The 144,179-nt window shown below is 46.3% G+C and overlaps 2 protein-coding genes across 3 annotated transcripts; both read right to left on the bottom strand.

The window, feature by feature from the left end:
* Positions 1 to 58,103: 58,103 nt before the first annotated feature.
* On the bottom strand, positions 58,104 to 60,797 carry RPL37A (ribosomal protein L37a). Its single transcript, XM_046018031.1, has 4 exons — positions 60,746 to 60,797; positions 60,229 to 60,357; positions 59,520 to 59,602; positions 58,104 to 58,227 (listed from the first exon to the last, which is right to left on the bottom strand). The coding sequence occupies exons 1-4, from the start codon at positions 60,746 to 60,748 to the stop codon at positions 58,164 to 58,166; spliced, it is 279 nt and encodes a 92-aa protein (XP_045873987.1). The 5' UTR covers positions 60,749 to 60,797; the 3' UTR covers positions 58,104 to 58,163.
* Positions 60,798 to 69,133: 8,336 nt separating this feature from the next.
* Positions 69,134 to 128,229, bottom strand: SMARCAL1 (SWI/SNF related, matrix associated, actin dependent regulator of chromatin, subfamily a like 1). 2 transcript variants are annotated; one of them, XM_046019801.1, is made up of 18 exons: positions 128,064 to 128,229; positions 126,877 to 127,056; positions 125,475 to 126,358; positions 124,663 to 124,713; positions 120,760 to 120,993; positions 118,151 to 118,201; positions 113,184 to 113,370; positions 109,436 to 109,586; positions 107,006 to 107,164; positions 102,868 to 102,933; positions 94,870 to 95,010; positions 91,708 to 91,926; positions 85,549 to 85,619; positions 82,139 to 82,241; positions 75,209 to 75,391; positions 74,034 to 74,134; positions 72,990 to 73,086; positions 69,134 to 70,330 (listed from the first exon to the last, which is right to left on the bottom strand). In XM_046019801.1, exons 3-18 carry the CDS (start codon positions 126,298 to 126,300, stop codon positions 70,091 to 70,093), a joined length of 2,880 nt encoding a protein of 959 aa, XP_045875757.1. In that variant the 5' UTR covers positions 126,301 to 126,358; positions 126,877 to 127,056; positions 128,064 to 128,229; the 3' UTR covers positions 69,134 to 70,090. The 2 variants fall into 2 exon arrangements, with proteins under 2 accessions (XP_045875757.1, XP_045875756.1); XM_046019800.1 differs by lacking the exon at positions 126,877 to 127,056.
* Positions 128,230 to 144,179: the final 15,950 nt, after the last annotated feature.

Genomic DNA, 144,179 nt, shown 5'->3' with positions numbered 1-144,179 from the left:
GAAAAGGTCAAGCCTGTGCGTCAGAGGAGAAGCCCAAATCACAGGCTGCATCACAGACACTCGTACTTGCTCGGGTTACATACGTGACAGTTTGGGGAAAGTTTGGTTCCCCCCATCAGGGACTCTAAATAAAGTCTTTCAGGGAGTGGCCTATGGGTCACCTGCAGCAGAATCAACCCAAGGCCGTTCCTAAAAATGAAGATGAGGAGGTCCTACCCCAATCCTACTGAACCAGGATTCCTCAGTTGGGCCCAGGAAATGACTTTTTTTTTTTTTTTTAAGTATTTTTGTGTTAGGAATATGGGTGAGTGGAGAAGACATGGTTGTTCTATGGGAGTTTTTTTTTTTTAAGATTTTATTTATTTATTTGACAGACAGAGAACACAAGTAGGCAGAGAGAGAGAGGAGGAAGCAGGCTCCCTGCTGAGCAGAGAGCCCGATGCAGGGCTCAAACCCAGGACCCTGGGATCATGACCTGAGCCAAAGGCAGAGGCTTTAACCCACTGAGCCACCCAGGCGCCCCAGGAAATGATTTATTAAAAGAAGCTCTCCATCAGGTTCTAATGCAGATGTACACTGGATTCTGAGAACCACCCCTCAGCATTTGCTTTAAGTCCAACCTGGGCACAAGTTCCTCCTCAAGGTATGCCAGGGCAGGCACCTCCAAATCCCCTTTACTTCCTTTTCTGATCTGGTACCACACACCTAATGCCCGGCTGAGGAAGCACGCCTGCAGGAGGGGGCCCTCTGCTGGGGTCCCATCGCACGCAAGGGGTCCCTCCCGGCATACCAGGTACTACCCTGGGGTGTATGTAATTGTCTTGGCTGCTTGTTTATTTCCTCCTATTGTCTATATTGTCTGCAGAGACCGAAAATACTCTGCTTTGTAGCCCCAGGGCACAACCTGATACCTGACACAAAGTAGTCTCTCAATGTTTGTTGAATGAATGGATAAGGATTTGATTGCTTAAGAGCCGCTGCCAATCAGGGATGCTGTGAGGGCCCGAGCCGGTCTGAATTCCTCCAAGGAGCCTTAAGACCTCCGACCCTGCCAACCCAGCAGTCACTTTTCCCACACTCGTCTGGAGGCAGAGAGCATTTCCTTCTCTGCCAAAAGGACGTCTGAGGCATGGAAAAACAACTCGTTCCTTCTCACCCCTGCATCCATTCTACCGTGACACAGGGATTGCTCTCCAGCTGCCTTACTGGGAGGGAGAGAAAGCAGACCAGGGCAGATCATTTAGAAGCACTGATGTGGGAGTCATTTGGAAGGGCTCTCATTTGGCAGGGACCGAACGGGCCCAGCAACCTCCAGGCGAGAAGTTCCTAACTGCTGGGCCAGCAGGGAAGCCGGGCTGAGATGCCAATATGCTCCCAGCTGCCTTCCTCCTCCAAACCTGACCTTGGAACTTGCAGACTTGCCCCCTTGGCCCTGCCATTCCAGTTAAGCCTGGCAAGAAGAGACCCTGTGTGAAGGGAGCTAACCCTAATGCTCCGTCAACATTCCTGGCAGACAGAATATTCCAGCAGACTATTCCCGCACTCCCTTCCTCACACCGGGTTCGCCTGGCAGCTCAGTGCCAAGGTTAGCCCACTGGCTTGGGGTCGCTCTTCCGGAAAGAGTAGTAGTCACTGAAGTCTCTAGTTTGTTTCTGGGTAAAACATTTTCTTCTAGGTCTTTCTATGTGCCAGGCACTGTGTGGGGTCCTCTGCAGGTTACTGAGAAGAACAGACCCTGTCCTCCACCCGGACAGTTTGGACAGGAGATGGACATTCACACAGTCCTAAGGCAGCCACACCAGGTCCTTTGATTGTCGGGGGCGGGAAGGCCTCGCCTTCTTCTCCTGCCTGAACTCTTCTGCTCATGCTGTTGCTCTGCAGGTGCCACATCCTGGGATGGGGAGGGTGCTGTCGCTTTAATGTCCTCAGGACCACATGGCCTGCCCCATCTGTTGCCAAGAAATCCCATGCCTCCCCAAGAAGCTCCCCCACACGGGAGTCTAGAAGCAGCTTCAGCAACACCCCCCCCACCCACCCACACACACACACACCATCATTCCTGCTTTGTCTCTGCCCTTTCCCCAGGGTCTCACCTCGGACTCACCCCTCACTCTAGGTCTAAGTTCTCACTGATCTGGAAGCCTCCATGACAGCCTGCTGTGGTGGGCAGGAATGGTGGACGGTCAGCAGTTACCAATCGCCTTACCTACCCCCCCCACCACCTACCCTCCACGAAGTCTCCAGGGGATCAAGTTAACCGGCGAGGCCCAGGACACAAGGACGCCACAGAGCAAGAGGCCTGCTTGGCTGTTCCCCGAGGTCGGTCTGTGGATGTGGACATCTGTTTGTTTGTTTGTATGTCTATATTTAAGACAAGGGAATGGGCCAGCTCAGGTGTAAACAGACACTCTGGGCATGGAGCTGAGGCACAATGGAGTGACATTAATTCTCTCCCCAGCGCCTTGGTTCCTTGCCCCGCATCTCTCGGCTCTGTTAATTCGGGTGGCACCAACCACACTTGCTCTCCACTGGGGCAGCGGGACAGTCACAGCAGTCTAGGCTCCCACCCCGCCTGGTTCCAACCTAAGCGCCCGACTGGCCTCGTGGGCTCTAATTGGCCTGCACTGGGGCGGATGACTATACCCCAACCTATTCCCCACGCCAGGAAGACGTGATTCACCCACTGGCTAGACCTGAGCTTCCCGCTACTCCCTCTTGGGGGTGGAGTCAGCTCCCCGGGACCACGTGGGCTGGAAGGAAAATGGGCTATTACACCGGAACTAGAGAAAAGGAATGACAGCAACACAAAATAGCACGTGTCCGTGACAACTCAGATTTTGAGCACTATAGACACTTCTAAGTGCATTCTTTTATTTAGCACCAACCTCGCGAGTTGTAGACCCTATTATCTACATCTAACTGTAAGAACACCCAACTATGACCTCAAATGGTAGAGAAGGGGTGAGATCGCAGGCCCTCCTCCCCCGATTTCAGAACCATTCTCATTCCCTTTTGCCAGAAATCCCTCCACCTGACAAACCACTCAAGCTTGACAATTCAGTCTTCTTTCCCTTCTCCTTCTCCTTCATTCCCCACAAATAAGGGTCACCAGATCCTGCTGTTTGTATCCATCCCTCACTCCCCCAAGACTCCACTCCATCTGTCTTTGCTCCTGTGGCCCCTGACCTAGGTGGCCTTGTGATCTCTCTCCCAAACAAAGACGGTAGCTTCCTGAGGGACCCTGGAGTCCTTCCCACAGGATCACGCAGCAATGGGCTTATGCTGGACATAACTCACGGGCCTTATTTCAGCCGGATTTTTAAAAAATTTGAGCCAACCATTTGAAATCAGAATATCCATTAGGCACATTATTTTTTCCAGCGTATTTTGAAAAATCAGAAGCTCTGGCTATATTAAACTGACATCCCCCAACACCAATAACGGTTAAAACTTCCTACATTCCAAGTCCCAGCTCTGAGGGTGATAGTGATGTCACAAGACCCAGGAAGCCCATTCGCTCTGTCTGCAGCAACATTTTTGCCAGCACAGGCCCAGGGGTCGGGAGAGCCAGACTTGGATCCCCTGGCTTCACCCTGGATGTCTCCGCACTCCCATGCAAGTATAGGCAGGTAGCAGGTCATGGGACGGCCAGGTGCATTTCAGCCGTGAAACTTCTTTGAAGGTGACTTTCTGAGATGGGGGTGTTACACGCAACTGACGAATTGTGGAATGCTACATCTGAAACTAATGATGTGCTGTGTGCCAGCTAATGGAATTTAAATAAATAAACAAATAAAAGAAAAAAAAAAACTTCTTACCTGCTTCTTGCCTTGAAAAGGGCATCTGTGCTTTGGGTCACTAGTGGGTCCACAGCCCCGCTGTTGTTCTTTTCTTTTTTTTTTTTAAAGATTTTATTTATTTATTTGACAGAGAGAGAGAGATCATAAGTAGGCAGAGAGGCAGGCAGAGAGAGAGAAGGAAGCAGGCTCCCTGCGGAGCAGAGAGCCCGATGCGGGGCTCGATCCCAGGACCCTGAGATCATGACCTGAGCCGAAGGCAGTGGCTTAATCCACTGAGCCACCCAGGCGCCCCTGTTGTTCTTTTCTACAGAGAAATTAAAATATTGGAAAAAGTGCCCATCCACTGCTTTAAAAGTTAGAAGGAACAAGATGGGTGACAGTGAACAGGATTTCAACTCTTATCCCTCCCTTGTAGGCTTCCAGGGATATTCTGGACACAAACAATCAAGTACACACACACACACACACACACACACACGCACACACACACATACTTTTTCCCTTATCTTTACAAAAACAACAGACCAAACTCCCGGCTAGTCACCTTGCTGTTTTCTCTTAATAATGTGTCTTGGAGATTATTTCAAGTCTATACAAAAAGAGCTTCCTCATTTTGGGCGGTTTTGACCTCGGATAGAATTCCATTCTATGGATATACCATTGTGTATTTAATCGATAATGTATGTCTTGAGGGACTTTGGGATATTTCTGGTCATTTGCCATTCTAAACATTCCTGGAAGGAATAAGCACAGACAGGTGCCATTTCGCATGTAAATAAGAATAACTTCTAGAAGTAGAATTGCAGGGTCGAAGAGCATATGTTGAAATGAAGCTTTTCACTGCAGGAGATGTACATGGTAGCTCAAAGATTGAAGATGGCTCTGGCTACGTGTGCTCCCCCATGGGTACCAACCCACGCTGATGTTTCAAATCTGTCTCTTCCAACAGACAGTAAGTTCCAGCAAGGCAAGAAGCCGTCCATCTTATTAATCCTGGCATCCATGGCACCCAACGCCATGCCTAAACCATAGCGTCCACGACAGCTGTGAAAGGGAGGGAGAGAGAAAGGAAGAGTTGACTAGAGGCTGGGCCTTGGGTACAACAGTGACTCCATGGGAGCGGTGCTCCCCCAAAGGCCCTGATTCTATGACCTAATGGAATAAGAAAGATCAGGCCCTCTAACAAGTCTCCAAAGGACACCAGAGGGAAAAATGAGCGTAACTCGAATCCCAAGGTCAGGCCGCAGGAGAGAGAACGTGCTTCCTTCTGAGATAAGGAGCTGTACTAGGTGCCAATCTTCCACTTGGCCTGAATGAGAACAATATCATGGAAGCCAATCTCTCTCCATTCCAGGAAGGGAAAAGTTGAGCCGGAGTTAGAAAGATGGTCTGTCAGGGGAAAAGATAATCAACTCTCTGGCCTTACTTCAGTTTTAACTCGATCCACATTTGCTCTCCAGCTTGACAGAATGATGCTGATGGATGCCTTTCCTTTTCATCCAAGTATTTCCCAGTTGGCTTCAGGAGTCCCTGAATGGTATGTTTGGGCACAAATATACCCATGGGACCATGAAGAGGTCTTACCCCTAAGCAAATTCAATAAAACAAAGTGAACAAGTCCTTGGCACTAGCTAGAATGTTCTCCAAACCCAATATCGAGGCCTGATGCACATTCCAAGAGTAGAATCCACCCATAGGCCCTCAGTGCTTTTTGAGTGTATGAGTGTCTGAAGACAGAGTGTGAGAAGTGTAGGAAGCCTACAGCAAGAATTTGAGAGCTTCTTCCCTTCCCAAGCTGATAAAACCAACCAAGTTTGAGAGGAGGAAGGAGAAGGACAAAGGGCAAAGGGGCTAGGAGAGACTTGCTCCTGACTGGAGACAGGGGGCTGACCCTGGAAGGGCAGCAGGGGAGTGGAGAGGCAGGAAGTTTTCTGCACTCGGGTTCAGTCAGACAGGGGGCAGGGCTGGGAAAGGAGGGAAGTGGAGGAGAGGAAGGAGAGAGGAGAGGAGAGCTGGGGAGGCAGGAAGACCTACAAGGTGACCAGGCCACTTCTCCCCCAGGCTCAGAGGAGAGCTTGCCTGAATCTTTCTCGATCTTCTTCATGGAAAAGGCAGGTCTTCCCAGAGGAAGACCACAGAGGTCCATGACAGGCTGCCTCCTGGGAGGTTATGGAAACAGGGGCTGTGGGCAGGCCAACTGGAGAGGCGTTTCGGCGACGGTTTGCCCTGGTATGTGAAAAATTTTTCCTGCTTAGATAGTTGGCAAACATTGTAGCGGCAAAATGGAATTTATTAACAGAAAATATTTGTCAAGGATTGTTCCTTCACCCTCCCTCTGTTCTTTTCTTCCTTTCTTTCTTTTTTTATCTTCTTCTTCCCGGGGTGGAGGACATCATCAACAAGGTTCCTTCATCTTTTTTGCGGTTTGGATCTTCGGGCCTGGCTTGAAAGAAGAGGGAGCCGGCGTTAGGGGAAATGCTCAGCCCTCCGCCCACAGGATGGCTTCCTTCTCTCCATGTAGGTGTCAGCCTTCTGCCCCAGGAAGAGACTGGACTGGTACGGAATTGTCTTTCCAGAAAAATCCCTTCCATTCACATTGGTGTGGGCTTGAGGCCCCACAGACCTGGGCTTTAATCCGCGACCCACCATTTATGAACAGCGTGGCTTCCATATTTTGGGGCCTCCATTTCCTTAGGAGTGAAAGGATAGGGTGTGATCCTTACCTGAAATGAGAAAGTGTCTGGTAGAGAGTCGGGATGCGTGCTCTGCTGCCTCTGATAGCGGACAGAGGGCCTGTGCTAACCTGCCTACACAGTCACTCAACTAAGAATCAGAATGTGGCAGCTGTGGGTATCAGTTAGTAGGAAACCTACTAGAGGCAGCAAAAACAGATGATGTTTATCAAGGGTTCACTAAGGACCAAGTGTTCTAAACGCTTTTTCAGCATGATCGAATGCACACTACTGTCCTACCATTATTCCAAGTTCATAGTTGGAGAGCGGCAGAATCTGCCTTGGAACCCAGACCATCTGGCTCCCCAGTCCACTTTGTTACCCATAACCAATGCTCCATCCTTGTGGCAATGAAAAGGAATGATGGAATAAAATCATTCTAGAAACTGAGTGGCCCTGAGAGATGAGCTTTTCTAGATTTTTTTTTGTAGAGGAGGAAGCTTAGGCCCAGGGAAGGGAAATTCTCTCCCAGTCTCACCTGGACTCTCAGGCAGTCTTGTCCCTGCGAGAAGAGGACTAGTCCGAGCTGCTGGGGAGAGAGACTGCACTGCTGGTTGGCCACCTGCCCTGAGAACTGGGGTCTTCACTCAAATCCTCAATGTAGCCCACAACCCAAAGATTTTATGGGGTGTGGGCCATGAGGGAGGCATCAGGGAGTGCATTCACCATAAGGGGACTGAAGAGGGAGGACCCCTCCTGTGTGGACCTGGGAATGGGCTTCCGGCTGTGGGAAGCTCGTCTCTGATGAGCTAGAAGGAGGCAGCTGCAGGAACCCGGAGCGAGAAACCAGCGTGAGGCTCTGTGTGGAGAGCTAGAGGAAGGGGGGCCCGTGGTCTTTCTCCAGAGGGGTCAGGAAAGACTCGGTGTTATAATAATCCTAAGAAACCAGGGGCAGGTCTCCACTTCTTCGCCATCTACCCAGAGCCCAACTACACCCATACACACAGATACACCCAACCAGTTCTTAAAATACTGAAAACATCGGTACCACTTGGTAAATAGCCACTGCCCTGAGCCCCGGGAGTGCCCCAGGCCGCCCCGGTCTCTCCCCGGAGTCCAGCAATTAAACAGTTAACACTTGCCCTGGAAGAGGCCTCTAGTAGCTTGTTCCTGCCTTCAGAGTTGGCTGTTACAAATGGTCTAGGACCGAATCCATTCTTACTTGCTGGTTTTGGTTTTGTTTTATTTGTTTTTTCTTTTTCTAAGATTTATTTATTTATTTTAGAGAGAGAGCACACAAGACGGAGGGGCCGAGGAAGAGAGCGCAGCTCAAGCGGACGCCACACTGAGCACGGGCCCCGCAGGGCTCCCTCTTAGGACCCCGAGTTCATGACCTGAGCCAAAATAAAGAGTCCGAGGATTAACCGACTGAGCTGCCCAGGCGCCCCTCACTCTCACTGTTTTAACGTTTGGAAGTCACCTCCAGCTGAAGCTCCCCATGTGGAATAAAGCGTCTAAACAGAGCCACATGGGGTCCATCTGGGTGGCTCCCCGGAGGACAGATCCTGTAGAGGAACTCCAAAGGGGTAAGAGATGCAATTTAGTGGCTCAGAGAGTGAGGGTTTGGACCAAAGCTCTGATTAAGGGTCCTCCCGCGGCGTCCTGGGGTTTAAACACAGGGTTCAGGCGGCTCCCACATCTCTCTGCCCTCCGCTGCTCCCCTGGGCCCCTCTCCTGTGACAGACTTGGAGGGCCAGCCCGGTAGCCGGTAGCCAGCAGCCACGTTATTAATACTCCTTGACCTTCCGTCCTCCCTCCTAGCTGTGTCCTCCCTCCCCTCGTTGCACATGCCATGGGCTTACGCTCCTAGACAACGCAAGCTGGGAGAGTGAAGGCCAGAGCAGCCACAGAGCGCTCCCCAGCAACCCACCAAATCCTCTGCCCTGCACGGTCCTCCAGAGGCCACTCTAACAGGGCCCAAGGCAGGAGGCTTTCAGCAACGGACAATTTGCAGGGAAGGAGGCTTGATACCTTCCCGGGGTGTCCTGTGGCTTATGACAGAGCGAAGGGTTCCTGGTCTTCACCTGAACTTCACCCTCAAGTTCAAAGAGAGGAAGAGCAAAGTAGGACAGGGAGAGAGGGAGGCAGAGGGGCCGGGGGGGATGAAGCCCATGGCCCTTCTCCTGCGTTGCTGTGGAAATGTAGACATCAGCTCATCCCGCCAGCTCTGGAGCTGGACAGCCCTGGTTCGCATCCCAGTTCTTCCTTCTCACCAGCTGTGTGACTGCGGACAGCTAATCTAACCTCTCAGAGTCCAGCCTCCTCGTCTGTAAGATAGAAATCACGGTCACACGGAGGCCCTAGACGCATCAGACGAGGTAGCTGAGGCAAGGCATGTCCCCCTGCGATGAGTGTCAGAACCCTTCTCTTCCTTCGTCACAGCAAGTCACACAAGGGAACAAAAACTACTTCCCCAGCAGTCCGGGTCTGCGTAAAGTCACTTCAGGGGTTCCTCCTGGCTGCGGTAGACTTCCTCACACGACTTCTCCTGGTCTTTTCTCCCCTTGGGTTCCCCATCTCTGGTCACCCCCTCCCTGGGACCACAGAAGTAAGAGATGCCCAGTCAGGAGACGGTTCCTGAAGCCAAGCAGACATCTCAGAAGGGGTGGGGTCTGCCATTTTGAACTTCATTCATATCAGGAGCCCCCAAAGTTCAGTGTTTCACCTGAAGCTTCCACTTCTAGGAAGAGTAAAGGTACAAGGACTTGCAATACACACACACGTTTGACGCACATATTATTTGACATTCCAGGTGTGATATTATATACATAATATATAATAATTGAGTACAACATATATAGTATATGTTATAGTGACATAGATTGTAATACAATAATATACAATGTATATTATGTATTTTATATATGATATATAATATTATAATCACATGAATACTGTAGTAATAATGTGTAATGTATTGCCATCAGAATGTCAAATAAACAATGCCGGACAAGTTAAACAAATAATTAAATAAATAAATAGCTATTCATTCTAGTATACTATCAGGCCATTTAAAAATTAGGTTTGGGAAACTATTTAGAGAGAGTCTTAAAATATTGAATACAGTGAAAAATCAAGACACAGAACTGTATTTATGGCATGATCTCAAATATCCAACAGATGTTTGAGTACAGAGGAAAGGCTGGAAGGAAATTCACCAGAATGGGAATTCTGTTCAATTCTGAGTGTTGGAATTGGAAATGAGTTTTGTTTCCTTCATTACAAAAGTAATCCATGTCCATTGCAGAAAAATTTGAAATATGCAAAATGGTATAACCAGAAAAGGTTGCCTTCATTTTTAAAATATTTTAGTAGAAAAATGTTTGGGGGGCGCCTGGGTGGTTCGGTGGGTTAAAGTCTCTGCCTTCGGCTCAGGTCATGATCCCAGGATCCTGGGATCGAGCCCTGCATCTGACTCTGCTCAGCGGGGAGCCTGCTTCCCCCTCTCTCTCTGCCTGCCTCTCTGCCTACTTGTGATGTCTGTCAAATAAATAAATAAAATCTTAAAAAAAAAAAAGAAAGAAAGAAAAGAAAAATGTTTGGTTTCCAGTGGTCTCAGCAAGAACATGGAAACAATCAGCTCCTCTGCTAGCTGTTACCCACCTCCAGTGTTTGAACACTAGCCTCTGCGTACATCTCCCACACTCGTGTACACAGATGTTCATGCACTCATGCACCTGGGCACACCCTGAGATCTTACCAAGGCATGCAGTGACGTCCCCTGGGGGCCGAGCAGGAGCCCGAGACTGGGAAGAAAGAATCTGCTGGAGGGAGGGGAACGGACTTCTAGGAATTCAATTCCTGCTAATCATCATCTTCATTCGGAGAAAAGAGCTGGGAGTCTTTGCCGGAGAAATTGGAGTCTATGGGATGGCAGGGGGGTTGCTGTTTTGAGAAAAATAGAAGTAGGGGCATCTGGGGGGCTCAGTAAGTTCAGTGTCTGCCTTCGACTCAGGTCATGATCCCAGGGTCCTGGGATCGAGCCCCGAGTCAGACTCCCTGCTCCATGGGGAGTCTGCTTCTCCTGTCCCTCTGCCAGCCGTTCCCCCTGCCTGTGCTCTCTCTCTCTCTCTCTCTCTCTCTGTGTCAAATAAATAAATAAAATCTTATTTAAAAAAAGAAAGAAAAAAATATAAGTGACTTACAGGCATGGGAGGACGCGAGGGTTCTTGGTCCCCAGCTGGACCTGCTAGGCCGGTCCTCTCTAGTCCAGTAACAGACAGCTGGTGACTTAGTGGCTCCCAAGAGCACCACGTGTCTGTTGTGACGACACACCTGCCGGTCGGCCAGGGCATGCTGGGGACAGCGTGCCTCGGGCCACATGCTGTCAGCCGGGCCTCTGGACCGGGAGCCCCAGGATGGTTCCCTCACACGGCTGGCATGTTGGCACCGGGCGCTTGGCCAGGGCCGAGGCCTGGGAGCATCGGTCCCTCTCCACATGGGCTCCTTCCCCCCACAGGCGACTTTGGCTTCTTCTCGCCATGGGCTGGGTTCCAAGAGCAAGCATCCCAAGAGACAGGAAGTGGAAGCTGCCAGCGTCTGAAGGCCGGGACCCAGATATTGGCCCAGCACCTCGTGTACTCTGTTCATTTGTCAGACAGTCACAAGGCCAGATCTAAGGGAGGGGGAGACATCCCCCCTGTCAAGGGGAAGTTGGATCGAAAAATTTGGAGGCCATGTTTTGAAACTACCACAGGGGCACAGACAAGATCTTTCCTTGGCGGGGGCGGGGGCGGGGGGGGGGGTCCCTTCAGGCCAAGCTGTTTCCAGCATCATGGCACTCATGCAGGATGGATGGGATGAGGAGTTTGTGGAATGAGCCACATTTCAACACATCCATAGAGAAGCTGCCTGATCTGGCAGGGAATAGGAAGCCTGGTATCTTTCTTTTGCCCACCTCCCCGGGGACCCACAGAACGGATCCCTCCAGCCTGTAGGCTCTTCTCTTCCTGCCCTCTCTGTCCCTAACAGTGCTGACCCACCTCCGGTCCCTGATGGTCCTCAGGGCCTGTGTGAACCAAGGGAGTGTGCTGTGACTCCTCAGAATATGCTAGAAGCCAGATGGCAGGAGAATCAGGCCACTTCTCTCCAAGCAGATAATGAAGGGGATGAGGAAGCTAGCTGTGCTTGGTGCTGCCCTGTGGGACTGCCCTTTTTGTGGGACAGTGACTCCCTGTGCCACTGAGAAATGACCTCACGGTTGGAGTACAGCCCTTCCTTCTCAGAACAAGACATGGATGCTCAGAGCAGGAAAGAAGCTGGCCTGGAAAGAGAGGGCCTAGCCCTCAGTTCTCCTGCGCCCAATCCCAGGGGCCCCTCCACCAGCCCAGGGCACATCTGTTCCCTGCTACCTCTGGAGCTCGCACTGTGATAAGGAGCTCATCTTTGATGAGAACATGTTTCTAGCCCAGAACCCCCTGCCAGGGCATCTACCCATTTCCTCTAAAGAAGCCAGCAGCTGAGCGATCTGCAGAGCCCGGGGTCCCTGGCCCCCATCCCACACAATTAGTAGCCGACTCGGCCCCACCCAAAGTGAAGCTGCCCCGAAGTCCCCTGTGCCACTGTCTGTAAAGGCAGGGACGGAGGTACTTTCTACAATACCACCTGATACCCGGTTACAATAACGTTTTGCATAAATTCCCGCTGGGTGGAAAGGGTGCTGTGGGAAGCTGTGGCTTCCAGGAGGCTACCAGCACCCCTTCTCTCTCACCCACAGCAGCCCCCACGCCCCTCTCCGGGGTTGTGGGGAGGGGGGAAAAAGCCCTGCCCCAGAACCCCAGGTCAGGTTTTGCATTCTCACTTCAGGATCAAGCCACCGGGGTCTGGGGAGAAGGGGCCCCTGAGTGCAGGGTTCTGGGCCCGTGAGATGGGAGGGTTAGAGTTCTCTCACGGCCATTCAGCACACCCCGCCAGGTCACCCACATGGCTGTGCAAGTCGGAACCTGCCTTGGGGCCCCAGAGGAAGGAGCAAGGGAAGGCTGACATTCTGCATGGGGCTGACTTGCCTGGACCTGCCCTGTGGGCCACGGGGATCCCATGCCCCTCGCCTTTCCCCACCCGCACTCAGAGCCCGCCCTCCGGACAGTTCTGGTGGAGGATCACCTAACAAATACTTATTGGCTATCAGGTATGCACCTGGAACTATTACAGACCCTGGGAAGGGAGTGAAAAAACAGGCAAACCAAATGCCTGCCCCTGTGAAGCTAGTGATCTCAGGGAGCAGACAACATCTGGTCGGGGGCGGTGAGCTCTTGAGGACAGGAGAGTAGGGAAGGGCTGGAGATGGCTGGACAGGCTGCTTGCAACCACGGAATCTGGGAAGACCTTGCAGAGGTGATGTACTGGGAGGGAGAGACCTGAGTGGAGTAAAGGAGCCACAAGGAGAGCTGGTGGCAGCAAGACCCAAGACAAGGAGGCGTGGAGCATCACCACCCTCACCCTTGGTGGGGAGGGCATGGCTGGAGACTGGACTGGCACTGGGATAGGGAGGGGGAGTAGGAAATGAACCTGGAGAGACCTCGAAGGGCTCCTGCTCTCCCTGTGCCAGCAGAAAGCTTAGGAAGACTGACTGTGAGTCCGGCACCTACTCTGTCCTCAGAACCACTGTCTAGGGGCGACTGGGTGGCTCAGTGGGTTAAGCCTCTGCCTTCAGCCCAGGTCATGATCTCAAGGTCCTGGGATCAAATCCCGCATTGGGCTCTCTGCTTGGCAGGGAACCTGCTTCCTCCTCTCTCTCTCTCTCTGCTTGCCTCTCTGCCTACTTGTGATCTCTCTCTGTCAAATAAATAAACAAAATCTTTTAAAGAAGAAGAAGAAGAACCACCCTCTGTGCACACACAGAAGGCACCAGATCACAGATTGTTAATGGTGAAACTGGGATTTGAACCCAGGGCCATATGATTCCACACCCCATTCTGTCTCCTCTAAGGCTCCAGAAGGGCTGTGGTGTGAGTAACCATGACGTACCCAGAGGCTGGAACAGAGAGAAATAGGACTCCTCGACAGGCCTGAACCTCCCCTCTTCCATATTTCTGGGCCTTCGAATCCCCTCTTTTGGAGCCAAAGGAGGACTGAGGAGGCAGATGAAGAGCGTCACAGGGGCAGCGTCAGAGAAACAGAGAGCATGCCGCCATGTTTAGAAGCGCAGAGAACTCTGCGTCTGTTCTGTGGCAATGCTGCAGAAACGTTTGTTTTCTGTACTGAAGATCCTAGAGAATCAAGGTCAGGGAACCACAGAGTACCTGAGATGGGATTAGTCAACCATATCCTTCCTTGTGTCCCCAGGGAAGCCCAGAGGATGGTCAGGCAGAGCCCAGGCCTTGACCTATTCAGTCAGAAATTCCAGCATCATGGGCAGAGAGCACAGGCTGAAGCCGAGTTGCCTTAACTCAGCCCAAATCCAAAAGCACCAGGCCTTATCTTCATCCCATTGGGATGTGAAAAAGGATTTGAGGAGGGTTGTCACTTAATACAAAAATTGTTTTCCCGGGGCACCTGGGTGGCTCATGGGTTAAAGCCTCTGCCTTTGGCTCAGGTCATGATCCCAAGGTCCTGGGATGGAGCCCTGCATCGGGCTCTCTGCTCAGCAGGGAGCCTGCTTCCTCCTCTCTCTGCCTGCCTCTCTGCCTACTTGTAATCTCCATCTGTCAAATAAATAAAAATCTTTAAAAAAAAATTGTTTTCCCTTCCAATTCTAAAGAGTCAAGAGTCTGTTCACTTCATAGGGAAAACCTTTCACCAAGCTTCCATCCAACCTTCCTCATCCTTCCTGTTCTTCCTTTGCTTGTTTTCTTCATCATCCTCTGGTGTTTGAGTGCTCGCACCATCTCTTCCTCTCTCTCTCCCTGTCCCCCTCATCTTTCTCTCTCTCCCTCCTTCTCTCCCTCTTTCTCCTTCTTTCTTTCTCCCCCTCTCCCCCTCTCTCTCACTCTCTCCCTCTCTCCAACTACCCCCCCCATCCCTCTCCCTCTCTCATTTCTTCACAATCTAATTCATTCAATGCAATACTTTTCTTTGGGGCTTGGGGGGAATTTCTGACATCGGGCAACGTGGCCAAGGTGTATGTCTTTGTCTGAGCTCTAGCTCAAGAATGTTTCACGACCCTGTTCCTCCACTGATACCCTAATCCCATGCAAGTGTGGGAGCACCTTCTGCTGGGACACTAGCCTTGAGAGAGACAAGTAGCAGCTATCAGAGCTTCCTGCCTGGGTGTTCAGTTAGAGGCCACGTCACACATCCCCAGGCCCATTTCTGGCCAAGCAAAAATTTTAGAAGAACCATGTTCCGGAAAAATTAAGAGGACACTTTTAAAGACATCGATCATAAAACACGCTCTTAGCGTCTTTAGAAAAAATAAGCACTGGAATAGATTGATCCGGGGCTCAAGTTTTCAGGTGGGGAAGAAAAGAAACACAGGTAAAATGTCCAGCGCTAGCAATGATTTTAAACATGCCTCAGCTTCCTGTGTCCCACTGTTTTTCTGATTCAGTGCATTTATGGGAGCCCTCTGCCCCACCTTAGGATAAACACAGGGAGTCGTGAAAAATGCTTTGTTATCAAGCAACCCTGGTTTCAAACCCTGACTCAGCCACTCATCAGCTCTAGATGTCAAAATACTGTAGAGCTTTGGGTTTATCTACAAAACACAGACAAAAAATATCCAGCTCTTAGGGTTGAAAGGATTCAATGAGATAATGTCTTAAAGCCTTTGCTAAATGCTAATTTCCCTCACTCCCACATCCTTGCTTTGGGTGCAGCAGAGAGATCATTCAAACAGGTATCCCCACATCCTTACAATCAAGATTACAATCCTGTTGAGAAGAGCACACTTAGTAATGTATAATAAACGGCCAAATTGGTGGGAGACTGGTGATAATCAACACGTAAAATGTCAGGTCATAAAGGGGCTGGCCCCATTAGGACCACCTGCCAGAGAAGATGGGCCTCCAAGGATTGGGGGTTGGGAGCAGAGCTAAGGCTGGTGATCAGGCCCAGCTGTGGAGGGAGGAAGAGGGCAGGAAGACAGGACGAGACTGACCAGGGAGGAGAAGTCATGGAAGGGAGCCACACAAAATCCTCCTGCTGGGAAGGTGCAGGGCGTGGGGTGGAGACATTGAGAAGCCAGGCAAGGCAGGTGGTCATGAGTTCATCAGAAATGAGCTTAATTGCAGAGTCTGCTATCATGAGATCAGAGTTTTATGGAATGGAATGCTGAAGGCCTCCTCCCTCCCCAGACGTGAGGCCCCGCAGGAGGAGAGAGCGAGCAGAGGATCACGAACAAGGGAGGGAAGAGTGAGGTTCTCTAGGGGCTCGGAAGTGGGGAACACAAGGGGAGAGGAATCGCGGGTGAGCCCTGGTTTGAGTCAGGATAGCAAAGGAAGTTCGCTGCCGATACCAGAGATGGAGAGGTCCTTAGACAAGGGAATTGACTGAAGAAGAAAGCCACAACCGCTGGAGGGTGGGGCCTGCATCTATTTCGCTCTACCCCTCCTTGCACTTTATTCCACTATTTTGTTCCCTAAAACCTCAACAGATTTCCTAACTGGGTCTACCTGGACAAAGGACATTATGCAAGTGTCCAGAGGAAGCCAGAGCGTGTTTCACACATGTGTTTCCCGAGTCTTAGTTGAGTCCCTGAAATAGTCTGCTAGTGGGCCCATAAAGGGCTCAGACTCCCTCCCTTTTGCAGCAGAAACACAAGAGTTTCTGGAGACTCCACATCAGGGCAAGTCTCATGTCTTATGCAGAGTCAAATGCTATAGAGAATCTTAGAATCTAAAGGTAACGTGGAGATGTTCTTTTCCATGCTCTTGATAATATCCTTCATCAGTTACGTGTACTCCTGATCTCTCCACCCAGCGGGGACTCTGTCGTTTCTCTTTCCGTAAGATACCCTTTGATGAGTGGTCAGAGTCCCTGGGAGGCATCCTCTTGCCCGGGCCTTCTCCCCCCGGGGAAACCCACCCTTATCTGCTGCTCGACTTGCGTTGCTCTGTGGGATTCTGGGCAACAGAACAGTGAGCAGGCCTGGATGCAGCTAGCATTGAGAATCAAGGAAGAGAGTTCCAGATGGAAGCAGCAGAGTGTGAAGATGCTTGACTGCAGGCCAGCCCCAGGGCGGGGGGAGAGGGGCGGGGGCTTGGAATGCCCTAAAAGGTTCCAGACCAGTGGAGAAAGGCTGCTAGGAACGGCTGAGAGCATCGGCACGCAGACCCAAAGGAACGTTTGGTATTCAGCCCCTGTATTAATAAGATCTGAGGAATTACAGGCTCCCCAGGATGGAAATCACCCTCACCCTAAAATTCTCATGTCCACACTCCAGCCTCCTGCCAAGATCACCAAAGCAGTGTCCCACGATCAGAGATGGAAATCTGCCACAACTCTTCCAGATCATTCATTCAAGACCCTCTCATATTTCCATGACTTTCTAGGCGATGTCAAGAAGAACACAAAAAATGAAACTTCAGGCTTTTCTGAAATAGGAGGAAACAGATAAATGCAGGGGAAGTAATGCACATTGATGAAATGAGTAAAAATTAGAGAGTAGAAAGTGCTTCTCAGGAATCTGACAAGGTGTGACGTATAGACCCCACCCTCCAAAGGGAGTCTTGATGTTCTTTCATTGAAAAGACAACCACACTAGCCTCCTCCCCATCTGTAATATGGGGAAAACCATTCTCCACCTTGCATCATTGCTATCACAGAGGGTGAAACCCAGTTTAGATGCTAAAGACCTTGACATGTCAAAAGGACCCTTCACCCCTAGGTCATCTTCCAGAAGCTCTAGGTGAGTAAATGGGGCCAGCGCCATCTATAATGCTCTCAGACTGTCCTTATCCTTCCAGCAGCCAACACCCTTCCTGCTTTCAGATGATAGCTTATTTCCTTCACCAAAGGAACCATGACTTGACCACTCCCAGAATGGGGTGGTCCCAAGCCCTCCAAGACCACTTCCCACCAGCCTCCATCAGAGCTCCCAGGTAGCAGGTGCAGACTCCCCAGGAGGCAGGACCAGCCCCATGCTCAAATGGAGGTGAAGAGAGAACATGGAGGGCTGTCTTAGAGCCAGAAAAGCCTGGAACATCATCTTAACTCATGTGTTTGTTTGAACTGCAGCCTAGGGAACTCTGGAGTCCCGAAAAGGTATTTTGATGGAGAACAGGGGTAGATCATGATCAGTTTTGGGTCCCCTACCATTGCCTCAACCACAGCAGTTCTGATATTACCCGTCTTATCTCCTAGGGTTCCATATATGCTTTTGTTTACAAAAGGGATCCTGGGCTTCTCAAAATGTTTCTAAAACATCTGCCTGGCAATAATATATTTGTAGATAAAGAAACCAAAGTTTAGAGAGGAAAAATGAATTGTACTCAAGGCTTCTTTAGAATCAAATGCCAAACCCAGCGGAGGAATTCTGTTGAGAAAAGGGCCTATGCTGTTTACCCCAAACTAATGTGATGTGCACCTAAATCCTATGTATCCTTATATTTTTGCTGAGCTCTTCTTCCTTCCAATTCCTAAGCCCTGCTAGGACAGGTAGAGGTGCTATTTAGAAATGTCCTCTGTGTATCCTCACTCTGGGGCACCATAAAGCCTACCTTCGGCTCTGTTTTGTTCATCCTCCATAATTAATACTCTTGTCACTGGTTGATCTGGACTGTGAACACCCTGAGGGCAGGAACCAGGTCTAATTCCATACATCTGTTTGGTCTCCACATTAGGCACAGTGCCAGTAACTCAGGAGAAGTTCAACAGATGGTTCCTGAATGAACAAATGAAGGAACGAATGAATGCTTACCCTGCACAGACATAACTATCCTGGCTTCTCTTCTCTAAGTAAATTAACCTCCTCCATGGGTTTGGTTTTTTTTTTCCCCCCTCATTCTGGGTTATAGAGGGCTAATGCTGTAAATTCTCTCTAAGAGAAAACTGGGCAGATGTACTTGGGAACATTTAAAAAACTAGGCTGGCATTGGAGAGGAAACAGCCAATATATTTAGCTACCCATGACATGCCAAGGCCTTATTGAGACAGAAATAAGCACCGTAGGAGGAACCTCAATTAAATATTTTTCTAAGCCGTCAGTTCTGGGCTTTGCTTGAACATGGCTGTGGGGCTGGGGTGAAGCAGAGGACAGAAAGCCAAGAGGACTCTGGGTGGGGTTTCTGAATCATCTTGGAGCTCAGTTGCCCCCAACAGAAAGCTGGTGACTCCAGGGGAGGTGACTGGCCCACCTTCCCTAGTCCAAGAATCAGGACACACTATTCTCAGGTACTTTCCAGCATCCCTTATGTTGGAGGGACATATCCTCTCCTCTACACCACTTCGAAGATGTCCCATAGATTTGAAATATTCTTCCTGTGAGCTCCACTCAACCATCTCCAATGGTCAACACTCCCGGGGATCCTGCCGCATCGAGGAAGTATTCCAGGAGTGACCTGAGGGGAAACGATGACACTGTGGGGCATCGAACTCTGCCACACATCCCTCTTACCTTTGTTCAAATACACAGCGCTCCAATCCACAGGCATGAGGATGACACTGCCAAGTGACTGGGGCGTGGGACCGGGCTCTTGGGCCGGGCAGGGTGGGTGGAGGAGGGCACCTGGTGGGGGCACAGGCCAGATCCGTCTGTCGTGTACACACGTGTGAGTAATAACAAACATCTTCCTTTCTTCAACTTTGAGATCATACTGTTTTGAAAACAGCTTTTCTCACTTAAAAATGTATCATCAACCTTTTTCCCATGTCACTGAGTGTTCTTTTACAACATGATTTTTAACATCTATATAGCACCGTGCTCTCGTTTGGAAGTCAGATTTTATTTAGCCAACCTCAGCTGTTAAGCAGTTAGAGTGTTTCCTGTTATGATAATACTAAGCGGAACACGCTCAGGGGTGCAGTGCGGTGCTCATTTCTCATCTTCTCGAGAAGTAGGATGGCCTGGTGGTTAAGATCAAGGGCCTGCAGCTGTTCTCCCCAGATCTCGATTCCTTAGCTCAAATGACATAACCTCTCTTGGCCTCCTTTCCTTTGTTTGTAAAATGACGATTCGCCCATGAAAAGCATGAATACTACTTACCTTACAAGGTTGTCCTGATCATTAAATTAGTTATTAAAAAAGGCCTGAAAACAATCCCCTCCTTGACACCGTGTCATGGGTTGAGAAAGTACTCAAGCTTTAATTGTTATGCCTTTGGGGTTATATTCCTTAAAGAAGAATTTCTGGATCAGCAATTTTATACATTTTTAAGGTCCTGGAAACATCTTGCCTAATGGGCCTTCTGAAGGATTCTACCAATTTATATCCCCACCAGTGGCTTGTAAAGATGTTGGATCTTCCACGGTCTTCCAAATCTCTTCTTTTGATTTACCTAAGATGTTTGCTCTCACCAACTCGGACTTCTCTGTAGCTGTAGGATTGAGCACTACTGACCACTCTTTCCCGAAGCCCTCTAGTGCCCAGTTCTGTCTCCAGGCTTGCTGGGTCTTCCTTCAAGGCCTCTGATCTGCTTCCATGTTTGTTATTATGTGCACTCCCCTGGGACCAGGTAGTGCTGGGGGTTTCCTCAGGTCCGGGCCCCAAATCCACTCTCCACATGCTCTTTCTTGGAGGTCTCGTTCCCTCCACCCATGCCCTTAGTGTGCTAATTGACACGTCTTGTTCTCACTCATCATGAATGTCCCAATCCCACATCCCCATGTGGGTGTCCATCATTTCAAAATCTTCAAGCCCAACACCAAATCCGCCCCATCCTGCTGCCTGTCGTCCTTCTCTGCCAGGCACTAAGTTCTTGGTTTCCTTCTTCCTGCCTCCAAAGCTTGAAGCTTCAAAGATACCTTGGATTCCTCCTCCTCAAACATCTAACCAGCCATCAGATCAAACCATTGTTTAATGCTCCTAGAGTGTCTCTCCCTTGCCATTTCCAACTCTTTCTCTCTCATTCAAACTTTTGTTATAAGGCAGGTTCTCTTCTCAACCAATTCTCTCCTCTCCACACTCCTTCCTTTGCTCAGCCTTGGAACGGATCTCTCTAAATGCCTAGCTGCACTCCTGCTCAAACATCCCCTGCAGTCCTCACAGCCTGAATAAAGCCCACGCTCCTCCACTTGAAGTTCGAGGACTTCAAAGACCTGACCCTACTGTATACTTCCAGCTGTGTCCTCTACACATTTTCTTTTGCAATTCTCTTTGCCTGGAATGTCCATTTGCTTTAAATCCTATCCATCCTTGAATCATTCTCGGCTTTTCTGTTCGAGCCTACAATGATAACTCATCTTAGTCAGGACAGCTGAGCTACAGGTAATGGTTTGAGAAACACTCAAACTAGTTTCAGCCACAAGGATATTTGCCGGCTCCCGTCAAAGGAAACCTAGAGGAAGAGTAGCCAATGGGGTCAACGGTAGCAAACACTCTTGCTAACCAACATCTATTTGTCTCTCCCTCTTTCCCAACAGAACTTAAATTTTGTTCAAATCCCACCTCTGCTTCACACAGCCATGTGCTCCAGGGAGGCTTCCCACATTCTTAACTTGAGTAAGTAGTGGTTAAGGACACAAGCGCTGCTCCCTGGGTTCAAAACTTAGCTCTGCTACTTCCTAGCTCTGTGGTCCCTGGGGAAATTATCTGAAATCTTTATTTCCATTTCTTCCTATATAAAATGAGAATATTAATAGTATCTCTTCTAGGGCATTTTGATACAGCACTTAGGAGTGTGCCTGGTACACAATAAAAGTTATATTGTGGAGAGCTTGCTATTTTTTACCCCAACTCATAAGACAGTCAAGCCATTCCCAGGGCACTTGTCAAAAAGTCATGAGGGCAGTCTTCTAGGGACCTTCTGGGAGATTATGCTAACCCTTCAGAAGGAGACAAAAAGTTTCCAGACTCTGATTTTCTCCAGTGTGCCATGTCCAAAGTCTGATATCTGGGATGTGCAGCCCGAGGCCAGTGGGCCTCAGTGTTGACTGAATGATGTCATCAAGGACCCAGGCTCTCTCCTCCCTTTGTTCATTCCTTTTCCATGTGCTGGCTGCTTCTAAGCAGCAAGTCGGTCCCAGCCATCACGTTACAAGGCATAACAGCAACCAGAGGAATAGAGAGGCTGCCCCTTCCCGTGGTCTGTAGGAGCAAGAGAAGTTTTCCCATAGGCTCTTGGCAGACCCCCATTCATGCCTTATGAGCTAGAGTCGTGTCACGTGCCCATCCTTGAAGCCACTAACTGCAAAGGAAAGAGGATTTTCTGTAGCCTGATCAGGGCAAGCGTAGAGCTGGGAGTGGAGTCATCGTCCCCTGAGACAACAGCGCAGCTTCCATCGGTATCTCTACTGGCTCCTTTGTCCACCAGACGTGGTCCCAAAATAAAGGATTTCCATGTAGGGTTCAAAAGACCTGGGTTCTGGTCTGTGCATTGCTGTTAGCTAACTGGTGATTCTGAGCAAGTCACTGAACTTCTCTGGGTCAGTGTGCTCATCTTTAAAGTGGAAATAGTTACCCTCCCTTGTTGTAAGAATCCAATGAGAATCTGTGAGAGAGAGCATTCGTGAGCTTGAAGTTGTTCTATCAATGGGAAGTGAGTGAATTCCAGAGCGCTGTTGTCCTCTTTGACTAATCCATGCTCTGAGGCGTGGACTCAGCAGCCAACTTGGGAAGTGAGTCAGGAATCGGTCTCCATCCACACAGCTGCTCTGTTGGGCTCCCTTGTCTCATTCCCCCTCTTGCTCCTGGATCAGCAGGCCCACTGGGGGCCCTCTGTCCATCTCTACCTCCATAGTGGCAGGGCTCTTTGAGGAGTCTTTGTTTTAGTTCTCTTTCTTTTTGAAAGACATGTTTATCTGAGTATCGACACATGGTGATACACTAGTTTTGGGGTACAACAATGTGATTCAGCAAGCCTGTATGTTATGCTGCGCTCACGACACGGTGTGGCTCTCGTGTGTCACCACACAGCACTCTTAATTTTTAATTTTTTTAATTTTTTTTAAAGATTTTATTTACTTATTTGAGAGACAAAGATCACTCAGATCTTTGCCTCTCAAAGATCTCTCAGATCTTTGCCTCTCAAAGATCCCTAGGCAGAGAGGCAGGCAGAGAGAGAGAGAGAGGAGGAAGCAGGCTCCCTGTTGAGCAGAGAGCCCGATGTGGGGCTCAATCCCAGGACGCTGGGATCATGACCTGAGCTGAAAGCAGAGGCTTTAACCCATTGAGCCACCCAGGCGCCCCACACAGCACTCTTAGACCATTAACTGTGCTCCCCATGCTCAACCTTGTATTCCCATGACTTGCTCATTCTGTAACTGGAAGCCTGGGTCTTCCACTCCCACTCTCACCCATTTTGCCCATCCCCCACTCCCTTCCCCCTCTAACAACCATCCATTTTCCCTCTGTATTATAGGTCTGATGTAGCTTTTTCTCTGTTGATTTGTTTATTCATTTGTTTTTGTTTTTAAACTCCACATGTAAGTGAACTCATATGAAATCTGTCTTTTCTGACTTATATCACTTAGCATAATACCTTCTAGGTCCATCCATGTTGTTGCAAATGGCAAGGTCTCATCCTCTTTATGGCTGCATAATATTCCATTTGGACTGGGGAGTCTTTAGGATAGACTCCTTCAGATGCCCACGTCTATCCACCTCAAATCTCACTGTCAAGAGGGCTGTGACGTTGCATTTTCATCTAGAAGCTCTAGGCTAGCTTTCCTTTGACCCAGTCTCTTGGGATCTGTCAGAGTTGGGTGGGAAAGGTTTTAGAGAGTAGCTGTGAAAAGCACACCCTCCAGAATCAGGCAGTCTCTGGGTTAAAACCTGGACTTCAATGCTCAGTAGCTGGTTAATCTAGACAAATCCCTTAGCCTCTACACCTAGTTTCCCCATCTTTAAAATGGAGCTATGAATGTCTGTCAGGCTGCTCTGATCAAACATGGGACCCAATTAGCACAATGCCTGGCAGGTAACAACAGTTCACCAGGAAGAATCGAGGCTTTCTAATCTATATGTAACAATTATTAGGGAAAACTTGAAGAACCTAATTCCAACTCCTCACCAGCCCTTGAGCAGGTGGGAGTCTTGGAAAGAGAAGAAGGAGATCTGGGTCCCAGTCCTAGCGCTTCTACCCTAAACTGTGTACTCTCGGTCATCCCAATCCTCTCTGAGCTTCCGTTTCCTGATCCATAGGGCAATGGGGCTGTGCTCTGAGGTCCCTTCTCATGCAGATGTCCGTGAGCTTCTTTTGGGGGGCTCCCAGGTTCTTCCATGAGAAGACTTTCCATCTCCTCCTATCTATCTGATTTTTAAAATGGGCTCCTAGGGCAGTTTGGGCGTCCACGTGTTTGCTCCAGGGGGGTCATCCCTGTTTCGGGGCACGGACACTCCATCTCCAGATGGGTGCTGCTACCACCCCTTCCTTCACTGCCATCTAGGGCTCTTCCTGGGTTTCCTGGAATGCTGTCCCTCCCTTGCCCCTCCCCCCCACCCCCCAGATCTCTGTGTCCTCTTACTTTTTATCTCCTGCCAAAATTCCTGGCTCCTTCAGTCAGGTAGAAAAGCGGTTTAGTTCGACCCTATCTGGCACTTTCTTAGAACCTCCTCTGTCTCTGGCACATTCCTTGTGTTTGGGCAGGACCCAGAGAGCTGGAGAATTCCTCTCCCTCCTTAGCGTGGGTCCTCGTGTTGGCATGCCAACAGCCCCAAATATTTAAAGCAATCATGAAAATGAGCTCAGAGTCCCATGCCAGCTCCTTGAAAGGAATTAGGCTAAAAACGGGACAAAGGAAGAGGTGAGGCCAAACGGAAAATGCCATGAAAGGCCCTGCCCAGCACTGCCAGGGCTCAGAACCCTCCTCACAGGCTCCATTCATCCGCATCCAGGCACCGTGCTGGGCACTGGGGCTGCAGAGTCCAGTGAATTGTCATGCCTGCCCTCGTGGAGCCGCCGGTCCAGCCAGGAAGGCTGCCCAAACAGCCCATCCCAGTACAGGATGGCAAGTATGGCCAAGAAGCCACCAGAGGTCCAGTGGAGCCACCTAGCATGGGGCCTCAGCTCTGCTGCGGAAGGTCAGCGATGCATCTCCAAAGCCTTGGCCCGGGCCTGACTGAAGACGGGCAGCCACCAGGGTACGGGGCAGAGGACATGCTTCCAGGCAGAGGGGAACCAGCAGAAACTAAAGCACAGGAGCCAGAAGCAGGGTGGAGAGAGGAACAAAGTGCTCACGCGTGACTGCTCTGTAAACTGGGGAGACCCTGCCTCCCTAACCAGCATGTCCATGCACGCGTGATACCTCAGACAGAGAATGAAATGAGACCCAGCCCTACAATTCAAGATTAAAAAAAAAAAAAACATTGAGAGAGATGGACGCTTGGAGGCATGTAAACAGAAAGTCTTAAGCAGAAAGCCTTTCTGAGCGGGGGCTGGGAGTGCAAGCCAAGCCTCGCGTGTGTAGGGGAGGGTGGTGGGCCCGAGTCCTCACACGGGAGCACCTTTCCTGGGATTGCTCTCGCTGGATTGCTGGAGGGGAGCTGGGATTTCCCAGGTCACTTGAATGATGGAAGAGAGTCAGCTTGTCAGGTTGGGAGAGCTGGCAGGCCCCCAGGCACCTGGAACAGCTCATGGGAAGGTGCCAAGGTCAAAAACAGACACCGGAGTGAGTTGTGGTGAAGGGAGCCCCAGGGCCTCCAGGTTACCAGGAGGAGATGGGAGAGCTGGGGCAGGCCTGGTGCCTCCTCCTGCTGAGACACTTCAAGGCCCTCACAGTAGGAGTACAGAGTGCCTTGGACCTGAACTTGGGTAGCTGGGCAGCCACCGGGCAGCCTCTTTTGGAAAGAAATGAGCAAAATAGGGGCCCCTGCATGGCTCGGTTGGCCAATCAACTGACTCTTGGTTTCGGCTCAGGTTGGATCTCAAGGTCATGAGATTGAGCCCAGGTAGGGCTCCGTGCTCAGGAGGGAGTCTGCTTCTCTCCCTCTCCCTCTGCCCCTCCTCCTGCTTAAGTGTTCTCTCTTTCTCTCTCAAACAAATAAATAAATCTTTTAAAAAAGAAAAAGAAATGAGCAAAATGAGAGTGACCCCTGCACCCGCCCCCCCGCAAAAATGATTGTCAGGTGCTATAAGAAAGGAAATCTGTTCCAATCAAGACATCCACTAACAACAGTGGTGGTATTAGCGTCACCATCCCACCCGCGTTTCTAAGCACCTACTGTCTTCCAGCCTCGGGTAAGCCTCCTAGGCACCTAATCTTCACAAGAACTTCAAGATACCAGTATCCTTACTGATCTTTACAGAGGAGGAAATGTTTTTTCAGGAGCCCAAACGAAGGTCCAAGAGGCCCTAAAACCAGGCAGTGGGGATTTAAAAATGGAAAGTGTTAGGGGCTGAATAATGTCCCCCCAGATTCATAAGCTGAAGTTCTAACCCCGGGTAGCTCGGAATGTGGCCGTATTTGGAGACAGAGTCTGTAAAGAGGGGATTAAGTTACAATGAGGTCATTCGGGTGGACTTAATCCAACACACCTGGGTCCTAATAAGAGAAAAATTGGTTGCGGACAGGTGCAGAAGGAGGACCATAGGAAGACTCAGGGAGAAGCCCAGCAAGAATCCTCAAAAGAAGTCAACACTTTGAACTTGGGGTTCCAGCTTCTAGAACTGAAAGGCAGGGATTTCTGTTGCTTGAGTCCCCAGAGCTATGGCACTGTTATGATGGCCCGGAGGGACCGACTCAGGGAGCAATGGCCCAGAAGTGCCTCCAAGAAGCTAGGAGAAGCAAGTCGGGGACAGGCATGTGGTGTGCTCACACAGAGGACCTCACCACTGTTGCCTCATCCTCGGCTGTGGGGAACCTGAGGACCCTTCAGCCTCCCCGGCTCTGGGGATGACATGGCCCAGATGGTTTGGAGCTGTGCAGAGCAGGGCAGTTGATGGCTTCTCCCTTCCCAAGATGAGGGAGGGCTTGGCGTCAATAACACCCAAAATAGGGGTTTAAAGAGATTAAAATAAAACATGAAACCTAAAACACAGCAAAGCCATCATAATCTTTCCACTCTAGAGGCCTTTATACGGCAAACCTCTGTGAGATGTGGGGTCAAGGAGGCAGATCAGTACTTCGACTGGGTTGAGAAGGAAAACTGGTGCCCAAAACATGAAATGTGCTGGAGCCTGAAGGATGGACCTCATGACAGACATCTTTAGGATGGGTCAGTAACTAGGTCAGTCGTCAATATATCCGGGCTCCTGGATTCCTCAAAGCAAGTTCATCATTAAAGGAAAAGGCAAGGGGGCAACTGGCAGGCTCAGTCAGTGGAGCATGTGACCCTTGATCTCGGGGTTGTGGGTTCGAGCCTCATGTTGGGGGTAGAAATCCCTTTTAAAAAAATCTTTAGGGATGCCTGGGTGGCTCAGTTGGTTAAGCGGCTGCCTTCGGCTCAGGTCATGGTCCCAGCATCCTGGGATCAAGTCCCACATCGGGCTCCTTGCTGGGCAGGGAGCCTGCTTCTCCCTCAGCCTCAGCCTGCCACTCTGTCTGCCTGTGCTTGCTCTCACTCTCTCTCTGACAAATGAATAAATAAAATCTTAAAAAAAAAAAAATCTTTAGGGTGCCTGGGTGGCTCAGTGGGTTAAGCCTCTCTCTTCAGTTCAGGTCATGATCTCAGGGTCCTGGGATCGAGTCCCACATTGGGCTCTCTGCTCAGCAGGGAGTCTGCTTCCCCCTCTTTCTCTGCCTGCCTCTCTGCCTACTGGTGATCTCTCTCTCTGTGTCAAATAAATAAATAAAATCTTAAAAAAAGACTTTAAAGGAAAAGGCAAAAATGGAGTCTGAAGTTGTAGGCAATCAAAACTGGTCTAGTCAGAGATTGGAGGGGAAAGAGGGTTTTGAGAGTTCCGGTCAGCCCCTGATGGGGGTCCTGTGGAGACCCAAGTCACCCCTAGAATCTGCAGTCCACATGGAAATCACCAGAAGTACAGAGGAGTGTGGGCTCCAGGTTGCCAACAGTGGGGTCTGGAAATGGGGGCACGCAGAGGAGGCATCCTAAAACTTTAAGAAAGTTGGACTTCTGTGTGGAGAGCAGACTTTGAAATAGGTTCGGGCTACAAGAACAAAGAGAAGGCTAGCCAAAGGCCAAAGACAGGGGTCTGAGACTCTCTGAAGGAGGTGCTGTGTAAGCTGGGTCCCGAAGGAGGAAGGAGATGGACCCCAAAGGAGCGAGGAAGCTGCTTTTCCCCATGAAAAGTATAAGAGAGAAACTCCAGAAAGTTCAGTGGACAGCAGGCAGGAAGTCTTCAATGAAAAGTTTAAAGCTGGGAGGGGAGCCCCGGCAGCCCGGGAGTGCGGTATGTGTTCGTATGCACACCTGTGGGGCTCATGGGACTTGCATGAGGGGGTTACCTCACCAGATATCTGTGAGGAGTAGGGCTAATGAAGCCAGAGCTAACAACAGCGGGATTGGGGGAGAGCTGGGGCTAGGGGTGTCCCCTGCAAGCACCTGCCATGGGAAGGGGAAGCAGGGACAAAGGGTCAGGAGAGAGGCCTGCTGGATTTTCGATCAGACCTATAGTGTCAAGTTTCAGTTCCAGCGACATCCACATGTCTCCTGTTCCTATTTTATCATTTCCACACTTAGTTCCAGTAAGCGGAGCACACCATCTGCCTAGCATCGGGCCAGAGAGAGAAGACCTGAGAGGAAGCTGCCCTGTGGCGCAGCAGGATCGGTCTGATGTGCCTGGAATATGAGCTGAGACGTGTGTCTTCACTCACCTAAGTATTAACATCCTGACCGGTCCCAGGCTGGAGGTTTCCTGTTTGCTCTGGCCGAGAGGCAGCTCCAGTGTGAACTGGTCTCCTGGAGCCTCTCCCCGTCTCCCCCACCCCCGGCCCCCGCCGGCTCCTAAATCACAATTACCCCCCAGTCACTGCAAATGATTCTCAGGTGTTGACAGGTTGTACAGTTCAAGACAAGACAGCAGCAGGAGTCCAGGTCTGAGCAAAGAACCACACCGTGTAGGGGGAGGCACCCCGAGATGGGTGTTCAGGGAGAGGGGCAGGAGGTGACCTGCCCGCCCTTCCCTGCCGTCTCTTTCTCAGCCCCGCTGACGTGTCCTCTGCTGCCCCGGGGGGCAGAAGCCCATCTTGGGCAAGTCACGTCCTCTTTAGACCTTGGTTCCTTTCTAGGGAAAGTAGGCTCAGTAATGCCTCCCTTGTAGGGCTGTAGGGAAGGTGAACATGTCACAGAGGAAAAGCTCCTAACACCCTGCCTGGCACACAATATCCACTGGAGAGATGGTTTAAATAATAATACGAAGAGTAGTGTCACCTGGCCGGCTCCGTCGGTGGAGCATGCACACTCCGTCTCAGGGTTGTGAGTTCAAGCCCCATATTGGGCGTAGCGCTCAGTTAAAATAACAATGATGATGATCGTGAATACATAAAGGTTGCCAGGATGATTTTCAGCACCTCATATGGATGACTAATTTAATCCTTCACCACCCCGTAAGGCAAATTCCACGATTATCTTCACAGAGGAGGACACTAAGGCACAGGGAGGTTTTGTAACGCATCCCCGGTCCGGGAGCTGGCAGATCTGGGATTCCAACTCTGGCTCCAGAGGCTAGTTGTGAATAAATGACCTAATTAAAAAGCTGATGTACTGGTGGACAGAGGGATGAAGGACAGGGATATGGATACCTCCAGAAGTCCCGAAGGAGTGACATGAATTCAGTAGGGGTGGGTTAACTAAGCGGCACAAGGACAACACAAAGGTGGGAGTTCTCCCTGTTGCCCGGGGAGCAGCTGCTGTCAGTCATCTCACGTTGCCCCCCAAAACCCCACCTACACCACCCCAGCCCCAAAAGCTACCTCCCTTACTGGTGCAGGGATACTGTGCTGTAATGTAGAAGGTTAGGACTGGAAAGGACCTAGAGATCACCTAACCCCTAATGTCATGTTTGAGGAAATTGAGACAAGAGCAGGGATGTGACCGCCCCCAGGGTCTCGTGGCATCCGCTGAGACACCTGTGTCCAGGCCAGCGCTGGAGTCCCTATGGCCTGTGGCCTCTTCTTCACCTCAGGAAAGTTATGTCTGGACGGGGGCAGGGGAACGATGGGTGAAAAAGCAAGTGTGAAGAACTGAATACATTGCACGGCAGATGTTTTACCATGAGAAGGTCTTCCTTTGTTGCAAGGAAGTTCCTATTTCCCTGAACCCAGGACAGTCCGTGGGCCTTGCCCCTCCCCCAGCACTGCTTGAAGGCACAGAGAGATCCATGAGGGGACAGGACCCTTGTACAGAATGCTCTCCCCAGGTTCAACAGGCCACTTGCTGTTCCCCAAACATGCCTAGAGCATTCCACAGTCCCAGCAATGGACATTTGCTCTGTTGTTCTCTCTGCCTGAATCCTTCCCCATCCCTGCCCTTGCTCCCCAATCGACACCTGGAGAAACCTTCCCAGCTTCTCTCTGTGAAGCAACCCGACCATCACAGCCAGAATGGCTATCTGGGCTCCCATGGATAAGCCCCGGCTCCCACGCCAGTCAGCCTGGCTATACATCTCCACATGAGTACCTTAATGGTCTCCCTGTCACCATTTTCCCACTTATCAAATGAGGTTCATCATCACCCTCTCCTTTCGGGGTTATATAAATGAGATTAACATATGGACATTAAGAACTTAGCATAGCGCCTGGCCCTCCACAAATGGTAGCCCTGATCGATTCCCTGGGAGGGCTTCTTCTGCATGTTGTTTCGATTTATGGTTATTTGGGTTTGCATCTTACCGCCCCTCCAAAGGAGGTACCGATCTTGTTGGCAGGAACTGGGCCACGTTCATCTTTCCACATCCCTGCACCCTAAGCCCCACACGAAGTAGGCGCCTCATGAGCGTGTGTTCAGTTGAAGCAAACAGGACACAAACAGGATTTTGATGCAAGCAGGAGAAGAGGGTACAGCCTTTGTAAAAGGCCTGTGGTGAGTGCCTTTCCCAGCAGATCTCAGAGGCTCGGAGTAGAAACAGAGCCCAGGGAATCACTGTCGGCCCCATTACAAGTTCTCCCACCGCTGACCACAGCAGCATGAGCCACCTCCATCTCTCAAGGACTTCCCATTGCGCATGTCGGGTTCTTTCTCTCGCAGTCTCATTCGATGCCTACGAAAACCCTATGAGATAGACACTGTTATCCCTATTTACAAATGGGGGGGCACTGAGGCTCAGAGAGCCTGTCACCCGGAAGAGGGCAGATGTCAAGTGTGCCACTGAGCTGGGCTTCAGACCTCAGGCTGTCTGACTCCCAATCCACAGACTCTGCAAACTCCCGTTTGCCCACGTGCCTGTTTCTGTACGGGCCATCAAGCTAAGAAGGGTTTTTACACTCTTAAATAGTTGGGGGAAAACCATCAAAGGGAAACTAAGAGTTTGTGACGTGCAAAAATTAGACAAAACTCAAATTTCAGCATCTATAAATAAAGCTTTCCTGGAAGGCAGCTAGGTCTGTTCATGTGTGTCTTGTCCGGCTGCATTTGCACTGTAACAGAGGAGTTGCAATATTTGCAGGAGGGACTGTGTGGCCCTCAAAGCCTAACTTATTTACTACCCAGCTCTTTACAGAAGTTTGCCGAGCCCTGCTCAATGCCATGCTGCCTCTTACAGATAAACTTCCTGCAAAGGAAATGCCCCTTTCGTAAGAGTTGTGCTCCAGAAAGGCACCCATCCCTGCAACAGTCCAGCTTGGTCTCGGATTCCAACTTCCCCTGTGCACACTGAGCCAGCCATGGGGTCTCACAGCCATCGCCTGGCTTGGGGTGCGATTTGCAAGGCAGCGCTGAGGACAGCTTCCAGACTCCACCAGGCAGGGACAGGTCAGAGCAAGCTTGAAGGAGAGGGAAAGGGATTTAGACCCAGAAGTCAGCTCGACGTCATTAATGCCTTCACACACACCCCCTCCCCTTGATTCATGGTTTCCTGCCACATCTTGTTTGGCGATGAACATGCCCGGGCCCCAGGCAGGGACAGACAGGCTGGAACGCATGAAAGGGCAAGGGCCCCATTCGCCACAATGCTTCAGCAGGCTTCCCGCCTGGCCAGCCAGCAGACGCCCTTCGGTAGAGCCCTCCCTGAGGGGGTCTCAGGCAATTCCCTCCTGCCCTGGACCTCAGTCTCCTCACCTGTAAAATGAGAGGGTATCTGGGCTGCTCTCTTTCCCACCTGTCCCACACACCTGCAGGAAGCAGGCCCTCCCCTTCAGAATGCATAAACGCTCCAGAAAATTCTGCAACACCATTTGCCCTTCCGTTTTCCCCTGAGGGATGAGTTCCAAAGAGCAGATTTTGCTCTCTATGACATTCCTTCATTCAGCAAAAATTTTTGAGCATCGTGTGTCCAGTTCTGCAGGGCATAGAGGAAGTAAAAGTAACAGAAGCTTTCCATTTGTTTCAAGATACAAAATGTATTAGATGGGAAGGTACAGAACAGTCCAGAGAATTCAGATACCTTGGGCAAATGCTGAGTGCCGTTATGTCTTTGGCATGTTCCAGGTGCTTTGGAAACCATGCTTTTACTTACACACTCCTATGGACCAAGCATCCTTAGATGCATTTTCCAGGTAAGGAAACCGAGAGTCTGAGAGGAGGCTTGAGATTAAGCGGCTGTTAAGAGGCGAGGTCAGGCTTTCAGCGCAGGTCTTACTGGTTCCAAAACCTGAGTAGCTTCAAAGAACAGGGCTGCCCCCCTCCACCAGAGGGGAGTTGGCGGTCTCAATGGATGCAGGATGGGGATGTTAGGACTTAATTCTTAGAGAAGAAAAATCTTTTTGTGGGGGAAAGGGAGACAGAACCAGAGACAGGTTCCATGCCCAGCACAGAGCCTGACACAGGACTCAATCTCACGAAAGTGAGATCATGACCTGAGCCAAAATCAAGAGTCAGAAGCTTTACCAACTGAGCCACCCAGCCACCCCATGAAGAAAAATCTTGACTGAGCCCATACGCAACAACAGGAAGGTCACTGGACCAGTGATCAAAAATTCTTCTAGACGCAGCTCTGCCTTTTAACGAGCTTTATAGCCCTGGGTGAGGTTTTTTCCTCCCTGAGTCTCAGTTTCCCTGTCTGTAAAACCATGGAGAAGCTGGAGGAAGTGATCTCAAAGCCCCGCTTACCTTCACCGCTTTGGCACCAGTGCTGCGCTAGGCGTGCAATTCACGGCTCAGCTCAGCCTCTGAATCACAAAACTCAACCCTGACGCCTGTATCAGAACCTCGGAAAGGCAGAGAAACCCAAATAAACACAGACAGTGGAGCTATATGGGTACAAACCACAAAACTAAGTTAAACCTGCCTGGGTTCCGTGGAATTTGCTTTCCAAGAGTAACTTGGGCTTCTGTTGAATTTGAGTTTTCCAAGCCTCCTGCACCAGGAAACAAGACAGGCATGTCGGAAAGGAAGCTGGGGTGGCCAAGGGAGGACTAAGGCATGAAGGATGGGAAGGATTTAGGCAAAGCGTGGGTCACAATTCAAATGAAGAAAGCGGTCCTCCTGGCTGGCTCAGTTAGTGGAGCGTGTGATTCTCCATCTTGGGCTGGTGAACTTGAGCCACATGTTGGGTGTAGAGATTACTTAAAAATAAATTCTTTAAAAATAAACAAATAAATGAAGAAAGAAAGGGAGGAAAGGAGTAAGGAAAAGAGGGAGGAGAAGGGAAGGAAGAGGGAAGAGGGGTCCCCAAGATCTTTTGAGGAAACAATGAGGTCACCAGTTGTCTTTGATGGGTATTATCAGGGGTTAAGAGGAAGAGAATGAAAATATAGGTGTCCTGAATGCTTTCAGTGAATTAAAAGTGCTTCTTGACACTCTAGTGGCCACAAGCACACCTAACACCCAGATCTTGATTTCTAATATCATTCTCCATCACAAGGAACCAGGGCTCCTTGGATAACTGGCTAATTCTAGGACTGCAGCAATACACACACACACACACACACACACACACACACTATGAACCTGGAACATCTTATAAGGCCAAAAAGTAAGGAAGTATTAAAAATATATTTCTAAAATATTTTTTTAAACCTGCATTAATAGGGGTATGTCAAAGGGACACAGGAACCAACTAAAAGAGCTCCCAATGGACAAAGCTGGAAAAATCTGATCCATGCAGTAAAGCAGTAATGATTTCTACTCCAAAATGTAAAATCGCCATGAATCCACACAGATATAAATACATATGATATAAATATATGAATAAATACATAAATGGGGAAGAAGAGAAAAATCTCTCTTAAAGAAGAATTCCAAGTGATTTATAGAGACAATCCTCTCTCAAGAAGAGGGGAACATAACCCCGCCCCAATCTCTAAGTATGGGCTATGCATAGTGACTTCGTCCAAAGAGCGCAGCAACGCAAATGGGGGAAAAGAGTAACTTGACAGTGGAGAAGCTGACGAAGATGGCTGCCTCATCCCCATGTCCTCGCACGTCTCTTCCTCTTCTTCTAAGGGCACTTGCTCTGCGGGATCAGGGTACCATCTCCATTAACCTCTGTCACCTCCTCACAGGCCCTGTGAGACATTCAAATGTCTCCAACATTTGAATTCTGAGCCCATACAAGCATCCAGCCCGTAACACTTCTGTACAAACCCAACAACATGTGTTCAATCTTGTGGGCTGAAAGTAAAGTGATACTGGAAGAGAAAATAGCAAGATACTCACAGATTTTTAGTTAGAGATATATTCATGAGGACACTATTGTGATAGCAAACGACTGGAATAAAACCAAAGATTCATCAATAGGATGTTTGGTTTAAATAAATTCTGGAAAATGCCTACAGTGAAAATTCTTTGCAGCTGTTACCAAGCAGGAATGAGGACGCTCTCTGTGTATTGCTGGGGAAATATCGCCACGGAATATGGCTAAGTAAAACAAGTAGGTGTGTATCTATTTAACTTGCAAAACGTTTGTTTAAAAAACATAGGGGGGAGTAAGTATATTTACATGTTGTCATATGCGCACAAAATATCTTGGGAAGGTTATACAAGAAAACAACTGGTTGTGGACAACGAGAAGTGAGTGGAAATGGGGTGATGGGAGCAGGGCAGCGGGAGGAATTCTATCTTCTGTTTCTGTTGCTTTACTTGTGAAACATGTGAATGTTGTACTTATTCAAAAAATAAACTGGAGAAAAAACCAGAATGGGACGATTTGTGGGAAATTATTGACTTGAATGATAGCAAGGTGCTATGTGACTATGATAAAAGTCATAAAGGTCCTGGGCAAATAATTAGTTGTAGGAAAACATCGCCAACCTCATCCAACTACCTCCCCGCAGTGGAGCCCTAGTCGGGTTCCTATTGTTGATTGATTATTCATCACTCTTTAAATCTTATGGACTGAAAAATAAACTAATAAGAGAGGAAAAAACAGCAGAACTATTCACAGATTTTTTACATCGAGAAGACACTGAGGGAGCTTCTCACTGGGGGACCTCACCAAGCAAAAAGAAAGAGTCAGGGACGAAAAGTGACGGGTCCAGGCTTGTTGGCAGAGTGGCCTGAGAGCTCCTAGGCCCTGGGCATCTGGGCTTTGGGGGGGCTCTCCATCACATCCGGCAGGTCCAAATGCACCCACACTGCAGAAACTTAGTTCACATAATCTCTAAAGCATATTTCTAATTTTGCTTTTGAGGTGGTTTGACTACTCGGAACTTACTAAATTTATGGTTGCTTGTGATCCCAGGGTATTTGATAGTTGTGTTCCCTGGGATTCCTGTAAAGTCCAAAAACCTCAACTAAAAAAATGTTTTCACAGGAAATTTGTAAATGTTATATTTAATAGCTAATGAAGGTGACATAAGGAGAAGTTTTAATTGAACATGTATTAATTTTGATCTTGCAGTTTCATTTTGCTATCTTTTCTTTCCCAAGAATTACCCCTAAATTTCCTAACCCCTGCAAAGCTCATAAGCAACAGGCATGGCGAGTTAGTGCACAGGAGGTAGAAACCCACACTCTCCTCCTCCCAAACGAATGCACCCCATGACCACGGGTCTCCCCTACTCCAACACCCCCCCCACCCTCCCAAGCAGTGCTGCTGTCAGACAGAGAGGTGGTCTCCTGCCCACTTCCACCCAACACAGATGCTGCTCATTGGTGGAGGTGATAGGAGCCCAGAGAGTCCAGTCCCCCCCACCCAGCCCCACCCCAGCATCCCCGAAATAATCTGCCTCTTTTAGTGCCTCCCATCAAGCCTCTCATGGACTCTGTACATCACCAAGACCCCACAAATCCCCCTTCCAAGGTTTCCCAGAAAGAATCACTGTTAAGTGAAACCAATGGGCAAGGGTGGTGCTCCCGAGGGGCTGACCCAGGCACAAGTATAAGGAAATTGAGACTGCGAGCTAGGGACGAGGGCGGCTGCCAGCCAGGCCTTTGTTTTTCCAGTAACAGCACCACCAGCTCTCCTGCCGCCTCCTTTTCATTTCCACTTGAGGTTGGGCGTTGGAGAAGGGGGAGGCTTTGGAGGGGGCTTCAGTGCCGCAGTATACCTGCAGAGGAAGGTGCAGGCGCGGCTGGAAGCAGCCAGATGGCCAAGATGAAAAGCCTCCCAGACACAGTGTCACAACTTCTTTTTCCCTTCAGGGACCCACGGGAAGACTGCAAGACAAGACAAAGGGTCGGATTCTGTGTGCTACACAGGGTGTGGCAGTGCAGGGACTGCTGTGTGACCGCTTTTCCTCCGAGAGCACATAGGAGACAGGCGCCCAAGCAGATAGACACTGACCCGGTCCTTGGTACGGACAAGTGCCGATGCATTATTCCTTGACTGCATGCAGTGTCCACTTAGTTAATTCCTGCACTTGCTCGTTGCTTAGCCCACATCTCTCAGAAAGCACAGTTCTTGGCTCACCCTCTGGTCAAATATAACAGAAATATTACCAGCTAACATTTGTGTTTTCTCTCTTGTGCTGGGTACTTTGCTAAGCATTCCATTCTTGTCTCATTTAAATTTCTGAGCAACTTGCTAAGATAGGGATCATTATTCTATCCATTTCACACATGGGGAAACTGAGGCCAGAGAAGTTAAATATTTCCCCACCATCACACAGCTGGGAGAGCCAGAACCATTAAAAACCCAGGTAGTGGGGCTGAAGCCCATCCTCTGAACCAGTCCCATCTACTGCCTTTTAACAGACTTCTAATTGTTTTCACAGGTTAGCTGGTGACTGGTGTTCCTGCCCTTTATAGGATAAGAGAAGAATCCTCCAGTGGACTCAGAGCGGTCATTCATAAACGCTTGTCCTCAGGGATGCCCCATCTCCATTCTCACTCAACCCCACTCATCCGTGCAGCTGGCATTAACTTATTATTTTGTACATCCTCTCCATCGAGTCTCATGGCCACCCCGTAAGGACAGCAGGGCAGGCCTTCCCATCCTCACTCAACACAAAGGGGAGTTGAGCATAACAAGGGATAAGAGACTTGCCAAAGGTCACTTCGAGCATTGGTGGCTTTGGAATTCTAGCCCAGTTTTCTAAAGCCAAAGCCATCAGCTCTTGCTGCTATGTTGAGGTCGTAACGAGGTGGGGAAGGAGACCCTCCAGGGACCTGGGTTCTATGGCTGGTCCTTCTCTTACCAGAGGTCAGGAAAACAGTTCTCTGGGATTCTCCATAATGACCAAGGGCAGTCATTCCTTCCCAGCTGAGACTCTCATTAATCATCTGCTCCTTCCAGTCTCGCAGTTCCCACTGTTGGCCTGAGGCTCAAAGCACAAACATGCCCCTGGGGAGAGTCACATCTCAGTCCCCTAATTCTTCCATCTGGAGAAAGTTCACAGTCTCTTTGGGACAGAGAGTGGACCACTGACAGGGGTCAGGGAGACAGCTGAGGGGAGAGGAGGGGACTACAGGCCATATAAAACTTCTTTATAGTTTTGCCAATCTTGGTCCAGCATGCTATAGACAGGGTGCTGAATTCAGGCAGTGGGAGAAGGGGGCCTCCATCTTTTGACATTTTCTTTGATCTTCTTTTCTGCTTTCTGTCCCTCACACTAACCTGGGCCACCTCGTTCTTGATCTAGCAGTGTGAGAGGATGCCAGGACTCAATAGGGGGAATCACATGGTCAGGATGGGCTACGTGGGGCTTTCTTGATGGAGCGAGTTCTCTGTTAGCGGCAGTCTGGCGGCAAATGAGGCAAACTCTTCACCCAGATCCTTAGAGTCAAAGGAATAATCCCCAAGGCTAAAATCGCAAAGAAGTCCATCAATTTTTGACACAGCTAAGCTTACCAGCTACCTAATGTGACCTCGGGCAAGTTATCTATCCTCTTCAAATTCAGTATCTTCAACTATGAGAGACCTACATCCACAGTATTGGGTGGAGATCCAATGAGACGATCTAAGTTCTTTGTGAACAGCCAACAGAGAGATGTCATCGTTCTTCAGTCACTTATCGCCTACACCCCTGATCGGCTGTTATGCACAAAATGAATATCAGATTCTGCCATTAAATTGTTTCATTGGAAGAGAGAAAAAGGCAATGCAAACTTAAAAAAACAAAATCAAGCATTAGCATAGGAGAGCTGCCTTGGAGAGCCAGTGGGTGCACTGAAGCCAGGAGCTATCTTGAAAAAGAAATGCCAAAATCCCTAACCTTTGCACCCCACTTCAAAGGGCACTGGCCCCTGAACAAAGGGTAACACAAATATTTTTTACTCCAATGTATTACTTAGTTCAATACTCTCGTCCCATTTTCCCTGGGCCCTCTCCACATTTATCAATATTATGGGGTGTGATAAAAATATCATAGGAATTTGTTTAAAATGCCAGTTTCTGGTTTCTATGCCTAGAGACTCTGGCATGGGCCCCACAACTCTGCACCTGTGGGTGACCCTGACCCATTCCTTCAGAACCCCACCTTCGGGTTCGTTGGGTCTCCCAGAGCACAGCCTGTGTCACTTAACTGCCCGCTGTATGCCCACCAATGGCCAACATGCAGAAGATAGTTGCTAATAAATGAGAAATACCAGTAAGGCTGAACAATTACTTCCTGAAGGACAGAATACGTTGTCCCCAATATCATTGCACAACTTCAACCTGTTGCAATACCTCTGCCCTTGCTTAAGAATAAAATTCCTGTAATATCAACCTTTCCATATTGAGTTTTTCTGACACCCCCAGGCTAGGGTAAGTGACCTCTCTTTATGGTTCGACAACTCACAGACCATACTAGTCCTTATTGTTGTATTCTATTTGTTGGCTTTACAGCTAGTCTTTACTGATTTGGAGGAAGTTTGTCCCTTTCCTTGAGGACAAGGGCTGTGTCCCCCCCTCATTTATGTTTCCATCATCTGGATCAGTGATCAGCACTAAATCAGTGGTGGTTAATGAATGAACCACAAAGGGTATGCAGTGGGATGGGGTGGGTGACAAACAATTTGTGACAGGAGAGGATGTGAACCCTCTGATGTCCTATTACAAGCTCCCTCTCATTCTAGGATGAGCTACATCACCATGTGTGGTTAGTTTTCCAAGGAATGGAGACTTTTTAAAAAGACATTTATTTATTTATAGATCTTATTTATTTATTTATTTTAGATGGGGGGAAGGGGCAGAGGGAGAGAGAATCTCAAGTAGACTCCCTCCTGAGCACAGAGTCTCACAGGGGGCTCAATCTCAAGACCCTGAGATCATGACCTGAGCCGAAACCAAAAGTCGAATGCTTAACTGACTGAGCCACCCACGCACCCCAAGGAATGGAGATTTTTATCTTGGCCATGGTTTGGGGGTTTTGAGAAATTATTCCAAGAATTAGGCATCAACAGATGTTCCTTTTAATGCTATGTAAAGGGTCTTTTCATTTTTCATAACAATTTTGACATCTTAGGGCAGGTGTTTCAATGGGCTTATGTCAGATGATCACTTACACTAAGATTATATTTGTTTATGTAGCAGATCATCATAAATTGTATTACTCCACCCCATATCTAGTTACCTCCTGCAAGAGAATCATGCTTCCCCACATTGCTGAACTGCCATATGGCTTGCATTGGCCAGGAAAAAACTATGGGCAGAAATTATCAGAGTCACTTCCAGATGGATGCCATAAGAGTAGGCTTGTGCTCCAAATGCCCAGGTCCAGAACAAGGATGATGATAGGAGCACAGCCCCCAGCCAACCCACAGTGGACAAAATGTCTGAGCAGAAAGTGAACATTTCTGCTGTAAGGCCGGAATTTGGGATTTGTTACTGCATATAACCTGGCCTTGCTTGGCTCAAGTCCAGATGCCCACATGTCCCCCTTCTTTAAATCAATGAAAATGTACACAGACCACTAAGTTGGTTTTGTGATTTTTAAGATGAGAAAATCTATTTCTTAAAATATGATTCTGTGTACCACAGTTTCTGTAAAGTGAGGGGGGGGAATGATATAATAATAACAATATAAAAGGTTAATTAAATGCTTATCATGTGTCAGGCTGAGCACTTTAGGAAAAGTATCTCATTTTATCCTTACAACAAACCTAAGACGTAGGTATTGGAATGATAACTGTCCTCATTTATGGGCAAGGAAACAGAGCTCTGGAGAGGTTAGGAAGCTGCCCAGGGGAGTAGGGATACTAAGAATAATTAGTGATGTCATGCAGATGGTCTAGCACGACAGCCCAGTCTCTTGACCTCTGTGGGGTCATTTCTAAGATTCTGTCCATCTGGACCTGCTAAGAGTCTGTGACATCGCCTTATGGGAACAACTGCCCCCCACCCAGGTGTTTGATTTTGAAACCAAGACCCATTTTCACTACTGCCCAAATCTTGTAGGGTTTAGAAAATCATCTGTGCTGTGCTCTGAACATCTTTGAGGCACTGGGAAAATGGAGTGAGTGCCCCTGTCCACAGGGGAGGATGAACCTCCCCCTAGAAGCAAAAGGTCCATTTCAGACACCCTCCTGTCTGAAGCTGCTGCCTTGCTGTGGGAGAAGAGTTCCACCAAAGCATAAAGTAGAGAGATGAAAATCAGAGAAGTGGTGGCTGGGGAGGCCAGTGTGGGGTGGGCTGGCCTCATCATGTGACTCTGCACTTGGGTTTGCAGCCTCTCAACCTAGGGAATTTTGTTCGTTCTAATCCTCACAACAGGCACTTCTCAGCCCCCTAGCCAGGGGTGCAAGGGATAAGAATTTTCCAAAGAATAGAAACCCTACTATTTTTGGGGTGCCTGGGTGGCTCAGTGGGTTAAAGCCTCTGCCTTCGGCTCAGGTCATGATCTCAGGGTTCTGGGATGGAGTCCCGCACTGGGCTCTCTGCTCAGTGGGGAGCCTGCTCCCCCTCTCCCCCACCTGCCTCTCTGCCTACTGTGAGCTCTGTCAAATAAATAAATAAAATCTTAAAAAAAAAAAAAAAAGAAACCCTACTATTTTCATACCATGGCATTGGTAGAACACATACAGACTTCCCATATCCTGTGCCCAGACCCTCTTCCTGTATGATCTCCCTTCTTGTGTTAGGAAAAAAAGAGACTTTTATGAGAAGACATTTTTTATTCTTCATGGCCCCTTCTCCTGATGACCTGGCTTTTGAGAATGAAAAAATTTCAAGAGTCCAAGCAATCATTCAGATTGGTCTATTCAAGACACTAGTTCCTTCAGAGGAACAGAAATGTCAAAAAAGGGCCTCTAGAGTCTCTCAGCCCCTGAGAAGTAATCAATCTCTCATCCACAAATCTGTGTCCAAGGCAATGCCGAACTCCGCCAAGGCCTATTACAGATCTGATCCTGGGTTCTTGTCATGGAAAGAGCTTGGAATTAGGCTTTCAGCATTGTCATTGTCATCTGGCTATATGACTGTGACAGGTCACTTCCCTTCTCTGGATCTAAATCTCCTACTCTTTAAAGTGATGGAGTTGGAGGAGATGGCCTCTAAGTTTGCACCCAGTAATGTGATTCCAGGCTACCCTGGAATCTGTGGTTCTGGGGACATTGGTATAACTGTCATGCTTGAACGAGCAAGAATAGCATCATTGGTTCACCTCTTCCCCTCCACCTGCTCCTCCCTAAGTGTTGTTGGAAGGCTGATGTCTCTTTAATTTCTGTCCTACTTAGCCACATCCAACTATCCTCCCGCCCCCACTACCACCGTATGGAACCTATCTATGGATGAGGCAGTATGCAAGGATGCCACCAAATGTCATCAGTCACTCTGTGTTGACCCTCAGCAGCCCTGACAATAAGAAATGGCTGAATTGCCACTGCAGTGTATCTGAGAATTTCACTTGTCTGCTTTTTCTTCATTTTCCATTGGCTGAGAGTTTGGTTCCATTCTGGCATCTCTAAAAGAGTAAAAAAGCAAGACTGACAAGACTGGGAATTTTTAGGGGCCTAAGCACTATGATTTCAGTGACCTGTGTTTTTCTACCAGAAAGCGATCTGCCGACAGCTGATGGTCAGTGACATCAACAGGTCAGCTCCCTGCCCAGGCTCCTACGACCACAACCCCAATGCCCTCCATTCACATGCTCCTTATGATGCTTTCCTTTGGGCCACTAAATTCGTATTCCCTTCCCAGTGTCCTGCAGTGCTCCCTAGTACCCCCTGCTGATCTTGGCCCTGACTCATTGGTGCTGACTCAACAAAGAAAAGCAGACCCCTCAGGCAGCCGGATGGTGGCCCTGGGCCAGAGCCTGCAGGAGTGGGCGGGAGGGCAAGCAGAGGCGGGAAACCCATCAATCAGCCTGTCACCAAGTCTTTGCTGAGCCCCCCCACCCACCCCAGGACTTGGTCCCATGCCGACCTACACGGTGGGGTCCCAGAAGAGGAAGGGGAGAAGACAGGAGTCTTTACTTTGTTGCAACTGAAGATGCGAAGTTGGAGTTCTTTCCTTTTGGGGGTACCCAAGTAAACAACCCACCATCGCTCCCAGGAGCAGGGTTTGAGGACAGCCAGCAGAGGCTGCCACAGTTGAGTGTTGGGGAAGGCTGGAAGGAAGCAGCCCAGGTAGGGCTTTGAAGCTGTTTGCAAAGCTTTGGATGTAAGCTTAAGATAATGTCAGTTGTTGAGGAGAGAGAGAGAGGAAGTAAATGGAAATAATGGGGGGATTTTAAAGCCCCCAAACCTACACCCTCGGAACGGCTGTCGCCACCAGCCCACATTTCTCTCCTGCTGGGTGTGGGGCACCTCAAGTTAAAACACTGTTTTTAAACTGTCCCTGCTAAATTGAACCGACTCTGCTATTCTGAGAGGGACTCTTGAATTCTATTTGTGCCCCGGATGGCATTTACAGAGTGGGGACACAGGCCCAAGAGGGAATGAGGGGCACGGAAGAACAACCGTGGAGGAGGCGGCAGCACTTTTGAGTCCCAGAGCCCTATGACCTGGAATCCTGCCTCAACAACTTACCAGTTGTGTAACTGAACTGGGAGCAGTGATTCAATCCCTGTGGGGCCGGTCTCATTGTCTATCTGAGAGGGTAAGGCGGCCCCTCCCCAGGCCTTGCTAGCACTTTACAGGTACCTCCATTAGGGAAAGGCTATGTGGCCATTGAGTGGACCAGACTACAAAGGGAAGAAACAAGCTCCTGAGGACACTTTCTCATTCTTCTGTCCCCAGACTGGAGCAAAACCCATCGAGGGCTCCCTCTGCTGTCTGTTCTTTACACTGGCCATCCTATAGAAAACAGGACGTGCCCAGACGTCTCTCAGTCCGGGGTTGCAGAATGTGCACGTGCCCTGACTTCATCAACATTGTCTCTCGAAAACATTCTTTCCTCTCCTTTCTGTTTTACTTCCCCAAACTGTATGCCTTTGTCTCATGCTTAGGTTGGCCCTCCCATCACCAAAATCCTTTACAGTATGCTACTCTCAAGAAAACCTGTCTCTTTATCTGAAAGAAAAGAATAAACGTTCTCTGAAGTTCAAGCCAGTAAACAACAAAGGGAAAATTGGATAACATAACTTCCAGGTCCAAAGCTCATCCTTCTTCCACATTATCATCCCTCTCTGAAGTGTGTGAACTTAGACATAACACTTAACTTCCCTAAGCTTCTTTTTCCCCCATCTGTAAGATGGGAGAAACAATAGTTATTGATCCCATGAGTTTGGTGTGAGAAGGGAAGACCAGGCAAGAGGAAAGGAGAATAGAAAGAGCAGGGTCAACAATAGCTAGGGTCTTAAAGTGCAGTGTATTCAAATAACTGAAAGAAGTTCAGCATGGCTGGTGCTGAGAGAGGAAAAGGACCTCACTATCTAGATGGTTGGAAAGGTAAGGAGGAGTCAAGTCATGAGGAGCCTAAAAAAGGTGGTCTCACAGCTCTCCAGTGCAAGGCTACTGAGAGGGCTAACTGAGCTTACATGGGTCAAGCCCTTAGAACATAGCCAGGCTCCCAGCAACATCTATGATTAGGTATTCCCAATGAAACCTAAATGTTGATGAATAAATGAATAAAACCACTGTTAATCATGACTTAGAAACTAAAGCAGGGAAATTTATGTGCACAACAGCCTTGAGTTGATGAGTTAAAAAACAGGTGCTTGTGGAAAAGGAACATCAGGAGAGAGAAGATCTTCATGTCACCCATATAATACTGGCCTTTGCATCTTGGCAAATTACACCATCTCTTGTGTATGCGTGCACACATGCACACGTGCGTGCACATACACAAACACACACAGCTCCCCCTCCAGAGGAAGTCCCTCTCCTACTGGCTCCCTTCCAAGTCATACTTCTACTGAGCATCCCATTGGCTCTGCTCAGTGGTGGTGCCATTAGGGTGTCTCCCTGCATCAGTGTAACCTTCTGACCCACTTTTTGGGGGGCCGCGCTCTCACTTAGCTTTCCCCATTGGTTCATGTCTTCATTGCTCTGGTTACTCAATTACAAAGCCCAGTGTTTTGTGACAGTTGTATTTCATACTTTCCTCCTTTAAAAAGTACTGAACTTTTTAAAGGAAAAAAAATTCTTGAAGACTCTGAAAATGTAGTTAGAGATCTGTATACCCCAGATTAAGAGGTGCTTGATAAACAAAATCTTATTCAATTAAATATATTTCAACGATGCATTACCAACGAAGAAATCTTGTTTTTACAACTTGTAAAAAATAATTTTTAGTATTATTAGCAAAATGAAAATACTAAAATTTTCTCTTCAAACTAACAGGCCTTAGAAAATATTCCCAAGTCCATCTTAATTATGTATTAATGGGTTGTTTGTACCAAACGACCTGTAATTATTAACTTCTTTTGGTCTCTCTTTTTTCAACTTTAGCTGGCTTGGTCACATTATAGCATCCTGGAAATTGAAAAAGTACTTGGTACTTACTAAACTGAAATTTTACACAAGCTCTTAGCCATTTTATATATGCCCTCAAGATCAATCTCCCAAACTTTGCTCACTTGTCAGGGTATGTTCCTTTCTTCTCTACATTGCATCGCCCCCTAGTGTTATATTTGATGCTTTGCAACCAACACAAGTTGACCAAATGCTCTGCTTCTTTGAGGGAAGAAAATATGTTACCTGTAGATGAGTACTTTCCTGATTTACAGATTAGGTTCCCAAAGAATATATGTAAATCAACTGGCTTCTAATGCCCAAGTTCACTATGTAAACTTTCAAAAATACCTAAAGAACTGTACCTGACACCTTATGAAGTTTGTTTTCCAGTCAAGACACAAAACATAGTGAATATAGTGATACACACACCAAATGATTACTGGTTTCCCCCTGTTGACATTTGTAGGGATATATCAGTGTTTAATACCAAACCAGAAAACAAACAGAGCGGCTAGGCTTTTAGTAACAGAGAACAAACCATAGACCAAGGGGGTGGCTATAGTTCAGACTGGTATTTTTTCTGATGATTACCATCTATTATACTTAGAGCTGCTGAAACATTTTTTAAGTTTTCACTTCATAGAAATATCTATTATTTAGAAATTAACTAATTCATATGCTTTCTGGCTTATATTGATTCCCACTTGAGGGGTCTCCTTGGTCAATTTTGGCATTGACTTTGTAGAATTTATCAGTTCTCCTTAATTTTCTCTAGTTGGTGTTTCTCTAAGTTCTTCCATTAATTCTTCAATTTGTTTCTCAAGAAATTCAAAGCATCATCACCTAATTATGTAGTGTTTTTTTGTGTTCCTCAATGGCCCAGAAATGCTGAAAAATGCACACATGTTTTTACATGTATAACGATACAGTAGTCTCCCCTTACCGAAGTTTGGCTTCCTAGTTACCCACAGTCCGCAGTGGTCTGGAAAAAGATGAGTCTCCTACTGCCATAGGGTCAGAAGGTCAGTAGGAGCCTAATGCTACATCACAATGCCTCCATCCTTCCCCTCACTTCCTCTCGTTGGGTAGACATTGTAGCATCTCACAAGAAGGGTGAGTACAGTCACCGCATTCATCTCATTTTTATTACAGTATACTGTTGTAATTGTTCTATTATTGTTGTTAATCTCTTACTGCGTATAATTTACAAATTAAACTGAATCACAGGTACATATGTGTAGGGGAAGCTTATATAGGGTCGAGGACTATCCAAAGCTTCAGGCACCCACTGGGGGGTCTTGAAAAGTATCCCCGCAGGTAAAGGGGGACCACTGTAAACATGTTCCTCTTTGTCCTTAACAATGCTTTCCTGTCTTAAGGTCCACTTTGTCAAATATTAATACAGCTGTCAGCTCATGGATTAGAGTTTGGAGGGTATATCTTTTCTCATCCTTTTACTTTAAACCCTTCTGTATCTTTAGGTTGTGTCTGCAACCTTGTATTATGATTTATTCTTTAGATGTCTTTCCTTAATCTTGATACTTTGTGTATGTAATCCAACTTGACTAACTTTATCTTTCAAGTGGAGCATTTAGTCTATTTGTAAGTAATGCTATTAATGATATATATACAATGTAAACACATATATGTTGTATATGTGTAAACACTTAAATCTATCCCCTCACTGGCACTATTTGTCCTACTAGTTCTTTCTTATCCCGAATGCTTTTTGTGTCCACAGTGCTGTTATACATTATTTTCTATTCTTTTAATGATTACCAGAGCTTACAACATGTATTTGATTTGTAGTTGACCCCTTCCCAAACAATACAAGAGCCTTATAATGTTTTAACGCCATTTACCCTCTGTCTTGGCCTATATGCTGTTGCTTTAATGTTATACTTTAATACTATTACTCCCTAATTATTGTTATTATATATACACCCTACAGTCACTTGTATTTAAGGTGTTCCTTTTTGTTCACTTTCATTCTTTCCCACATCTTCAAGTCTCCTCCGTGTTTATTTTCTGTCCAGTGGGTGGGTCTGCAGTAGTAAAAGCTCTGGGTTTGTTTGTTTGAAATTTTATTTTATCTTCATATTTTAAGGATGTGGTTGCTGGATACAGAATTTGACGAACTTTGAAGATATAAATTGTCTTGTAGAGCCTATTGTTAAGAAGTCAACTGTCTTAGGGGCACCTGGCTGGCTCAGTTGGTGAGGCACCCAACTCTTGATCTCAGGGTTGTGGGTTCAAGTCCTATGTCGGGTGCAGAGATTTCCTTTAAAAAAAATGTTGACAGCCTTAGTGCTTTTTCTCTCCTAGCTTAAGATATTCCTTTTGTCCTTGGTATTCTTAATACTGTGATATCCTTAGGTATGATTTTCTTTGTATTTATCTTGCTTAAGTCTTCTAGGAATTCTTTTATCTGTGACTTTCTAATTTTGGGGGGGTTCTGGAAAATTCTTAAGCCATTATCATTCCTCCTTTCTCCTTCTGGGACTCCAGTGACACATGTATTACAACTCTTCATTGTATCTCCTGTCTCTTATACTTACTTGTTCCTTTCCCATGTTTTTTGTGCTCCTTTCTGGATATTTTCTTTTGATTTATCTTTCTAGTCACTGATTATCGCTTAACCTGCATCTCATCTGCTGTTAAATCCATCCATGGAGTTCTAATTTTAGTTATTAAATATTTAAGTACAAGAATAGTCTTTTTTTGTGATGAAATTCTTAGTCTTGTCTTTTACTTCCTTGTCTATTATTAAGCATTTATTTTTAAGTCAGTGTCTAACAGCTCCATTATTTGGATACCCTGTGTATCTTTCTCAGTTTTCTACTGTGTCTCTTGGTTTATTTTTTCTTTTTTTTCCTCAAGTAATCTCTACACCCAGCATGGGGCTTGAACTCCCAACTGAGATCAAGAGCCACATGCTTTCCCGACTCAGCCAAGCCAGGCGCCTCTTTTGGTTTTTTAAATGAAACTGTCTTGTCTCCTTGGTTATTTTTACTTGGGTGCCAGACATCATATACAAAAAAGTACAGAGATAACTTGAAGTTTAGGGTACCTTTCTTCTCCCAGAGCAGATTACATTTGCTTCTTGTAGGCAGCTAGGGTACTAGTTAATTCTAATTAACTAAATCCAATCATTAAGATGATTTGGAACTCATCTTCAATCCCCCAAAAGTGAAGGCCTATTTATTTCTTGTTTACTTGCCTGAGAGTGTAGGCTTCTGGGAGTCTTACTCCACAGTGGGATATCATCAAATCAAAGGAAGAGCCAATACCAAGGCAAGAACCAGGGCAACTTTAGGAAATCTTAGAGGTAGCAATTCATGGTCTGTTTCTTTGGATACTTCCATTAGAAGATGCAATTCCAACTAGCCACCTCTGTGTTATGCTGCACAATCTATAAATTCCCAGAAGAAATAATCTGATCAGTTATATCAGTTTGTATCATGTGACCATCCCTTTGTGGCCAAAGGAAAGGATCCTGTTATTGATAATTCCACTCTAACCAACTGGAATGGAGGAGGTAGTTGCTCAAAAAAAGAGATTTGAGGAAACAAGAACACGTCTTATTATAGAACGTAAGGGGAAGACATAACAGATGACACAGGATAGGGAACAAATTTGGGGGAGAGTATGATCTCAGCTCCAGAAATGTCCAAACAGGTTATTGTGAAACATCTGATTTGGTCAGGGTCCTGGTACAAAACAGATGGGATACTCAAATGGGCTAATTGAGGGGAGCTGAATAATGGGACTAAGGTCAACAATGTGGGCAGGGTTAAGGGAAATCAATAATGGATGAAGCCCTCCAGGACCAATAACAATGGGGACCCATTACCACCTTAGGTCTGCAGGAGTAAGGGGGAGAAAGTGGGTACTAAAATCTCAGAAAGAGTAGCTATAGAGAGGAAAGAGCCACCTAACAGAGATGTATTCTTCATTCTTTTAAGATTGAGAAAGAGATAGAAAGAGAGCACAAGCAGAGTAGGGTGTGCAGAGGGAGAGGGAACAGCAGATTCCCCACTGAACAGGGAGCCTGCCTGACACAGGGCTCAATCCCAGCACCCTGGAACCATGACCTGGGCTGAAGGTAGATACTTAAAGGATTGAACCACCCAGGCAACGCAAGCTGTAAATTTTAGACCATTACATTTGAAGCAACTCTCAAGGAGCAGGGGAAATAGTATCATGACTCCACTTCTTATCTGCCAAGGCTTCTGCTGGTGCCTCCTGTTTACTGAACCCAACCAGAAGCCAGAAAACAAGGGAACCATTGCTACAGCCCGCACAGAGCACAGAAAGATTCCTTTCTAGGTTATTGGTTCAGTGGCATAAAGAGCCCAAGATGATCAGAGATCGGTCACAGGATTTCAACTTAAATAGAATTAAGGCTGTATTCCTGTAAGAAATATTACCTCCTTAGGCACTAAGACCTCCAAACTCAAGGTCACAAGCAAGGGAAAAAAAAGTGCCTTCAATGGGTCAACTGGCATAATTCTCAATGGTGTGAGTCCCACTCCCATCCCTTCATTTCTTGATCCATGCATCCTGATTAAGGGGAAAAGCACCATATACTGTGTCCTTTAGGACAGTATCTAGCTTCATAATGAGTTAACTCACAGATGGTTCTACAGCTAAGCTTTTGGTGAACATAAGTCTATTAAGCAATCCCTTTCTGGATAATGGGGCACATGGTAAAAATTATTTCCATAAGTGTGAGCCACGTGATGTATTTTCTTCACTTTCTTCACTGTCAAGAGACTATACTGTATGGGATACAGTGATGGAGAAGGCATTCTGCCAAGTCCATGAATGGTGATGCTGGCAGACATACTCCAGGCAAGAAAGATAAATCCACACCCTTAATACACATCTATCCCCAAGAAGACAAACTGCTGACCTTTGCTTAATGAAAGGTATCTAATGTAATCACTTGGCTAAATTGTGCCCCTAAGGAATGAGGCCTTTGAGGGCTTAGCACTCACCTTCCTTGTTGCAGTCTGCCACTCCAGCTGAGGCAACAGCCAAGTCACCCTTGGTAAGCGGAGGTCCAGGTTTCTGAGCTCAGACACAGGATACTATGATTTTGAACAAGCACCAAGGTAGTGGCTGGGGAAAATAAATGACAGACCTCCAAAGAATGGGATTCTCTTACTTATCTGGCCTAGTGGGAGCAACATCCATAGTGGTTATTTTCCAGTGGCATTTACATGGGGTGCAAATACTATCAACTCTACTTATTCTAAGAATTCTATCCACCTTAACATCTTGTCGCCAATCTTTGATTCTTGTTCTTTCCAACTTTCTAACTAGCTGACCATTGTCCAAGCCCACAGCCTAGAGAAAGAAAAAAGACTCTGGTTAAGTTGTGGTCCAAGTTGTTCTGCTACTTAGTCTCTATGATCTAGCAAATCCGAAAATTCCATTTTAGAATAGAATGCTGCTGCATGCATCTGACTGCATTACTTTATAAATCAGGTGACATCAAGTTTATAATGGATAACTTCAGTTGCACAGAAGATCTATGATCTATGTTCATGCATCTCACCAGGGTCCAGTAGCAAACAAGGGATACTTTTCAAAAGGTTAACAGATGTTAACAGAAGTCATTATCCCTGAACCTCTAGTCTACGGATTCTTCTTTTGTAGCATCAGAGAACATCTGTCTGCTATTAACCTTTCCAGTATGTTCGAATTTAGTTAAGTCATAAATAACAAAGTGACTTGGACTGCTCCAAAGTCCTTGCTTTCTCCAGTCTCCCCTCAAAATTGATAGCCTGACCCAGTAAACAGGAGAGAGAAGCACATCCAAATGTGCTGTTTTGCTTCCAAAATCCAAACTGATCCAATTTTAGGTCTCTTTCTTAACTGAGGGGTGTCTAAGGTGATGAAACTTGTCTATCACTTCATAAAGGATATCCCGAAGATGACCTAAACTACAGTGCGCATGTCTATTAAGGCATGCATAAGGTTCACAAGACATCCTAACCTCTCAGTCCAATTATGTCCTTAGGGTAATGACAGAATATGTGATTTGATAGCCCTGAAGCAAAACAATTAAAAGTATATTGCTGTCCCGGGGTACCTGCATGGTCAGTTAAGCGTCTGCCTTGGGACCAGGACCCTGGGAACAAGCCCCATGTTGGGCTCTCTGCTCCGTGGGGAGCCTACTTCTCCCTCTGCCCCTCCCCCTCCTTGTGCACTCTCTCTCAAATAAAATCTTTAAAAAACAGCTTTTTAAAAGATTTTATTTGAGAGAGATCACAAGTAGTCAGAGAGGAAAGGCAGAGGGAAAGGGAGAAGCAGGCTCCCTACCAAGCAGACAGCCTGATGCTGGGCTCGATCCCAGGATCCTGAGATCATGACCTGAGCCAAAGGCAGAGGCTTAACCCACTGAGCCACCCAGGTGCCCCCCCCCAATCTTTTTTTTAAATATACTGCTATCCCTGTAATGTGAAGGTAAGCTAATTTTGATTACATTGCAAATAGGGATGATGGGAAAACATTAGCTAGGTGAACAGCAGTATCTCAGGGCCAGATGTGTTGATTTCCTCTAATACAGAACTATATCCAGAACCATAACCGGGGCACCTGGCTGGCTCAGTTGGCTAAGCATTTGCCTTAAGCTCAGGTCATGATCCCAGAGTCCAGGAAATTGAGCTCTGGATCCAGCTCCCTGCTCGACAGGGGGTCTGCTTCTCCCTCTGCCCCTCACCCCACTTGTGTTCTCACTCTTTCAAGTAAGTAAAATTTTTTTTAAAAAATCATAACTGAGATTGGTTATGATCATGAGACCATTGCTCATGACAATTCAGGTGGTACCATTAATCTGTGATTCTCCAAGGATTCCTTCTGTTCTACTACTTGCCGTGTGTTGGGGGGCAGAGAGAGAATATCATTTCTAGACGTTTGCAGCATTTGAAATTTCCAATCTGACAGCCCTCCCTCCAATGGCCAAAGGACGACTGAAGGTACCCCAGAAGTTACTAAGACTATCTATCCCACACTATTTCCTGAAGAGGGAGTTAAAAACCACAGGATGGGAGCTGTCATTCTGTACCCCACAGAGACCTGATACATCACGTTATCACCTGACTTCCATATATTCCTACTCTGACCATGGTCAGTGGCCTCAGGTTTCCATGGGGAAGAACTGGAGAACAACTTACAGGGTATACTGTGGCCATGTTGTAGTGTTCTTCCATGAGCTACAATTTGCCAGGTGGTGAGAGACAAAACTCCAATGCTACTTTCGGATGGTTTAGGGCGCCTGGGTGGCTCAGTAGGTTAGGCCTCTGCCTTCAGCTTAGGTCATGATCTCAGGGTCCTGGGACTGAGTCCCGCATCGGGCTCTCTGCTTGGCAGGGAGCCTGCTCCCTCCTCTCTCTCTCTGCCTACTAGTGATCTCTGTCAAATAAATAAAAATCTTTAAAAATAAATAAATGAATAAAATAAATTAGATGGTTTAGTAAGAACACAATCCAAATGATAATTCAAGTTTTATGTTAAAGACATTTTCCTTCCTCAAATTACTGCTTATCTGATTTCCTTCTGGAGATTTTTCCTATTGTGTGTAGTCTTGGTGAGATTAGACGTCTACATAGGTGCCAGGGGATGGAAAAATAGCCCTCATTAGGCCAGTGAGATACTTTCTGCAGTTTTTTCACTCCTAAATAGTGTCAAAGACAAAACATTGATCTGATCCCCCCCCCCAGTGGGGATTAGGGGGGACTCTCAGCATCTCCCAGTGATAATTAGAAAAGAAGCCCTCCCTGGTTTACAAACTTGGTTTACAAGTTTACAAACTTGGATCTTTTTCTGCCATCCTGTGAAGCACTCTATTACCTTCCAATAAGATCCCTTCTGCTTGAATTAGCCTGAGTCAGCCTGTATTGCACACAACCAAAGAACTCTAGCTGAAATAAGCTAAGAATTGGGGCAATCCTGTGATCCAGCCAGCAGAAACCCATGAGCTTTTCCTGAAGCTTAGCACCCCGCCTTTGTGTAACTCTGCTCCTTTATCACTTGACTGAAATTCTCTGAAGAGTTGACTGGTTCCATTTACTCTTTATCAGACATCCATCCCTTTTTCCATAGTGCTTGGAGCAATCCTTTTAGGGTTCCTGTGCAAATGCAGTCAAACCTGAACTTACTTTCCCTATAGCCTGGAGTAAAATGAAGAGAGATTAAGTAATCTACAATTAGACTAAAATACCTATGTAAAGCACCTGGAAAAGTTATTGCTTGAAACAGCACAATTGTACTACAACCTGACCCATGATGTACAGGTCCACGTGACAAGTTTGCAGACATCAACACACAAGCCGACTGAAGACAAGAGAGCAGAATAAACCCTACCCCTACAGGGAGTATCACAAGAGCCTCCAAAAATGAAATCCTAACAGTGCTCCACATTATTTGCACATCATGTGGCCATATACACACATGGGCCCGCATGCGTGCGTGCATGCATGCATGCACGCGCGCACACACACACACACACACACACACACACACACACAGTGTGACACTGGCTTCCTATTTTCAAAGGTCTTGCTTAACCCTCATTTCTTTTGGACAAAAACTGTACTTTTTTAGTATTTTTTTTTTTTTAAGATTTTTATTTATTTGCCAAAGAGCACAAGCAGGGGGATTGGCAAGCAGGAGAAGCAGACTCCCTGCAGAGGGAGCCTGATGCGGGACTCCATCCCGCATCCCAGGGCCACAGGATCAAGACCCTAAAGGAAGACGCTCAACTGACCAAGCCACCCAGGCATCCCCCAAAATTGTACTTTATGCAATTCTTCAGCCTGAACCTCAAATCTTTTCCTCCTTCCTCAACATTACTTCTCCTTCTACCACAGGCAGTCTCCTATCCCTTGAGACCTAACATCCTCACTGAAACAGTACCAGAATCTCTATTACTCCTCCCCTCCAGGATCCAGGGTATGTTCCTTTCTTCTCTACATTGCATCGCCCCCTAGTGTTATATTTGATGCTTTGCAACCAACATAAGTTGACCAAATGCTCTGCTTCTTTGAGGGAAGAAAATATGTTACCTGTAGATGAGTACTTTCCTGATTTACAGATTAGGTTCCCAAAGAATATATGTAAATCAACTGGCTTCTAATGCCCAAGTTCACTATGTAAACTTTCAAAAATACCTAAAGAACTGTACCTGACACCTTATGAAGTTTGTTTTCCAGTCAAGACACAAAACATAGTGAATATAGTGATACACACACCAAATGATTACTGGTTTCCCCCTGCTGACATTTGTAGGGATATATCAGTGTTTAATACCAAACCAGAAAACAAACAGAGCGGCTAGGCTTTTAGTAACAGAGAACAAACCATAGACCAAGGGGGTGGCTATAGTTCAGACTGGTATTTTTTCTTTTTTTAATTTTTTATTTCTTTGACAGAGAGAAATCACAACTAGGCAGAGAGGCAGGCAGAGAGAGAGGAGGAAGCAGGCTCCCTGCCGAGCAGAGAGCCCGATGCGGGGCTCGATCCCAGGACCCTGGGACCATGACCTGAGCTGAAGGCAGAGGCTTTAACCCACTGAGCCACCCAGGCGCCCCTGGTATTTTTTCTGATGATTACCATCTATTATACTTACAGCTGCTGAAACATTTTTTAAGTTTTCACTTCATAGAAATATCTATTATTTAGAAATTAACTAATTCATATGCTTTCTGGCTTATATTGATTCCCACTTGAGGGGTCTCCTTGGTCAATTTTGGCACTGACTTTGTAGAATTTATCAGTTCTTAATTTTCTCTAGTCGGTGTTTCTCTAAGTTCTTCCATTAATTCTTCAATTTGTTTCTCAAGAAATTCAAAGCATCATCACCTAATTATGTAGTGTTTTTGTGATCCTGAACCGTACCATTAGTGAGTGTTCTGGAACCAAAATTATCTAATCTGTTGTTTGAAAGAAACACCATTATGTCCATTTTACAGAGGAAACTTAACTTCAAAAAAGGGGTAAACTTGTCCAAGGTCACTTACTAGAAATCTAAACTACTTCTGACCCTAGTCCGTGTTCTTAAATCACTAAGCTACACTGACTTTCTTCTGATCCTTTCTACTTGTTTCCAAATAAATTTTAGAAACATTCTGATGGGCTCTGAAAATTAATATATTGACTAGAATTGCCACACATGTAAGCAGGCACTCACAGGTACAAATTATAGATTACTTTAAGATTTTGACAGAGACAGGAAAAGAGAGACAGTAAGACACAAGCCTCGTGCTGAGCAGAGAGCATGGGATCCTGACCTGAGCCACAGGCAGACACTTAACAACAGAGCCACCCAGGCACCCCACATCATGTTCTTCTGAAACACTTACCATACAGTTTTCCAAACCAGGAATTTGTTAAGTGTAATGAAGCATGTTGTTATGCCCCACTACTGAGCTAAAATTGTCAATCGTTGGGGCGCCTGGGTGGCTCAGTGGTTTAGGCCACTGCCTTCGGCTCAGGTCATGATCTCAGGGTCCTGGGATCGAGTCCCGCATCGGGCTCTCTGCTCGGCAGGGAGCCTGCTTCCCTCTCACTCTCTCTGCTTGCCTCTCTGCCTACTTGTGATCTCTCTCTGTCAAATAAATAAATAAAATCTTTAAAAATAATAATAATAAAATAAAATAAAATTGTCAATCGTTATCTGGTCCCTACTTCAGGGAGTGGTCAATATACGCTAATCAAATGAGGTCTCTACCCTCTAACCCCTTTCATAGCTAAACCACAAAAATACCTGTGGGTCTTTGCTGTCAGCCATACCACTCACTGTCCTGAAAATTACTCTCAAAGGCTCTGGCCTACAAGTTGACTGACCATGGCACAACATATACTTGACCCTTGACTCATTTTGCTAACTTATCCCAAAACACATAATCCATTTCCCTGCCCTGTTGTTCCATTTTGGCCCCAAGTGCTAGCAACAATAAAATGGCTTTTGGTTTTCCTGAGGAAGACAATAAAAGTCAAAAAAAAAAAAAAAAATGTTTAACTTCGTACAGACTGCTTGGTTCTGGGCACTGCATTTCAAAACTGTTCCTGCGGATATATTATTTCCAATCTTAGCTATGCCCTTGTAAAATCCCTTCTCAGCCCCAGATCTTGGTTCCAGGATTTGAACTCTCGTATCTCTTAGTCCCCACCCCTCATCGCCAAGCCCAAAACAAACTTGCAGTTAGGTATGTTTTGGCTTTCTGGCTACCTGTGCATTTATTACAGCACAGACAAAAATACTTAAGACACGATGAGACAGCCTGTCTAATGAGGAACATGTGCCTTATTCACCTTTGTATCCTGACACAGTTAAATGGCTTAAAAACCAAAGGCTCTGAAAACAAGCCAGGGGTTGATTCGTAAAAGGTGGGGATCTTTAGTCTATAAAGAGGCAAATAAGAAGAAACATACTCTTGAGCTCATCATAAAGCAGCCTAGCAAAGTGGGGAAATCATGGACTAAGGAGTCAGGAACTTAATTTTCAGCCCTACCCTCACCACCTACCATAACCTTGAGAAAGTCATTCCCTAGCCATAAAATATTTACTATTTCAACAGCCTTCAAACTAGCCTCTATATTCCCCATCTATTCTTTAACTATCAGAAAAAAACTTGTTAAAAGTAAAAAAAATTTCTAGTATTATCAATCCTGTAGCCAACAACATACAGGTTCAAATCTCAGCTCCATCGTTTACAAGTTGTATAACTTTCTCATCTGTGTAAATGGGGATGTAATCTGCATTTCATAAAGTTGTTTTGGGATTAAATGATACTCTGTGCTTAGACTACTCAGGCTCAAAAATGTTAAATACTACCTCACTGCGTACAAAATTCTAATGGTTCTCTATTACCCACACAATCACATCTAAATTCCTAAACAAAGTAACACAAAGGCTTTCAAACAAGATTCTCGATTAGTAAACCCTAGCTCCCATCATATACTCCATTCTACCACCAGGCATTGTTCCGGAAACTGAAGCACAGGCTAAGTAACCTGGACCACTTAACTGGAGGCGGTTTTGCAAAGCTGGTACCTGGTAACCCCAGGTTCCTAATGTTTATTTAACTCCCTATGCTAATGCAAAATCAGGGGATTCTGAAGACCTGTGTCAAACATTTCTAGGAAGTCTGAAAATCCTGATTTGTCAATCCTGACTTATTTCTACTGACTCATAGAACTCACTGGTTTCACAGTACGAAATCACATTGTTTACAGGTACCATTCTGCCACAAAAATGAGAGCCACACATCTACTCATCAAATAGTTAAAGCTACTATGTGCAAGGAATGAATTATATTATGTAGTGGAGATACATTAATGAACAAAACTGTTGGGTAACAACACAAACCTAGAATTATAGCTACGGGTCTAATAAGGGCTTGACACATTGCATTACCCTGAGGCAATGTTTGTGCCAGAGCCAATGTGGAAGGTAAAAAAAAAAAATAAAATCGGTAAATAGATGTTATAGAGAACTTAAAAGAGAGTAATAATGGGCCAGTTATGAAAGAGAAGCGCAGCCCATGAAGGGCCACAAAGGTTTTTACTCTATCCTAAGGGCAAAGGAAATCCATGTTTTCATCCTATCAGATTTACATTCCTAAGGAATTACTGTTTTTGGAGTACTGACAAGACATACCTGTTAGGAGCTTCCTCAAGACTCCTTACCACAGAGGGTAGCTTAGACAAGGTTGAGAAAAGTCGAACCAGGATAACTGGCAGAGAATTAAGTGATGGACTGAATAAAGGTGAAAAAAAGTTCATCATCATCATAATTAACTATTCACAACTCAAATTCCTCCCTTGATCTTCATGTTTATTAGTGTAACTGACCACCTGTATCAGGCTGAGTAATTCAGTCCTGTCCATCCTTCTTTGCCAACTGAAAAATGGGAGAATGGCATAGATATTTGCAAAATTTGTCCTAAAATTCTTTTATACTGTTTTCTCAAGATGCTTAATAAAAGATGTAGTCAGACAAAACACCCATTAAGAAAGCCTATAGAAACAAAAAAATTAACCTAAAAACAAAAGTCCTCAAAATTTGAACTACTATATCCCAAAGGAGTCGAAATGGCAAGGATACACCTACAGAAAGTGAAGACACATACCCAGCCTCTAAGACTTATATTCTTATGTCATCTAACATTTGACTCCAGGGAGGGAAAAAAAGCTGTATTAGGATAACCCAATCTCAGCACGCTTTTCCAACAAAAATTAGAAGGATTTTCAATTTCCACGTTCTCTGAGAACGCAAAATTAATGCAACATAAATTGAAAGATCTAATTAATAAATTTAACAAGCCAAAATAATTTTGTTACATAAATTAACCCATTTATTATAGGCTAGCAATGTTTCAAACGGTGGTGCTTCTACTGGTCTTTCAACTCCTTCAGTCTTCTGATGGCAGACTTTACTGTGACGGCAGAAGTGGTGCTGGAAAGAAAAACAAAGTTGGATCCAACATAATTAGCTACACTAACATGTGAAATGGCAAATGAGTAAATCCTGCCTCTTTTCTTTACATTACAATCTTAATGATGATATCTTTTAGCAAAGCAAGAGTTGTGTCTTCAGGCTTTTGCAGAATTAGGCAATCTCATGCATTTAATCATGCAGCATTAAAAAAAAATAATAATAACAGGGAGGAATAGGGAGGAATGAATGGTTCCAGGAGGCTGACCTAAACTCATAGAAAAGAATGGACAAAACATCAGAAGAAACTAATAAATTCTAAGATGGTATCATAAATGAGAGATATCAAGAAAACAGTATCAAAAAAGAACAGACTCGAGTATATTTTGGGAAGAAAGCTTTGAAAATGACTACAAAAAGTTATACCAAAAGATTCTGGAACTGTATGTGGAAAACCCATAACCATCACATAGGGTGGGTACAGGAATGCTAGTTCATTTTATCATCACAACCAAGAGAAAGCTAGGTTTCATTTGCCTTTTGACCTCATAAACCCACACAAGACACACATATATAAAAATGATCATTTCAACACTTCCCAATATTTTACACTGCTGCTTTAAATCCACTAAAATTAAAACTTCAACTCTTCAACCACACTAGCCTTATCATTTTATACGTGGGAGGCTAGTGTACTACACAGCACACGTCTAGATACTGGCTAAAGGAAGAACACTTCAGCCTTTAAGATCAGCAACGAATTCCAAAATTAGAGATCTTCAAGGTGGCTTTCATTTCCAGAAATGGATTAACTCAAGAGTCCACTCAATCAACAACCAACACAGGTACATTTATCTCAGCACCATCATCTGGCACCTGTAGGGTCACAAAGCTGCTGAGGTCCAGCCAGTACTGTTTAGAACAGCAAAAGTGTAATGGTCCAGGTGGCCTCAATTTTCCATATACAGTAACAAGCTAACTGACCTCATTTTTTTAAAATCAGCTTGCAATACAAATCAAAGTTCAGTACAGATTCAGTCCCACCAAAGGACCTGTATGGTATCATTGTGCTCAGTGGTGACCCTTACAACTCTATGAAATTCTCAAGCCCTGTCAGACTGTTCTATTTCAGTGGTTTTGTTTCTTTTCTTTGAACACTGAATGTAAACCATACTCTCAATGAGTCATGAAAAAAACAAAAGCATTCTTGTTGTCTCAGTCTTGTGAAGAGTCAAAACTAGCCTGTCCAGCGTCAAACCTGGAATTCTGAGGTGATCCACACACTTCAAAGGTCACAAAGAAAAGGGACTCACTTATAGGTCCAGGCGCCACCAGCGACGGTTTTCATGCAGGAGCCACAATGCCAGATCCCCACAGCTCGTCTTTTCATCTTGGTCTGCAAAAGACAATCCATTTTCCCTATGAATCAATAAAAGCCTTTACCTCGGCAACATCCAGTAGTCTAAACTGCACTAGAAAATGGGTGTATTTTGGGGGCACTTGGGTGGCTCAGGTCATGACCTGATCCTGGGATGGAGGCTCAGGATCCCTGCTCAGTAGGGGGCCTGCGCCTCCCTCTCCCCCTGCTCCTGCTCTAATTAAAAAAAAAAAAAAAAACTTTAAAAAAAGAAAGAAAGAAAATGGGTGTGTTTTATGAGGTTCTGTGTTCCTAGTACCCTACGTTCTCTAATGCAAAACCGGCATTCATCACGATGCCGCACCGCCAGGAACGTCAAAGACACCCCCACCGACAGTACTCGGTACACCGCAGACATACAAACGCTACACGGAACTCTCTAGCAACACCAGGAGACAAGAATCACCTCCCACAAAGCGGGCTTGGCTTAGGCTGGGGCTCCCTGTCCAACGTGGGGCCCTTCAATCCCCAAGTGTAAACGGGAAACAGTCCACCAAATCCAGCTACCAACAACCCAGCACACTACCCACAAACTTCCCTCAGGAGCCGGCTCACGTGCCAGAAAGCCTCCCCTCCCTCGGGCCCCCGCCCCTCCCCCATCTTACTTTGCCACAGAAGGAGCAAGTGTACTTGGCGTGCTGGCTTATCTCAATCTTCTTCACCATCTTCCTGAGGGAGGCACCATAACGGGTCCCGTATTTGCCCACGATTCCGACCTTCTTGGTGCGTTTAGCCTGTTAAGAGCCAAGAGAGAAACCAGCGATACTGGGACCCGCTGACAGGGCCTCTGCCACCCACTCCCCGCCCCAAACGCCATTCCTCCAATCACCCAGCCGCTGCCGGGTCCTAGGTTCCCATCATTCCATCCTGGCAAACTCTGAGGCCAGAGCGGGCCCCGGGCTCCGAGAGCACCCTGTTTCACCCGCCCGGATCGGCCAGGCGCCACCGAGCTGCCCCCGTCCTTCCGCCCCGGTCTGTGCCCGAGAGGGGCGGTCACGACACGAAGGCCGAGGACGGCGCGGGACAGGGCCGGCAAGCAGACGCCGGGTGGGGGAAAAGGTAGCAAGAAAAGGTCAGATGCGGGCGGATAGACCTCCAGGCCTCACCGCTACCAACACTCACCATGTCGCCTCAAACTAGGTCTGAGCCCCGAGAGGAAGAGGGTCAGTGCGCAAGCGCAGTTTTAGGCAAACGGGCGGAAGTGGCGAATGGGAGGCCCAGCTAGGAACTGAACTCTATGCTCCGGAGGTCTCGTCCTCCCTCGGCCTTCTGTGGGGAATGAGGCTTTTTTGTTTTCTGTATTGAAAACTTTTACTGTTAAGCAGGTAAATAAAATGATTTATCACAGGCTTATTGCTAGGTATGGAAGGAGATCAGTTTGTTACTTAATTAACTGGCTTCTGGTAATATTAGACCGGTATTTCTCAAACTCCAGTCCCTCGAACATTGCATTTTCAGTTTTTGCCATACCGGGATTGACTGTTTTATCATTTATTTTAAAACTGAGTCACTTTTTAGAAAATTTAACGAAGCTTCGTCCTAAGCCAGAACTATCTATGGAATCCAGGGCGTGTATCCTATGTGAATGTTTTTCCGAGTTCACGTTAAAATTGACACGTAAACACTCAAACGAAAAAGGTCCAGTGATGAAGCTGTTGATATTAATCCCCACAGTACATTTTAAAAACATTACAGAAAATTTCAAATACAGACAAAAGCAGAAAAATGGTATAATATGCAAAGGCACATCTTTTAAAATATAGTAACTACATCCCTTCTTTTAAAAAATGCCTCATGCACTGACTTGGGGAGATTATTTTTACATTCTAATTAAATAAATACACATTTTCACCAATTAAATTGTATATTGTATTCCTTGGCATTAATATTCTTGCCTGTACATACTGAAAACATTAACCTCTAGTTAAAAACTACATCAAGAAGAATGATGCACCTTGTTTTACACACCACTGCAACTGTGCAAGCACATCTCCCCGCTGGGGGAACAGGATGTGCTCAAAATCTCCCAGTTCCACCACAGCCTTCAAGTACCCTCTGCTCCTTTAGGGTGAAGAATGGCAAGGGGTGGACCGAGTAAGTCTCTCCTCCCTCACTGCATATTGAAGAAATACACTGCATATTGGAGTTGATTTCTGGATGCCTCGCCACCCAGATTATGCCCTGCTTCTAGAAAACTACAAATCAAAGCAAAATATATTCCTACCGGTGCAAACAAATGGGATTGGTGGAAGAAGAGTTGAGAAACAAGCATTCCAATGGTCCTCCTGCTCTGGTCTGCACGTGCAGGTTGAGCAGAAGTGGGGTTCACCTGCCCTGGGTCAGTGTGTAAGCATGGCCAGCTTGCAGTCTCTGAGGTGAGCCCTCCTGGGCTGGCTGCGAGCCCAGTTCAGATCATCATTTAGGAAATTGACCACCTCCTCCCCCTCCCATCTCCTGTGTAGCCTCCTACATCTCTTTCCTTCAGGGGGTCTGAGAGAGAGTAAGAGAAGGTGGAATGCATGAGTAAGAATGCAGTAGAGTGCCTGAAAATGAGACACTCCATAATAGGAGGAAATTGTTCATGCTCAGAGCAATTTTCTCAATACTGAACAATTTTCTTTAAATAGCGAGCCTGAGGATGTGCAAATAGCACTCTCATGAAATCAGCTCTAAGTGGCTTCAGAGAACTGTGGACAAAGTCTCAATTTGTCTTATCTGTGGGCTAATAAATCCCCAACCCCATAAGAGGAGTACAGATGAACTGTACAGATGAACTGTGATATGTACCCATAAAATCTTAGTAAAAATCTCTGTTGCGTCACAAAATTCACTTTTGCCCTTAAAAAGATAAGTTAAAAGTTGTCTCTAGAGGTGTGTTCTTTTAGCTGTTGAGGCAACCAGTTGTCTTTGGGGCATATGGAACATTTGATTCTTGAAGGAAATCTGAGGGGCAAACGTCTTCCACAATTGATCTCATGCTGGAGACCAAAAGGGTTTATCTGGGAGCCCCAGGCTCCATGCTGTTCCTTCGCTTCTTGCCCAAAGAGCTCTTGCTTGTCCTTCACTGAGGGGCCTGGTGGCCAAGGGCAAGAGTGAAGTCTGCACCCAACGTTAAGAGCACTGTAGGCTGCCTCCACAAGGGGCAGAAGACTCAGCTAGGGGAAGAGGAACCCTGCTGAGGCCAAGTCCTAAACACCTAGAAATAATCAGGTGTCTGAAAATAATTCAGTATGTGGATTCATTCCTTCTTCTCTTCTCTCCACAAATTTACTTTAAATCCATCATTCTCATTGTTTGCTTTTTGTTTTAATGGACATTTCACAGGTAATGTACCCATCAGAATGGGTGTTACTTGATAACTCTTAAAAGAGATAAGGTGAATCAATATGAAACAATGACCAAATATATTATGTGAAATGAGCCATTTCTAATATGAAGAGTTTCATTCCATTTTCGAAGATATAATTCCATGTATATGTATGTATTTATATGCATTGGGAATAAATTACCAATGGCTCCATCCTAAATTATTTATATTAGTTATTACCTGTAAGGAGCAGGGCTAGGAGTAAAAAGGATGAGAATGCAGGGCTTTCATTTTTTTACTTATACATTTTAATTTTTAATTTTTAAATTTTTATTATTTTATTTATTTTAATTTATTATATTTCATTTTTCATTTTTATTATTGTTTTAAGATTTTATTTCTTTATATATTTGAGAGAGAGTATGAGTGGGAGGAGGGGCAAAGGGAGAGGGAGTGGGACAAGGGACTCCACCCTGAGCACAGAGACTGATGCGGGACTCCATTCCACGACACTGAGATCATAACCTGAGCCAAAATCAAGAGTCGGACGCTTAACCACTTAATGGACTCTGCCACCCAGTTGTTCCGATTAGTTAAATTTTACATCAAATTTATAATAGTGAAAAGAAAGCACTGCAGAGCCCTAGATGAAGGGACAGTCTTTTCAATAAGTGTTGCTGAGAAATGGCATATTCACATGGGGAAAAATTAACCTTGACCTTACCTCCACGTACAAAAATAAAATGCAATTGGATCGTAGTTCTAAACATGAAGAGCAAAACAATAAAGCTTCTAGAGCATATATTCACAACTTTGGGGGTTATGATTTACATGACTGTTTATTCTGTAATATTTTGTTAAGCTGTAAATTTGTTTTATGAGTTCTTTTATGTATGATATTTCATCCTAGAAAAGGGGAGTTAAAAACAAAGAGGAGGAGAGCCTGGCACTCCATAAGTCAGATGAATGGGTTGAGGTGGGGGGTTGCGGGCAGAGGGTGTTGCAAAATCAAATAACAGTTGGTTGTCATAATATCCCGAACACTGTGTCTCACAGGCTTCTTGATGTTTTCTGCTATGATTAGGAATCCATTTCCTTCCCCAGGACCTCACAGGAAAAGACAAAACCAAAACTGCAGGTATGAGAGAGTGCTCCAACAAAATCTCTTTAAGCTTCCATGCCATTTTTTTTTTTTAAAACCTTGTAATCCTACACGTGGTAAGACGTGAGAGGATAGGGCAGGAAATAAGGTTGGAATTCTTTTCATCCCTTTTGCAGCTTAAATTTCACCTACAAAGATCTTCAGAAAGCATCAAGGTTCCAGGGTGGCTCAGCTGGTTAAGCATCTGCCTTCCAAGGCTCAGGACCCCAGGGTTTCCGTGCTCGGAAGGGAGTGGGCTTCTCCCTCTGCCCCTCCCCCTTGCTCGTGCTCATGCACTCTTGCTCTCTTTCGCTCTCTCTAATAAATAAAATCTTAAAAAAAGAAAAGAAGAAGAAGAAGAAGAAGAAGAAGAAGAAGAAGAAGAAGAAGAAGAAGAAGAGCATCAAGATTCCAATAGACAAGAATGCAAAGACAAGGCAAAACCCAGGAGTCAGCAGTGAGGGGACGGTGCCTCCAGCTCTGTTTCTTTCCAACCTAGAAAAAGGCTTGTGGGAAGCCAAGAAGGAAAAGACACCATTAATTCCATTACAAATGGATCAAGGTTTACAGGATCACTTGCTCCCTCTAGCAGTCTTCCTGATGACAACCCCAGAGGCAGAAATTAACCAGGGTCATTGGGGAATAATGACCTTGGTGAGGGTAGGCAGAGCCAGCTCTGGTAGGCCTGGGGGACCTTTCCTAAAACCCTTTAAGAGGACACCTAATCGCAGGGACAGGAAGTGGGATGAGATAGGCCCAGATTTTCTTCATTAGAACTGACATTTCCAGCAACCCCAGTGGATGGTGGCAGGTACGTGTCTGGACTGAGCTGTGAAGTAAAGGAGGGAAAAGAATGACTGCGGAAATTCTTACTTAAACCCAAAGGCACTCACTCTCTATAAATAAGTCCAAGTGTCTTTTCTGAATCACACAGAAATGGCTGGATGGTTCTCAATAAATTCTAGAGGTACATTTGGCATGGTATAACTTAGAATATACAGGCTTCATGGTATAAATAAATATGCTTTGGGGAACTTCAAGGACATCTCAGAGATGGCGAGTCTTTCTCTAGAGCAGCTGAGACTGAGGTCTAGCTAGAGGCTTTGGACGGAGGCTCAACAGACCGTATTTACAAAGGCCGTATTTACAGTGGAATAGTGGTTTCACACATGGACACCAAGTTGCAAGGACCAAGGGCAAACCCTCCCAAGGACAGGCATTGATCCGACACCTTGTGGCAGGCCCCAAGGTGAATAAAGCAGAGATTTATTCATTTAACAATGATCACCAATGCTCCCAAGCAACACTAGATATGTATGTCTCAAAATCACCTGTACCCTTCTCTGTATTTCTGAAGCACACCCATTGTAGACTAACCAGAGCTCTAGAGTAAGGAGGAATTCCTAATAAAAGTAAAGAATGAGATGTTATGATCTCATTCTCCGAGACATTAAAGAATTTGACCAAACTCCAGCAGAGCTCATGAGAAAGCTGCACCCAATCTTGAGTGAGCAGCAGATGAATCTCTGCAGACATCCACAGACTCACAAAAGAGGGCTTTGTAATGCTCCTCAAGCCATGTGATGTCAGGACAGAGAGCGGAGGCTGTGGCTAGGCTCTAGGGCAGGCGAGGAAGAAATGCTCCTTCCTGTAACTCAGCATCTAACTGTGATCCAGAATCTTTCTGCTTCCTGGGCCTTAACTCATTCCATAGACTTCTCCCTAATGAAGGGACCGTGTTGTTTCCATCACTGAGCCACAAAGGCTGCAAAAAAAATCACTGCAAAAACCTCGTGAGCAATGTTGAGGTAAGATGTTAGCATTTCTTCTTTGCAGATTCTGTCCCCATTGGGCCACCACCCAGCAGGCCACCCAGGGCAGGATCATCTGTATCCTTCCCCAGATCTACACTGACGGCTGTGTCCGTGGCAGATTGATTACGGACTCTAAGGGCAGCAGCCGTGAAGTGATGAAGTTGGCTTTCCAGAACACCCGCTCCTAAGGGAACTTAGGACAATCTATTTGATGACACAGCAGCCGTTGCTCTTATTTACTCTTGGACAAATATTTATTTTAAGGGGCCATTTGGAACAATGTTAGAGTAAACTTTAGAGAGACCCATTACTTGTCCTTTGGAAGCTTCCAACAAGTCATAGTCACTAATATAAACAAACTGGTACAGCTAACAAAATTTAGAAACAAAATAGTAAGAGAGTGTAAGACCACTTCGGGTGGCCGAGGGGAGGGCCCAGACAAGCATTCTCTCTCAGGCCTGTGACTCTGGATTTTTTTTTTTTTTTCTAGGTAACACTGGGTCATTCTTGTTTCAGGAGGTGATAGAGGAAACCGAAGGTTTAATTATCTGTGGAGATCTGGTACCACGGCAGAGCTTCTCAGGGCAGGATAAGCTGGCGGAAAGCAGGCTCAGCTGCTAATAATCTCTATAGTCCTTTGCGGAAAGACAGGAGCAGTAACTCATGGTCCTCAGACGTAGGTGTTCAGGCTGGATTTCCTGAGGAGCTCTGACCCTGCAGAGAAGCTCCCAGAAGTAGATGAACACAGTGATTAAAAGGAAGTTCTATAAGCAAATGCCTGGTCCGACTGAGGAAGGCAAGAAGCCAGCCAGTTACTTGCCAAGGCCAAAGCCTCCCACAGGACATGGCCCGGCAGTCCAGACCGGACAGTACTGACATGTCGGTGTGCCTAACCATCCCTGAGCAGCAGTGAAGGGGGCTGGGTGGCTCTCAAAGATCTCTCTCTCCCTTGGAGCTGTCTAGAAGCCCTGGAAAGGGGACTGTAAGGCACAAGAAAATGGTGCACTCTAGGGTCTTGTTCTAGTGAGAACAGAGTTAGCTGGGAGGCTGCATGGAGGCTGAGGCCCCTCGGGAAGGCAGAGGTGCAGTCAACTGCTCACTGACCCAGCAAAGCACTCCCGAGCCTCCTGGTATAGGAAGTGTGTACCCTCCCTCCTGCGGGTTCTGCAGGGAGTGGCCTGGCTGGAGGTCCTGCTCTGCCACTTCCTGGCTGAGACCCCCTTGGCTTGGTTTCTGCATCTGCACTATGAAAATCGAACTACCTTCCTCCAAGGCGGGGCTCACGGTGTCAACATGGGTAAAGTGTCTGGCCCGGTGCCTGGCACATAGCAAACAGTACGAGAGTCAAAACCATCCAAGGCTAACAAACAAATGCACACACAGTCATGCTGGAACAACTTAGACATCTTGCATTGCTGCCAAGAAAATTGGGCTAACTCGAAATGTTCACTTAACCCTGGCCCACCGTCTTTTGACGATACCAAGTAAAGCAGCCAACTCGTTCCTTTCTGAAACACATTTTTAAAAAGATTTTAATTATTTGTCAGAGAGAGCACGCATGCACAAGCAGGGGGAGAGGCAGGCAGAGCGAGAGGCAGGCTCCCTGCTGAACACGAAGCCTGATGTGGGACGCGATCTCAGGCCCCTGGGATCATGACCTAGCTGAAGGCAGACACTTAACAGCCTGAGCCACCCAGGCACCCCTGAAACACTTTTTAAATATCCCGCTCCTGGACACCCATCTTGGTTTTCTTCCTTTTTCTTTGCTGTTTGCCCTCCTTTTCCTCTTCCCAAACCTAACTGTTGGTATGCCCTGGGATCAGTTAGATATGCTTTTCCCCCCAAAGTCCCTTTACCTGCTCAATCTCATCCAGTCTCATGACTATAAACACCATTTCTAGCCGGTGAGGGTAGAACTCACAGCTCAAGGGGTGACCTTCTCTTGCAGGAGACCCAAATCCTACAGCCTACATAACCTAGCCCCTTGGATTTTGCCACAGAAACACAGAGTGTGGGGTACAAGGTGTTCATCAGAGATCAATGTCTGCGAAGGAAGAGGAGGGAGGACAGGCAGAGGGAGGCAAACTGGAGCCTCAGACAGCCCAGTGGGCAGTGGGCAGCTCTGTCAGTGAATATGGTCCTGAAGAGGTTTCCCGCATCAGGGTTCAACTGGCCCGGCCTTTGTGCCCGCCTTGTTCAGTCACTGACACAGGCTGCTTCTGGAAGGGTGTAACCTCGGACAAAGTGGCTTTCCCTGGACTGCTGGTTGTGGCTGGGTGGAAGCTATATGCTATTTGTGCTCCCTGAAGCTGGATAGGAAGCTTCTCGAAGGGGAAGCTGGGTGGGGTGTCTCCGTCTAACTCAACAAATCCATAACCAAACCCTTGATTTTGCCTTTCTGCCCAACCTAGCTGTCCTTCCTCATCTTTTTTCTTTTTTTTAAATCTCAGTCAATGGCACTACAGCTTTGCTCAGGCCAAATCCTAGGTCTAGAGACTCCTCCATCTCAAATGCCTCTCGGTCAGTTCATCTCAAATTCGTTCAGCTCCACAATCACGATGTATCCAACCCAAGCACTTCTCACCTCCTTCCCACTGCTGCTCAGCTGGGCCCCACCCCAGCGTTGCCTTGTGGTCAGCTGCAGTAGTTGACTAGCCTCCTCTCAAAACTGTTTCCCTGACCATCTTCCCGATCTATTGTCTGCACACAAATAGGAGGAATCTATCACTCCTTAATTTATTTAAGACTTTTTTTTTTTTTTTTAATTTTAGAGAGTGTGTGTGAGTCGGGGGAGGGGCAGAGGAAGAGGGAGAATCTCAAGCAGACTCCATGCCCAGAGTGGAGCCCAATCATGGGCGCCATCTCACGACCCTGACATCATGGCCTGAGACGAAATCAAAAGTCAGCTGTTTAACAGACTGAGCCACCCAGGCGCCCCTGGAGGGATCTTTTAAAATATAATCAGATTGTCTCCTATCCCTGTTCAAAACCAGTCAGCGGCTTCATGTTCAAAATTAAATCTGATTTTTTACATGACCTATAATCTCACATGATACCCCACACCCCTCACTGCTCTCTAAACCTGTGCTGGACAACACAAGAGCCACCTTCAAGGGCACTTGACATGGGCTAGTCCACACTGGAAGGTGCTGTTAGCATCAATCACACACCGGGTCTTGAAGATTTAGCATGAAAAAAAAAAAGTGAGAATGTAATGGAAAGTTTCTAAGTTTTTAATAGTGATTTTATGTTGAACTGACAATGTTTTGAAGATGAGTTAAAGAAAATACTACTAATTTGATCCTTTATTTTTTAAAATACTCTTAGAAAATTAAAATCACATCCGTGGCTTGTGGTATATTTCTGCTAGATTGTACTGCTCTAAACTAGAAGTTAGCAAATCATGCTTTGCAGGCCAAGTCCTGCCCACTGCAGGCTTCTGTATGGCCCGTGGACAAAGCACAGTTTTTACATTTTTTAATGGTTGGAAATAAATAAAAAAAATAAAAATTCACAACACATGAAAATCGTTATGAATGCGAATTTCAGTGTCCATTACAGAGTTTTATTGGAAAAGAGCCATAATCATTTGTTTCTGTATTACCTGTGGTTGTTTCTGCCCTACAGCAGCAGAGTTGTCGTTCCAACAGAGACAACCTCGCTCATGAAGCCAAATACATCCACTGTCTGAGGACTGACAGAAAAGCATCTCACCTCCTGCTCCAAACCCTTACCTCCTTCACTTTACTTTTCTTTGAAGGATGTATAACTATTGTGTCTCCTGTGATATAACTTCTGCAAAGGTAGAAGCTTGCTCTCTTTGTGGGAATTACTGCCGGCACATATCAGGTGCTCTACAAATATTTGTTCAAACAGTACATTTTTAAAAATCCAGATTTCAGGGGTTTCATAGGAAGCACCACGTTACTTCAAAAACATGAATTCCACTACTGCAATCTGCTGTCTCTGTTTCTCAGTCAGAAAAGCTAAGGTTAAGACTCCGGCAGACCCGCACAGAAAGACCAGAAAGGAAATGCCCCCGTTTCCTTTCCTTATCAGAAAGGGAAGGCCTGGTAACTCGCGGGGCTGGAGACAGACGCCAGCACTGCTGTAACGTCGTCAAGGGGAGCGCAAGCTTTAAAAACAAAACACCTGATTTTATTTCCATGATTTTTAAATGCCTTTTTTTTTTTTTTTTGCCCCTCCTATAGGGGAAAGGTAAAGCTGTCAAAGTTATCAAAAAATTCAAATCTCCTTTTCTTCACGGGGCTGCCCGTCAACGTGTTTTCATCCAGCGTGCCTCCCGGGTCCTGAGAATCACTTCCAGGTGCACCAGAAGCACTTCCGGGGTCAAAGGATTCTGCCGCCTCCAGGAGCTCCAAGTCACTTCCGTCTTCCTCAAAGGACTGCTGGAAGAGGTCATAGATCGTCTGCTGCTTTGGGTCCTTCATCAGAGAGAGAAAACAACAAAGTTAGCATGCAGGCTCCAGCACCGACTCTCCCTGTGCCACTGAGGCTGGGGAGGAGACCCGGAGGTGGGGGCTGCCCATTTTATGGCATCAGGTGCCGCATGACGGCCAGTGCAGACCAGAGCAGCCTTACGGTCTGACACTGTTTATTCTCTGCTGCTCAAGGAGTAAAGGAAAGCGGGGGAGGAGGGGGGGATGGTGTGAGAGCAATAAAGAACCTGCTCTCAAACTAGAATTCGCGTTGGAAATGCCTTCTTCCTTCTAGCTTTCCACACGGGTACTGAAATAGCTCTCAAGCTCTCATTTCCTGCAAAGCCATTCTCCAGCGAGGGCTTAGGTTACAATGCAACTGCCAAACCCGTGTGCTCAGCCACGGCTTACACCTAATTTTTGTAGTGGTTGACAAAACATACCCATACTAGACATATGAAGAAGTAGATTCCCGTTTTTTTTGTTTGTTTGTTTCTGACTATCTAAAATCTGCCAATGATCAAAAGACCCATCAGCTGCCTCTGTGCGTTGTCAGCCATGACGCAGTGCTAGAATCATGCTCAGCGGCTGCAACCAGAGCACACGATGGGCTCACTATCACCCCTTTGCTGATCTCTCCCAATTGTGAATTCCCAACCCTGACCGTCTTTCAATCCAGGTTGTGCTTTCAATGTTTCCACTGATATCCTGGTTCCCTTAAACAAATGGGAATTTAAAAACCAAAGTCATCTCTCCTCTAAATCCTACATCCTCAAACCAGCAACTCTCTTGGAAAAAGCCTAGTTTTGATGGTCTGCCACCCTTTTTTTTTTTTTTAAACAGGAGAAAATCAATAGGCATACAAACAGGGAACCCACATACACGTGGAAATGCCAAAGATGGTCAGGCAAAATGAGGTTATACATGTCAATCTGAACTAAGCAGAAGGAGGTAGGGGTCTGGGACCTCAGAGGAAAGGAATGCATTTCACAGAGGGTCTACCAACATTGTTCTCCTCTCCCTGGCTTGCCATCACCAGGGTATCCCGACGGCCTATCTCACGTCGAAGGGGCAGCAAATTTGTCTCTCCTGTCTTGTTTCCTCCACAGGCACACTGTTTCCTTGGGCTTCAACACTTGGCACTTGCACAGATTTGCAGTGGTGCACCCCCATTTCAATCCCTGGGAGGTCTCTGCTGGGCTGATTTCTGCTCCTCGTTGTCCTTTCACAGGATTTTCTCGTCATGTCTTGGAGCCCCCCTGTATTGACCTCATCAGTGCAGAAGCAGCTTCCCTGGCTTTTCAGCCCCTTTACAATCAGGTCTCATTCCAGCTGGTCTCTACTTCTTCACTGTTCCTTAACAGAAGCCCCCCTACTCCCTCCCGCATTGGTGATGGGGGGCCCCTGAAATCTGACTGTGGGAGTTCACTTCAGATTACCCAATATACCTGCACCCAACACTCCCTTGCCTTTCAGGATCCCAGCCTTCCCGACAAGGAGTGGTATTAAGGGTCATTAAGGTCAGCCTCCCGTGATTTGCACGTCCTCCTCTAAGAACTAACCTCATCAGCCTCTGTCTGAACAACTACAAGGTTAAAGAAACATCACCCCAAGTAAAATAAGTGTTAACCTGCATTTGATTATGACATTTGATTATGGTGGTGGCAATACTGTGCTTTCAGAGCATGACTGATTAATGGAAGCAAGGTCCACGATCTGATCAGTATTTCACTTCCCCTCTGGGAAGGCAGGCTGTCTCAGCAAGACATAACTGCTTTTGCTTTAATCTCCTCTGAAGAGGCAACATTTTCTTTTTCTAGTAGTTGATAAAATTTCCAGCTCTACTTTAATAAAAAGATAGATATAATTATTGATCAAAATAAGTATTGATAAAAGGCATTTATATTATCTTGTATTTCAGGCAGAAATTCTTAACTAATTCAGAGTGAGGGTAAGGGCAGTATAAATAAATGAGTTCTAAATAAACTCATTATTGAGTTTGAGAAGGTTGAGAGCCCTTTAAAAATAAGGTTCCTTCCTTTCAAAACGGCACATAATAACCTAGGCTCTGTGAAAATATTTACCATTCAACTGAATTAGAGAGTTTTTAAAAAAAGCTTAAAAATAAGGTTGTTTCAAAATTAGCTTATTAACTCTTTATATTTAGGATGATAATTTATATTCTACATTAAAAAATATGATTTCTGGGGGTGCCTGGCACAGCTGGAGGAACCTGCAACTTTTGACCTGGGGGTCATGAGTTCAAGCCCCACACTGGGTGTAAAGGTTACTTAAATAAGAACTAAAAATAAATAAATAAAAATATGACTTCTGAGTCTTATTTATCTCAATAATTACTTCTGGAAGGAAGCATTTAGTTGCTTCCTCACTGTAAATGAAAGATCAAATCCTCAGACTCTAGTCTTCCTGTCACTCGAAGATTTTGCTGATTTCACTCAGACTCTGATTCTGGGCAGTTCCATGAGAAGACATTTTGGTTTCCAGACAAGCTGCAGTAAAGCTGCTTTTCTGCATGAGGCTGAGTGAGATCCATAGGAATGACCCACACCTTCTCTCCAGGGACCCAAGGGCTGAGCAGACAACTTAATGCTCCATCCCCCCTCCACCCCCCAGCCAGGGGCAAGGAGCCATTTGCTCCTGTTACCTTGTAGAAGTAATTAGTAGTTTCTGTCATTTCTGAAAAATTGGTCTCAGAAAGTCCGGCCTCACCCAGAACTTTAATCTTCTCTTGAATTAGGGGCCTGTTGAGGACAAAGGAGCCGCAGTGAATATAAGCTGCACAGAGCCAGCGGGCTGATTAAAAGGAAATCCCCCTCCCTGTGTTTATGGGACGGAGGCATGCTATTCCACTTCTTTGCAGCTCTCAAAGCGCCAACACCCAACCTCAAATATTTGCCTCCTCTCGGCTATAAACCAATTTAGGGTTTGAGTCAATCAGGTTCAAAATTCTTTCTACTGGAAGATGTAGAGAAAATAAATGTCTCATTACAACAAAATTCTCAACCTGGGGCCCAGTGAACAAATCCACAAATCCAAAGATGCGGGAGTAGGAAAAACCGACACATGTGGCAAAGGTAAGACCCCTTAGTCATAAAGCTGGAGACAGGCGAGTAGTGGAAACTAATGAGATAATCAAGAAACTTAGAATCAGGAAGGGGTAAATGGGATTGGGAAGGAGAATTTGGAGATCTTTTTGCTTAGGTACCAGACATGAACCCTACTGTTGAACACTGTACCCCAGGTCTGCTAAGGAAGCACTACATGGCCCATAGGGAGCCACTTTCTCCCAAACGTCAGCAGCAGCCCTGTAGGATGGCCTTATGTACCAATACATGGCATAAAGGGGCAGAGGAGGACATCACCGTGTCTCAGCAATGCCTTCATGGGCAGGGCAGAGTGTCTTACGAGCAAATCTGCACCTATGTTTCCTCACCATCGGCTCCCCCCTCCCCCTTGTCTCAGGCCAGTGGGAAAGGAGCCACATGCCCTTCATCCTCATTCACCCAGCAAGCTATGAGTGAATGCTGTGAAGGGGGCCCGGCATGCTCACGGGTGCAAGGGGAAGAGCATGACTCCTGGCTCCTCCACACGGGGCCCTGAAGACATCAGCAAGCGCGGAAGCGGTTAGGGAGTGGAGGAAATAGATCACTGGTGTCAACACCCACACCACCCTCTTGGCCAGCCATACCAGAGGTAGTCGTCAGCTGTGCCTCTCGCCACAAGGTAGTGGATGCTCACGGAGCTCGACTGTCCGATTCGGTGTACCCGGTCCTCTGCCTGGAGCAGTACCTGCGGGGTCCGGGGATTAGGATGTGTGCAGGCCAAGGCCTGAAAGGGCTCCAGCTAGCACAGCACACAGCCCCCTCCCCTGAGCCCAGCACACCATCCCTTCTCAGAAGACTTCACTCCATGCCCCAAATCAGCAGGTTGAGAGCCTTTACCTCCGAACAAGCTGCCACTGAACACAAGAGAGAACCAAACCAAACCAAACCCAAGTTCTGGGGGAACTAGAACCTGCAGCCAGCCAGCTGTGGGCACGACACTAAGTGCCGGGAGGAACGAACAGCCAGCGCTGACTCTGCTCGGAGGCCGTGCTGACGGCAAATGACAGAAGCCCGGCACGCCTCCACTCTTCTCACTGGGACAGAAACCATGACCTTCTAAAGAACTGAGGGAGACGTCATGGATGATTAGGGGTCGGGTGGCTCTTTAACATGGTAAGCCCTGTCATAAATAACAAGCCCAAGAGCATTGTTTCTACTATATATGCCTTCAGTCTCGAAGTCCACCCATCACGAAACAGTGCCCTGTGTGGCCAATGACATATCTGCTGTCACAGCTCTCCGCTCAGGAGATAAGGCCAGTGGGACCCCCACAGCAGGCAGTTGCCCACTGGCCGCATAGGCTAAGCAGCTCACAGTGACGGTTAATATAAACCCACAGGCTGGAAGGCCAGAGGCCTGGGCTGTGGCTGTGCGGTCACAGGCTCCCCTTCGGGGACAGCTGTGCACTCGAGCTACTGTGCCCCCATATCCTCACAGAGGGATGCCTCCTGAGATTCCTCCTGGCCTTCTAAAGCTTCAGTATTCCCTTCATAAGATGGAGTCGATAATCCTACTACTTAGGAGACTGCCATGAACATCTGACGACCGGCCAACAGATGTGCGAGTCCTCACTTCTTTGAAGACTGACCCGTGGGAAGTAGAAACACGTTTCTGAGGCCAAGCAGAAACGGATGGAAGACAAAACTGGTGCTGGGGACAGCTCCTGGAAACCCCTTCTGCCCCGACTGGCACCCGTGCCTTCCACCCCACAACCACGTGTCTGAGCACCTGGGGCTTTCAAGTCCCCTGCGTCCCTTACCCCTGGATTCCAGAACAGCTCGGCGAACACCACCAGGTCAGCTGAGGTGAAGGTGAGGCCCATGTTGGCCGCAGTGATGGACAGCACGGCCACGGCGTGCTTCTCGAACAGCTGGAACTGCTGGCACAGGTCCTCGCGGTCAGCAGAGGAAGTCGAGCCGTCGATGTGGATGTGCGGCACGTGCTGCGGGGACAAGGAGGGAAGTGAGGTGGGGAGCACCGGGGTGGGGGGCTCGGCAGCTGCGGGTCTGAGGACACAGCCACGCTGCCGTTCTGGCTCCGACCTGCCAGAACATCAAGTCCTCCCCTGACCCTGCTTTCGGAGCTGCTTGTCTTCTCATTTCCGATGGAAATTTGTGTTGAAGACTTGCAGATTCCCATTAGTTAAGCAAACATGCAGAGACTCCTTGCACGTTGGGCCCACTTCCCCCCAGTGGTAGTATATTGTGAAACTATAGTATATCACAACCAGGAGATGGACTTTGGTATGATGTACCAATCTTACACAGATGTCCTGTTTTACTTAAACTCAAACGTGTGTATCCTACCAGTGTTATCACTCATGTGCAAGGAATCTCTGTCACAGTCAAGACACTGAAAAGTTAAAGGGCACCTGGCTGGCTCAGTCAGTAGAGAATGCAACTCCCGATCTTAGGGCTGTGAGCTCAAGCCCCGTGTTGGGCATAGAGCTTACTTTAAAAAAAAAGGGGGTGCCTGGGTGGCTCAGTCAGTTAAGTGTCTACCTTCAGCTCAGGTCATGATCCCAGGGCCCTAAGATCGAGCACTGAATTGCACTGGGCTCCCTGTTCAGCCTGCTTCTCCCTCTCCCTCTGCCTCTCTCCTTGCTCTGCTTGTGCTCATTCTCTCTGTCAAGTAAATACATAAAATCTTTAAAAAAAAAAAAGAAAGAAAGAAAGAAAAAAGACACTGAACAGTTCTAACACCAAAAGGATTCTTCTGTGGCCCTCTTACGACCTGAGTTAAAGGCAGACGCTTAACCCACTGAGCCACGCAGGCGCCCCATCACTGATCTATTTCTGCCAGGCGCTCTCTTCTCAATGTGTGTGATAATCTTTTAAACACAAAGTTTTATATCCTGCTTTTCTCCAATAAACACTATATTGTAAATAAACTAATTAAGGTTTTCTAAAACATATTTATTAACATTCGTATATTTCATTATGTGGCAACAGTATAATTTATCCATTTGTGTATTTCTTCATATTTGGGAGAATTTTTTTTGTTTTTTAAAGATTTATTTATTTGAGAGAGGAAGAGAGAGAGAGAATATGAGTGGGGGGAAGGGCAGAAGGAGAGAATCTGACGCAGACGTCCTGCTGATCACAGAGACTGACTGGGGGCTCGATCTCACAACCCTGAGATCATGACCTGAGCTGAAACCAAGAGTCAGAAGCTTAACCAACTGAGCCACCCAGGTGCTTCATTTTCACTAAAAAAAGATGGGCTGGCGAACACCCATCAACAGGTGAATGGATAAAAATCATGGTATATGCATACAACAGAATATGACTCAGCAATAAGAAGGAATGAACTGATAACGTGCAATAACAGATATGAATCTCAGAAAATGTAAGAGAAATCAAATTTTAAAAAAGAGTACACACTGAATCATTCCACATTTATATAGAGCCCTAAAAATGAAAATTAATTTAGAGTGACAGAGCAGAGCTGAGATGGCCTGGAGATGGGAGGGCATGGAGAAACAGGAGGGATTTCAAAGGGCACAAGGGAACTCCTGGGGCCAACAGACACATTCACTATGGGCTTGAACTTACAAGTCTGAGATCAAGAGTCAGATGTATAACCAACTGAGCCACCCAGATGCCCCTTCACTGTCTTGATTCTTACCAAACTACACTTCACATGCAGTTCATTGCCTGCCAAGTATATCTCTATAAAGCTATTAGAATTAAAACATTTTTAAAGGATGGATTAAAATAAACGTGTTCATGGTTCTTTGCCCATATTTGGTTATTTCCTTAGACTACACTACGAAAAATCAAAGTACTTTGACAAAGGGAGAGACTTAATTTAAGGATCCTGTTATTATCGCCAAATTGCTTTCCAATAAGTAATGTCTGAGCATGTCCAGCTTGCTGCACTGTTATCAATAATAAGGGCTGCACATTTTTTCCCAAATCTTCTAGAAAAATTTATTTTTATTTATTTTTTATTATGTTATGTTAATCACCATATAATACGTCATTAGTTTTTGATACAGAATTCCATGATTCATTGTTTGTGTATAACATCCAGTGCTCCATGCAATACGTGCCCTCCTTAATACCCATCACCAGGCTAACCCATCCCCCCACTCACCTCCTCTCTGAAACTCTCAGTTCGTTTCCTGGAGTCCATAGTCTCTCATGGTTCATCTCTCCCTCTGATTATTCCCACTTCATTTTTCCCTTCCTTCTCCTAATGTTCTCCATGCTATTTCTTATGTTCCACATATAAGTGAAACCATACAATAATTATCTTTCTCTGCTTGACTTATTTCACTCAACACCCAAAAAATAGATAATCAAGTCAAAAAATGGGCAGAAGACATGAACGGACACTTCTCCAAAGAAGACATACGAATGGCTAACAGACACATGAAAAATGCTCAACATCATTAGCCATCAGGGAGATTCAAATCAAAACCACACTGAGATACCACCTTACACCAGTTAGAATGGCAAAGACTGACAAGGCAAGAAACAAATGTTGGGGAGGATGTGGAGAAAGGGGAATCCCTTACACTGTTGGTGGAAATGCAAGTTGGTGCAGCCATTCTGAAAACAGTGTTGAGGTTCCTCAAAAGAAGTTAAAAATAGAGATACCCTATGACCCAGCAATTGCACTAATGGATATTTATCCCAAAGATACAGAGGTAGTGAAAAGAAGGGCCATCTGTACCCCAATATTCATAGGAGCAATGGCCACAATAGCCAAACTGTGGAAAGAGCCAGGATGCTCTTCAACAGGCGAATGGACAAAGAAGATGTGGTCCATATATACAATGGAATATTACTCAGCCAACAGAAAGGATGAATACCCACCATTTGCATCAACATGGATGGAACTGGAGGGGATTATGCTAAGCGCTGCACATTTATAAAACCTCTGCTGATGTGATAGGTTAATTTTCATTTATTTGATTTTCAGTGGAGTTGAATTTTTTCATCTCAGGTTCTTAAAGGTTCCTGTGATCTCCACAAAGTTAAGAACGATGGATCTACATTATTATGTTTTATGGTTGAACAGGCTCTTATTTAACAGTATACCTACTGACAAACATTTAGATTTCTAATTATTTGCTATTATAAATAATAACATCACTAATCTTACAAATAAATCTTTGGTCTCATTATTTCCTTAGGATAAGTTCCTAGAAGAGGAGCTTGGAAAAATTTGAGTGTGCCTTAAGTTACTGCCAAATTGCCAAGAAAAGGTACCAAATGTATGAAAACCCCCCATGGTCTAGCCACTGTGTATATGTGTGAAAGAACAGATCCATAGTTTTAGGTAATTTAAGTCAATTTTTTCCTTTGTGATTTCTTTCACTGTTTTCATATATAGAAAGTCATTCCCCACTCAGTGATCAGCTATACATTCATCTATAGTTTCTTCTAACGCTTTATGGTCTTAATAAGCTTTGGTTTGTCTGAAATTTAATAAATAGTGAAGCTGAGTTTCATTTAAGTATTCCACCCAATTACTTAGTCAATTACCCAAACTTTATTTGTTGAATAAATTAAGCCTAATTTTTGATGACTCCTTGATTATACTTTTTTTTAATACTACAGGGCTATTCAACTAAAGAGTTATTAATACTAAAGAGGGCTATCCATTCTATTCCACCCTTCTGACCACCATTTCTCGGACTAGCATGGCTGAGTTTTACAACAGATTTTAATATCTGGAGGCACAAGTCTATCAACATTTTTCTTGTTTTTCAAAGTTGTCTTAGATAGCTCTCCTCATTTTTTGAGACTCCTCTACCATAATAATATAAGGTTCCTTCCCTTAAAATACCCAGTTGGCATTTTTATTTGAATTGAGTTAGACCTACAAATTCATTTGGGAAGGACCAGTATTTTACAGTGTTTGCACTGGAGCATGGCGCAAGTCCCTCCAATTCATCAGTCCCTACGCTCTTTTTGGTGAGGTTACTATTAGGTGCTTTATATGTTTTGTTGCTCTGAATTTGATCTTGTTTTCCACTGTACTTACTAATTAGTTATAGCTGGTACATTAAAAAAGCTATTTATTTTAGTATATTTATTTGGAATCCAGGCACCGTATTAAACTCTTATGCATTTTGATAGTTTTCTAATTAACTGTCTTGAGTTGCTTGAATATAGTGACAGCTCTGATTTTTTTCCTTTCCAGGGATTATAGTTTTTAATTCCATTGGCTGGCTTCCTGGATCATAGCATATACAAAATTCAAACCCAGGTGTATTAATGAAACCACCTCTAAAATTCTCAGAAAAAAAAAAAAATCACAGGAGAAAATCTTTATGACCTTAAGTAAGGAAAGATTTCTTAACTCATTCGTAAAAATTAAAAACCATATAGGAAAAACTAATAAACTTGAAATGTATTTCAGTTACAACGAAAGCAAAAATTAAACTTTGCTCAATAAAACTTCAACAAAACAAAAAGAAAAAAATGTTAACTGATAGATATCCAAAATTTATAAGGAATATTTCCAAATCAATAAGAGAAAGATCATCTAACGGGAAAAGAGGCAGAATATTTATAGAAGATAGCCTGAAATCACCACTAAACATACAAAAGGACACAACTATTAGTGGTAGTCAGGGAAATGCAAATGAAAATAAGAATGAGCTGAGATTTCATTTCACTGGCTTGGCAAAAGTAAAAAGTCTGATAATACTAAGTGTTAGTGAGCACTCAGAACAGCAGGAATTTCCAAATGCTGCTGGTGCGACTACAAATGTGAATTACCACACCTTGCGGAGAAATCTGACAATACCCAGTAGAGCTGAAGACAAGCCTATTCAACGGTTATGCAAGATCTCGCCTGGACATGCCCACATGCATACACATGCGTGTACATGTGCACGGACACACATGTATGTGACAGTACTCATATAACAGCAAAAACTGTAGGTAAAATTCCATGTCTCTCACCAGGAGAATGGATAAACTGTGCTACAGTTTCCCAATGAGATCCTATTCTGCAGTTACGGTGGATGACCTATAGCTATAATACTACACGGAAAAATCTCAAAAATAACATTGAGTAAAAAGGCAAATTTCGGGATACTCACACTATGCTGCCATTTACGTATGTTAAATACATAGAGGAGACTATATATTAAGAATACATACTTTTGGAATAAAGTATGACAACATGGAGAAAAGGACTGGGGACAGTGGTTACATCTGGTGGGGAGGACAGAGAATGAATTAGAGGGCTGCAGAGGGGCCCAAGTATGTTATTACTTAACATACACACTTTGAAATAAATATAGCAAAACACTTAATTTATTAAATCTGGGTGGAGAACATGTAAGTGCCTGCTGTATGTTTCTCTGTACTCCTCTCTATGTTTGAAACATTACAGGGGTGCCCAGGCGGCTCAGTCAGTCAAGCTACCAGTTCTTGATTTTGGCTTGGGTCATGACCTCAGGGTCATGGGATCGAGCCCCGTCTCAGGCTCTGCATTCAGATTCTCTCTCTTCCTCTCCCTCTGCCTCTCCCCTACTGCACACATGCACACACATGCTCTCTCAGAAAGAAAGAAAGAAAAAAAGAAAGATTACATAAAATGTTGTAAAAGATGAAGGAAGTCAAAAAGCAATTTATGGGGCGTCTGCGTGGCTCAGTGGGTTAAAGCCTCTGCCTTCAGCTCAGGTCATGCTCTCAGGGTCCTGGGATCGAGCCCCATATCAGGCTCTCTGCTCAGCAGGGAGCCTGCTTCCCCCTCTCTCTCTCCCTACCTCTCTGCCTACTTGCGACCTCTCTGTCAAATAAATAAATAAAAAACCTTAAAAAAAAAAAAAGCAATTTATGGTCCTAAATTTAACCAAAAATGAAAAGGGAAGTAAAAATACAATGTGTTTAAACTGTCCTGATTTAATTCTACATGCAGAAACTGGTGAAGATTGGGCAACATTTCCATAAATGTTACAACTTCACAAGTTTTGTTTATTTGATGTGTTTCGTTTTAATGAACATCCTTGGAAATCTTTCGGATATTTTTCATTCAATGTAGTAAGGGCCACAAACTCTGTACTGAAGTCTGCACGTAGTCCATGTGGAATTAATAAAGCCACTCTGATGGTGCTAAGGAAGAACAAGAGCAAGAGAGGAGGGTATTCATGCAAATACTTGTTTCTACACAAGAGAATTTCTGCTACCTCCTTTCTTGACAATCTTGTACTTATTTACAGAGTTATGAAAGAGCCCATGGTCCCAGCGGATCCTTGTTTTGTTGTTGTTGGTTTTTTTAAGATTTTACTTATTTATTTGACAGAGAGAGATCACAAGTAGGCAGAGAGGCAGGCAGAGAGAGAGGAGGAAGCAGGCTCCCCGCTGAGCAGAGAGCCAGATGTGGGGCTCGGTCCCAGAATGATGGGATCATGACCTGAGCCGAAGGCAGAGGCTTTAACCCACTGAGCCACCCAGGCTCCCTGCAGTGGATCCTTGTTCTTAAAGCAAGGCTCCAGCGCTATCTGTAGAGGGCAGGGAAGAGTTCAAGGACACTGCTGGGAAGTATTCTGACCCTAGTGTTGTTCTACAAGTGAGAATTCTTCAGAAAGTCTTCAGCAATGTTTCTGGAAACATCACCTCACTTCTTTGGTTCAGACCTGCCCTCAACCTGCTCAGAACAACTCAGCAGCCGACACACAAACAACAGAAGCATCCTGTGTTGAATTTCGAAGGGAGCTTACCTTTCTCTCAAGCTCTCTTGTAATTGCACTCAGGACTACCTTGTGGTGTGCGAACACTAGAAACTTCTCTCTCCCACTTTCCAGGAGGTCCAGGATATATTCACTGCATTGGACAATGAGAACACAATAAATTTAACATATACTTGTCCAGTTGAAATTATTCCACTGCATCTTTACCAGACACCTTCAAGGTAGCTGCTCTCCCCTGCCGTTTCCCTCTTTCTCTGAGAGCTGACCTCTCACACCCCTTTCCCTCAGGCCAAGTCACCTGAGTAGCAGCAGCCAACTTAGGAGCTGCTCTGTGCAGAAAGAGTTCTTCCCTGCTTTTAAGTCATCTCCCATATGTAGATAAATCAAAGTACTGTTCCTTTTTATGTGTCTCTGATACGTTACTGAAAGTTTCTTACTATCTGGGATCACAGAAGATATGTACCAGTTTTCACTTTTGCTGCTACTATCAATGTAATGTGTTTTCAATACAAATTGAAATGTCGCCTAAGAACTGAAAATGTCTAGGCAGGGGATTACGGGACTTTAGATAGTAATCAAATTTCTGGAAGTGTAATACTGAAACATAAATAATAGTACTGAAGAGATAGTTGGGGAAAGCTCCCCAGCTCCCTCACACAGTGGATGGCAAGCTACAGGGCCACCAGCTAAATCGGTGGTAAGGGAATTCTTTTCTGAGACAAAGGAAGATGGAGCAAAGAACCTTATTTGCTTGCTCTTTATTCTCCCCTTGATTTACTTCGCTCCTGCATCATTGTTTTTTCTTGACTTCCCACCCCCATCTTTAGCCATGGCCTTGAAGGAGGGCAGCTATGCCAGGCCCTGGAAGAGGTGGGGATCACCCAGTCGGCAGACTCTGATGGCTTCCTTGGGATTAAGACCCTGCTGGAGGTTCACAATCCCAGGACAGGTCACTGTTCCCACACAGGCAACGGGCAGGTAAGCGTCCTTGGACACAAACAGTAGGTCCAGGAAATAGTCACTGCATTTGACAAGAAGGACTCACTTGGCCCGAGGTGATCCTCACACGTGGGTGTGTCTGGGCACAGAACAGACACTACCCTCCTTGGAGAAGGACAAATCTCAAAGGTTTCCTGTCAGGCAGGTGGTGACCCGTCCTCTAAGCATCTAAGAGTTATTTTCAAGCAACACTATGGCCAACCAGGGAATGGATTTGAGTTCAATCTGTGAATAGTTGATACGAATAGAATCTAATTAGTTTGAGAGACATAAAATCTGCCATGATATAAGCAAGAAAGTTTATTGCTACAGCATCAAAAAGTCACGAGGCCATAAAATCAAGCTGGACAGCTCATTAACAACTACAGGTCCCAGTCTTCCTAGTTCCTCTCTCCCCTCTACATCTCAGATGTGGCTTTTTATTCCTATCCTTCCCGAGTCCCTAAGTTACCAGGCTGGAAATATCTGCCTACCACAATACCACTGGCTTTTATATCAAAAGATGCCCATTAAAATGAAAACAAATGAAGACATCAAAAAGTGGAAGAAAAACAATTAGCAGAGGAAATTGGGGTTTTAAGATTTATAATCTAATTTCCACTTAAGAGTTATGTGACTCTGAGGCCCAGAGATATATATGAAATTTACTCTGTCTCTGCATTTTTAAAAATGGGACCAGTTCGACTTACTTGACTGATCTCATAAAGAGGCTATAAGTGTGAAATGAGTTAGCAGATGTCACAACTGGTTGGAAATTAGAAAGCACTATACTGTTTATCACGGAATTTTTTAAAAGTATGTGAAAGTATGTTATAGATGGAATTTTACCACCCCCCCCAATCTTGTTGAAATAATAACCCCAAGGAGGTTATTATGAGATGAGACCTTTGGGAAGGGATAAGGTCACACAGGCAGAGCCCTCATGAATGAAATCAATGTCCCTATCAGAGACCCCTCCACAGCCCAAAGAGCACCCTCGCCCCTTCTGTGAAGGAGTACAGGGTGAAGATGGCTGTCTGCAAGCCAGGAAGAGGGTCCCCACCAGATACGACATCTGCTGCTGCCTTGACCTTGGACTTCTCAGCCTCTAGAAGCATGAGAAAAAAATTCTGTTGCTCAAGCCACTCAGTGTATGGTATTTTTGTTATAGCAGCCTATACACACTAAAACAAGGTAGCACCCACATTTATTTACAAGTTGGCAGAATGGCCAGATTTAAAATTTCTAAGAGAAATGGGTGGTTCTGGGCCCAGCACTCAGTAGACCCTGAATTTTGTAGGTCATGAGCAGAGAGGGCGAGGGAAAAGGATCACACCCTTGCCATCTATCTTTCAGCAGCTCATGAGAAATGGGTTGGTGGGGGCAATTCTGATGAGTTTCGGAGAGAGAAGTTTCCAGGTTGTAAAACCACATCTGGAGTTCATTAGTCTCCTAACTGTCTCATAAATGAAAAGGGCAGTTCCCCAAGGGTGAAGGAGAGCTGGTCAACATTCAGCAGTCTTTTTGGGGTGTGGGGATCTTAGATTTGAATCATGTGAGCGCATTTAGGGGTGCAGAGGGAGAGGCCGGAGAGGCTGGGGGATCTGGAGGCTGAGTGAGAGGGTGGGATAGGCTGTGTGTGTCTCAATTTATCCACATATCTTGGTCCCCACAGCCAAGCTGGCACCGCTCAACCCACGCTAAATTCATTTTCATTGTAATTAAATCACTTGGACCATTATCCTGCCAGAGTCTCACATGAATGTTAAACAATAAAAAATCAGGCAAATGCACGTCATGAGAATTGCCTCAAGTTTCTACCACAGTGAATATTTGAACATGAGTGGGTTTTTCCTTTCTTTGCGAAAGGCAGACAATTTTTCAAGTCAGTGAATACATTTAAGAAGAGGAATTATGACTTCAGCCTTAGTTTAGAAGGCGGAAGGAAAACTTCAGTGTGACGCTGGCCCCTTGCCCGTATCTTTTGAACAAACTTTGACAGTTGCCTTTTTATGCAGGTAAATAATGGCTGAGACATGAAGTCTTTGGAGAATACCAGAGACTCCCCATAAGGCAGCCTTCTTGGTCTTCCATGAAGCCACTCACTTGTGTCTCTAGGCAAATGACCACAGGTTTCCTACTAAGAGGAAAAGCTCACTTCAGTGTTTGGCCAGCCCTACCCTCCTTGGAAGTGGCAGCAGCTCTAGACTACTGGTTACGACAGGAGCTCTCGGGGGCCCCAAACTTGACTGGCAGTGCTCCTGTGACAGGCCTCGCTTTGTGGCTGAGGAGGCTACGCTGTCCTGAACTTTATACTGAACGCAGTTAGAATTCTAGGCTCTGATCCTTTCTTGCAGAGCAGCAAAACAGTTCTGGCAGATTAAGGTAATAGGTATTTCTTTTTAAAGACGAGAGAGAGACAGAGTGTGGGAGGGAGAAGTCGACACTTGGTGGCCACTTACATGACAGATGGGATTTTAGCTTCAGCTGTTCTGTTGAAGAAGAGAAGGAGGGCTTCTTTCTGCTGCCGTTTCTGTAGAAAGAGAAGTCTCGGGTTGAAAGTCTTCCAGTCTGTGAACCCTGGGATGAGCTAATGTAACTATCACCACCTGGAGCTCTACAAACCCTAATGCCAGTTATCGGAGGTGGGAGATCCTGACTTATCCACTCAGTTGAGTCAAGCCACGGGAGCTGTAGAGACTCTAGTGTGTCACTGGAGACATGGCGGTGCAGGTACCCTGTCATCTCCCAGGAACTGCTGAGAACAGCCAGTGAGACCAGCAACATGAGAGCCCTCAGGAAAGGCGACTCAGCCGCGCTTCGCCATCCACACAGGCCCAGAGGATCAGCTGAAATGCTGTGAACTATTTCCTACAGCCGGCTGACAGCTTACGCACGACACTGGCCCAAGCTGCTCTCTGCCTCCCCTTTTTCTTCTGCCACGTTGTGTCCATACCCAACTGATAAAGGACGCTTACTGAATCAGTTCCAACTGACCCCAACTAGTCTCTTCTAGTAACATCTCAAAACCAATATTCTCGTATCTTTTGGCCTGGCTCCCATGTTAGGTCATTGACCTTCCAGGAGAAGAAACCATGTTTTCTTTACAGTTGGCATCTTAAATAAATACAAGTCAAGGACGCTAGCACAGGAGACACACAAACAGTTTCACAATATTAGGAGAAAACATTTACTATCACTCTGGGCCCCCAGAGATGTCAGTCACCCTTACCATCACTGCTAGCGTGGCTCTCTCCTTCCACTAGCAAGTGTGGGTTACAGATGCCTCTGGGGTCTGGTGAGGCCACTGACTGACACGATAGCTCCTTTATGTAACACAGAAGGGAGCCCACAGTTATAAAATCTGTGGCTCTGAAGCTAGGCTGCACCTTAAACAACAGACATCATAGGTAGTGGGACAAGCTGCTTGGTCCAAACAGCTTCCCGCCTCCCACCAGTGTCTTTCCTCGAGGACCTGACGAGAAAGAAGGAAGATAACCTGCAACCACAGAAAGCTGGGGGGCCACCGCCAGGCTAGTGGGGCCATGTCACTGTTGTGGCAGTGGTGGCTGCCTTGTGACAAAGGTCCAGCTGAACAAACGTCCTGAGAACTCTTGTTGGAGATGCGACCCCATGACAGTGTGTCTTAAACTCTTTCTCGGCTACAGACCCAGTGTAGACTCTGATGAAGCTCTGGACACACACGACTCTTCCCTTCTGGATGAAGAACTCACAGACATCCTGAGGTGCATTCACATCCCCTTTAAGGGTCCCTCACAGTAGGCCAGGCCCTCTAACATAATGCGCTCCCTGGTAGGATACACCAAAGGGACAGAGCCAGGCTCCCAGGCGCTGACCTCACCCGCACTGAGCATGCCTCAAGGAGAGTCATCCTCAAGGAGAGTCATCACACTGACTCCCGTGCCCTTTGGAGATGGCCCCTGCTCCCGTCAGGTCTTTCCCTCTCACCCTCACTCGCTCCCTCCACACCAGCTAAGCAGAGAAGGAGAGGGCGGAACAAACAGATGGGTGAGCAGCGGAAAGAATGCTGAGAAACCTCACCTGTTCAAGATTGGCCGCCGAGCGCAGATGAGGTGTGGGCAGCAAACCCCTTATCACACCCGGCTGTGGGGTTGGTATGCGGGGCACCTGTGGGGATGCTTCCAAGTGTGCCCAGCCCTGGGGCACAGCAACTCACTCCTTCACGTCTCCCCTCACCATACAGTCCATCTTCATAAATTCCTGCTTTCTCAGTGTCTGATTACTTCGAATAGGGAGCTTATGATAACCCAAATGTCCAACTCAAAATTACTGGCATAATTCTAATATGGCCATGGGAGAAAAACCCATATTGTGCTTAAAAGGAACATTTAACAACACAGAGGAGTGCTCAGGATGGAGTTTTGTAAACCGTTTTCCTCCCCACCTGACAGATGTTTATAGGGTATCAATTCTGCTTTTAAAAATGTTACTTATTATATACGTAAATTATACCTATATCTATGTATAAGTGTATACGTAAATAATGCATAGTTTAAAGCAAAATATACATACATTTTATAGAAAAACTACCCAAATGAGAGATGTCAAAATTCTATGATATAAAAGACAGGTGACTCTTGTTCACAGCACAGCGATAAGAAACAATCGATGTTTCTTTTAAGTACTTTTCTTCACCTTTCAGATTTTACACAATAGATAGCAATTTAATGTAAGAGAGATCAACAGTTTTATCTTAAAAAAAAACAAAAAACAAAATCCAAACCTCCCCAAAACTGAGTAGACACAATACTACTGCATTAATGATCTCACTTCTTTTGCCAGCCACGGGCCAGGAAATTTCAAATAACCTGTGTTCTTTGTTCCTAGGCTTTTACTAAATTAGATCCACTGGGGTTTTAAATTTATTTTTTCTGCTGGAATTGGAATGCGTTGTCGAACGGCAGAAGGGTGAACTGATACTGTCACCAGAAGTCTGCGCGGACTTGTTCTATTTTTCTGTTCCTGGTCTTGCTGATCAAAAAATTACTATAGACAAAAGAGGATTAGAGTCAGCTTTTCTTACCCTGTGAAGAGATAGCTATTATTTCAGCTGAAAATAAGAAAGAGCTTTCGTTGTACATTATGTTTTATAAATGGGCCGCTTCACCTTAGTTTCTGTGATTAAAAGCTTTTGAAAAAATGTCTTCCTCCCGGGGCTCCTGGGTGGCTCAGTGGGTTAAGCCGCTGCCTTTGGCTCAGGTCATGATTTCAGGGTCCTGGGATCGAGTCCCGCATCGGGCTCTCTCCTCAATAGGGGGCCTGCTTCCCTCTCTCTCTCTCTGCCTGCCTCTCTGCCTACTTGTGATCTCTTTCTGTCAAGTAAATAAATAAAATCTTTAAAAAAAAAAAAAAAAGTCTTCCTCCAGATGGGAAGGTGTGAGGAAGGAAGAATTGCCCATTTCAGCAGTGCTGCACTGGGACAACCACCACCCGCAACTCTGCAGGGAAACTTGGGCTACAAAGTAACTTAAAAGTGGGAGGGGCAACTTTCTGTAGATTCACAGGCTTTCCTGACTTGCCTAAAACCATAAAACCACCAACCCTCATTTTCGCTTTTTCAACTCAGGACTTCACATCCAATCCCCAGGGGAAGGGGAGACACCCAGTGGAAGGGGTGTCAAGGGCCACCTGGCTGGACTCCCAGCTGACACCGGCTCCCCATCCTGAATTCAGGGAGGGCGTTGCCTCCGATCAGATTCACAGCTGACAGACGTACTACATCAGCAGCTTTGGAGGAAGAAAGGTTCTGGCGGTCCAAAGGGCAAAGCTCTGAAATTCATTTTCTACTTGGATGCTGGATCATAAAAATAAACTGACATTAAAGAACACAAAAGGGAACCAATTTATTAAGGACTTATCGGAAAGAATCTAGGATCTGGCTTCAGCGTCACACTGCAGGTCATCTGTGCTGACTCAGTTTCTCTCTTTTAGGAACCAACTCCTAATTTTCCTAAGATGCCAAGAAAACGGCAATTCCCAAGCACTGGGCTGAGAAGAGCTCTAGGCTCTTTCTCTCCTGGAGTCTTGAAAAACCTGCAATTGAGGTTTTTCATAACCTGCACAACAGTGGTACGACTCGGGAGTGAAGAAGCAGAGAGAACAATCACCCAGCAGGAGGGGCTCCGAGCAACTTATGCTGCCCTTAGGAACTTCTCCAGCGCCAGGCCTATGAGGCACATTATGGCTCCCCTTTTTAGGTTAGGAAAATATCAAAATGTCCCAAAGAATTTAGGGGATTTACATAGCTACTAGAAGCTATAAAAATACCCAACATTCCTGATTTCCATGGTTTAGCCTAGTAAATTTCACATTATGGCCTATAAACTCAGCAATAAAACTCGAGGTTGCATCTAAAATCATCTTTAAAAAGAGCCCCCTAACCTAAGGGAAGGAACTATATAAACTGGCAAAAAATTTTAAAAATGCTTTCAAACCTTGCTGCACTAAGTTAAAAATTCCCACACCTTTTGAGCTACATTGCACAATTTGCAGCTGCCCCCTGGCCACTTAATACACTGTTCCTCTTCAGTTCAAATGCCCGCTGACCCCCTTTTCTGTTGTCTACACTGGCTGGCCTCTGCCTAATTTGGGAGGGGGACCAGGGATAGGTGAGGGGGTCCTCTGGGGAATTCCATGAAATACCGATAGGCTTACTTCCACCACACACACAAGCAACTAAAGTGTAAAATAATTATAAACATTCAGATCTTTGCACCTAAAAATATCCCACATCTGAATTTTTCCCATTAATATTATATTTGCTATATTTGTTCACTGGTTTTCCTGATGGCAGAGTTCACTCGTGGGCAACAATTTGTAGACATAACAGATTTAAGAGAATTACAAGGAAAAGCTTAAAACTGAGAAAAAGGATTTCCATTCAGGGGTAGGGGTGGCTAAGTGGCTCAGTCGGTTGAGCGGCCAACCCTTGATTTCAGCTCAGGTCCTGATCTCAGAGTTGTGAGATGAAGCCCCATGTTGGGCTTTGTCCTCAGCAGAGAGTCTGCTTGGGATTCTCATTCTCCCTCCCCCTCTGTCCCTCTCCCCAGCCCTCACTCTCTAATAATAAATATATCTTAAAAAAAAAAAGAATTTCCATTCATTGAATTTTTATCTCTAGAAATTAGAAAAAGATGGTACAGCAACAGTGATTTTGGCAACAGAATACCTGCTTCTGCTCGTGTTCCACTGAAATACAGTTTGAGAACCACTGGTCCATGTCTCCGCATCAGTACTGGGGAATATTGTTAGAAAACCCCAGAGCAAAGAGATGATGCCTGCTCACTTCCTCCAGACTACCCAGATTATTACATGTAATACTACATACATAAACTACATACAGCTTGACAACTTACAAGAGCTTCTTCTACTCTACACTCTTGTTTCTTAAAAGTTACCCAGTGGTCTTGCTCATAACATGGTAAAATAACAAAAAAAACCCCACGCATTGTCTCTTGTCATTCTCATTTATTTTGTGCTCTCCCAGAAGGCTGGGATCTCATCTTGATGTAACTGTCTTTATACAGGGTAACAACAAGCCCAGATAATGCTTTATGATAATGTCAAAAAATGTCAATGACTGTTATTTTCTTGGCAATGAAAACAGCAAGGTTTTATCCCAAAAGGACAGAAATGGTGCTGGTGTAAATTACTTTACCGCACTTAGCACAGTGTGACACTAAAGACAGATATGAAAAGTGTTTTGAAAAGATAAAACCACCATAGTGTTAAGACCTTAAAATGGAGGGTAATAGGCTTGGTTACAGTCTCAGTTCTGCCATGAAGCAGCTGTAAGACTTTGAGGAAATCACATTCTCTGTGGGCCTTAGCTTCCCTTTTCTATGAAATGGCTCCTTGCCAACCATAAATGACTATAATAAGGATTAAGGGCGAAGAGGGTTTGAAAACCCTACTTTTGTTATATAAGTGTCGATTTGTTATTTTGATTAAAAGAAAGTTAGGGGCGCCTGGGTGGCTCAGTGGGTTAAAGCCTCTGCCTTCAGCTCAGGTCATGATCCCAGAGTCCTGGGATCTAGCCTAATATCGGGCTCTCTGCCAAGCAGGGAGCCTGCTTCCCCCCTCTCTCTCTGCCTGCTTCTCTGCCTACTTGTGATCTCTGTCTGTCAAATAAATAAATAAAATCTAAAAAAAAAAATGTTAAAAGAAGGTTAACATATGTAACAAATATACCTAGAACTAATTTCTAACGGTTACTAGACTGAATAACAGTTACTAGACTTTAAGACGTTCTCATAAAACACCACACATAAATTCTAGTTCTCCTTGGGGCATTCTGAATATACATCACCATTCTGCAGTTGCCATGGGGTTTACTTTTATGACCATCTGTCAATAGTGATCTACACACATACAAAACCACAAACGAGGAAGAGATTTTAGAAGCAGACTAGGTCGGCTGAGAGATGACATGGGCTCACTGTCCTCGCCCAGGAGCGTGCAGAGAAGTCCAGGGACGGCAAGTTCAGAGAACTCTGGGTAACCCCTGCAGACCCCCTCCCAGGAAGGAACAACTATGGACACATGGACTTCCAAATCCCCACCTCAAGCCCCAGACTCACAGTTTTGTCTGTGGTGGTCATCTCCTTGGCTGCGGCATCCAGGGCAGCCCTGGCCCTGGTGCTGATCCGGCCGGGGGCAACGACTACCATCTTGCGCTGCTTGGGCGGGAGCTGGGCAAGGACGTCGCTCTTGAGGCGTCGTAGCATGACTGCCTCCTCCAGCAAGAGCTTCAGCTCGCCGAGGTTGGAGGAGCCTGAGTAATCCCATCCCCAGGGATGCTGTGAAGGGAGAACCAAGACACACAGCCAGTTAGGTTCTCCTAGGGCCAAGCTAACCAGGCTGCGACCGCGGTGGGCTCATGAGGACCTGTGGCTTTGCGCAGAGAATTTCAAGTGGCTCTAAAGGATGAATGAAACCTCATATAATACAGATGAGAATGAGGAAGGAAAAGAGAAAGTCTGGAATAAAACGGACTAAAAACATCCATCTTGGTGTTCTACACGCTGAACTTCCCAGCAGCAAATTCAAGATGCTGAGAGCTCCTCCGGTGTCTATCACATTTGAAAACAAACAAGACGCTCTGCTTGTCAGACTGTTCCTGTGTTCTAAAAAAAGAAATCATCTTCCCTAGGGCTTATCCTAAAGTCCACTGCATGCGATAATAAATCATGTTTTTTCAGTAATAGCTTTCTTTGAGGAGATGTATTGAGATTTAAGAAGATGCTGTTCCTCAGCACAAGCTAGCCCAGCACAACCAAGTGCAGTGAGATGAACACAGGGTATTGCTGCTGGTGGTGGGGATTGAAGGGAGGAACCACGAGCACAGGCTTTGGCCAGTCTGCCTGAGACCAGAGATGGGTTTAAGGGTACCCAGGCAGTCCTTCATAAAAATGGTTTCTTCACTTAGTAGCTCATGGGAGGCAATGAGCAAGAATATCTATTCCCTGTCACATAGCTAGAGAAGATGTTAAAATGAAAACCGTGTCTTGCGCTAACAACCTTATTCGAAATAGAAGAAACATCTACAGTCCTGCAGAAAATGAGGTGATGTATATTCTGCTGCTTTATGTTTCCAGCTGTTGTCTCCCTTTCTGTCTCCACCTCCCGTGACCATAAACCACCTCAGGTAAAAGCTAGGCTTGTTCAATTTCAATGGTCAGTGGACCTAGTCTCCAATGGTGAAGACATGGCAGGTGTCCTTTGCTAAACAGAGAACAGAAAGAGACGGTCAAAGACGGAGAAGTAAAATGATCAAAAACTGCTTCTTCTTTAAGAAAACACTGAAATCAACTAGAAGTTCTCAGCAACTGTCTTCACGCAATGAGGTCGAAAATGAGCTCAGCAAGGGGCATTCTCTTCAGCGGCTTCTCTCAATGCAAGAAGCTAGTCACAGTTAAAAAAAAAAAAAAAAAAAAAAAAAAGTGGCCCTGCTCTATGGGCTGCATTAAATAAAAAAATCTTACTGGGAACAAGCAGAACCATAATTAATTTGGATAGCTTGCTCCTATGTCTGCTTTTAATCTTGTAGGTTAAAACCCCATATTACCAAAGACTTAAATTTTAGAATATTCACAATCCAACAAGCTTTTACTGAAAATTTACCCTGTAGCAGGCACTGAGCTACATGGAAGGAAAGGAAGGCACTGTCTGTGTTTGTTTTCTTGGTTGTTAGTGGTAGGGAGGGGGACACAGTGAGATGCAGAGAAAGGATGAATTTAATAAGGACGGCATGAAGACTGGAGGGATGGTGGGCAGAGACTGGGGACATGGGAAGGGACAGTCTGGGGGTAAAGGCAACAAATTCTGTCTTTGGCCCCTACCATCACTAGCTGACCATTATACCATGAGCCCGGATAGCCAAGGAAGAAAAGATCTTTTTCAGAAAGTGGGTCACTTGCAAATAGGACGGAGGTACAAATCACTCATGACGAGTTTTGAGGGACCATGACAACCACGTGGAATCTAATCTGGACTGATTCACGGGGAAAGTGCATTACGGATTTTGTTAAAGAAGTGTATGGCTTTAAATACACTTAATAACAGAAATTTCCTGCCTCAATAAGCGGCTAAAAATGGTTTGCAATTAACTTTGCAAAGCACTACAATTTACATTATAAGTACTTTGTTTGAATGTAAGTGGGTATTTTTAAAGTACTTGAAAAGTTTTTTGAAAAAAGTACTTAAAAAATAAGCCAGACAATCTTATTTACATCACAAACTTGCATAGCAAGGCTTTTTCCTCAAGATGGCATGCGTCATGGGTAAGCAACAGCCATTTCTCCAAAGTGTCAGCATTTCGATGCAAATAGTGGCTCAGTATGTTTGTCATTTGATCACAAAACAGGAATCCTGAAGGCCTGAACTAATGGGGGTCTTCAAGTCGGGTCGGAGCCTCTGCAGCAGGGGCTACGACCACAAGAAAGAAGGAAGGCGTAGCTTGGGTTGTAGTGTCGAGGTTTACGAAGTTACGGCAGGACAACTGAAGAAAAGGAGAAGTGATCTATACTTGAGAGAGGGGCTGGAGTCTGCCGTTCTAATTCATGGCCATATGGACCCCCGTGGGAACAGAGTTTGGGAGTTCGAAAAGTTGGACCTCGCAGATGAAGGTCAGCTGCTGAAGGATAAATTCACTGCCCTGGCCACTTTCAAAAAGAGATAAGAAAGAAAAATTAGTGAATCTTCCCTTGGGTTTTCCAATTGTGGAAGTTCCAGAGCCTGGGTCAGAGAGAGCTATCAGGTTCACAGGAAGCAAATGGCCTGTTGAGCAGGCACAATTCACTGTGATGAGTCCATGTTTTGGCTGATGAGAGCCCACTGAGGCAGCTCCAGATCACTCTCCCTCTAGCCCCTCTACCCCTCTGTTTCAAGGTCTCTGCTGTGTCTTCTGTGCAGAGGGTACAGGTCCCTGCCACACCCCTAGCTCACCTCTGGGCACTTCTCAGAGCTCTGGGCACCTATAAGAAAGCCACTGGTCCCCTTGGGACCCCCCTTGGGAAACACTACCCTAGAATCATAAGCGTTAAAGCTAGGAGGGACTGTTCTTATTCTCAAGGACACAGGAAGGTCAGAGGTAGGGGCAAAGCAGGACGGAAACCTGGGTCTGGCTCCCTGGCCAGTGTTCTTCTGATCAACCATGGCCAAAGAGAAGGAACAAAAGGTAAGTATCAAAATCAGGGAAAGGGACACGGTGGTGGGGGAGAGGGAGAAGAGAGAATAAATACCCGCTTGGCATCACAGTAGCGAAGTCCAAAAGCATGAAACTGAGGGAAGAAAGTTGGCCTGACCCCGATGATCTGTGTGTAGAGCTCTGCGGGCCGGGACATGGCTGGTGTGCCAGACAGCAGAATCACCCTCTTCGCAACCTAGAAGACAAAGAGCCAAAGGTGCTGAGAGTGCACAGAGGAGCACTTAGGGACTATCCCAAATGCCCCACTAGGACTGGAGCTGGATGTCCTGGGAAGAACAAAATCCCCTGGAATGCAGTAAGAGTACCCCTCCCTTCCCGGGCACCCTGACTGATGGCAGTTCTGCAGTTTGCTTCTCTTGGAAAGCAGGCAGATCTACATCCCAACGACTCCACAGGTTGGCCTCACTCCAGATCCTAGTGTGGCCCAAACCTGGAGACTCTAAGCAAAGGTACTGTGGCCAGAGAAGAGGAGCACACATGTTCTGAGACCCTCATGGTGTGACCCATGTAAGCAGCGGGATGTCGCATCCTAGGCTGGTTTGTCACAAGTCCCTACATCAGGACTGCGCATGTGATACTGAATTCCAACCTCTCCATCTCCCTCACTGCGAGCGTCTTGAGATCACGGATGTGGTCACCTCTATCTTCTGAAGCACTTAGAAATGTTTGCTGTATGCTGAGAAATATTCCACTATCCAATGTCCCTGGGGAAGATAGGATAAACTCCAAGAATCCTGCATTGGAAGAGGAGGTGGAAGTGGCGGGGAAAGCAGGTCTGACCAGCCTCCAGAGCGGATCTCTGATATCGGACTTGAACTTCCGGTCAGATCCTGACACGGAGGAGCTGGCCTTTCTCACCGCCAGGAGGCAGAGTTGGGGTGGCCTGTGCACCAGCCTCTCCCTGATTTTCTTCGGAGGGAAAAAAGGCTGTCGCTAACTCAGCTGCACAATGCTCTGACCCCAGAGCTCCCTGACTTCATTCATTTTGCAGGTAATAAGGACTTTCAAAAGGGGGATGCAGGTCCATTTACCCTAGCCTGTGCGCGCAGCAGCCTGCTCAGCAGTGAGCATGATGGAAACAGTCGATTCCAATGATAAACTCCAGGTTCCTCACCAGCTAGACCCCAACCTGACCCGAGGAGATCAGACCAAAATACCGCACCTCTTCCTAAGAAGGGAAGGAGGGTGAGAATAAAGGAGACACGCCCCCACCCCCCACTGTATTAGGACACAGAACGGCCAAAAATTCTTGGAAGTAAAATCCATTTCAGCCCTGTTGTCTACAAACACCTTGTTAACCACTGTAACCTTGAGTTAATGAGGAGAGTATAAGGCAACAGCAAGCAGTAAATCACCTAGGGGAGGAAATGAGGTTTTCAAATGGATATGCTGCCTCATAAAATAAATAAATAAAGGTGCAACAGAGGGAAGAAAAATGTTTCTTTATAAATATACAATATATACAACTCCCAAGACGCACTTTTGCCCTCACAGTGACTGGCAATACCTAATTCCATTATGACAGGAGAACTCTGAATTTCTCCAGCTATAATTTTCCACAGTTCAATTACCGAGGCTTCTAATTTCCTGCAGTTTAATGCAGACTCATTAAAATAACAATGAGCTTCTCAAATGACGTCTGTAGCATCCCTTGCCTTGGCTTAAGACGGCTTCAATGAAACGGGGAAAATAAGAAGTCTTATCAATAAGAGAAAATCGGCCTATCATCCCAAACCGATTTCCCACATCGCTGCTGCTGTCTGGGGATGGAGCCTGGGCGCGGACAGCTCACCAATCAGGTGATGGAAAATAACTCCCAGGTTCTCTGCTGGTACTTACAGGACAGAGTTAATTCTGAGCCCATTCTCCCATACACTGCCCAGACTAGGGGTGATGCGACCACTGAAGATGGACATTTGCGGATGCTTAAAAAGCAGAGGCATCATTATGGAAAAAGAAAAAGGCAAGCCTTGAAAAGAAACCAGAACAGCGTCTTTTCTATTCTGGAATGATTTAGCCTGCTCCCCACGCAGCCCCAACACGTTGATACTGTCATCACTGGCGCCCAAACGGTCTTTAATCCTTCCCAGTTGCCCATGATTTGTGGGCACCCTCCACCTGGAGAACCTCCAATTTCGTAAAACAGAAATGCATAAAACTATGTAAGTCAACACAGAACGGAACACTTTACAGTCAATTCCTCTGGCTAACAAAAGAGCAGCACTCAGGAAACCCATCATGGAGCGATGCAAAACAATAATTTTCGTGTGATGTCTGAGAGAAATGGCGTGATTCACAGGAGCAGACGCCACTGGAGACAGATGACCTTCAAAGACAGGTTCAGTTTCCTCAGGGATTAAGGTCATCAGTTCAGCCCCGAGGAACAAGTTGCTAGCAGGACAAGTTAGTGGATGTAATTTGCCAAGGAGAATCCAATCCAACTCAGAGTAAATAAACTATACACAGCTCTTGGATCAGCCAAGAGAATGTTCTGTTGCAAAGAAGAGCTGAAATTGTTGTAAGTTCATACGAGAAGCAGCCTGGGAATTCTTCATCACTTTCTGTTGTTACATCTTTTTTTCCAACTGAGCCGGAACTTGCTTTACCGAATTATTCTGATTGGGTATAACACACCTCAGCAAAACTCAAGACTGGGGAAAGTCACGCTCCCCAAAGCGGCACCCCATTCTTGCCCCACTTTATTCCTAATGGTACTCCAAATGCAGTCTGGTCTATAGGTGGAGTCCCCTGTGATTCAGAAGCACCACTTGAGAAGGCTGGGGACATCAAAGAGAAGGTCACGCCTATGCCACCCAAGTGTCCTGGTACATACAAGCCCCGTGTCACAGGGACACTGGAGGTACGCTGTCACGAGTTCAGAAGTCAGCATAAAATCTTCAAAAACAAGGAGAATGGCAAACACAGGTCGGGGGCATGGGACCCAAAGTACACTGATCAAGAAGAAAGGCAGGATCACAGGCACGAGCCAAGAAGCAACAGAAGAGTCAACACCTGTGGTTAAATCAAAACCCTGAGAACAAGAGGGAAAACTCACTCTTCAGGAGCCATCCAATGACTGGAATCTGGGAGAAGATCGAAGTTCTTCCCTCTCTCCAGGACACACAAGGCCAACCCAAGACGAATGACATCATTACGACCCCTGTTGATCAGAGGCCACTCCAGGGATCTGCAGAGGGCCACCTATCGCCCAGTGATACCTCATAAATGGCCTTTCTGACTCTGGTTGGGTCAGCATATTTCACATAAAATGGTTCCTTCTAGGATCCAGCCTTCTCCCAAAAGGAGACAAAGCTCCAGTCACAAGTCTGAGTGCTACTGCCAGTACTGAACTGATTTGCACAGGAACTGGAGTGCTTTCAAGGCAAGCAAGCGTCATTGCTTTGACATCAGCGAAATACTGACGCTACGTAAAAGGTAACGAGTTCTGAGGGAAGAACAGAAAGAAGGATGTGACTATAAGTGTTCTGGTTCAAAAATACCAAAATGTACGAGAACACATCCAATGGCATAATTACAGCTAATGAAAGTTACATTGTTTCAAGGCTTGCATGGGCATAGCTGTTATTAATCTAACACAGAGGCTCAAATTAAATATTAAGTACGTTTTTTTCCTCTGGAAAAAAATAGTCCATTTCCCTTAAGTGTGAGACTCCAGTTATATCCTTCCTGATTCTGTGATAAAATGGAGGAAATTCACCAGAACAGCAGGACCACAAGGGACTCCCCCTGCAGCCTCATCACACTGGGAGAACCAACCCTCCCCAATGACACTACTTTTCCTTCGGGCTGAGAGGGGCCAAGAGCCATCTCTTCTAGATGCGGAGACACTGGGTTTTCTACCACGTGCTTGCATATGATGTGAAAAGATGGTCATTACAGTACTGTATGTAATGGCTGAAGACTGGTCACAAACCCATAAAAAGGGAGCAAATGATACCTATTATGATAGATTTATACAATACAATACTATCTGCAAGAATGAGGTTGAGTCATCCAAAATGAGGTGGGATGATTTCCAAGATACACTACTCACAGAAAAAAGGCGGAGCAAAACAGTGGTTGAGGAATACTATAAGGAGGGAGGAAGGAAACACGCACGCACATGCTTAGCTGGGCACAGACGAAATTTTAGAAGTGAATATGACAATCTGGTAACGCTGACTGCCTTCCAGGACAGAAATCAAGCAATGAGGGGCCCAGAGGTGGGAGAAAGAGTGATTTTTCACGGTACACCCTTTTGAATATATCATCTACTTAAACTCCTTTAATGAGAAAGGAGAAAAGAAAAAGCTCGTACATTTCAGGCCACTCCTCTCGTTTCATCTCACCAATCAATAGAGATGTGAAAAGGACTCTTCCCACAAAAAGAGGAACAGCTATTTAGTAGGAAAGGATGGTGGGATTCTGAGGGCTTTTTCCCTCTAGAGAAATAATCAAACACTGGTCTGGCAAGAAAAAGTGCTATAAATCAAAGAAAAACTCAAACACAGACCTCACTGCTCTAAAATGAAAGACTGACAACCTTCAGGTTTCAGTCTTATGGAGAAGACTGTGTGATTCGCGTTGAGTTGCAGTAAAGATGGTTATGCCTGGTCACACTGGACTTCAGAGGCATCGATCAAAAAGTGAACTCTTGGTCCAGTAATTCTGTACATAAGAATCTGTCCCACTAGGTCAAAGTGTACAAGCTACGAATATGTCAATGACGTTCACTTCCAGAATTATTTATAAAATAGCAAAACGATGTCCAACACTAAGGGTTAAATTATGGGATGCATCCATCCAGCAGAAGGCTCTGGAGCCATTAACAATGATGACCTTATCCTACAATGGACATGGTAATGGTGGTTTCCTCTGTCGGAGGGAATTAAGGTGATTTGAATTTTGTTCTTCATAGCTTCCTATTGCCTACTTTAGGTACACACGTGTACATAAAAAATAGAACTACCTTGCTTAGCCCAAACGAATAGTGCTGTGGGGGAAGAAAGACGTCACATTCCCCAGGGACCACACCAGTTTCCTACAACCTAAGCCACGTGTGCCCCACATGCACCTTTACGAGACCCCCACTCTGGCCTGGCTGGCTCACACACTGTAGAATATCACCAAATTACCTCATCACGCACATTTGCTGAACATGGCTTGAAACATTAACTCTGAGAGTAGAGTTCTAGGAGATGCACAAGTTAGAGGATCAAGGGGTACTAAATTAAGCCCTTATGTGGCTTTTCAAAGGCATATTTTACTTCTCCCAAGTCTCCTCTTGTTCAAAACCATTTAGGTCCATGTCTTTAAAGTATCCAGATCAGTGGTTCTCAACAGAGAGGGAGAGGAGTAATCTGCCCCTCCCAGCGCATGTCTGGCAGTATCGGAAGACAATTCTGGTTGTCACCACTGGTGTGGGGGTGGGGGGAGGGTCACTGGCAATTAGTGCATGGAGGCCAGGCATCCTGCGAAACACCCTACGGGGCACAGGATAGCTCTGCACAGCAAAGAATGATCCAGCCCAAAGTGTCCACAGTGCCAAGCGGGAGAAACTGATTCAGATGAAAATGCAGCGGAGAGATGAAAGGTCTGGTTAGCAGAATGGCTCATAGTGCCTCAGCTCCGCCTCCACTTAATCCCACCAGCAGCCTGGAATCCTGTGAAGTCAACATCTCAGACGAGAGGGGCTTCGAGACACCTCCATAAAACAGCAGGCTATGTTCACGGTCCTATCCTTCGGCGTGTTAACTCATCCAAGTTCTGTAGCAAGTGCAGAATCATTTATACTAGGTAACAGCTAAAAGATTGGTCTTAAATGTATCCATTTGAAATATACCCACGATATTAAAGATGTAAATGTGGCTTTAAAAGGTCTGGCCTAGAAGTGCTATGTTTCAGAAACAAACATGTAGTCCAGCTTGCCCAGCCAGGCGATGACTGCGTGAATAAGATGGCTGCTCAGAAGCTTTCCTATGGGGGCACCTGGGTGGCTCAGTCAGTTAAGTGTCTGCCTTCAGCTTAGGTCATGATCCCAGGATCCTGGGACAGAGCCTCACGTCGGGCCCCACATCGGGCTCTCTGCTCAGTAGACAGCCTGCTTCTCTCTTTCCCTCTGCCCCTCCCCCTACCTGTGCTCTCTCGATCTCTCTCTCTCAAATAGATAAAATCTTCTAAAGAAAAGCCTTCCTCTGCACCTGTAGTGATACACCCTACTTACTACACAGCTGCTTCTAAGCAATGAGGGGCACAGATTTAATTCTAGGTATGGCTGTAATACTAGAACCATGGTAAGAAGATCTGTTAATGTTTCTTTTCTTTCTTTCTTTCTTTTTTTTTTGAAGATTTTATTATTTATGTGACAGAGAGAGACACAGAGGGAAAGGGAACCCAAGCAGGGGGAGTGGGAGTGGGAGAGGAAGAAGCAGCCTTACCAAGCAGGAAGCCTGACATCGGGCTTGATCCCAAGACCCAGGATCACGACCTGAGCCAAAGACAGATGCCCAATGACTAAACCACCCAGGCGCCCCCTTTTTCATTTTTTAAAGATTTTTAAAAATTTGTTAGACAGAGAGAGAGAGAGCACAAGCAGGGGGAGAGGCAGAGAGAGAAGCAGACCCTCCGCTGAGCAGAGAGCCCGACCTGGGACTTGATCCCAGGTTCCTAGGATCATAACCCAAGCGAAAGGCAGATACCCAACTGACTGAGCCACCCAGGCGCCCCGATCATTAACATTTTTCAAAAGGAAACATATTGAAGCCTTCTAAAAGAAGGATTGCCACTCTGAGAAAAACATTTCATTTCAGTGTGTCCATAAATATTTATAGGTAATGTGAGCAGAGAATCAAGGATTTTAAGTAAAGGACTTTCAAATCTGGAGCACAGGACGTAATCCTGCTTTGGAAGACGTATCATGTTACTTGTTATTCCTAAAACAAAAGAAAACAAAACCTGAAACGAGTAGACAGTTGTGCTTTACAGGGGAGTTGGAAAAATTAATTTTCAAATGTTAATAAGCTTCACCAACATTTAGCATATTTGTTTTCCCTAGTTGACGTACAACGTAGAGCTTCTTTTAAGCAACGAAAGGTGCAGTTTGAAAGTGCTGGCACAACACAAAGGCTGCTTTAAGAAAGCTCATGGTAAACACGGACTTTTGTTTGCTCAGTCTACATAAACCAAAGTAGATTCTCCCGAGGGCATCTGTGAGATGTTTCTACCTGGTTCTGAGAAAAAGTGACTTTCCTAATTGTACTAGTGTTCCCCAATATTAAGAAAAAGCTCACCATAAAAAGATGGAAGGTTAGTCTGGGGGCCTTCGCACTGTCTGGGGTGGGATGTGGGAATAGAACACTCAATGTCCTATTGATGTAGATGAGAATCTACTCGAGGTCCACACCGCTGCCTGCTCCGAAGGCTCAACCCACCGAAGCACTCAGGCCCCAACTGAGCCCACCAGAGGAAGGGCTGTGGATGGCTGAGCCCCTCGATGACCAAACAGGCTTACGGAGCCCTGAGAAAAGCATCAGCTTACGAGGTACACCTCAGCTTTGTGGGGCTTCTTCCTGCTTCCCGACGGCCTGGTTCCAAGTCTGTAGAACTCATCTCCCTTGGTTCTCAGCACCATGAGAGCTCTGCCCCCACAGAGAATGAGAAGACAGTTTCTCCCGGGCTGTTTAGAGAGCACGCACTGGCGGCCCCTCTCCCTTGTCCAGGAGCCCGAGGAGGACCTATAGTGGGGTGCCCATCCAGCCTGTCACCTTCAACAGGCCTGCATTTTTGAGAGACAAGAACAGCTGCACCGATCATCAGTTCCTTAGCAGGAAGTTAGGAAGAAAAACAAGTCTGGCGCTGAAGCCCGACACAGTGAGGGCCAGAGTCCACGTTAAGTCACGTCCACGGCCCGCAGCCCCTTGCCCCAGATGGAAGCCTTTGCTCTCCTTGGCCCCCTTGCCAGCCTGAGCAAGATACAGCGAGCCCTCAATGCTGAGTGGCCTCAAGCTCCACGCCTGTTCTCCGCGGGACTCACCTTGAGGAGGGGCATAGCTGCACGACAGCGGGCGGTCTTAATGTTCTTGAGGAAGTGAGACTCATCCTGGAAAGAAAGGGTCACACAGGTGAACAAGGCCAAAAATGATGGAGCCGGAGCCCACATTAACCTTGACCCTGACACAGAGCCACACTGGGGACGCCTCCCTTGGTTTCTCATTCAAGGAGAGGGTTGTGGGCCTCAGTTAAGGACCCAGATTCTGGTGCCACTTCCCCACTTTATTCTGGGCAAGTCGCTCCAGCTCTGGGACCGCTGGCCAACTGGGAAGCGGGATTAGTGACTCTGCCCAGCCCACCTCACAGGCAGCGCTCAATGGGAACTGCTGAGAGTTGATTTGCTGCTTAGTAAGAAACGCCTCACATCTACACAGCACGACGTCAGAGCGGGCCCACTGTGTGCCTCGCCCTGGTGTGAGGCACTGGCGCCCAGCTCCTGCCCCCTGGGGCTCACCAGACGCCACAACCGAGCAGACGGAGTTGTAAGTGCTGTCACTGAGGGAAGTGTGACAAAGTACTGTGGGAACTGGAGGAGGGGATGGAGGCACAACGCCCATCCTTAAGGCACTGTCAGGTTTATCACACGGAGCTTGATTATAAGCAAACTAGAATACAGCATTTTCTCTTTCTTTTTTAAAGACTTTTTTTTTTTTTTTAAGATTTACTTATTTATTTGGGAAAGAGAGAGAAAGTGCATAAGCGGAGGGGAGGGGCCACAGGAGAGAGAGAGAAACTCAAGGAGACTCCACACTGAGTGTGGAGCCCAATGCGGGGCTCAATCTTGGGACCCTAAGAGCAGCCCTGAGCCAAACCAATCTGTCACCCAGATTCCCCAGACATTTTACTTTTTCTTTTTTTTTTAAAGATTTTATTTATTTATTTGACAGAGATCACAAGTAGGCAGAGAGGCAGGCAGAGAGAGAGGAGGAAGCAGGCTCCCTGCTGAGCGAGAGCCAGATGTGGGGCTTGATCCCAGGACCCTGGGATTAGGACCCGAGCTGAAGGCAGAGGCTTTAACCCACTGAGCCACCCAGGCGCTCCCAGATATTTTACTTTTAAGTAATCTCTACACCCAACATGGGATGCAAACTCACAATCCTGAGGTAAGACTCATGTGCTCTACCGATGAAGACAGTCAGCCACCCCTTTCGTATTTTCCAAAGCCAAATGAGTAACTAACACATTCTTAGTATTTGGGGAAGAAATTTCTATTTTGGTACACATTCAAATTACCTGCTATGGACCTGAGCACACACAGTAAACATACAGGTATATATGGACCTCTCTACGGTGCCAATTTCTCCATGGATAAAATGGTAACACTGCTACCTGACTCCCAGGCTGCCGTAAGTCTTAAGGGCTAACACACATAAAGTCCTTAGAACAGTCCTACCACTAAGCCCAGTAAGCACTCAGTGGTATGGGCCACCCTTTGATGGGGACATAGAAGGGATCCTGGCTCTATCTCGAGAGGTGATCTGCAAGAAACCTGCTGTTCCATTTCACCTATGATGAACCAAAATGGTCCTCAAAAGCACAACAGAGAGGAGTGCAAGATGAACCCGCAAATGTCAGAACATCTGTTCCTAGAAACCTGGGGTGTAACATTCGTTCTCCTGTCTAACGATGAGCCCGCAAGACAGCCAAGAAGGAAACGGTTTATAGTGAGAAACAGCAGGAAAGACAGAGGATGGGGAAGGGAATGAACCCTTTTAACCAACGGGCTAAAATGTTCCACTATTATAACTAACCACCAGGAGTGGCTTCCATCTGAATTCTAAGAAGTGTGACATCTTAGAGCTGACACTTTATTCCTTCCTGCAACATTTCTCTGAAATCAGAAAAGGACAGGGCTCTTAAATAACTGAAGACAAACTAACACCGGTGGTAAGTGGCTTGCCAAAAATCATATGGCAGATTGAAGTGTTGAGCCAGACACACACGATGCAGTCCGGCTCTGATCAATGATGCCCCCATCTTGCTGGCCTCACGCCGGTGGGCAAATCATGTGAGCACTCTCACTGTCGGTTCCATCAGTGGTGAAAAGGACACAATGTCTGCCTCAGGGGCCTCGGGGAAGAGGGGCAATTATGCGTAAAGTCCCTGACACAGAAGAACACACAAGAAATGTAGGCACTGGGACGCCTGGGTGGCTCAGTGGGTTAAGCCTCTGCCTTCGGCTCAGGTCATGATCTCAGGGTCCTGGGATCGAGCCCCACATCAGGGTATCTGCTCAGTGGGAAGCCTGCTTCCTCCTCTCCCTCTCTGCCTGCTTCTCTGCTTACTTGTGATCTCTATCTGTCAAATAAATAAATAAAATCTTAAAAAAAAAGAAAAAGAAAAAGAAATGAGGGCATGATTCTTCCTACACACTCGAGAACCATCACTGCCATCCCGGGATACTGCTTTAAGGGTCTGCATTTCATGTGTATGCGGACATGCTCTCAGAGCCACACCTGAATTTATGCCAAACCAGAAATGATTTCCCCAAAGACTCATTACCTTACAGCTGTGAAAACACACAGACATTTAAGTTTGCTTAGGCTAGGAACATAGTGTGGCTCTCATGTCCAAATGACAGCAGATCCCTGAGGACAGCAACTGTGCCTTCTTCCCTCCTCTGAGCTCCCATGAGACTTAGGCACTAAAACGTATCCTAATGCTCTGAGCATGAGTCAGTCTGTCTACTGGACTGTGGTATCTTGGAGAATGGGGCCGACTTTCCTCCCTCCACACCCTCAGTGCGAAGCTGGTGCTCAGTGTTGGCCGAACCCACGGATGAATGAGCCTCCCTGATAAGCCAGCCCGGTGCTGAGAAACCCACAGGCTCTACCGGGATCTTGTTGACTTTTCTGGTCCTCCTAAAAACGCATTCCTTTCCCTCCTTCTAGATAAGACATGCACTACACGTTCTGAGCCTCAGGATTTGGGAAGCCACTGTCAGCAGAGAATTCTATTTTTAAGAGAAGGAAAATACCACGGGCTTTTAAAATTCACAGGTTTGAATAAAGAATAACCTTACGTATCATCTGGAGGCAGTGGATTCCTGTTTTGCTGGGAGGAAAAACAAAGGTAAACTTCTGAAAATCCTCCACTGTGCTCTGTGGCCCAGAACGTCTGTCCACGGTTAGCTGCTCTGGGCGCCTCTTCCTCATCTTTATTTGTGAGCCCTGTGAATACACTGAGTTCTGCCACGTGGTCGGCTCCAGGCCTTTCTAGACTTTCCTCACAGAGGACTTGAGGAATGAAAAGCAGGAAAACCAGCTGACTGAGAGAGACATAATCTCATCTGAGAGCAGAACTTGAATAAAGCCTACTTAAGAAAAAAACAGACCAAAAGCCTGTGGAAAGTACAGCTGGCCCTTGGACAGCACAGGGGTTAGGGCTGTTAACCCCCGCCTCCTGCAGTCAAAAGTCAGCATGTATTTCCGACTCCCCCAAAACTTAACTTCTCATCCAGAAGCCTTACTGATAACATCCAGAAGCCTTACTGATAACAATTAGCACGTATTTTCTATGTTATACGACTTACTGTATTTTTCCAATAAAGTAAGCTAAAGGAAAAAATACTTAAAAAAAAAATAAGAGAAAACACATTTACCATACTGTGCTGTATTTATTGAAAAAAATTTGCCTATGAGCAGACCCACGCAGTTCAAACCCATGTTGTTCAAGGGTCAGCTGTACTTTTTTTGGCTGGGGAGGGAGGGAGTATCTTTATATTGGCTGGAAAAAAATTTACTGTTTGATCTGAGACACTTGGACAAGAGAGGCCACCAGATGAAGGCAGACGCCCCTAGTGTTCAGGCCGGGGGCCCAGGGTCCCCAAGCTGGCCTCCATCCATGACCTCCTGGCAGGGAGATGGGCTGCAACCCCCCAGTTCAGGCGTAGTAAATATCTGACACTTTCAAAGAGCTCCCCAGGAGATTTTAATATGTAGCCAGGGTTGAGAACTGCTATTTGAGATGAGTAAAATGCCAGTTCCCCACAAAATACAGTGATTTCTATTCTCCTGGAAACAGAGAGAAGCTCCAGGAGAGCACAGACATGAAAGTTCTGAGATTTTAAGAAGAAAGTTTTCCCAGAGATAAAGTACTTAAGACTCTGCCAAGTCACTTACAATGATGACAACTTTAAAGGGGGTTTTTAGCTGTTTTTCTAACTTGCTCAGAAGGTCGAAACTGACAATGTTGACCAAGCCAGCCGTCAGGCGATCCTTGCCAGTCACCACGACGTTGATGCGGTCCGGGCTCAGAGACGGCAGCCACTGAAGGAAGGCCTGGGGATGACAGGGGAGAAGGAAACCTCGGGGATCTGGCCAGCAGCTGCTAACTGGGACCCCAGCCCACCCATCAGCGGCCCTCTCAGTAGACAATGTTAACGTTTCCCGAAAAACGAACTCAGCGCCTTTCTCTCCACACGCCCCTGTACTAGAGGCGCCCTTAGGCCCATGAATTCAGCAATCGCCTCCACTGCCCTCCCACTCATCCACTCCTTCACGTTCCACTAACGCCACACGGCCTGCCTTTGTAAGGAAGCACTTGTTAACAGTCACTGTGCTGTCTGTGGATTTCAGGCCTCGAATATCTAACTAGATGGCAAGTTTCTGCAGCGCAAGAATGGACTCTTTCTAGAAGGAATTTTTTAAAATTATTTTTCAATTAACATATAATGTATTATTAGCCCCAGGGATACAGGTCTGTGAATCATCAGGCTTACACATTTCACAGCACTCACCATAGCACATACCCTCCCCAATGTCCATAACCCAACCACCCTCTCCCTACCCCCCACCCCCAGAACCCTCAATTTATTTAATGCGATTAAGAGTCTCTTATGGTTTGTCTCCCTCCTGATCCCATCTTGTTTCATTTGTTTCTTCCCTAACCCCCCACGACCCCCCACCCTGCCTCTCAAATTCCTCATATCAGAGAGATCACATGATAACGGTCTTTCTCTGATTGACTTATTTCACTCAGCATAATACCCTCTAGTTCCATCCACATTGCTGCAAATGGCAAGATTTTTTGATGGCTGCATAGTATTCCATTGTGTATATATACCACATCTTCTTTAACCATTCATCTGTTGATGGACACCTAGGTTCTTTCCATAGTTTGGCTATTGTGGACATTGCTGCCATAAACATTCGGGTGCATGTGCCCCTTCAGATCACTACATTTGTATCTTTAGGGTAAATACCCAGTAGTGTGATTACTGGGTCATAGGGTGGCTCTGTTTTGAACTTTCTGAGAACCTCCATACTATCTTCCAGAATGGCTGAGTGGCTGCACCAGCTTTAGGAGGAATTTTATAAAGGAATCTTTAGCAGATGCTGGTATATACCAAAGACACTGATAATGACAAAAATATCACCTGCTCTCCTGCAATCTTGCCATCCCTAGCCCAGGCCAGTGCCTGGAGACAATGGAAGGCCATCAGGTTCCTGCCTGTCAGTGGCTGGGTCCCTGGGCTGACACTAAGGTGATGTTAAGGGATAGTTCTTCCTCCAGTTTTGGTCCTGCTCTAAGTGACTGCCTGATTCTTTTTCTTTTTTTTTTTTGAGAATTTTTGAGGGTGCTGTGGGAACCTAACCACATCAAATAAATATGTGTTGAACTCTTCGTTTCTAGAGGCAGTGGTGGAATTTAGGTCACAAGCACAGAAAAACAAATGAGGTACTGCTGCGATGCACGTTTTCAAGTTTTGCTTTCTCTTCAGCTGGAAGGGCATGTCTGGCATCCCGCTGACCAGCAACAGGCAGTGTTGCCTCTTCTCCACAAGCAGCTCACGGGGGGAGCTTAGTAAGAAGCCAACGTGTGAGGAAGTGGGCAGCTGCCATAAGGAGCAGAGAACTGGGAAAAGCTACGGACGATGAATTAGGTCTCCTCCTTTCTCCCAGGTTTGCTTCTCTGGGCATTCATTTCACGGAAGCCCTCTGATCCCTGGGTTCATGGAAGACAAAGCTCATGGCTAAGCGCTAACGCAGTGCGCACATCGAGTTCTCCAGCTCTAACGGCACCGGCTGATAGTGACCATCCTGCCCATGCCACCTTCTCCAGGTGCACAAAACCTGAGCCAACCACTCAGGAGATGCCCCTTCAAGGTCTGACTGCCAGTGAGCCTGCTGCTTCACCTCGGTGAGACTCAGTTTTGTCATCTATAAAGGGGGTTGATACCAACTGCGTCCACGCGCACACAGCTGCTACGGGATCCAGGAACGTAAAGGAAGCAGCCATTTTGAAACCTCTGTGTGGTACTGGCAAGCAGGGGGAGCAGCGGGGACATGAGAGGTGCTCAGGAAGCATCTGCTGCCAGATAGAGGCAAGTCTGAGCTCCTAACCCCTCTGCTTTCTTCCCTAAGGGCATAACCTGATTCTACTTCAGAAAACCAAGAGCCTGGCCTCTGAAGGCCACCTCCTCTCCCTTCCTCCTGCAGCCAACACAGGATCTTCTAAAGCTCCCCCAGGCCCTATCCCCAAATTGTTAGCTGACTGCTTCAACACTGAGGACACTTCCTGGTTAAAATCACAACACAAGGGGGACTGACCTGCTCCCAGGTGAAGCGCACAGATGACGGGACCACCACCAGGAGCGGCCACTCCTTCCGGTAAAAGGCTGCAATACAGATGGCTTGGATGGTCTTCCCCAGGCCCATGTCATCAGCCAGCAGCAGGCGGCCTCTCTTCGCTATGGCAAAACTGAAAGTAGACGAGGGAAGGACAGGGGCATAGCATGTCTGTCAGGGGTTAACCCGCCATCATGCCACCACGTAAAGCAATACCACTTGGTGTGGGCCACCGCAGTCCACAGCACGGGCCCTGCTCCCCGGGAAAGGGAAGACAGGAGCCTACAGCATGACAGTAAAAATAATATTGAAGAGTCAAAATAGGAACAACATGGAATAGCGGTCAAAAGGTAGAGAGAGGCTCTAGAGGCAAATAGGTCAAACAAGCCAAGGGAGGGAGCTTCTGAGAGGTGGGCCCTCAGCCCAGTGCAGGCAAGACCTGGGGGAGTGAGAAAGGAGGGGATTCGGTAGCAGCCCCTAAACAGGGGCCAGGAGGGGTGGCCTTGTTCGCATGAGAGGTATGCCTAGAAAGGAAGGTGGCATCAAAAGCAGGTTTTCTCGGGGCGCCTGGGTGGCTCAGCGGGTTAAAGCCTCTGCCTTCAGCTCAGGTCGTGATCCCAGGGTCCTGGGATCGAGCCCCGCATCGGGCTCTCTGCTTGGCTGGGAGCCTGCTTCCTCCTCTCTCTCTCTCTGCCTGCCTCTCTGCCTACTTGTAATCTCTATCTGTCAAATAAATAAATCTTTAAAAAAAAAAAAAAAAAAAAAGCAGGTTTTCTCAAGGTCAGAGAGGACATTCAGCACAGAGGCAAAAGGAAGGAGCTGGCAAAGACAGAGGAGGCTGCAGAAGAGGACAGGCCGAGGGGAGGACAGCACCAGGGTGTCTATCTACCAGAGAGCACAGCCTCAGCAGCTTCTCCTCCACCAGCAGACGCTGGGGCCCCTCAGCCCTCCAGCGTGACAACTCTTGCTGATGTTTCGTGAAGAAGGGGACCTTCTTCCACCCTCTGGGAGCCCGAGTGGCCTGGGGGGGCATCCCAGCTCCACTGCTTCACAGTTGGGTACCTTCCCGCAGGTTACCTCAGCTCCTGGTGCCTCAGTGCCTCAGCCATGAGATGGGAATAAAAGAGCCTGCCCCCGAGACCAAGGTCAGGGTTTAACAGAGTTAATGTTTAGGACACCAACTACAGGGCCTGGCACCATCGTACGTACTGGGTAGTGTTTCTCTTCTAACTACTACCCCACAGAAAAAAAACCAATCAAGATGAACGCTAAAAAGGACTTGCTTGACTCACGAATGAATCAGTGAAAAGGGAAAAGGATCCCAAGTGCCAGATGTCTGGTCTCCTGCTCCAAACACCAGCCCTCTTCCATCTCAGTTTCTGAAAAACTGATCATTCGCCCAGAAACCCGAGAATAAGCCAGTCGAAGAGCCCCTTTTCTTTCCTCCTCACACAGCCAAGGCAGTGTGTGTAGCCCCTTCTAATCAGCAGAAGCACGGCTGACAGGAGCTGCAGGGGCCTCTCTGAGCTGTCCGCCCTCTGGAAGCCAGCGTCCGCTCAGCAGAGGCAGCAAAATGAGCAGTGTGTCTGCGGGTGGCAGGAGCCAGCCTCCTGGGCTCGGTGGATGACACCCATCATGTCACAGCGCTGCTCTGTCCCCCCAGTGACCATGGCGGCCCACCAGGGAAGGTAGCAGCCCCTCTGCACCCCCGGCCATGACCACCATATGCCTTCAGCGGCAAGGAAGGGAGCCCAGAGTGGGGCCATCTCACCTCTCAGACGGGCCCAGCCTCTTCTCGGCACATGTGCCTTGGTTACATCTTCTCGACTATCTCCAGGATCGACTCTCCACACAGATGGGGGAGCAAGTGTGGAAAGATTCATTTTTTAACCTCACTATTTAGTTTACAGAACTGATGGCCAGGGCGGGGGGGGGGGGGGCACCTAGGCAACACACCTGAGTACCTTCTGCTTCGGCCATTGGCCGCATCCCTGTAGTCTGTCCATCCAGGCATTCTCAAAACAGAACAGACCCTTGAATTTTGTGGTCTTTCCTTTTTCCCTGCTTTGAAGTAGCCCAACTAAGGAACAAAGTGGAAAGGGGACAAAAAAGAGAACAAAGGAAATGCCTGCCTAACAGAGAAAGAAGCTGAACGCCATTTCCGACAGGACAGTTGGAGGACTACAGGGGCTGTGCTCATCATTACAAAACGTGGTTTTCAGCTCGTTCCACTCTTAGAAGCTCAGTGACTCTGGGCACATGACTGTCATGCTGGGTCTCACCTCACTCATTTGCTCAAAGAGATGTTTTAGACGTTACAGGAACCTGATCTAGATCTTAGAGACTTTACTCCATAAATTTAAGAATTTAAGGGTGTTTTCCTTGTAGCTCTTACAAGACCAACTTGGAACTGCCAGACCTTGTTCTTTAATACCCAAATCCTCCTCTTCAGAGGATGACAGTTAATATCTGGATTTAACTGGAAGTTTCAAAGAAAGGCTCTAAGTACCACAAGGAAAAAGGTGGAAGCTGCTGGCCGGGCTCTGGTTCGGGCTCACATCAGGCCTGGGGGCTCCACACAGAGCCTCTTGGCGGTGACGGCTTAACTGGCAAGGTGGAACATACCACACGGGCCCAGGATCTCTCACGGGGCCCAGAGGAGCTTGGGCACCGGAGACAGAGGCTGCCCATGGGTGGGGGTGGGCAACCTCTCAAGCAAGATGAAGTTGTGCAAAGTGTGTTATCTGAGACAGATGGAACTGGGAGGGAAAACAAGAGAAAGGGTGTGAACAGAGCTGGGACCACGGGAATGCAGGTACGACTGCCCAAATCTCAGAACAAAGCCCTGACTAAGACAGTGGTCAAGCTTTTACCAAAACCTCATGAGCAGGCTGCCTGTGGGCAGGCTGTCTTTGTTCACCAGGTCCACAAGGACTTACTTTCCTTACACTGGCTTACATCCCCAGCCACACTGCTGAATGATAGATGAAGCTCTTACCATCTCTTTCCTCTCCTTGACCTCCAGTGTTTTCACTAGAAGGCAAGTTCACACCTGTCATTTGGCTTCTCCTGAGAAGCTCTGGAAAACAGGACAGATCACGATGTGGGCTTATCTTCTTTTCTGTCTATAAAAAGAACACCCTGACTTTCTTTTGGAAAACCAACACCTTCCACTCTCAGTCCAAGTAACTTGGGGACTGGGGCCTACCAGCTGGCTCCAGGGGTGGGCCTGTCATCCGGTCTCACCAGTAAGACTCCCCAGTCCCCAGTGACTGGTCCTGGCATGGGTACCAGATTCCAGGCCCTTCAGTGTCTGGCCATCAGGAAAGAGTGTCTCCGCTGGGTTGCTGTGCCCTAGCTGCCACACCTGAGGAGCACCTGGCTGAGAACAAAGCAAACAGAGGAGAGAGCCAAACTGAGAGTGGGGCAGAGAGTTCTGATGAGATCTCTGGAGACCCTTGGTTTTCTACTACGCACACTGAAAAATCTCTTTTTTTGAACCCGTCTTGAGTTGGGTTTCTGCACACCTGCGATCCAGAGTCCTGATTAACTCCCGGAATTTGAAATCAATGGTTATAATCAGGCTTTGCTTACAGCACACCTGGTTGGGCAGTGCCTAGATGCTTCCAGATGTGCATGCAAGATCAGTGTTCTCAAAAGAGGGAGGAGCATCTGAACCCAATTTGTGTGAGTCACGAAGTCTAGGAAAGAGGAAGACCTGAGAACCTACTTGACTCCCGCTCTCTGGAAGGGCAGCAGATTGGACACGAGCTTGGGGTCCACTCCAGAAAGGTCTGCCTCAGGTATGGGTTCTGTGAGGCAGGGAGACGTCTTCTCTAGCTGCGATGCGAATGCCAGGGTGAGTGTCTTGGGCAGAGGGTCCAGCTGAACTTGCGGAAGGCAGCGCACGCTCTGGACTAGGAAGGAGGACAGAGGTGTGTGACTTGGAGGTTGATGCCCATGAGAGCAAAGGACCGTGAAGGGGCTCTGAGACAGAGCTCAGTGACTGGAATTCTGCTGTGTGCCACCTTCTCAAAACCGTAACTGGAGAGAAAACCGAGGGCTGACAGTCGTATCCTGAGCAAGTACATAAACCTAGAGACCTAACGCACCCTCTCTACTCCTAGTTCCTGCAAATAAGAGGGCAATCACAAATGCCAGACTGATTTCCTACACTACACGGATGCTGGGAAGAATTGCAAAATGTTTCTGGGACTGATTCTTCTTTGACCTAAAGTAACTTAAAAGTAATTATCTTAGTATTTCCATTCAAATAAATAAGGTCCCACATTCTTAACAATCAGTCCTGAAAGACCCGTTAAAAAAAAGGAAAGATATAGAATGAATAAATCTTGTCTTGCTTCCATTCTCTTCATGTTTTCTTTGGGTCTTGATGTTTGAGAATAAGAGAACTCGACGTTACCTGCTGCCAAGAGGCAAGGATGTGCTCTATGCTCTGTTCAAAGCAACTGTTGCGTGTTTCCAAGAAAGATCAGGAGGATAGGAGGGCTGTTTACAGACAACAGTAGCAATGTCAAAGCCCATCAAGTAATAAAAATACAAGGGGCCTTGCACCCTGGTGACCCTTTTCCCTGAGAGAATGCGGATCTCCCCATGAGAGTGGGGAGTTTGAGCAGTGACGTCAGCGGTGAAGCAGCTGGCAAGTCCCTTGGTCTGGAGGTAACCTAACAGCACCCCACCTGTCCTTGAAAGCAGGTGTTGGCAAGCTAAGACCTGTGGGCCAAACAGCCCACTGCCTGCTTTTGTAAACAAAGTGGGACGGGAACACAGCCATGACGATTTGCTTATGGAACATCCATGGTATGGGCTTTCCCCAATGGCGGACTTGAGCAGACGGGAGACCACAAAGCCTACAAAGCCTCAAGTCTTTATTATCTTCACAGAAATAACTCATCAAGCCCTGCTAAGCTCAGAGTCTCAACTATTACTAAGAGTGATCATTACTCTGACTCTTTCAGTTAAACCTTGTATTTAGGGGGTTTTACCTCCCTTCCAAGTGCGTGGTTCCAGACCCCTCGATGTAATGGATGGGGAACTCTCTCCTTCCAGTCGGACCCATTACCTCAAGTGGGAAAAATTACTTGGGATCTCCATGAAATGAAAGCAAATTAATTTCAATGATTTTGCTTTTTGAAGGAATTTAGCCTCATCTGATTTTAAAATTAAGAAGGGAAAAAAAGCCCCTTTATTTAATAGAGAAACAGAAAAAGAATAAACCGGAGATACAAATAAAACAGATAATTCTGGGGGTAGGAGAGAGGTAAGTTAAAAATTAAAGATGACTGGCCAAGACATCCCGGTGGTAGAATTACTACCCATCTACTACAGCCCGCTGTCTTATGGGTGGTAGCTTTCGAGATGTCCTTCCCTTTTATCACTGTCCTTTGAAAAATCTACCAGGGAGAGTAACTACTGTCTGCAGATCTTCGACTCTCTTTATCCTTTACCTTTGTGTGGGCACCCTGGGAGTCACTGTCATCCTCCAAGGGGCTGTTTCCAGGAACTCGGTAAAAGGAACCAAATAAGAAACTGGGTATATTTCACTCTTCCCCAATATTATTCAAAATTCTAAGGTTGTTGGTTCTGTACTCCATACAGTTATGTGTTTTCCTAATATCCTCATAACATATTCCAAGTTCTCTGCCCCACCATCAGCTGGCTACCATAGCAAATACTGATCTGAATATGGAGGGCCGAGCCATCTACCACTACCTTAAGTCTCTTTGTATTCTCAATATATTTAAATCCATTTCCATTTTTTGCTAAATGTATATACCAGTTATTTCTGGAAACGCTTTGAGTGAACACAATCACCACGATAAGAAATTAAGTGAGGCTGGTGGCTTTCATATAAAAAAGACTTCCTGGGGCGCCTGGGTGGCTTAAGGGGTTAAAGCCTCTGCCTTCGGCTCAGGTCATGATCCCAGGGTCCTGGGATCGAGCCCCGCATCAGGCTCTCTGCTCAGCGGGGAGACTGCTTCCCCCCCGCTCTTTCTGCCTGCCCCTGTGCCTACTTGTGATCTCTGTCTGTCAAATAAATAAAATCTTTAAAAAAAAAAAAAAAAGAGAGACTTCCCATCCTGATGGAGAAATACATTTTATGCCTCCGAATTCAATCTGAACATGCTGACTTCTGCACACTTCAGGAGACCGAGCACCCCATGTGCTTTCAGAAACCATTTTCATTTTAATCCTGCTGATCGCCAGCACTCGCATACCTGATGGAAGCTTAGAAAAGGCCTGACGATCCGGCTGGTGCGAAATGTGGAGCTCTGCGAGCATTATGTTCTTCCAGCCGTTCAGGAGGAAAAGCAACCTCCACTCTGTCTCCCGCCAGCTACTGCCTCCATAACCCTGTGCCGCCAGTTCAGCTGCGCGGCTGTGTTTCTGAGACAGCCCCCCAGTTCACGGATGTCCTTTCCAGGTGCTGGAAGATGACAAGAGTGTGCTGTCTGGCTTCATGAGTCATCTAGAAATCGTTTCTGTGAAACAGCTCTTTGGCAGAATGCTAGGGAGCCACACAGCAGAGAGATGCTAATGTTTTCAAATAGCAGCTGACAAGACCAGATCAGTGAGGGGGATGCAGAGCCCTTCTGGACTGTGACAGCCCGGGGAAAACAAAAGGCCGTTTGCCAATCTCACTGTGGGCAAATGGCCTCAAGTCAGTGAGAGAAGAGGGAGGAGGGAAGCTCTTAGATTCGCCTTATCTGGAGGAAATAATCATCACCACGTCATTCATATGCTCAGGGGGTCTTACTGTCATTTCTTAATGAGTTTTGGATGCACACGTTCACTGGCTCAGGGTCAGTAAGCTAGCTTCCACACTAGGAACAAGACCTAGGGTGAGGGGAAGGTCGTGGGCCCCCGAGGTTTACAGTCTGTGAGCAGTGGAATCGGGACCAGGCTGGGTCACTGGGCAGAACCTCATCTCCTCAGCCTCTTGTTCACAGGTCTGGCTTCTATGTTTCCAAATAGGTCACATTACAAAGTCAAAATCACCCGTGTGGCCTGATCTCCGTCACGGACTTTATTGTGACCCTGCAATGCTCCTGGAAGGGAAAACAACAGACTTCTCTGAGTTCAAGCTTTTCACACTCTACGAAGTGGGGAGAATCTGTCTTCTTTTCTATAAAACACTATATTGACAGGCCAGCACGTAAAAAAGCAATCTGAGCCCTAATTCTAGAACCTAACTCCAGAGCCATGGAGTCCTTAATATAAAAGGTAAAATTTTGTGTGTGGCCATTATGTGCGTATTTCTGGGTGAAGAATCCATCATTTCCCTCAGACCTTTCAAAGGCTATGGCCCACACAAGATGTGGACCCATCATTATATAACGTCATGTGAGTCGCAAGCCATGTTTTTCGTTACAATCCTCTGCTAACATTGCCCATATCCTGCTCCACATGTTGGTCCACAAAAGTCAGTCTTTATGGCTCACATATTTATATGTCTTTCTGTGGCTGAAAAACAAGGGGTCAAGAAGGAAACACTCACTCCCACTGTTCATCAATAATTCAGCTCTGGCCAAACAGTTCGCTCCAAATCACAAGTTCCAAACAGCAGGGCCATGGGGTCTCAGCACGTCAGGCATCGTCTCTGCCTCCGCTAGCCTTCGCTGATACTAAATAAGGATCTCATCGCATTCAAACTGAACCTTGAGTCTGCAGCAAGTCTCTGTGCAAGGAGTCAAAGGCACTTCCCTTATACTGAATTTCTGTCCATAGGGCACATACGGATTGGAGACCCCTTCTTTCACAGAAAGGACAAGGGGACCCAGAATGTTCAATCATCTGCCTGATTTCACCTTGTAAATCACATGAGGAGACCGAGGGAAGAAACCCAGCTCTTCCCTCTTGCTGACAGCCCTGGCCTGCTGGGCAAGATGGGAAACGACTTGGAGCTCCTCGGCTGGAGCTTGTGTCTCCCGGCCTGTGACCAGCACTGCCTGGGAGGCCCAACGAGTCCTCAGGGGGCCAAGCAGGAGGAACATAAATTGCACCAGCTGCGGATCCATTGTGGGCATGTGACTGCTTGGTAGATGGGTGACAGATGGGTGTTCTGGGATAGGCAGAGCCGTGCCCACGTTCCCCTTTCTCAGGCACACTAGAATTTACGGCCCCGCCCGTGCAGAGCACAGAGACGAACAGTGAGCCCAAACTGGCTTCTGCTTCCTATACTGACACCCGTACACACACCCCTTCCTTGGTCAGTCTCCAAAGTGCTTATTAAATGCGTGTGCGCCCAGGCCTATTCCGAAGCCCATAACCACGCAGACTCTCTGACCCTTGCTGGTCATCCGGTTCTAAAGAAAACTGAGAGCCTGTTCTTAGGGGGAATCTACAGTGGCTCCCATCTACACTAGCAAACCGAGTTCAAGTCTGATGCCCAAAGTCCCCAACTAATACATGTCTCACGGGCCTTAGCAATTTGATGCGCACCGCCACACTCTGACGGAAGAGGGGGCCCTGCGTCTGTGGGCGGCTGGAAAGCCACCCTCTCCGCTGCCTGGGAACATCTTCCCCCTCACTTGTCCTGCGCAGGAGCATGTGAAATTACCACAGGCAGGGAGTCGGGGCCAAGGGGTGGTCTTCCTCTAAAGTATGTTAAATTTAAGGCAGATAATGAAAGCTTAACACCAGCATGATATAAAATAAGCAAGGGAGGCAACTCACTTAGTTTGTTGTGCTCTTCCAAGAGAAAGTTCCACTTCCTGGTCTTGACATCTGCAATGACAGGAAACAAGCAAGCGTGACACCCTGTACCCTCCTGATGCGTCGTCACGTTACTCATTCATTCCCTGGTTCCAGAAATCTCCAGTCAACTAGGACGCCGTGGCTAGTCCTGGGCCTGGCACTGGGGATACAGAAACGGAGAGTACCTGCCCTCAAGGCTGCCACAGAATTCGGGGAGAAAAGACAAGCAGACACCCCAACAATATAGTGCTGTTAAGAGAGTGACAGAGGGTCGTACGGGGACCTACGGGGATCCGCGACCAGGCATGGTCCGGAAAGTCAGAAATGCCCTCCATTTCCAAGATGGGGGTAATAATAGTAGCTTACACGTATTCAGTGCTTGCTTGAAGCTAAGCATTGTGCCAAGAGACTCACACGTGCCATTCCTCTGGTCCTCATGACCCTAAGAGCTGGGTACCATTATTAGCTTCCTTTTACACAGAAATAAGCAGCACATGGTCAGAGAGGCCAAACAGCCAATGTTCAAATCTCGGTTCTGCCATTTCCTAGCTGTGTGACCTTGGTCAAATTATGTACCTTCTCTGGGCCTCAGTGCCCACACCTGAAAAATCAGGACGTTATAGCCCCTGCCTCAAAATGTTTATGGGGGGGCGCCTGGGTGGCTCAGTGGGTTAAGTCTCTGCCTTCGGTTCAGATCACGATCTCAGGGTCCTGGGATCGAGCCCCGCATTGGGCTCTCTGCTCAGCAGGGAGCCTGCTTCCCCCTCTCTTTCTGCCTGCTTCTCTGCCTGCTTGTGATCTCTCTCTCTCTGTCAAATAAAATCTTAAAAAAAAATGTTTGGGGCGCCTGGGTAGCTCAGTGGGTTAAGCCTCTGCCTTCGGCTCAGGTCATGGTCTCGGGGTCTTGGGATCGAGCCCCGCATCGGGCTCTCTGCTCGGCAGGGAGCCTGCTTCCCCCTCTCTCTCTGCCTACTTGTGATCTCATTCTCTCCGTGTCAAGTGAATAAATAAAATCTTAAAAAAAAAAATGTTTATGATGGGGCACCTGGGTGGCTCAGTAGGTTAAGATTCTCTCTCTCCCTCTATGCCTCCCCTTCAAAAAATAAATAAACAATAACATGCTTACGAACATGTATCTGGTAAACAGTGAGCCCTCAAAAGCAAGCTGGCCATTATAAATTATTATTGTTGTTATGAGTAGGACACCTCTGCTGATGCGTATCGTGTAGCACACACTACATACGATACTGACCAAGACGGGCAAGCATCTCAGTCCCCAACACCAGCTAAGTTCTTCTAGAGTTTTCTTATCGATCTACCTCCTGAGAAAATCATGACAGCTTCCACCAGATAAAGGCCTTCTGGACACCAGACGTTCAGTCTTCTCTGCATGACACTGAGAGGACAAGGTGGTGAGGGACCAAGCAGCACAAACACAGCGAGTTGGTGTCAGGGAAAAAAGCAAGGTAGCCCGGGTATAATGTGACAGATCAAAGGGACACAGATGACTCCTGACGTGGGAACTACATGCGAAGCTCCTCCTGGCAACAGCCCGATCTTGACCCAGGGCAGAAGAGCAAACGGGAAAATCTTTAAAGAGTAGCTATGGCAAAAAAAAATCCAGTCACGGTTTCTGCATATCTGAGTTGGCGGGGACTGGGGGTAGATATTTTAGTCATTCACATTCCCAGCCCAGCAGGCCACATCAGGAGTGTGACTTCAAAGTTCCCACTTGGAGAATGCACACAGGTCATCTGCACTGGCCTGTAAGAGCGACCCCACACTGAAGCCCAAATCCCAAGGGAGCGGAGGAGGCAGAGAACGCTGGCTCTAGTGTGTGTGGCCCGTCTCATGACTCGGGCCAGAACCTGGCCCCTCTCCCTTAACTCCTATCAGCAGGCTTCCCTCGGGAGTTAATACAAACGTAATAGCTGGCATCGCCCGCCTCCTGAAGGAGCCCCAAACCCCGAGGACAGCTCACTGAGCAAGTAACTCTAGAGAGGCTGCCCCCCTGACACTGCCTGAACACGAGGTCTCCGAAACAGGAGGTGTTAAGGGTCTGCTTCCTACTTACCTAAGGAAAAGACTAAAACCATTTCAAGGATGGAAGAACAGTGATCCATATAAGCCACGTGGTTTTGTAGTGACATGGCCCAAGCTGAGGAGACCCAGCAGTTCCAAATTCCAAAACAACTTCGGATCCTGATTCTGACCGCGCACTTTCTAAAGAGTTGCACAAAAAATAAAGCAGAACTGCTCTGCTTGGGCCAGTGGTGTTCGATTCTGGCCATGCAAACGAATTCAGTCAGCAACTCTGGGTGGGCACCAGGCACCAGCGATCGTGCTGGGAGTGGGTCTCGGCAATTTGCTTTAACAAGCCCTCCAGGCAGTTTGGATGCATGCTCAAATCTGACAACCATGGACTCAGTCTACTCAAGGGCATTTATTTTTATGGCATATGCCTGCGTTTCAAGCTCTCTTAAGGGACAATAGTCATTTCTGAACATTCAAACAGAGAGAGAAATAAGCTGCTCAGAGATCACAGACCATCATGCAGCCTAGGAACCAGGCAAGAGCCAATTACTTGCCGTAATTTCTGGACTCCATCTGCTTAAACAATGCGATCAGGTCTTCGGAGTAGCCGATGTCTGCCTCGAAGCGGACCCGGGAGATGAGCACACATTGCCCTTTGACAAAGGCCAGCGAGGGAGCTAAAGGCAGGCAGGTTTGGGCTACGCCAGAAGTGGAGGGTGACTCCCTGTTGTCCTCGGCCCCTTCCAAAGGCTGCAGGGTGACAGTGGGGAGGCTCTGGGCTGCTTTCACTGCAGAAGAAAAGGAGAGATGTGACAAGGTGGCTGACTTCCACACAGCGAGGGAAGAAACATGGTTAGATCGGGAAGGCCTGCAAGTGAGCTTTCGCTGGGGCATCAGGACGTCCAGTCTTTACTGAATGTAACGTCTGCTCCTCAAGTGTTCAAGTTATAAAACCTGCAACTCAGAAATGAACAGGGGAAGGAGGGGCCACACCAAGATGCGCGAACTTAATGGGTAATTGCTGCTGCTGGGTCAGAAGCCACTGAAGCCAACAGCCCAGGAATCGGCCCCTGAACCCAACCCCCAAGTCACCACTGCTCTTGCTTGGAGAGCCAGGGAAAGAGACACAGAACCATCAGCCCATAAATGCAGTTTTGAGCCCGATTCTATCTGTTATGGATGCACTGTCAGATTAGCCGATTTGACAATGTAAAACTAAACTGTCTAAACCAACAAACAAATGGAATTGAAAGGCAAAACTACCAAATCAAGACTTCTGCAAGATATCAGAGTAGAGCCAGCACTTGAGAAAATACTAATAAGACCACAAAATGCGAGAAGACAGAGATGTCATGAACTCAGAAGAGGGGGGCAAATGAGCAACAAGCATCTGGGAGAATGTTCAACTTCACAAATAATCAGAGAAATAAAAAGTCATTTTTACTCATCAAATTTGCAAGATTAAAACAACAACAACAACAACAACAACCAGTTCTCTGCATTGCTAGCTGGGAATAAAACTTTTGAAGAACAATCTGGTAATCTAGAACAAGAGTACTAAACAGTGATCATAATGATTCCACTTCCAGGAATCTGCCCAAACTAACAACTAAAAATACAGAGATTTATGGAAAAAGTTACTCCTTGCAACTTTAATCCTATGCAAACCGGGAGCAAAGGTAAGTGAAGCAAAAAAGAAATGATTGAAGCCATTTATGACACATTTATACCATGGAATGTTATACAGCCGTTAACTTTTTTTAGCAAGAAGTTTTGGAAAAGACAAAAATACAAAAACCAATGTGAGTTCAATAGTATGAAATTATCCGATAGGGGATACCCGTATTGTCATTACTCAGAATTAGCAGCTAACACTCACCATTAAAATAAAAATGCTTCTGCTGGAACACTAAGTAAAAAAAACCAGCAAGATAAAAATCATATCATATAGATAAAATGTGTATATTTTAACACACAGAAAAAAGGCTAGAAGGAGAAAATCAAATATTAATAGTGGTTAACTGAGTAAGGAGATTATGTGGGAACAGTTGTTGTTCTTTGCAGGATGATATACTTTTCACATATTCTATAATATATGTGTAGGAGGGTTAAAAAGGCAAAATCCACAGGTATGTCAAAAACAAAATGATAGAAAGACTGACAGTCTTTACACATTACACTGATTACATGGATAAAAAGGATAACCTACTAGGAAGGCACACCATAAACCTATCTGAAAATTAAACAAGGACAGAGGGGAGCTACTTTTGTGCTGAGCACAGACCAACACGGTGTTGTGGAATCCCCATGTTGTACACCTGCAACAAATGTGACACCGTGTGGCAGCTGTACTTCAACAGAGGGGAAAAAAGAACAGGGATAAATGTAGAACCTACAACCATCACACCAGTGTTTAAGGGACATCTTGGTAGACAGCAAGTCAAGTGTGCAAAATGCTGATAAGGACACAAATGAGCTAACTAATTCATAATCAGTAATATTCATCTGAAAGCTACACAGAGAATTTTGTGCCCAATAACCGGTTTTTAAAAAAAGATGTAGGGCATTACAAAAAGCAACCACACCACAAAGAAAACCAAAATCAATCTGTAAAACCAGAAGTTATCCAAGTCCCCATGCAATGTGAGTACAGGAGCAGAAAGACGGTAATACAAACAAAAACTGTGCTCATGGAAATCACTGGTTTAAAATGAGCAAAAATGAGAAACGCAGGTGTTGAAACCTGTAGTCTTAATCGGGAGTACAGGCCCTCCCCCTCCCAACACCTAACACAAGAATTAAAATAATAAGTAAGTGTCGTCCACCAACCCCGCCCCCCACAAAAGGTCACCAGCAACTACCAAAGCAAGGTACACCACCCGAAGCCACACATTTAAAGCAGTGATGCCAAGGAGAGGCACAGGGAATTGTGCAGGGGGCTGCTCCTCCCCTGCCCCCAGAAGCTGTGCTGGTGACTCCAGAGATTTCTACCCAAGGCCCCACACCTGCAAAGAAGTGACCTCCCCATCCTGCATCTTCACCTTCCCCTGTCTGAACTGGGTGGGGAAAGAGAAAGGAGTGAAATGGCTGCGGGAAGAAAGGAGGAAAACGGGAGGCCAGAACACGCAGGGCTGACGTGCTGGCAGAGGAAGAGGCTCCAGGCTCCAACGGCTGATGGAAACCTTCGTTTTTAAGAGTCAGTAAAATCGGGGCGCCTGGGTGGCTCAGTGGGTTAAAGCCTCTGCCTTCGGCTCAGGTCATGATCCCAGGACTCTGGGATCCAGCCCCGCATTAGGCTCTCTGCTCAGCAGGGAGACTGCTTCCTCCTCTCTCTGCCTGTCTCTCTGCCTACTTGTGATCTCTATCTGTCAAATAAATAAATAAAATCTTTAAAAAAAGAGAGTCAACAAAATCTGAGAAGACAGAGGGCTGCCCCTCGAGAGCTCCGACGAAGGACCACACTGGGTTCATGGGGCCCACTGGCGCCTGCCCAGGCAACCCCTTCTCCCTACCCTGCAGGTGAGCTGACCGCGTGGAGAGTTGTGAGGACGTGGCTGTCCGCTGAGCAGTCCTGTCAGGGTGGTCATGGCTGGAGCCAGGACCCCCGTGGGAATGTGCGCTCTGAGGTCAGGCTGTCTGGGTCTGTATCCCAGGTGTATGCCTCACTGGCTGTGTGATCCCATTTTAGCTACCTACCCTCTCCAGGCCTCCGTTTTCCCACCTGTAAAACGGGTGTTGTGAGACGCAGAAGAGCTAGCGTTTACAGCCATGCCTCATTTTACTGCTCTGTGCCGTGTCACATAAAGAGTTGTCTTTACCTGCTAAAGGTCCGTGGCAACCCTGCACAGAGCAGGGCTATTGGCACCATCTGCCCAAAAGCCATTTGCTCCCTTCCTGTCTCGATGTCACATTTTAGTAATTCTTGCGGTCTTTCAAACTCTTGCATTATTATTCCATTTGCTATGGTGATCTGGGTTGAGTGATTACAACTTGCCGCAGGCTCAGGTGATGGTTGTAACGTTTGAGCAACCAATTCTAAATTAAGGTTTGTACACTATTTTTTCAGACATAATGCTATTGCACACTTCACAGACTACAGTATGATGTAAACGGAACTTTTATATGCACTGGGAAACCAAAAGTCATCTGGGTCACTTTGCTGTGCTACCTGCTTTGTTGCGGGGGTCTGTAAACAAACCCACCATGTCTCCGAGGTATGCCTGTATGGGGGGCTTAGATCAAGCAGGCAGAGCAGCTCCAGTAAGTGCGAGCTTTGGTTAATACAGTGACCTTCACCCAGGGAGTTGCCTTGGTAGGCTGGCTGTGAGTGAGAAGGGAGGGCACTGGGGTAGTGCCCTGAACGCCATCTTAACCATAAGCTAGACCACATCTGCGGCTCTAGGGGCCTCCCAATACCAGGATTTGCCTGCATGCAGGGCAAGGACGTGCCTACTTACTTAGGGCACCGTAGTCGGTCATGCTGAAGTTCCACGTCTTGGTGGCAGGATCTGAAATGAAACAGAAGTACTTAGTTGCCCATAATGGGGTTGTCATTCTGAGTCATACTGAGACATTCAGTAAAAGCTTGTTTAATGAATGAATGAGTGCTCGGTTCAAAAAACAGTCAATGGAGAGCCACTACGGATGTACAGACTCCCTGGGGGGACAAAGAGCAAATACAAGTAAAGACAGTGCTATTACTCCATATAGTGCAACTCATCAGGCCCTGGAACCTTATGGCCTCGCCTAAGGGGGCAGAGGACAGAGGTGGGACTAGAATCCCAATTCTCTGGGACCCAGTGTAGCCAGGCACACCGAACAAAGAGCAGGCCCTCTGGGCTGTTGTAGAGATAGCACAGCCCGGCTCTGCCCTTCCAATAGGAACCAACTCAAGTGTCTTACTTCACCTTACTGAGCCAGTCCTATTGCCTTGAAAATGGAATTAACATTTACTTATCTCAAAAAACTGTTGTTACACTTAAGTGCTACAACACAAACAAAGCACCCACCGGGGGAACTGGCCTCCCAGTAAATATTCATCCCTTCTCCATATGGCCATGTGGCAGCCCCCAAGTTTGGCAGCTGTTGGAAGGAACGTCTATTACAAAAGGAAACATGAGCTAAAACAAAAATTTCAACAACTGGACGGACAGAATGTGCCAATGCACTCTCTTCATATTTATGAGAAACTGTTAGATTAAAAGAGACTCTAAAAATAGAAAAAAAGAAAAAAAAAAACATGTGAAGAACAAGACAGAAGCCTCATTACCGTAACTTCTGCTGGGGAGACGCTTAAAAACTGTGATGAGCTCGGCATTGTACCCGATCTTCACCTGGAAACGATCTCCGCTTCTTATACACCTTCCCTCCTGGGAGCTTCCTGCTTTGTGGTGTGAGGCCTCCAATTTTTGTGGGTGCCTTCCTTCTGTCCCAGGTGTCACGCTCCCTGAACCACAGTTGGTGTCAGAAATGTTCTGCCCCGAGGTGGAGGGCCTCACTGCTTTGGCCTCTACTCCGGGATCCCTGGGTGGCTGTCCAAAGAAAGAAGCTAGTGTCTTCTGGAAACTCTTGGCTTTGGCCAAAGGCTCCTGAGTTGTGTTAGCAACGGGTGTGGATTTGGTCTCCTGTGAAGCCTGAGGATGACCTTTACCTATCGGACCACCCAACATTTGTTGGCTGGGGCCCTCTGGAGGACTTTGTGCAGAGGGAGGAGAGATGCCAGTGTGAGTCATTTGACCTGATGGGCTGTGGCTCGGGCAGGCTGTGGGCACATCTTGCCTCTTCCAGATCCCCTTTGCCTGCTCTGGAGCGCTCAGATGAAAACTATGGGAATTAGGAGGTCTTTGGTCACCATTAGATGAACTGTTGAGATTCTGTTGCCTGAAAATGACACCATGGTTCGCTGGCTTAGAAGGATCCCTGGGGAAGTTTGGGAGCGGGCCCTGCTTGGGCTGGGAAGAGTCGGTGGCAATGCAGGAGCCAGAGCCTGCGCTCTGACGCTTTTCTGCTAATAATTTCTCAGCTCTCCGGGCCAGAGCCTTTTGCCGGTTCTCTTCAATTTTTTTCCTCTGCTCCTCTGTAAGAGGCAGGGACATTTTAACAGGGAAATGCTTATGCAGGGATGTCAGTCTTTAATCAGAAACTTGGCAGAAGCTGAAAAAGGAAAAACAATATTGAAATAAACATTAAATATATTTATTTTTCATGTTCCTATCTTGATTTTAAAAAGCTTTCCTCCAGGAAATGCACAATTTGCACAATCAAGGGATATGTGAAAGGTTTCTTTTGTAATTGAACACAGACACACATACACCCCCCCCCCACACACACACAGGGACAGTAGGTAGCATATACTAAAACAAAGACCCTGACAAAAAGCAAAGAGCAAGGTGAGATGGAATCCAAAACTAAGCACGTATTTTAGCTGCAGTATTATTCTCCCTCTCATCCCCCAGCCAATGTGACTGAGCAGACCCCAAGGAAGTTAGGCAGTGCAACCTCATCTATCAGATAATGAGAAGGATGACATCTGAAACCAGAAGCAGTAATGGATGAGACTGACGTAGACCCAAACAGCCACATAACATGGTGAGACACTTGCTAACAGACTCCTGCCAAGCTGGAAGAAGGAAAGAAACATTAGCTTCATGTAGACTGCACACTAAATTCACCTTTTTAATTCAATCCTGTTATCATTCCTGGCAAACCGAGCTGCAGGTGGCAGGTGCAAGCCACAAAGCAGTGAGCCTTACTGCCTGCCTTTCAAAATGCACCATTGTGAAGCAACCGTGACTTTTTGGAAAAATAAGGAAAAAAAAAAGTAGTGCACGCTCATTGTAGAAACTCAGATGCTACAAAAAGATGTACAGAAAAGAGTTAAATTAATCTGTAATCTCACCACCCATCAAGAAGCATGGTTGGTGGTTTAATTTATTCTTTTTTTCTATTCATATCCATAGATACATGCCCCATATTTAGGAGATATGTGTATTTATCACAAAAAGGACCATTATGTACATTATATGTCTATTATATATGTATATATATAAATATAAATGTACGTTATATATGTGTATGTGTGTGTTTATATATATACACATACATAAACACACATTGTTTTGCATCCTGATTTTTTTTTTCAATTAATTTACTCAGGACATTTCTCTATGAACCATACAATCTTTTACAATATTCTAGAACCAAGGAGCTGGACCCCAATTTCTCTGGCTTGGTTCAGACTGAGCCTCCATCCAACCTACTGCCATGTAATGCTTACAATGATGACATGGGGATGACTCCAGCAGCACTGTTGAGACCGAGAGGGTTCAAAGCTATTCTTGCTGCTGAAGACTCCCTTTTGGGAAGAGCTCCAAAACATATGGGGTGTCCATGGTTCCTCTCTGGGGTACCTCCAGAGACCTCTCACTTCCTCCAACCACCGGTAAGGAAGGATCTGGGAAAGGCTTTGTTCCCGGGGCAGAGCTGAAGCACTTAGGCTCCCTGGGTAACACACTCCTAACTTTCCAACCAGGGCTCGCCTACACCCTCAAACTCCCCAGACCCAAGGCCGGATGCGCCGCCTCCAGGAGCCAGAGGAGGTGAGGCCCTGAGGATGAAGAAATCTCACAGTCAGCCCCAAACCCTAAAGACAGCCCACCACCCAGACTCCCCGCCGCCTCTCTTTGCCCGCACCCCTGCTCCACCAGATTGCGCGCGCGCGCGCGCGCGCCTCGGACAAGCCAGGCAATAATGGAGCGCCACGCCCCACTCCCACCCCCATTATCTCCACTTGGATTCACCCGTCCCCTTGGCCCACGCCCTCTTCCTGACTGGCATTTGGTCTCGTCCGCCTTCTCACCCATACAGGCGTGGAACTCGAATCACGTTGCTGGCCACCCCGACCCAGGGAGCGTCTCCGGAGCCCTCCCCAGCCAGGTTACCCTTCCGGGTGGGCGGTTAAGGGCAGGTATTCCAGCGCGCCAGCTCGTCCGCTTACTGCGGCGCCTGGGCCCGGAGGGGAAGGGGCCCCGTCACCGCAGAACTACGCTTCCCAATGAGCAACGCGGCCTCAATTACGCTTCGCAAAGTGGGAGTGATGAGCTGGGAGAGAGGGACCGATGCTGCAAGGTCTTCTGGGATCTGTAGTTCCGGTCAAGAGCCTGGAGATGATTAGAAATACGCAACAACGTGAGCGGGGCGGGGCGGAGCGGGGCTGTAGTGATGCAGCCTGGGAATTGTAGTCTTTGTTTCCACAAAGGTTTGGCCAAACACAACATCTTGAAAGCCTGGAAAGTTGAGTTTCCAAACGTGGAGTCTGGTAGTCTCTACTGTACCAGTAGATTGTACTGTACCAGACATTGATTTGGTAGCTCTTAAAAAAAACTATCTCCTGGAGCATCAGTTCTAGGTATTGATCACCTCGCCTTTTAAGCCGCACCCGTTGTCCCAACTCCGACTTAACCTTCCCGGACGAGGAGTTTTGGCATCGTCAATCATCATTGTCTTCGTCGGTTGTTGTGATGACCATTTAATGTAAATTTCTTTTTTAATCCTTACGATGACCTTATGGAATGTTGTGTTATTAGTATTCCCATTTTATAGATGGGAAAACTAAGACAACTCTTTGCTAACTTTTTTCAAGGCTGTGTTAGGTTAGCTGTGATTGTGATTCTGAAGTCCCCACTCTTCAGGGGAAATTACTAAACTGACATTGTTAGAGTCAGTTTACCCCATTTCTGAGCATCAGTACCCTTTTTCTCACTATCAACCCAGTTATTACGTATTGGTGGTAAATATAATATTTCTTTATCAGCAGTGTACACAAATGTTGCTATTCAGTTTTCAAACGTGGCTCGCTTAAAAACAAAGAGGTAGATCTTTGTTTAAGGATTTGGAAAAATGGCCAAGACATAATTTTAAGAAAAACAAAGTACAACAATGTGTATATATTGAGCTCTTCAAAAGAAAAGGAGGGAAGGGGGGCACCTGGGTGGCTCAGTGGATTAAGCCGCTGCTTTCGGCTCAGGTCATGATCTCAGGGTCCTGGGATGGAGTCCCGCATTGGGCTCTCTGCTCAGCGGGGAGCCTGCTTCCCTGCTCTCTCTCTGCCTGCCTCTCTGCCTATTTGTTATCTCTGTCTGTCAAATAAATAAGTAAAATCTTTAAAAAAAAAAAAAAAGAAAGGAGGGAAGGGAGGGAGGGAGGAAAGGAGGCTGTTTTAACTGTAAAAGCATGTAAACTCAGAAAAATGTCTGGAAAGGAAACATCAAAACTCACTCTCCTTTTTTTTTTTTTTTTAAAGATTTTATTTATTTATTTGACAGAGAGAGATCACAAGTAGGCAGAGAGGCAGGCAGAGAGAGTGAGAGGGAAGCAGGCTCCCTGCCGAGCAGAGAGCCCAATGCGGGACTCGATCCCAGGACCCTGAGATCATGACCTGAGCCGAAGGCAGCGGCCCAAACCACTGAGCCACCCAGGCGCCCCTCACTCTCCTTTTTAACCTATATTTTCCTGAATGATTTGGATTTTCTTATAATACTCTTATAGAACTTGTGTGATTTTTGAAACACAAAATCGTTTTCGGAAAATGTAAAAAAAATTCTTTTTGAACTTATAAAGACATTGGCCTGTCTTAGCCCACTTGAGTGGCGCTAAGAACTAGAAAGTGGGCCAGTCTCACTCTACCTCTTCTATGGCCACATAAGCATGGTGACTGTGCCTTCATTTTCTCCTCTGCAAAGTTAAGGTAGAAAACACTACCACCTTGCCAAATCTTGTGCTGGGGATCAAAACCAGACAAGAGAAATGCTTAGTGAACTGCAAAATCCCAAAACAGATGCCAGATGGATGTTGCTATTATTCGAGGTAAATCTTCTTGGTCTTTCATTTCTCTACACCCAGCATGAACTTTCTATTATACAGATGAACAGACGCTAATGAACACTTTCCCCTGCCCTTCCTGTCCCCCAACAGAGTCCATTAATTTGCTAAGAAGGTTGGGTGCTATGCTTTTCACCCGTGTCTGCCCCCATTTATATAACAGTGACTTCACTCTATTGTGCTCAGTCTTCTCACCTGGAAAACAACAGATTGCCCTTTGATACCTACCAAGAGGGCATGTGGACCAGGGGAACTCAGATTCCAGATTTTATGGATCTTATCACTCAAAGTCCCCAGTTCAGTCGGTCTGGCATTAGGAGTTCCGATTACATTTCTAGCTCCTAACTTTCTAAAATTTTAAGAATGGGAAATTAAAATAAAAATTCAGTAAAAAGAGGGGCACCTGGGTGGCTCAGTGGGTTGAAGCCTCTGTCTTCAGCTCAGGTCACGATCCCAGGGTCCTGGGATCGAGCCCCACGTTGGACTCTCTGCTCGGCGGGGAGCCTGCTTCCCCTTCTCTCTCTGCCTGCTGCTCTGCCTACTTGTGATCTCTCTCTCTCTGTGTCAAATAAATAAACTAAATCTTAAAAAAAAGTTTGAAGGCCTGGAGGAGAGCACATGAGTCAAGGAATGAAGAGAGGATAGCTGAGACAGTTGAGCTCTAACTGAACTCACCCTCCCGGGCAGCTGAAGTAGAAAAGTCAAAAAGTGGTGCCAGGCCTTCAGGCAAATACCACACAGCTGAAGTTCCGAAACATGGTGCAGCTGGGCAGCACCAAACCGCCTGGATGCATTGCCTGGTTGCCTTAGAAACGCACGCACACGCTCGCGCGCGCACACACACACACACACAAAAGGACAATGTAATGAGTATTTTGTAAAGTTAAGTTTTTTAAATGATTTATATAATTACATATAATTATGTAATTATATGTAATTTTATAAAATGATTTGAGAGTTTGTGTCAGACTTTTTCATGTTTACCTGGTTTTCTGTAGTAAAGCCATGATGGTTATAAATACTTTTACTTACCAAAATAAAAAATTGTTTTCCCCTGAAGAAAATCCTATCATGTTTCCTTTGTGAAATCCAAAAATCTGGCAGACACCATTGTAAGGGATTCCAAAGATGAGTAAGATCTATTACCATCTCTCCAAAAGTTTACAACATCTGGAGGATAGAAGACAACTAGTTAAAATTGTCAGATTTAGCCAAGGTCCTAAATGTTTGTCTCGAATATTGCATGGGCCTACTTATACTAAAAACGTATTTGTTGTTTATCTGAAATTGAAATTTAACTGGGTGTGGTGTATTTTATTTGACAACCATAAGAGCCGTACACTCATGTTATCAGTCAGGCTTAGCTGAGCTCCAGACAGATACACATTGATACATAGATGATTTACAACTATATTGATACGTCAAATTTTAAAGCTAGAAGGGACTTGAGAGCCTATATAGTTTCCTAGGGGAGGAAATAGAGGTCAGATCAGCCTTTGTGTGTTGTAAAAATGCACGGGAGAAGTTAGCTTGCATGTCACAGACCAGGCAGAGACCGGCATAGAAAGTGAACCTCGGTCCCAGTGTGGGGCTCTTTCTAGACACCAATTACACAGCGTTGCATGCTTGCCCTTGCCTGATAGCATGTGTGGGAACCTACAACAGGTTAAGGTCCCTCTCCCTGGAGCTTACATGCTAGTGAGATATAGGTGGTGGGCTTCCCACTTCCCTGTTTCTGACCCCCCCGCCCCCCAGAGGACCTGACAGCTCTTTGGGGAGAGACCTTTGACAGCCTCCTCAAGGGCATGTCATCACTCAAGTTAATTACACCAGATAGGATTCTGGAGCAGATGCAAGACTTTGGGTGGATAAGGAGGCTGTTCCCTCCTCTGGCGCTGCCTGTTGGCAAAGGCATTTACATATCCAAAGCACAGAGGAGCAATGTGAAGCTTTATAAGCCAAGAAATTCACCTTCCTTAGCGGTTGTTCCGTTCTGATGGACTTAATTGCTCTGAGTCTGACAGTTCAGTTTTTCTCTCTCATGGGTCTGCCTTTCCCTAGCTCTCCTCTCCCCCAAAACTTGAAATGCATGATGAAGACAGAAACTCCAGGATTATTTCTATGCTGTGCATTCCATATTTTGGTGTGAGTATTCTCCAAGCATCTTAATTTCTCTAACTGTTTGGTCTTGGTGGCTGTGATTACTTCACAAGCTTCTCTCTCAAATCTGGCACATTTTCTGCCTAGGATGGCTTTGTATATCCTTTGCCAAAAGCATCCCCCTCAACACCCTCATCCAGTTTTTTTAGACCTGTAAAATTTCACTTTTTCTGCTTCTCCAAAATCCCAAACTCTGCTTTATTTATCCATCCATTCATATATTCATCTAACAGTTCAAGGACCTACTAGGGGCCACATACAGTGCAAAGGCACTGGGGTTGCAACAGTGAAGAAGAACGTGAATATGTCACCCTTTCTCCATAAAGCCTGTGGTCTATTTGGCGAGGCAGACGAGAAAGAAAGAAAGAAAATTAAAAGAAAAATGATAAGGGCCTAAAGGACCTAAACAGAGGATTCAAGTAGAGACTAAAGAGGGAACCATTTCAGAGTGGTTAGAAAAGGCCTCCTGGGGATGCGGGGGGTTGGGGGGGCAGGTATTAACCTTGAGACTGAAGGAGGAGAGGAGCAGCTTTGTAGATATTGGAGCAAGGAGGATTCTGAACCAGAGGCAATGACCAGTACCAGTCCACCCAGACAAGAGAGCTGGGTACGTTTGTAGAGCTGAATGAAGGCCAGTGTGACTATAGACTGTGTGAGAGAAGAGGGCTGGAGAGGCAAGTAGGACAGAGAACTTCAAGGTCCTGCAGGCCATGCTGAGAAATTTGGATTTTGCTGAGGTAACAGTAGGGAGACACCGAAGGATCCATGCTGCAATGGTGTGATCCAATGTCTGTCTTGAGATGATCACTCCTGCCTCTGAGTGGAGCGTGCCCTGGAGGAAGACAAGAGAGCCAACAGGAAGGCCTTTTCAGAAGCCATGGCTGGGGTCCAGGGAAGAGATGATGCTGGCCTGGCTGGATGCTCATTTTGGAAAGCTGCCTGGAGGGAGGTTCCAGCACCGTCTCTCCTTCTCCAGGAGCCTGAATGTCTGAGGCCAGCACACACCCACACTCAGGGCTCCATTGCTCACCTCCCACTGGCAGCAAGAGACATGAAAGTGGCTTAGAAAATCAGGGTAGTATATGGAACTCTCTTAGGGACTGTTGTTTTTTTCTGAAGCTTCCTTGCCAAAGTACAGATTGGAACCTTTCCTTTTTTTCATGGTTATTCATGGAAAATGGGGTCAAAGAGAAGAAAAGACGCTTCTTCAAGGACATGAGTAACACTGAGGTGAGCGCTGTCTCAGATGCCCTACTTCCTACTCTTCGTTCACTATGTTCCTCCTCCTTGGATCCTACAACGAGGGGACATCCACCAGCCCCTGCTCAGTATTCTACTCTGGATATAGTCTGACCTCTCCCATGGGAAATTGCTCATGTGATCACACCCCATTTGCTTCTATAGGGAGTGTAAATTTAACATTGGATTGTCATTGGCTTGGCGCACTATCCCTGAAGGCCACAAGGGGGCGAGTAAGAGTCCATGAAAGCTGGCCAGCCCTGTCATGTTAACCTGTCCCTCTGGGCACACCGGTCCCTCTGTCTGGGTCTCTTTTTACATCTTGTGCCTCCTTGTGTATGTTCCTCTCTTCCTAATTCTTTCTTTTTCATTTTATGTTCCATTTATTTACTTTTTATTCTCTTTTTATTTCTGCTCCTCTCACCCTGTGTCCATTCTGCCCACAGCATGAACAAAAGCTTATTTTCTGTATTTCCGTGTATGTGTTGAATTGTTTCCCGGTTTTTCAGTTCTCAGAGAGTATAAGCGAAACACTTCATAGTCCTTTCCCCCAGTCTCCCCCACTCTCATTTGTTTGTTTTACTTCCACGGTCATATCTATTGCCCCCTCTGCTTCAATAGCAAAAGAAAGGTGGCCCACTCCTGATCCAAATAAAACATCATACAAACGTCATTCGACTGTTGAGGAAGTTCAAGAGTAGGGGGACATTTAACAGGCCTTGGTGGCTGTATCCTGTCTCCACAGTAACCAAGAGGACATCTAAATGACTACCCAGCGTGTGGCGTTCCTATGGATTGGGGGAAAGCCTTCCTTCCCTTAACCCAGTATTTCAGTTCTTACTGTCAGAAGACTCTCCTGGGCATCCACTCCAAATTCTCTGCAAGTTCAGATTTGTTCTGCCCACAGGAAAAAGGTAAATGGAAAGACCTGCTAGCTACCTTACGTTCTGTTGACCCAAGGGGTTTCCTGCCCTTCCCTTCCGTGGAGCATGCGCGCAGCTGCGGGTTCAGGCATCAGGATGGGGAGGACGCAGGGTTGGCTCTGCGCTGCAAACGGAACCATCTGTATTTGCGCTCGATGGGGGCTTCACAGACTAAATCAGAGAGAGCGAGCGGTGCCACTCATCATGAAGGTGAATGATCCTAGTTGAGTGGTTAAGAGAATGAGAGGACGGTAAGGACCTCATACTCCTAGATGCAGTCATAGAAAACCATTTTCAGATCCATTTGGGAAAGAGCATTAGCATCCAGGACACTCACTTCCTTGGTCCTCCAGCACTTGTTTTTGGGAAATCAGCTCTTAACCATCAGTTCAATTTTATTCTAGTTTTGATTTTATTTTTCCCTTGTCAGCTTCTGAAAGATCAGGACTCTCTTCTGGGCCCTACTTGTACAGCAAGTGTGTGTCGTCCAGTGTGTGTTACACACTCAAGGATTTTAGGCTTCCGGACAAGCCTCTGCTTCTTTTTTTTTTTTTTTTTTTAAATATTTTATTTATTTGATAGAGAGAAATCACAACTAGGCAGAGAGGCAGGCAGAGAGAGAGAGAGGAAGGGAAGCAGGCTCCCCGCTGAGCAGAGAGCCCGATGCGGGGCTCGATCCCAGGAAGGCCTCTGCTTCTTAAACGATGAGAGCAAATCCCTCTCTTCCACTACCCCACTTGCATTCAACAGCTCCAGAACTCCTTCTCAGCGCCCTCTCCAGCTTGCTGCAAATACATCCTTCTCTGCTTGTAAATAAATGAAACAGTTATTTGTTTTTTGAAAAATTTAAAGGGCCCGTTTCACGCTGTCAGTTGGAGACATGGCATTTTAAAATATTAATTAAAATAACTATATATTTTTTGGATAGGCAGTACAATCACATGATTCAAACTCCAACATGCAAAAGGCCATACAGGGAAATGTTTTCTTCTGGCTGGAGGCAGATTGAACACGAAGCTATAGAAGCTTTGGCTTCAGGGACCCCTGTTTGCATAGGCCCCTTCTGAGACCTGCACCAATTTTTCTATATTCATCACCCTGCTTTACTTTTTCTTAAAAGCTTCCCTTGCCCAAATTGTATGCACTTCAGTGCCTCCAAAGCTTGACTCTGCTTCTGCCCCCATCCCTGTCTCAACCACCCCATTCCCTTCCCAACCAGCAAAAAACCTCGGCCATATATTGCATACTTTTCTGGGTATATTTTGTGCACACTTAAGGAAAAGCATAATTATCCCTCCTTCCTTTTATTTTTAAGTGGTAATAGGCTCTACACAGTTCTGTGTTTTGCTTGTTGCACTTGTTTTGAAGCGAGTTCATTTCTTTGTAGTTCAGTTTCCTCCTCTGTGAAATGGAGATCATTGTACCTATCTGAGAGACTGCCTATCACCATTAAATGAGATAATGTAAAGCCTTTAGCCCACTGCAGAGAACATAATAAATGATCAAAGGAGGTAAGTTACTATTCCACTGTTACTAATTACAATACACAATGAAGCTACAGTAATGGAAATAGTATGGTACTGATAACATAGAAGCTGGTGAATGAAATGAAACCTGCAACTCTGTTTTATTTGTGTCTGTAGGTGGAATGCAAACACTGAAAAGAAAAAGGTTGTCTCCAGGAGCTTAAAGTCTGGGGGAAGAAAGGAGAGGCATGTCAGAAACGTGATACAGAAAGAGCTTGTCCCGTAGACCCCTGGGGGCGGCAGAGCCAAGGCAGGACCAAGAAGGCAAAGTGGATGCAGTGCTGTCTGAACTGGCCTTTGAAGAATAAGTAGGGCTTTGACCTCCAAAAATAAAGGGGGAAAAATGCTAGTTACAAGCATGATCCAATCTGACAAAATCACAAATGCTGAGGAAAATGTGGTTAACTAGGGGCACCTGGGTGGCTCAGTCATTAAGTGTCTGCCTTCAGCTCTGGTCATGATCCTAGGGTCTTGGGATTGAGCCCTGCATTGGGCTCCTTGCTCAGCAGGGAGTCTGCTTCTTCCTCTCCCACTCCCCCGGCTTGTGTTCCCTCTCTTGGTGTCTCTCTCTGTCAAATAAATAAGTAAATAATTTTTTAAAAAGCAAATGTGGTTAATATGTTTTGTTTTCTTTAAAAATATGAGCTGGGATGGGGGGCAGAGAGAGAGGGAGAAGCAGACTCCCTGCTGGGCAGGGAGCCCGACGTGGGGCTCAATCCCAGGACCTTGAGATTATAAACCGAGCCGAAAGCAGACGCTTAACCAACTGAGCCACCCAGGTGCCCCTAAATTAAATATGTTTTAAAAGAGTTCCAGTGTGATAGGCTAGTTTCTGGAATAGCATGGTCTTTGGGGTTTTTTGAACAAATCTAAAGCAGTAAGTGATGGCCAGAGTCTCTTGGTCAAGGGTGTTATGTGGACTTCGATTTAATCTGACATCTCAGTTTCTCAACTACAGTTTAAGTTGGGGGGAGGGCAGTATCAGTATTAACTACACCAATCCCTCATGAGCAAACTCAAAGTCTAAATCTTTAGCTAACACTTTATCAATACCATGTTCTAATTACATATGAGGCTTTGAAAGCATGCTGCTGAACAATAATTGCTGTAAAGTAGATTTTAGTCACCGGGACTTATAGGTTATAATTGTACAGGCAAAATAGGGGGCTTATTAAACAATGTCATCTGATTGCAACTGAAGATGTAGACAGTGCCTGGAACGATGGGCACCCCAACTCCTCCCGCCACTGCCCCGTAGAGCAAGGGTATAAGTAACACTACGTACACAAAATGGGCCATAGGTCATCTGATCAACCCCCAAAGCCAGAAAGGGTTTGGGGAACCTGAGTGCCAAGGTATATGTTAGATAAACTATTTGGCTCTAGAAATTAAAAAACCCTATGGCTAAGTCAGCTTCCAGGCCAGTCCAGACCCCAAAGAAGAATTCGTTCCTCACTGCTCTGTGATTAGATGGAATATGTTTGAGACCTGATGAGGGAGGGAGCCCCTGAAGCTGGCCCACCAGCTCCTTCTCTCAGTCTAGATTTCCCTTGGCCCCCCCAGACCTCACAGAGCAGCGTATGCTCTTGGGTGATCAGCAAGTCATTTAGGAAAAAGCCTTTTAATTAAGAGGAGAGCCGCAGATTATTAAATCAGAGTCATTTATTACCCTGCCATCTGGCCAGAACTCCTCCCAGCCCCTCTTTTCCTCCAAGCCTGCCCAGGCAGAAAAAGGGACAAAGGCAATGAACAGAGAGAAGGCCTGTTTCTGCCTGAACTTGAAAAGGACCACCCAACCCTTCCTGAAAGGAGGTGAGGATTCTTGGAGGATTTTTCAGGGTCTTTTCCACATTGTGGGAACCGGGTCTCAGTTTCCTTACCTGTGAAATGGGGACATTAATGCCTGCGTCAATGCTAGTGAGATGCCAGGCCCAATGACAGGCAGAGTGGAAGTGCCTGGAGAGACATAAGTTGACCCTGGAGCCAGTGCAGTAGAGTTTTGTTCTGAAAGTAGGTGGTGATGATGGGGGGTTGGGGGCAGCTGTGGTGGTGGCAGGTGTCAGGGGTGGCGGGGCCATGGGAGGGAGGCAGGCAACTAAATGTTTCTTCCTAGGTAAGCCCCAGCTGGTTCTGCTTCTGTTGTGACCCACAGGGACATTCCTTGCCCCCTGAATGAATGTCAGGGAGCTTGGGAAATGCACGCTCACCTCTTGTCCTGACCCCCTCCAAACCTGGATGTCGGGACGTTACCCTAAGGGAAATGCAGCTGGAGATATCTGTGTCCGGTTTGGCCATAATGAGGGGCTGGCAGACACTTACAGAGAGGCCAACACCAGAAGACAATGAAAAAGACCCTACAAGTAAAATCACCACATCAGGACTGCTACGGATGGAGGCTAGTGCAGGCAGACATGTCGGAGACTCAGTTACCACAAGCACATGGCTGTCAGTAATGTGACTTAGCAAAACACTGGACAACCCCTGGAAAAGCACTGAGCCCAGTGAAGTCCAATCTTCCTGTAATCTGCTTAGCAGTTCCATTCTTCGTGTACACTGAATGTGTATGAAAAACCATTTTATTTTATTTTTTTAAAGATTTTATTTATTTATTTGAAAAACCATTTTAAAAAGCCCTTCTGTTTACATGTAAAACATTACATTTTATTTATTTATTTTTAATTTTTAAAATTTCTTTCCGGTGTTCCAGAATTCATTGTTTAATGCACCATGACCCGTGCTCCATGCAATACGTGCCCTCCATAATACCCACCACCAGGCTCACCCAACTTCCCACCCTCTGTGCCTGTGCCTTCAAAACCCTCAGCTTGTTTTTCAGAGTCCATAGTCTCTCGTGGTTCATCTCCCCGTCCAATTTCCCCCAACTCCCTTCTCCTCTCCATCTCCCCATGTCCTCCATGTTATTTCTTATGCTCCCCAAATAAGTGAAACCATATGATAATTGACTCTCTTTGCTTGACTTATTGCACTAAGCATAATCTCTTCCTGTCCCATCCATGTTGATACAAAAGTTGGGTATTCATCCTTTCTGATGGAGGCATAATACTCCATAGTGTATATGGACCACATCTTCCTTATCCATTCATCCAAGGTCAAGATGACAGTAGGGTTGGTTCCTTCCGAGGGCTTGGGTGGAGGATTTGTACCATGCCTCTTCCCTAACTTCTCATGGTTTGCTGGGATCTTTGGCATTCTTTGGTTTCTGCTGTTAGCACCAGCATCTCTGCTGGATTTTCTCATGGCACTCCCCTTGTGGGTATATGGTTGTATCCAAGTTTCCCCTTTCTGTAAGGGCACAGTCATGCTGGGTTATGGTTCACCTTAATGACCTCAACTTAACTTGGCAATCTACAAAGATTCTATTTCCAAATAAGGTCACATTCACAGATACTGGAGGCTAGGACCTGAATATCTTTTATGGAAACACAGTTCAACCCATGACCATCATATTGAAAGAGTAGATTTATACCTTTAAGTGGCCATAGTAGAAGAAATGACATTTGTCTGGTACCAAAGTTGTTTTCTATGTAAATATACATATTTTTTTCTTGCAAAAATAGAATCATACTGCTCAATGTATTTTGAAAATGTCCTTGTGTCACTAGCATATTTTGCATTGTTTTCAATGGCAGCATTGTATTACACTATGCAAACATACCATAATTTATTTAAGCAATCTCATGTTAGATTTCTTCCCATTTTTTGTTAGTTTGTACAATATTGCAGTGAATATTTTTGTCTCTAAGTCTTTGTGCACACTGATAACTATTTCCTTAGGATAAATTGCTGGAAACAGAATTAGTGGTTCAAAGGATATGACATTTTAAAAGCTTTTGATATATTTTATCAGGTTGATTTCCAGGAAGAATATTTGTCTCCCCACCATCTTTGCCAGGATCTAGCAGAGTATTTTTGGTCATCCAAAGTCAAAAAGATTGTAAAATATATTATAATGGTTTTAATTTCTATTTTTGGACTGAAGTGGATGTGTTTCCCTATGTTTCTTGGTCATGTGCATTTCTTGTTTGGGGAAATTGTCTATTCATTTACTTTGCCTGCTTTTCTATTGGCTTTATTTGTTCTTATTTATTCCTATTAATTTTCTACCTTAGAAACATTAACCTATGTTGTAGCAGTTTTTTTTTAATGGCTTGAGTTTTATTTTCTTTCTTATTTATAATGCTTTTGAAATACAAAAGTTTGAACTCTATCAAAATTGGCGGAACTGGTTTCTTTCAATCCTCTTATGCGTAGAGTTTCCCTATCCATGGTGGGGGAGGGAGGACAGACAACCATATATATTTCCTTTTATTTTTCCCCCAGTGGTTTCTATTTTTACATTAAAGGTGTTGATCTGTAGGCTCTCATTACTTCTGGTAGATTGAATATGGCTGCAAATGCTTTGTTACTCTTATCTCTGAGTAGAGTCTAATTTTTCTTCTCTTGAATCTGGCTTTAGTGACTTGATTGACCCACTGAATATAGTAGAACTGATGTCCTGGGAATTCTGAAGCAAGGTTATACCCTTGTGCCGCTGGCTCATACAGTCCCAGGTCTCTAGGTAAGAAGTCTGACTACCTTAAAAGCCACCTTGATGGAGAGCTTATGTGTAAGCACTTGGCCATCCCAGCTGAGCCCAGAATTCTAGCCATTTGCACCAGGGAAAACTCAGTATCACCATATAACCTCTGTCAACGCTAAATGGAGCAAAAGAACTACCCAGCCAAGCCCTGCTCAAGTTCTGGACCCATAAACCCATGAGACAGAACATAGATAGTTGTGTTTTAAGCTATTGTTACACAAGAGTAGCTAACCAAAACATTACATCTTACCTGCAGTAGTGTTACAGAAGCTGTGAGATGCAGAAAAAAGCCCTAGAGTTTCAGGGAAATGTGAGTCAAGAGCTTCAGCAAGGGTCTTTTCATTCAGTGGTAATGACTGATGATATCGAAAGTAGCAAGGTTTATAGCTGACACGTACTTTGAGGCAGAAAGAAAGGCCAATCAATCCCAACTCAAGCATATTTTGAGAAAAAGCTTTTCTTAAATAATTAAAACCCATGGAGCATTTTTAATATACTGTAAGAGTGCTAAGTTCTTGACACAGATTTTTTTTTCCATTTAATCCCCAGTGGACGCCCGTGAATCGCTGCTATTATTGTCCCCATTTCATAGACAAGGAAATGAGGCTTCGAGGGTTTCAGTAATGTGTCTATGGTCGGTCACAGAGCTGGAACCAGGATTTGAATCCTTGCATGTGAGCCTGAACACTCGGCCACAAACGTTAATGTACCTTCATTTCTAGGGTAAGACTCTGCTATCAACTTCCAGGAAAAAGCCCTTTTGGTAAGTGCAGGTCTGGACACCACGTCCTATCAGATCCTGCCCCTCACTCCGCCCACCAGATCCTACTATGTAGATGTTCCTAAGTCTGCAAAATCAGAGGGTTGAATAGGATACTCTCCAGCCTTGTTCCCAGATCTTACAAACTGGTGGTTCCTAAAATTAAGCCACAGGCCCGACAACGTGAACAATGCAAAGGGAATGGAGTGGGGTATTCCCTCTGAGCCTGGGATTCTGAGTGCCTTTTCCTACCATGGCCCTCTATTTCCAGACACCTGGAGGGATGTGGTAAAGTTACTTAGTCAGGAAGGGCTCTCAGGGAAGAGATCATGTCCATTTCATCCCTATACCCTTAGAGCCTAGCACAGTACGGGGCGCCCTCAGGATGTGTTTGATGTTATAAAAGAAAGTGCTTCAGATTACAGTGGCCTGAGCGAGATCCTAGTTCTCTCTGACCATTCTGAGGGCTTCCCAGAATGCTCCACTTACCCATTGTTCAGGAACAAGTCTATGAGGTTATTTATTTATTTGCAAAATAAAATAGTAAGATTTAATATGATAGCTATTACTAGTAATATTATCAATCGGTGAGGAAGAGTGTACCAAAAAGAAGAATTTCAGTAAAGTCATGAACAATCCTCTGGCCTATTTCTCTCCTTTCTTCCTCCTCCTTCTTCTTTTTTTTTTTTCACCTTTGCACATTTAAAAAAAATTAACACATAATGTATTATTTGTTTCAGGGGTACAGGTCTGAGATTCATCAGTCTTAAGCAACACCCAGTGCTCTCCACAACACATTCCCTCCTCAGTGCCCATCACCCAGCCACCCCACCCCTCCAAGCTCCTCCACTCCAGCAACCTTCAGTTTGTTTCCTGAGATTAAGAGTCTCTTATGGTCTGTCTCCCTCTCTGGTTTCACTTTGTTTCCTTTTTTTATGAGGTTGTTTCATTCTGCCTTATCTGCAAGCCACTGCCTCAGCCCCTGACTTCCATGGCATTCCTACTGCGTACAAGGGCCCTGTGACTGCCACTATTTCTACTTCTCCAGCCTCAAGGAAGGGGGGACGCTGCTCACCGCTCTGCGTCTGCGTCCTGGACAGGTGCCAGCTGTTTCTGTCAGCCACGACAGCATCACTGAAACCAGGTTATATATCTTAAGAAGAACTTTCTCTAAGTCTGGGATTAATGAAAGGAAATTGTGAAAACTGAGAATGGTCAAAAACTCTTGCCCCGTATCAGGCTCATCCTTTAAATCTGTTTCCTTGCTTGGCCCCTGGCTGACCTCCATGGACAAAGGGCAGCTCTCCCCCTGCCGGAACATGTGCTCACACCAGAAATATCCTGGGGCTGTTCTTGGCCTTGACCCACCAGCTGAAGCTGTACTCTGAAGACAACAAATATGCTTTTTTTCTTCCCAATGGAAGTCTCTCCTCCTTATATTCTTACAGTCAACAACTGATTAAAGTGTTGCCTGGACCATTAACAATGGGAGGATCCATCTGCTTCAACGGTCAAGCCATCCCCCAAGCCCCATCTCCCAGACCCCTGCCACCAGGGTGTGTCTGGCCCAGATAAGATAATCTTGCCATGGGGCACCTGGGTGGCTCAGTGGGTTAAAGCCTCTGCCTTTGGCTCAGGTCATGATCCCAGCGCCCTGGGATCGAGCCCTGCATAGTGCTCTCTGCTCAGTGGAGAGCCTGCTTCCCTTCCTCTCTCTCTCTCTGTCTGCCTCTCTGCCTACTTGTGATCTCTGTCTGTCAGGTAGATAAATAAAATCTTTAAAAAAAAAAAAAGATAATCTTGCCAAATGGTCTGACATTAATCCATTTATTCAACTGGGTTCTCCTGTCTTATCCATGGCACCTAGTAAATGTAGGTATGCGTTATCTGACCAAAGCCAAGGCATCCACACGGGTGCCAACCTATCAGCCCTATACCAAGCATCTTCTTAAGTATTCAGAGAGCTTCCCCTTCACACCAGAGCTTATAAATTCTTAGCACAACTCCCAACCCCATCAACACTACCCTCCTTTCCTGTGGCCCTTGTCTGTTCCCCAAGCCCAAGACCATTAATCACTCTGCGGCCTGCCAGGCCCTTTCTGTCAGCAACCGTTCCCTCTGACCCTCCCTGTCCATCTTTCTCCCTCGCCCCAGCCTCTCAGAGCAGAGTGGAGGCTCACACCTGTCAGAAAGGGATGGACAAAATCAATCAACAGGGTTCTGAACCTCTCCCCCTGCCCCTCCCTACCCTTCACCATTTCATCCCTCTACTCCTCAGGAGCATGCCAGGATTTTCAATTTCCTTCTGGGATTGGCCCAAGGGAAGTGACGACAAAAGGAAATGGGAAAGGATTTAGGGGGAAACGGGAGCAACAATGATTGGAGCACCCTGCAGAGCTCTGGAAGGCTTCTGCAGCAGGCGCATGGGAAAGTTCCCCAACTTGCACCCCGGTTCCCACGGGGGAAGAAACCTAGATAGGAATGCGAGGGAGAGGCAGAATCTTCCCCACCTGTCAGCATCTTCACCTTAGTTTTGTTAAAGCCTGCTGCCTAATTTCTTCAAAGCCCTGGTCATATGGCATGAATGAATTGAGTGACTGACGTCTCAGTAGGAGCCAAAACTCTAAAGTAGGCCAGTCTCGTCTTCTCCGAGCTCCTGGCAGTATTAGCTCTTTGTGCTAAAAGGAGCATACACAAGGGCCTCCCTTCCACTCCCAGGAAACCTGCTTTCACCGTGACCTGCTGGGAAACATGCTCCATCCTTTGTCGTCTAAGGCCTTCGAGACTCTAATGGCAGGAATCACAGGCCCGGTAAGAAGGGAGGGTGTCATAGGCAGGTGGGTAGAGAAGATATTTTTAGGCAGCCAGAACCTCAGAGAACCCATCA

Source organism: Meles meles, chromosome 9 (assembly GCF_922984935.1).
Source record: "Meles meles chromosome 9, mMelMel3.1 paternal haplotype, whole genome shotgun sequence".
Classification (NCBI taxonomy): Eukaryota; Metazoa; Chordata; class Mammalia; order Carnivora; family Mustelidae; genus Meles; species Meles meles.
This window is presented reverse-complemented; position numbering and strand designations above follow the sequence as displayed.

Excerpts from the sequence above, each read along its gene's own strand:
- RPL37A (XM_046018031.1), bottom strand. Across the intron at positions 59,603-60,228 it reads CTTGCTCCTTCTGTGGCAAA|ACCAAGATGAAAAGACGAGC; the intron begins GTAAGATGGGGG and ends TGTCTTTTGCAG. Across the intron at positions 58,228-59,519 it reads GGTGGCGCCTGGACCTATAA|CACCACTTCTGCCGTCACAG; the intron begins GTGAGTCCCTTT and ends TTTTCTTTCCAG.
- SMARCAL1 (XM_046019801.1), bottom strand. The coding sequence starts at position 126,300 with ATGTCCCTGCCTCTTACAGAGGAGCAGAGGAAAAAAATTGAAGAGAAC. Across the intron at positions 95,011-102,867 it reads CAGCTATGCCCCTCCTCAAG|GTTGCGAAGAGGGTGATTCT; the intron begins GTGAGTCCCGCG and ends TTTGTCTTCTAG. Across the intron at positions 70,331-72,989 it reads CTACTAATTACTTCTACAAG|GACCCAAAGCAGCAGACGAT; the intron begins GTAACAGGAGCA and ends TCTCTGATGAAG.